The following is a 143975-nucleotide window of genomic DNA, read 5'->3' as shown; positions in this document are numbered from 1 at the left end:
CTTTAGACGTTGAAGAAAATGGTCGTTGCTTTCCTCTGATCGCTGTTCTATTTCATGAAACATGTAGCGTTCGTACGCCACATTCTTCTTCCCCTTAAACTGTTCGTCAAGGGCGTCCATCGTTGTTTTGTAGCTCTTGGTGTCATCACTCAAAGTGCTGTAGAGTTCCTGTACCTTTTCACCAGCGAAATGAAGTAGTAATGCTCTCTTTCTTTTTTCTGGTAGGTCTGGTTGAGCGTCAATAAAGAATTCCCACCGTTGCTTCCATCTGCGCCATGCCTCGCTGGCGTTCCCGACGTCTGGGTCGAAGTTCTCCAGGGATCCGTAAAATATTGGTGCTTGCGGACTTGTCTCCAGGCATTTTTAGACCTCGTCGCCAAACTGTAGTGTTTCTTGAACACTGATTACTTGGATCATTTATGATCCTCGTCGAGACCCCAAGGAATCAAGGCTCATCCACCCTCGCTATATCATCGTGAAAGAATAAGTTTATTTTCCAAACACACAGAGGGCGCACTCACGCCTAAACAGTTACAATAACCACAACTAGGTGTCGCCACACACACTACACTTGCCACATGGAGACATCACCATTGAAACTATCGATCCTTAGCTTCGGCAAACATGCTCCGTCGCCCGATACATTGGGGGTGTGCAAGGAGTTGGCGGTGTCGCCCGATGACTGTGGCTGTGGAGTAGTACTGGCTGTGCTCGACGGTAAAGCAGGCGATAGCAACACGATTGAGGCCAGAGCATTTCTGACAAGCACGGTAGTTTATGTTATGGCCTCAAGATACCTGTCGCAGTCGTCACATTCGGCTTCCAGTAAATCCTCAGGGGCGACAGCCTGGATCTCGCGGTTCAATTGCAACAGAGTATTCGCTTTGCCTTCCAGAAAGCTGTATTTAAAATTGAGCTGATCAACAATGAAGCTGTCACAGCCAAAATAGTCTTGATGTCGGAGATGGTGCGACTAACCGCTGACCTTTCGGACTTCCGTTGCTTCTTGAGCCGCTCCAAGTCTTCCATAGCTGCCAACCGAGGCTGGAGCACCCTGTAGCTCCTCTATTCTGAGCAGTATGTTGACCGAGAAGGTCCCGGGTTTCGGCACCAATATTAAATGAGATGGAGGAGACGTCCGTAAGGGTGGAGTGCCTAGTGTTTAATGGCAAGGAAAAGACAATGGCGGCAGAATGCCAACACCGCGAGCCCATGAGATGCTTGCCAGAACCCTTAACTTCTTTTACAGTAAGATTGAACAGGAAAGTGATCTTTTTGTTCTGATTTCGCTGTGATCGCAGCGATCGGATCGCCGTGTTCGCTAGGCCTAACACCGGCGACAGATTAGACGGCTAGATATCGATACAGGATCATCAGTTGAAGCCCAATTCCGAGAAATGTATATGACGATGTACATAGCGTAATGTAAGAGTAGTCCTTGAACATTTTTTGCAACGAGATCCCCGCTTCACTGCGTTTTTTTTTCGTCGTCATTTTAGGTGGCATTAAGGTGTCATGGCGGCCCACTTGGTAAAAAGCAAACTAATCAGAGGCGCGAAACTGTGATTGACAGGCCAAGCGTCTTTTTGTGACTCTTCCCAATCGCCATACTCCCTTTTAATATACGACTCCTCTAAACACCGGGCGGTGCCGCCCTTAGCGAAGTCATTGGAGATTAGGAGGAGAAGGACGATAGTGGGACCTAAGTGTTAAAGGGACACTCTCGACCCCTTGATGTTAGGTAAATAGGCCTCATCAGCTAATTCCATATATCTTTCCAATGCACCATGCAAAATATTCCGTTTATATTTGACTCGAATGTATTGAATGTATTTGTGTAATGAGTTGTAATGTAATTGTGTTGAATGTATTTTTTAACTTGCGTCTTTTGCCCCCTGGTAAAAGCCGCATGTGCGAACAGTCGTGACGACTGGTGCGTCCTCTTCCGGCCCTTGCGGCATCTGCTCGGCTCCTCTCGGCGGGTGGTGTGGTTGTGCTTTGTGCGTCGCCGTACCTGGTTCCCGTACTTTCAATACACATGACATTCTGCTTTTTATTAGCAATGACTGGTTACTGCATATGTGACGGTTTTGTTGAGGGATCGGGCATACGTGCTGATTCGTGCATAGTGGGATCAAGGAGGAAAACACAACGTGTGTGTCGTTTTTCAGGAGGCCAGTGCCTCTTGAAGTGACAACTAAATGTGTAAATTAAATAGATTTGGTCAACTGAAAATAAACATTTTTCGGGCGCGTTTCTCTGAGTTCAAGTTGAACACTGCCATAGCAAATGTCACACGCTACATAGTTTGAAATAACATCAGTTATTAAACCAAATCACCAATCCCAACTGGGTCAAGTCCCACGTGAAGATCTCACTTCGTGCTTCAACCAATCGCAGACTGTTCTTGTGTTGTCTTGCACAATTGTAACGTTAGGAACAACGGTGACGACACGGAGAAATCGAAATCGGATATGGGTAAACCTAGGGTTTGATTCTTTTTCTTTTCTCCCCAAAACGGCAAAGCTTTCGCCCTTCGTAGTATATGCGGATGGCATACGTGTGAGCACAATCGAATGCAGCAGCAATCCCAACACCCTCCGGAGCTCCAGACTGTCGCTTTGAGCGCTGTGTTCGTCCCAGTTATTGGCAAAGCCATTGCAGACCGCGTGACAAGGAGCTGTCCTTTCAAGAAAACAAGGTCTATGTGTGCTGTGTCCTGCTCTCAGCTCAGAACAAAAAAGGAAGCATAATTCACACAAAAAAGAAGAGAAATTAAAGTCCTAGTCGGTGGACGTACTGCTGGACGGACGTTTTCCTGGAATCCAATAGTATGGAATATTATGATGGAATCGTATGTATATAATATACCATGTTCGTCTATAAATGGAGCGTATCTCGTATAACACCCGTTGTTTACGTCTCTGTAGTGCACGTGCGAAGTGTACAGAATGTCCTTATATCGAATAGAGTCACAGAGTAGTGTGGTACTAACTTCATTGTCAGCTTGTCAAGGCTCCTCTGTAGGTAACAATGGATTTCACCAACATTACACGGATGCTTGGCGCATAGTTAAGCCAAAGACTTACACAGCTGCAAGTGGATTTCGGACAATAAATCGGCGTTAAGAGGCCCTCTCGGCACAAAAGAATACCGACCTTGTCATCCAGTCATGAGAGCGTTGGTCTTCTTACTCAGCAGTTTTGTGGAAGCCCCAAAAACCGGCGTTGTTTCGACAGATTCAAATGGCTTCAACTATACTGCGGTATTTTTACCGATTATTCAGGATAAACCGGGAAAGGAGGAATATATATATATATATATATATATATATTTAGCATATTGCGTTGCCCGTGAATTTTCTAGATGCAGCAGTCGTGTCTGATGCGTAAATATCTCCCGCTTCTTCAGTAAAGTTATCTGGAAGATTGAATTACTACAGCGCTCATACATGGCGTGCATGGGATGAAGCAGAAGAAGTACGTCACGCGTTCATGATCTTTCATTCTGTGGATGTAGTACGATTCATTGTGCGACCTCGTTTTGCAGAAATATCCGCCTCAACATAAAGGTAAGTTCAATCGAAGTCATTGGTTAATTTATTAAGGGAACGCGATCGTGGAAAGTTATCCAGTCGAATTTATAGCGGTTATCTCTAAACACGAAAAGGAAGGGCTTTCTCCTTCGTCGACGCTTGATAGATAATAATAATTCGGGGTCTACGTCGCGAGACAACTGAGATTATGAGCGAGCTTGATAGAGACGACATATATGACGACGAGATGTTGGAACTGGCTGTAAAGCACAACATCTTGGTCCGAGTTAGAATTGTCCCAGCCATTCGTGAACTCAAATCTTCATCCTTCCTTCGTCGCCTTTCACGCTTAAAATTATTTTAGCTTCTTTCTACTTCCCTTTGGTGTCTTCAAGTACGACCTTGGGTTTCTAGAATCTTCTTCATCTTGTTTTTGGCTTCAGAAGCTTTCGCTTCAGTCGCTGTCGTTGTGATTAATTTGTTTGTTCAAGCAATCTGAATTAATTAATCCATTCTTTATCAAACAGTGCTGGTCCTGGGGTTTCTTCAACACTGAGTTGGAGCCTCGAACATTTCTTGAAATTTTACTTGAACTGTGTCATCAGGTAAGAAATGTTCACTTGTATATATCTCAAATATCTTGGACACATCTCGTCGGGTAGCGTCTCGCAGTTGTGCATGAGCAACAGGAAGTTAACAGGAGGTGGCTTAAATGCTCAAGCTCAGCTTCACCGGTGGAACATCTGGGATAGATAAGCGCAACGAACTTCAGCATTGCCGTTCTCTTCTGACTCCTGTTCGCCTCTGACTCCGCTGTTAGAAGGGTGTTGCTTGGATGTTACATTAGATTGCAGATATCCCCTTCTTGGCAAGGATATCTGCGTCAACGGTTGATGTGTTGGAAGTCTGCAGTGTGCCTAAGCGTAGGACATGTGCACCCCAGACAATGGCTAAGGCCTCTTTGTGAATTGTGAAGCCTAATTCCTAAGCTGAATTGTGAGTAGTTCTTTTCCGCCGTTTTCAGAGTTGACGAGAAAAATGCGATTGGCCTTTCCGTCCCATCAGGCTCTTTCGTGAGACCGTGCCGAGGCCACTTGGTCTGGCATCACAATATGAGTCGGGATGGTAGCTGCGGATTGCAGTGCACGAGTGTCACATGCAATAATTTCTTTAGCAGTTCCGAAAGCTACTTGTAGTCTTTTGTCGACTTCGCCTTTGCAGATTTTTGGAAAAATGCGTGCAAGGGTCGGAAAAGGTTTGTAACTCTTGCCAGTCCCTTTGCATTCCCTTCGATTCTGGCCCTTGTTTGTCCGGAATAAGATCTACCTTGTAATTGATGAGCATAACAAAAAACGCAGTTGGCTGACGTTTGGGGTGTTGTAGCTTCAAGTACAGCACGATTCTTGTCTTTAAGCCTTCGCTGCTGATCTTGTATTCGCAGCACACAATGCTTTCCTGGAAGAAGGAGCAGTTCTGCAGGTTTGCTTTCAATCTAAACGATTCCAAAGATTTTTGTAGATCTTCATTTTCAGTGGTACCACTCGCTGATATGTCTTCTTGCGTTCCATGTGTCATAAGACCGCCCTGTAGAACGTGTTCGATGGTGCGTTGCGAAATCGCGGGTGCGGGAGCAATGACAAGCACAATTCTGTTATACCGGAAGATACCTTTTCCCATACTCATGTTTAGCAAATTTCCTGAGTTCTCATCCACATTCCATTTGTAGGAATGTTTGCCGGAAGTCAATTTTTGTGTATTTCCGTCCACCAGTTAATTTCTCGAAAATGTCATCAACCAGTAGTGAAGGATACTGATCCCCAACTGAGTGCTGATTGACGGTCTCTTGAAATCTCCACATATCCTGACTGTCCGATTGGAATTTACTACAAAAGCTATGGGAGTAGCCCATTCACTGACATTGACATTTGTCAGGATACTTCCTATTCTACTCGCTTCAATTTGGCAAATACTTTTCCTTGAGTGCATGCAGCACTGGACGAGTACGAAGGTTCATCATTCCTTCGTCGCCTTTCACGCTTAAAATTATTTTGGCTTCTTTCTACTTCACTTTGGTGTCGTCAAGTACGACCATGGAGTTTCTAGAATCTTCTTCATCTTGTTTTTGTCTTGAGAAGCTTTCGCTTCAGTCGCTGTCTTTGTGATTCATTTGTTTGTTCAAGCAATCTGAATTAATTAATCCATTCTTTATCAAACAGTGCTGGTCCTTGGGTTTCTTCAACACTGAGTTGGAGCCTCGAACATTTATTTTGAAATTTTACACTTCGACACTTCATGGATGTAGTTTTCAGTGGAATGCAGTTGAAATGTTTCGACTAAACACATATTGGGGCAATAGAATACTCCGACCATGTCCATGTTCATTGAAATTACATGACCCTCAATACCTGATTGTTAGCAAGTTATGACCTCGTCCCAGAAACACTTATAAGCCTTTACAAGAAACCTTTTATTCGAAGCACTAATCATTATCTCGACTTATTTATTAAACCACTATAGTTCTTCCGTTTCGGTCTTGCTTATCCATTACTGGTGTGTTAACCCGTAGCCTCAGACCTAAGATGTTTGCCTTGCAAAAACCATTCCCTCACTGTTTTCTTTTTTTTTCTTTTTTGCAAAACAGTTGACAGCCATGTCCGGTTCTACCGCGGCACTGGGTAAGTACTCCTCATATCCGACAGTATAATGGCTCCTGCCTGCGCTCGAGGGTTTTATTCCGAACCGTAAGCTCTTGGGGGCGGAGGAGAGTTGCACGAAGATAGGGGTGCAGGTACATTGTAAGAGTGGTACACAAGAAAAAAAACGTAGTGGTGTGCAAAACAATTTGTGGGTGTTGGAAGTGTTGTAGGTGGCGGATAAATCTGCTTGGCTGTGCCGAATATGATTTACTTAGGAGCATCGCCATCTACATCCTCATACAGGGCTGTCCAACCCCGCCCCCCTTCAAAAAAGTACCACATTGCAGCATGGGTGGTGAGCTCTGTACCACTGAAAATTCCCTTCAACATATTATTAAGCCTGCACGTCACGTTCGGTGCGACGTGTAAGCAAGTAGCATCGCTTAGGAGGTTTGCCATAAAATCAAAGGGTTACGCGGGACCAAACTTATCATTGAGCTAACCTTGAAAAAAAAGTGTGATGTTAAAACGGTTAGGACAGACTTATTTATTTACACATGGTAACAAGACTTTCGTGCACGAGACTTGCACTTCAGGTTACAAAAATACGAGCATGGTACAGAACATATATAAAGTTGACGGGGGAGTTTTAGCATAAGAGGTTAACAGGTTCATGGAAAGGATGCAAATACGGGTAAAAATGAAAAAACATAAATACAAACGCAGGGGTATCATCCCCTGCGTTTGTATTTATGTTCTTTTCAAATGTTTCAATATGTTATTTCAAATTTCAAAAGTTCGTAGATCTGCTATTGCGCACAACCGTAATATTAACCACATCACAATACTCAACTCACTCAGTCGACTTCATGACAACACAATATCACTAGAGAACGACAACCTCATCACAGCGTGCACGAAAAGCAAACTATCAAATAACACTTTCACATTAACAGTCACGACCCGCGCCACTGTAAGGTTGCGCCTCGTATTGGACAGAGTGTAAAACTGCGCTGAATTAATTCTAATGACTCAGACTATGCTGAGAAGCTCACTTGCTTAAGAGACCACCCAGACTTTCGTTCAATCCGAACTCCGACGTAAGGCACTCACACTGGACTGAAACGAGGTTCTGGAACACGAAAAGATCCTAACACGAGCCAAGTAAGCTTAATCACTAGATATTTATAAGCAGCATCCAAACATCAACGGCATTATACGAAGCGGCTCCTCCAGTGCGGTGACTCACCTAGGAGTATCCAATACAGACGCACAAAAATCCTAGCAGACTCCTGGGTCAACGCCAAAATCAGTAAAACGGACACCCTGTATGACAAAACACGCCCCTGCAACCCTCCCACGCTGCAAAACATGCAAGCACAATCAACCGGTAGCCCAACAAAAGCACTGCGAGCAATTACACTCACTCTGTTAGCTACGCATTGATGTACAGAATAACCAATGTCATATACCGCATTGAATGAGTCGACTGCTATATGCAATACATTGGTGAAACCGGCTAATCAATGAACAACCGCCTTACCAGCCACAGAACCGACACTTCTAAAACACTCCCGCAAAGCAGCCCCGACAGTTGAAACATACGTTATACAGGGTGTGTCACATGTCGTGTTATTTCAACTTTGTAAAGTAGAAAAACAAAACGGCTCAACAGAAAAATAGTTGGGTAAGCGGCTACCTTCCGGGCATGCCATCCTGCCACCTACTAAAATTACTTTAGACGGACTTTTAATTGAAATGAATTAAATTTTTAGAATTGATCTCGAAAAACTGCCTAGTAAATAACGTTTTTTGTTGCTAAATCAGATAGACAATGGTTGAATCAGCCAAACCCACTGCAAAATATGTTATGTAGTACGGCGGATATGTCCAAAAATTCGCTCGAAAATTGGCGCACTGAGTCGGCGTAAAACAGTGGTGACCAGGGGCGACCAGGCTGAACTGCGGGTGATAGGTTTAGTGACGGTTAATGGCGATGAACCGAAAACGAAAGCTCAGGTCGCGCACAACAGATGGCGGTGCTGGTGATGAAGATTACGCTGCTGCGACAGCGCAATCCCCAAGGCGGATGACAAAGCCGGCGACGAGGGCTGAGGGCAGCGGGAAGGTCGGGCGCCGGACTCAAAGGAAGGCAGCAGGCGGACCCGAGCGGCGGGCGGCCCGCGCTGCTCGAGCTGCTGGGCCCAGTGTACCCGACGTGAAGGGTGAAAGGCAGGAGACACAGTTGAGCGCATAGGGAGGGAGGGCGAAGCGTCGACACCGTGGTGCCGACTCCAGAAATGCGGGCTCGAGCCTGTCGATGGCCATAGTGTCGGGTCCGAGCGGGACGTCCAGGCTGAAACAACTAGCCGGCTCGTGAGATGACCCTGTAGGGGATGTCGTAAGGTGGCTGCAGGTTGGTGCGCACCGAGTCCCGACGGAAGAATACGTGCGTACATTGAGGAAGGGCGGGACACACGAATATATCGGATGCGGTGCCCGAGCGGGCAGAAACGGTCCATGTTACGAGGAGGGGTCGGGCAAGAGCGGAGCCGAGAGGTGAATAACGTTCCGGGAAGGCGGAGCGGTCGTAGGACCATGTGGGCCGCGCTGCAGCCGTCCTGGTGGATTGCCGCGCGAAGGTCAAGCAGGAGGAAGGGAAGACGTACGGACCATGTTTTGTCGCCATGGTCAGTGGCGCAGAGGGAAGCCTTGAGCTGCCGATGGAGGCGCTCGACCAGGCCGTTGGCAGCAGGATGGAGGCTGTGGTTCGAATGTGATGGGTTACGAGGGCGCTGCACACGTGGACATGCAGAGGGCCGATTCTAACTAGCGTCCTCTGTCCGTGGTGACAATGGACGGGACGCCGAATCGGTAAACCAGAGAAGATCAATGCGTGGGCCACTCTTTCTGCCGTGATGTCAGGAATCAGCGTTAGCCTGCGGCCAGCGCGTAAAACCGGTCGAGTAAGAGAGGGGTAGCGGTAGACCTTCGCCGGAGGGCCGACTAGGTCGATGTGTAACTGGTCGAAAAAGAGCATCTCGCCGAAGGAACATATATATGTTTTGTACTGGAGCAGGCCGAAAAACATATGGGATTATTATTCGTAAGATGATGTCCAACAAGTTTTCGAAGCTAGCGCGAGCGCTGAGTCACGAAACTCATGTCCCACCATCCTCGCCATGTTCATCACGTTCATTCCGCAACTATGGGCCGCTGCACTATTCCCCCTTGCAGAAAGATGTTCATGTGCCGCGAAGGTATCAAAGAGGAATTTGCCGCGTATCATCGAGGCGGTAGTAATCCGGTACCATACTTACCAGATTGACGGTCAGAAGGAGAATTGGGTACTTTGCCGATGCGATCTAGGGAAAGCATATATTGAATAAGGGGGGTGACGCACTGCTGGAGAATCCACTTTACTTGTACAGACCCTTCCCCCTTCCACGTATCGACGTTACAGTCGAACTTTTGAAGGGTGCCAGGCAATTTAGTTCGTTGGATCTCGTTTCTGGCTATGGCCAAGAGAAGCTGGATGAAGCATCACGACACATTACCCCGCCCCGGACAAGAATGAGAAGGTAGTGAACTTGCCCTCACCGTCCAGCGCGAAGGAGCTCCAGTCGTTGTTGGGTTTAGCGTCGTATTAACGCCGGTTCACCAGAGATTTCGCCACTATCGCCTCTCCACTGCATCGTCAGCTCGAAAAGGGCACCGCCTTTGCGCGGACCGAGGACTGTGAGGCTGCTTTTGCCCATCTTAATACGCCTTCTCACAAGCGCGCCAGTCCTCGCTATCGAGACTTCAGCCTTGCCCATCATTGTGGACACGGATGCAAGCGACAGCGGTTTAGACGCTGTTCTATCATTAGCGAAACGCGACCGAGCGAGGCATAGCTTACGGAAGTCTAGGCCTAACCAAGCCCGAGAGGAAGTACAGACCCACACGCAAAGAGCTGCTCTCACTTGTCTATTTCATTCGCGTATTCCGTCATTATCTTCAACGGCAAGGAGTACGTCTACAGGACCAACCACAGTGCACTACATGACCCCGGTTCTTCAGGAACCAGAAGGCCAGGTTGCACGCTGGCTCGAACAACTCAATGGTTTCATTTGCGTGTTATTTACCAACCGGGAATACAGCACCGTAATGGCCGACGCCCTGCCGCGAATGCCTGGCTCGTCTGCGAATTCGCGGCCCACAGACTGTCCCATGCCGATTTATGTTCGCACCAGATGCGTGACCCTGTTCTGTCTGAGGTGATTTTGTACCCAGTCGGCCGCGTCACGGCGCCGTCTCTTCAGGCCGAATCTAAGCACTACCTGCGCCACAAACATTGTTTAGTGTGGAAGAAGAGTCCCACCAGTCCTCCCGTCCCTGTAGAGCCAAAAACTTTGGTTGCCGAAATGCTCATATCTGCACATGACATCTCCATCGTAGGCCACCTTCGTAGGCCACCTCGAAAAACTTAAACGCAGGTTCTCTTGCATCGCCATGAACGCCAGCGTCTCCGGCGGGTGTACATCGTGTCTGAAATGCTGCTCATGGAAACCCCCACACGTAACACCCCATGCTCCTCTGAGTCACCCGTATGTGGCTGCAGTATAGTAGTGACCCCTGTGCAGATGGTCCAGTGGCTGACGTACGATTCCCTGTGTGCTGTTGGTATTTCCGAGCGAGCTTGAGGGGCTGAGAGCCCGAAGTCGATGATGTAATGCTGTCTGACGAGGAAGTTGCGATGAGAATGCAGTCACGCGTATACCACGGACAACTAAACCACAGGTAGAACGGTACTGGTAGTTCCCGGACAGATATCATCAGGTCATAAACTCCTGGAACGTCCAATGGGTTGCCATTGAGGTCGTAAAGAGTCTGGGGTACAGTCGCTTGGGTCGGGAACGCCTAAGCAGTTTTCTGCACCGACATCGTAGTTGAGGACAGTCACACTGGATCCCGAGTCTAGCAGCATCCTAACTGGCGATCCTTCAACGGCGCCTGTAATCATGATTGAGGTACCTCCCAGGTTGCCGGTGGACCGCTGTATAGCCGTTCCCAGCGAGGCCGAACAAGGAATTGCCGATTAGTTTCATGTTGCCGGATATCTGTAAAACCGGGACTTGGCTCATCCTCGTGTACGCCGTGTGCAACAGCATGCGAAGTGACTCGGATTGCCGCAGCGGTAGCACACGGGGACGTTTGCAGGGCGTGCAATTTTGCAGAGGTGGCAAGGGCATCAACTTTCCTGTCCAATCCAGCTATCGCTGATGCAAGTCCCGCCAGTGGATCTGTCGTGGGTGTGGCTTGTGACACGTACGCCACTGTGCGCGATGCAGCGGAAGGAGATAGCGGAAATGGGCGAATAACTGCAAGACTACTAGAAAAGCATCGGCTATTGAAAAGCATCACCAGCGTTCCAGGGATAGCAGAGGTGACCTTGTCTCGGTGGCAGAGTCGAAGCCAAGAATAAACGCATCTCGTACCATGTTATCTCTCATTTGCGGCGAACAACGGGAAGAGCAATAACTTCCCCGCTCGTCGGTCAAGAACTACCTGGAGCTCAGGCGAGAAGGTGCTTCTCCTAGGATTGAAGTCCCCATCACAAGAATATGTGTCGGGTAGAAGAAATTGCTGAAGTACTGACGTGTTTTCAGCTGCATGTCACTAAGAGAATCCTACCGCTGCCACCAAAATGTAGCAAGTGCCGAAAAACTTGTGGGTTTATTCTTCGTCCGACTGGGATGTCCAAGCCCTTTTTGAATCTAGCACGAGCGCTGAAGTCACGAAACATACGTCGCACCGTCCTCGCGATGTTCATCACGCCCATTTCGCACCAGGCGGCCGCTACAGTATTATATATATAGTAAATTATTTGCCGTGCTGCGGTATTATTACGCATAAATATTACACAACACTTGTGTCAGGGATCGCTAGAAAACGTTGTACTCGACTGGCTTCATGCAAACGTGATACTTTTTCCCAAAACAACTGACACGATAAACGTAGAAAATTATTGCCAAATATCATTGAGTAAGTTTGCTGAACCTCACTTCCCATATTATGACTTACCGTGATGAAAACGACCTTCTATTTGTAAATTAATGCGTGTTCGGCAAGAATCGTTCTCATTTTATTTCTTCAAAATACGCACCTCTTCAAGAGAGCCCTCCCGACTGGACACCTTGCGACATCCGTCTCGCTTCCGATGCACGATGTATGCAGAGTGTTGAAGGTAAAAGTTCTGAACGGGCGGTCGTTTGAGCTCGGCATCAACATGATGGGTGAGATGTGTTGTGCTTGGCGATAGTGACACAACAAGTATCACGTTTGACTGCAACGAAATGTTGCAGATTAATGTTTCCTCGTTTCGTTCGCATTAGAAATGGAAGAGATTGCATAATGAGACGAAAATTATCCTCTGGACCACTGCTGTTCAGATCTGAGTTTTAGTTTATTTCGTCGTACATCAACCATTGCTTCTTGGATCATTCTTGGAAGTGGATTCAAGCCACTTGGACGGACGTCGACAAACGCGAAACAGACACGTTGCTCAGTGATGTCCTATTTTGAAACACGGTCATTTCGGACCCTGCAGATATATTGACATTTTTAGATATAAACCCTGGATTTTTAAAGCTGAAACATCGTGGCACACCAGTGACTTCTTCCTGTGGACATCACATCTGGTGGATGCTAACGCTTTCATTTTAATTTTTATTTCAGAAACGCAAAGCGCTCAGGTGTCGGCAGCTTCCGACTTGGGTATGTGAAAAACAGCGACGTAGCGATGATTTTTTTTTGGGGGGAGGGGGGGTCTATGGGGCATGTTTCCCATGGGTTCTTCGGTACAATATTTATACGAGAAAAATAAAGTCAGGACAAGGAGGCGCGAGAAGCTCGCTCTTCGTTCACTTCTTGGTTATCACGTGATCGAGTGCAGTCGTGTCCGATATTTCAACGAAAGGGAGTGATGCTGTGGTATTATCGCTAGCTTGTAGACATCATGCTAATTCTGATTATACACCTGATGATAATTCTACATGGGGACAGGGGGATGTCACCCTCATCTCCCTTGCCCAATAGCACTCCCAAAGGAACGTTTTCGATCAGGGGTTAAATCCCCTAAACTTCCCCTCTGGCTACGTCAGCGTTGACACATGCTTTGCACAGAATCAGCGGCTATTCCATTCGATTACGTTGTGATCCTCCAATCTGTAGCGACAGTTCTACTGACACGAGAAACTGCAGGTTATTTCACATGTAAGGAGTTGAAATTCACAGTTGGGGAAATGAAGAAAACACAGACAAGACTATCAAATTTGGCATTTAATTGCAACCTGCAAAACCAAACGAAATGTATGGACGCGCAGCAAACGCTCAATTAACAGACATGACATCGCATATTGACTGTCTCAACGGGTAACTGGGACTTTCATGGGTCGAGAGTACAGAGGGATTTGAGCTATTGAGGAAGTGCTTTGTGGTGTTGCGCTTTGTGAGCAGCCTATAACAACCGTTACAACACCACGCACAACCACCCAATAAAAAAAAAACACGAACAGTCCGTGGCTCTGGAATAGAAACACGCATAAAGCGCTTTGGACTTTGTTGAATGTCGTTGCAAAATCAATATTCTCGCTACATGAGCTCATGAAGCGAAATGATTGGTCTGCGTAACACAGGCAGGAGCTTAATATTAGTAATTGGCTTACGTTTTTTATGGGTTTCCTTCAGACCTATTCAGGCATATGATGGCACGCTCTAAATCTGCTGCAAGCCATTCAAAATCTGGCGTCAAAAACTCACCCGCACTGTTGGTGATAGATATGCTAATGTCTTACGAGCTCGTCTACGAAGCAGGGCACAGGCTGGCTAGTGGGTTCCAGCCTACTGCGGTGTCGAAGGGAATGAGCAGCCGACAGCACAGCAGAAGCAGCTGTCTCGTCTAGGAGGCGGACGCGTATCGCGCTGCTGAGAGGAGATCGTCATTCCGTACATTTACGCCTTGTGACTCCCCGCAATAGACCATTTGACTCTCTCCCCCAGCTACGCTGAGCAGAGCTAATGCAGCGGTTCGCTCTGCGGGACATACCTCTCTCCAAGCTGCTGCATTAGTTAATCGAATAAGCCTTGGTGTGGTTTTCTACAGCGCAGTGGCGTTACCGCTTGAGACAAGTTGACTCTCCCCAATGCTGTCACTGCGGTGCTGTAGCGCGACCGCTCCGCCAGTCACATTCATTACATTTGCATAAATAAGATAAGAGCTCATTCATTACATAGTTGTATTTCATTTGGTAAAGCGACTTGAACGGACATAATAACCAACAACAGGAAACAGGCACGTTGCTCAGTAATATCGTGTTTTGAAACATGGTCATTTTCAGACCCATTATCTTTCTAGGATTGAGACCCTGAGTTTTGAACGCTGCAACTTGGCGGCATAGCAGTTGCCGTCTTTTTATGGACATCGCGTTCTGGGAGATGCTGACACTCTGTCTTTTTAATTCATATTTCAGGAACGGCAAGTGCTCAGGCGTCGGAGGCAGTTATAGGCCCGGGTACGTGATGGACAGCAGCAAATATATTTCGGGAGGGTTCTATGGGAATGGTGCACATGAAATGAGGATGTCACCCTCATTTCGTTTTCTGAAAGCGCACTACCAAAGGCACGGTTGTCGATGGGGGTTGAATCCCCAAACATTCTCACTGGCTTTGCCAGCAGTAACAGATTCATTGCACCAATTGAGCTGCCATTGCATTCAATTGCACCGTCAACGTCCCAAGTGTAGCGACAGCGTGTACTGACATCGGCGGTGTCGATTATATACCATCTAAAGAAGTGAAATTTACATTTGAGAAAACTACGAAAGACCTCACACTCGTAAATTTGTCAGTTCATTTCATGCTGCAAAAGAAAACGAGATGCATTGCGGCACAGCGAACGTCCCATGAACAAGCATGGCATCCCATCTTCAGGGTACTAAGGGGTAACTGGGACTTTCGTGAGTCGAGAGAGTAAATAAGGGGGGATTGCGGCTATTGAGGGAGTGATTGATTCGGGTGTTGCGCTCTTCTTGTATTTTCCTCTCATTACATTACACTTTAGGAAACCTGTGTCAACATAGGTTCTAACTGAGTAGGAATTTTATCAACTCCAAGCTACGGTACATATTGACTTGACAGACTACCATGGGGATATGTAAGGAGGAGGAAAAAAAAACTCTGGGAAGGACAGGGAGGAGACACATAGATAACATGCAACAGCAAATACACTGTGGGTACGCCGGGCATGAGGTTTGGTGCTCCGGTGAATTAAAAAAGGCAATACGTGGCGTCGAAATGGAAATTATGCATCAAGTGCTGTATGTTTATTGAATGTCATTGTGAACTCAAAATTCGAGCTATGTAAGCTCGTGGAGCGAAATGACTGGTCTGCGTGACAATGGCAGAACATTAGTAATTAATGGCATTTCGTTTTTCCTGGGTGTTCCTCGGGCGCTTTTGATACATATGTCGGTGCATTTCCCTTAGTAGTCGCGCCAGGATGCACATTATCTGACTACGTCAGAATGGTGACAGACGCACTGCACCGATTGAGCGACCATTTCATTCCATCCCACCGTGAAGGTCCATAGTGTAGCAATAGTGTCTGATGAGATGTGCACTCTCATGATGTGCACAGTTGAGAAGAGAGTAAGAATGCCACCAGGCATCGCCTCCGAAATACGCCGTATGACCGCACAGCAAACGTCCCATGGACGGACACAGTATTACACGAGTCGAGGATGTGAATAAGAAAGGGATTGAGGGAGTGCTTTATCAGTGTTTTCGGAGTGTGTTGTGCTGTTCTTGTACGTGTTTGCCTCTTGCATTTCAATACACTTTATGAAACAATATATTAACTTAACGACATTATCTACTGACATGTTGACCATGGTTTTGAAACCGTCTACCGATTGCGGCACAGATCAGCGGTCCATGCAGTGTTTTTCAAATAACATACGGCTTCTAGAAGTGTAGCATTTCTGCGCAAGCAGCATATGTTGAGCGGGAAATATATACTCGCAAAAACAATTGATAACTGCCATTATGGCCGTTTTATGACTCATATCCCACAGCCGGCTGAATGGTCCCATCAGAATATGACGCTGATGGAAACGTTAGAAGAGTTGCAGATTGTGCGCAGTCCACAAGTTCTGATTGACTCACTCATTTGCCTGTGTTGCTTAATGCATTGCATTTGGTACCGCAGAAGTTGCTCCCGCTCCTGCTGAACGTCCTGATGAAGTAAACCTCGTCGATGAACGTGAGTGCGAATATGGTTATCGCTACTTCTTCAGTGAGCAACTCCCTTAGATATCTTTTCGCCCTACTACATCACGACATACAGTGTAACATCTTCGCCACCTGCATGTTAACTATCCCGTGCAAAGAGTGGTTTGAAAACCGAAGCGAATATGAAGCGAACAACTGATTTGGATAATCGAATACGAAGCGAATAAGTCTAGAACCGTAGCGAATAGGAAGTGAATAGCTGCAAAATGGACCGGTTTGCCCGCATAGGCGGAGTGGAAATCAAGAGCGAACGGAAATGTTAGCAGATAAATGATATGTTTAAAATAGGTCTACAAGCGCCAAATCTCTGTTAGTATCTATTGAGAAGGTAGTGAGGTAGGTGAGGAAATGGTATTTCACCACCATTGTTCTGACATAATAAAGGTCCAATCTGGACACGAAATGTGAAGTAAAACAGGCCTTGTCAGATGATTCCTTATATCGTTCCGATGTACCATGCAAAATGTTTCCTTTATATTCGACTCCAAGAATTTGTAATGCAATTCCGAACTTGCATCTCTTGCCCTCGACTGAAAGCCGCACTTGGAACAGTAGTGACGTCAGGAGCGTTCTGTTCCGGCATCATCTAGGCTCCTCTGAGCGGGCTGTGTCAACACCACCTACATACACAAGGCCCCTCCGCAGCTCCGTGACGTCACCCTATGCCATCCGTCGGCAAGCCAACAATGGCGTCCGCTTGCTGTGGTTGCGTTCGGCAGAGATGCTATTTCGAAGACGAATTCACCCGTTTTCTCGATGTGAAACAGCGAACGAGCGTGTACTTCCGAAGAATAGGATCCTACTGCAGTGTCTGTGCCCATAACTTACGGAATAATTGCGTACACAGCGGCAAGCCCAGCGACTTACAACTTCTGCTGCTAAGAGTACACGAAAGCACGAATAAAGGTGAGTTGAACAGCTTTACTACTCGTTTGGACTGGTGTAGCTTTTAATACTTCCTCAGGAACAGTTGTAGAACGGTTTGCAACAGCATACTTCAAAATACGTGCAAAAGTTGTACTTTGAGGCGTACAATTACAGTTTTTGGATGCAACATTGACTACGTTATGAAGGGCACCCATAGAACGCTGTGATCAAATGGCACCATTACCGGCCTCGGTGGCTCAGTCGGTAGCGTGTTCGCCTTCTGATCCCGAGATCGCGGGTTCGAACCCGGCCGAGGACGTCAGCAACTCGGTGGTAGGGTACAAGTTGCTCTTCCGCGAGGGACGTTAAATAAGGGGCGCCGTGTGATGAGCTTTCATCGCACGTTAAAGGACCTTCAGGTGGGCAAACGCAATCCACAGACCGACAGCTGTGGCGTCGCTCATGATCTGAGTTGTCGCGCGACGTAACCCCCAATTATTATTACTATTATTAAATGGCACCATTAGTATTCACCTTGTAGAATTTTATCTTTTGTTTCTGAGAAGCTGCTTCTCCCTGTGCAACTGATCTGTCGCAGCTTAATGTTGTTCAACAGCCTGTTTACAGCTAGAACGTGTTGAAACGGAAGTTTCTATTGCTATAGCTATCTTCTTTCTCGCGAATGTATTGAGCAATGACGCTGAATCTCTCTTTCTGATTGTTCTCTTTTTTCTCATGCAGAACTTGTCGAAGTACGATTCATGAAGAGCAGCATTGACAACAAACGTATGCGTTTCGGCTACAAAGGTGCAAGGAATCTTCGCATTCTGTTGCTCAATGTTTGCTTCGTTGAGGGCCTCGAATGTAAATTCAGTAGCACGGTTTTTTAGGTTCTTTCTCTTAAGCGCATAGTAATTATACAGTGCACTACATGATGCTCGTTCAACGTCGACTCCCCTGTCAATGTCAGGGAATGCTGGTTGGAAGAAACACCTTAGAGTGTTCTTTTCGTTAAGCCTGTTGTTGCAGGTACACTTTAGGGGGTGGGGGGGTGGAATGGGTTAAACATGTAAAAAAAGGAAGAGTTTGATTTACATTTTGTCTGATACATTTGAGAACATTGTGATATCATTCCCCGCACTGACTTTCTTGCATTTGCTTCAGTACTCGCTTTTATTTTCTTCTCAGGTGCCTCTTGTGACGTGTTTGCAGTAGACAAACAACTGGTGTAAGTGGTGAACAGGTGCGGGACATACCATCAAGAGTCAGCCGTGTGTCCTTCAGTAACTACGACTTCCTTCCCTGTCTTGCAGTCAACACTGCGTGATGTTTTTGTGATTGGTTGTTGGAAAACGACGACAACTGACATTTGGCGGTTCTTCTGATCACTTGCGCTTTCAGTCAGTAAAGCTGTTCATACTTTCGCTAAGTGGCTCGTCCCTTTCAACAGGTTATGGGCCCAGGGCGCGTTGATCGTCGGTAATCGTTCAACCGGGTCTGCTCGTCATCTCCTGCTGCGTCGAGTTGGAAATTGCAGAATGAAGCAAATTCTCTGTGGCGAAGCTCGTTGACGGCAAGTACCAAGTATGGAAGTTTAAGATGAAAATGCTACTCATCCGGGGGCACCTGGTCGTACGTTGCGAGTGACGTCGCAGCGGATACAACGCCTGCATGGATCACCGGAGGCAGTAAGGCCCAGAGCACAATCTCCCTGAGCATCGATGACGGACAGATCGTGCACGTCTGTAACTGTACGTCAGCGAAGCAGATGTGGGAGGAGCTAAAGAAGGTTCACGAGCGAGCAAACTTAAGCAACAAGCTTTATTTACTCAGGGAGCTATACCAGTCACGTGTGGAAAACGATGAAGATACGTAGATTTACAACAGGCGAATTGTGGAGTTAGTAGAGCGGCTTATAGGCATCGCGCAAGAAATCACTAATTTCCAAGTGGGTGCTCTTCTTCTCAGCGGGCTTCGGGACTTTTACGAAGCGCTGTCACCGCTCTGGACACTAGGCCAGATGACGACCTGACCTTGGAATACGTCAAAGGAAAGCTTATGGATGAGTATAAGAGGAAGCAAGAAATGTCTACAGCGTGCGCACCCGACTCTGAATCGGCACTCCGTGTGCAAGAACAGCACCGTGGGAAGTTCTCCTCTGACACCAGAGAATGCTTCTTCTGCAAGAAGGTGGGACATCTCACGAATGACTGTCATGCCTGGAGGGCGCAGAGGGAAATTTTCCGGAAAGGGCGTCTCAAACAGAGAGCTCGCACTGCAGTGTCACAACACTCGTCGTCTTCAGAGGTTGCGTTTCTTACGTCGACAGGCTCTACTGGGGAGAGCTGGTACATTGATTCCGGTGCTACAAGTCACATGTGTCATGACCTGCGGTTTTTCACGAGGAACTTCAAGGAGAAAGCAGAGCTTGTTACTGTAGCAAATGGTCAGCAATTCTCTTCTCACAGGATCGGTGATGGACTTCCCTACTGTCAGGTGTCCCGATCAACGGTCAATAGGATATGCATCAAGGATGTCCTTTTCGTGCCTTCTCTGGAAAGTAACCTACTCTCAGTCAAAAAGCTAGCTAGCCGTGGGAACGTCGTGACATTTAACGGGAACGTGTGGTCTGTCACGAAGAATGAGGTGGTTTTAGCGAAGGCAAGAGCTGAGAAGGACCTGTATCGGCTTGTGACAGCAAATTCTCACTCAGCACTTGCGACTCGCGACTCGGATAACCGGAACGGCATTCACGACTGGCATCAGCGCCTAGGATACCGTGATCCGAACGCTATTAAGCGCTTACAGAAGGAAGGCTTAGCAGATGGAATCCTCATCGAAGACTGCGGTCACCTGCTCAAGTGCACAAGCTGCGTCAGAGTAAAAATGAAGCGGAAACCGTTTCCGAAAGTCAGCACATCCCGAGCATGACACCGAGCAAAAATCGATATTTTCTGACGTTCATCGACGATTTCTCTCGCTATACTGTGCTGTATCTGCTCAAATCCGAGGATGAAGTTGCTTCAAAACTACAAGAGTTTCTGGCCATGGTGAAGACCAAGTTCGGAACGTACCCCAAAGTTCTTCGCGCAGACAACGGGACATAATATACTGGAGGAAGATCACGAGCGATTCTTCGTGATTGTGGCGTTGAGCTCCAGACAACTGTTCCTTACAGGTCTCAACAAAATGGTGTAGCTGAGCGCAAGAACTGCACGCTTTGTGAGGGTGCCCGAAGCATGGTCTTCGGAGCTAACATGCCGAAAATGTTTTGGGGGGAAACGGTGTTGACAGCGTGTTATCTTCAGAATCGGCTTCCTAGTAGAGCCCTCTGCAGAACACCTTACGAACTGTGGCATGGCAAGAAGCCCAGCCTACAGCACATAAGGACCTTTGCAAGCCGCGCCTTTGTACATGTGCCCAAGCAGAAGATATCCAAATTTGATGGTCGTGCTGTAGAAGACACACTACTTGGATTCAGTGAAACACAGAAGGGATGCAGAATACTCCTCAAGGTATCCCGGGACGTGGTGTTCCACGAAACTCCCGTCACAGAGAGGGACTGCATCCTCTGCACACTCTAACAAAGCGGCCATTCACTCCGGCCGTAAAAGCCCGTACGGACCCTTTCTTCGCTCCGGGCTGTTGACCCACAATTCGCATGAACCTTTAAACACGTCACATCTAACCCTCTTGAATACCATGCCAATGATGAGGACGGTGCCCAGAAGAAGAACAGTCTCTGTTCGAACTATCGGCGGCTTCTGTCCTGAGGGAGCTCCCTTCCTACATCTCTACCGGTTCGCTGGATTTCTACCCATCTAAGTGGATAGGGAGCTCCTTGAAGCCTATTTGATTAACAAAGCTAGTGATAAATGTAAGCGCACCATCCATTGATCTCAAACAAGCTGAGACAATGTATCTCGATAATGATTCCCAGTCTTCACGTGCTCTAATGTTCCTAGTGCTCACGTGTTTATGACATGCCTACGCCTTGGAAATTACCTATTTAAATGTGTCAATAATAAAATTTCCCTTTAGTTGTGAGTACGCAGCCTTCCTGTCTGTTTCCTCTGTCCTTGTCTCCCTGCTGAAAAAAAAAAAAAAACAAAACTGAAGTATGACTTACCAACTACCCAGTTTCTCTATACCCGCAAGCTCATGGCGCTCGGGTTGAACGCGCCGATCTTTCTGTTGTTTGGCTCAATGGTGACGTCGAGAACACCGCTGACGTCACAGGGAAACCAAAATCGGATATTGGTTAAGCGCACGATGTCATTCATTAGTAAGATTTAGTATATCGAGCGCTATCACCTTTGCGTACGTAACGGATAGCGTTGGTGGTTATGCGCCGTGCGCACATCTCTCTCTCTCTCTCTGTTGTGGGCGTGCGCAGAACCATCAACGCTGTTACTTAACGGAATCGCCTTTTCGTAACCATGTACTAAAACTCTCTATTTTCTCTAAAACGGGGAAGCTTCCACACTTAATAGTTTACGTGGACGACAACACAGTCGAATGCATGCAGTCGGATTCCGAATACCCTGCGGAGGTCCCGACTGTCGCTTTAAGGAAAGTGATAGGATAAGTCTACTAGCGCACTCAAACATTGTTTGTGGTGATTTCGCTGCACCACACCGGCATCGCTTGTCCTTGCGCTATTTTTTTTTCCCTGCGAGAATTCGAATGTATTCGGTATGAAAGGGATTGGATCGATTTGATTCGCAGCTCGAATATCGAAATTCGTATTCGCTTCGGAATTACAATCCAACATATAAATATTCGCGTCGATATTTAAAAAAAAATTGGAAAATTGCCAAGTGAATATCCTGCGAATGTTGTGAATGTGCGAGTGTTGGCCACATACCGAAAGAACCATGGTCATGCACAAGGGTACATGTTGAACCATTTGTTAAGTTGTTGCTAGTGTTTGACATGAGGTCGGTGTCACTTTCCAGCGACTTCATCAGAGTAAGTATTCACTTCCGCATTCCAGATCGAGCAGCGCAACACTACTGTTTCCTACACTTTTGTGGCGTCACACTCGCAACATTAAACAAGGTGCTTCACCTAACGTGTCACAAAAATGTGTTAAAATCTACTTGCATGAGAAGTCTCGGCTCAACGGGACACTTCCGCAATCTTTTACGAAGACGCAGGATCGCTTTGATCAATTTTTTTGATCGGTTTAATCACGATAAATTTAATTTTCTAAATTCAACTCCGAAATATGCGAATCCAATGTCACGTTGTTGTTTTTTTATTTGCCAAAAACAGCGCATGTTGGATCTGCCCCGTACGATCACAACATGGGTGTCCCACCAGAGAGGCAAGAGTTACGCGAAAACAGAAGAAAAAGTCACTGTCCTCTTTCTTTCATTTCCTACTCAGTGCCTTTTTAGATACCTCTGGCTGCCGTTATCATCAGAAGCATGGAAAAAGGCACTGAACGGGCGGTGTCACCGGTGCAGCCGGCAGTTCCTGCCTCTCGAAGCGACGAGTTTCGTTTGTTTGTTTTTTTTCTTTCTCTTTCTTTTTTCGAGGTCTTACCACTATAGCAGGGCAGTTTATTTTGTGATGGAACACGGTATATCCGACATGCATTTTCTGTTTGTGGCAAAAAAGGAAAAGAGAACAACACTGCCATTGACACTTCATTGGCATGTTAAAGTGACATTGGCTTGGTAAATTTCGGGGTTGGATTCAATTGATTAGATTTATCACTACTGAAAACTGATCAAAATGCCTCTGGGTCATGGCACAAGTTTGTGGAACAGAAATACCATTGACCACATGATTTTTGGGCAAGTAAATTTATATATATTTTGAACCGTTAGGTGAAACACCCTGTATAATACAATGTAGGTAAGCTGAAATTGCCTTATCATTACTGTATCTAGGGTATTTATTTATTTATTTATTCATTTATACACAAAATCAACCACCTTTTGGTTGTCAAGGCATGAATAATGCATCAGGGTTTTTACAAACATAAGACAAGTTATTAAGAGTGAGCTTTAAACAGTGTTGTACCCGTTACCGAAATATGGTATCGCGATGCTGACACTCTTTACTTGAGTAAAAAGTATCGAAATAGCGATATCGATACTTCTTATTTAAAGTAACGGTGTACCGCTACCGTTAGTAAGAAAAAGAAACGCGATACTTTGGGCGATACTTTTCTTTGAAATACGGAGATGTCGCAACTTAGAAATAACGCCTACGTGACAAGTTTTGCAGTGAAAAGACAACATATTTCATATGTTGCTCGGAAACGTTATGCTTGACTTTTATCAGTGGCTGATTCTTGAAATTGTTCTCTGCCATCCTTGCAAGTCGTGGTCTCTCCGGCAGCTGACAAAGCCCAGTGTGACATTTGCGTTAGTGTCAGGCCCACACATACCATGGAATCCAATGCCCAAAAAATGCTATATCCGAAGTTAACAATGTCACAGTATGTGAGCCTGACTCAGTGCGAAACGGCAGCTTTGCAGTGGAATTCAGAGCGCACTGTCGAAGTCTTGACCTCTGTTCGTTGACATAAACTCTTCTGTTGAACCCACTTTGGTTATTTCCTTCAGTTTCAAAGAAAAACGGTGAACACGTGTTTGGTGTAATTCCATAATTCAGGATACGAAGCACGTAGGCGTCTCTGCAAGCTTCTTGTCGAGGGCTACGCGGACCAATGAGAATGAATAAGAGTGAGAAGTGTGGTCAGTGAAGAAAGGTGGGGCACTAAGAATTATGGGTATCGGGAACGATACAGAGATCGCGTTACCATAAATTTGTAACGGAAATACTTTTGCGATACCGACTTAACAAAGTATCACGATACGCATTCCGATACCGAGCAACTATCGCTTACTGTAACGACGTTACTTGTAACGGCGATACGTATGACACTGGGGTTAAAGGAATGAACGGATAGAATCCAAACCAAATGGAGTACATGCAGCGCGTGGTTCATCTATCTTGGTAACTATTTTGCTATCAACAACATCGACATAAGGCAAGGCAATAAAGACAACATTAAACCAACGAACGCATAGGATACAATACAGCGCGATGGAGTGCACGCAACAATCTGTTCAACAAACTTCGTAACGGTTTTGCTATCCACGACATTATGCGTCAGTTCAGTCGATGTTCTCAGGATGAAGGAAACCTTCTGCGCATTAGTATGTGACCTTGGGAAACTGACATGACAGTGGTGTCGAGTAGGGTCTGGTGGTAACCCATTGAATGGGATATATTCCTTACCGACACGCTTCAAACAATTACTTACCAACTGAATGCTTTAGATTGTGTATTTTGCGGTGTGTTGCAAGCATGGAAGATCGAGTTCAGCGAAGAGAGGAGAGACATGGTCCATATGCGGTGGTGGTTAATCGAATTGCCCTACTTTAAGTCATTTGAAGTAAATATGCGCAAGGCATAGTGTAAGCATCTAAACATCCCATATTACGTCGGCCTATTTTAAAATAGGGCACATGGGATACATAAGCAGATAATTAACTTCCTTGTGTGAACTGTCGCAAGGTGCCCCTTAAGTACAGTTTCCGATTAGCTGTTCGTTGTTAATGCTATATGTGTGGTCCATCGCAGTTGCGAAGTCAGTGTAACAGCGAAGTACGTGACTTCATGAACCGTTCTAAGCGCGATATTGTGAATGTAGTATCCATGACGTAATGGGGTTTTCTTATTAGTAAAGGACATTGGTACCCACTTTGAAACATTCAGCTGCACCTGCCAGATATCCGCCCACTGAGAAAACCCGTGTAAGGAACCATCGAGACGTGGCTGGTCGTCAATAGCCCTAAGCGATTTGCGTATAAGTTACATGTAGGTGTGAGGTTACCTAAAAAAATGTTGAGAAAGATTAAAAAGACAAAAAAGCGAACCCCACCCCAAGAAAGAAGTCGACCCAAAAGTGAACCTTGTGGCAATCCTAATGGTACTGGTAATGTCTCGGACTGAATGTCACCGATAGAGACGTACTGATACAAGGATCCAATGGTCCAGCCAAGTTATCAATTGGTCGTTTATCAAGACACAACTCAGATTACTCAATATCATTCTATATGAGACGTGGTCGAAATACTTTCAAAAGTCTAAAAAAAGTCATTACAGTCAATAATTAATCCCTTCTAGGGAGTTACCCTGTAGTGGCTAAGCTAAAGAAGTGTTCACTGAAGTGATGAGGAAGTGCTGAGTCGGAACTGAAGTTTATTCGGTCGGGCAAGATCCGTGGAAAAAGGAAGATAGTGAAAACATGCCACGAGAAGGCGTGGCGCCAACTTCGTTGAAGCGTTGCGCCACAGGGTTCTCCCCTGGACTCCGTACACTCTAAATCAAGTAACGCATATGTAACGGTTAAGTACCGCTTGGCCAAGAGGTACATTTTTTAAAAAATGTACCTCTTAAAATTAAGAGGTACATGCGCCCTCACATGCGGTACATGTAACGGATAGCGCGCAGCGATTTATGCCTACCCGTCGGGATGGTTCCCCTCCTCCACGATATATTAACAGCCCAAGGAAGCTACGCTGCACGATAAATATAACAAACAAATACCTTTATTCGAAAATTATATGCATTTCACGGGGTGATGCTTGTCCATCGCGAGCTTGTATTGTCATGAAGCACAGACGCCGAACACACGGGGCACAACGTATATGGATGAACGATGACCACTGCATCTCTCCTTCACCATTGCAGCTGCTCTGTGGTCACGCTTCTTCATCTCTTCCACACCTTTGGATTGCTGTCCTTCCCCAACTTCCGTTTCTTCCGTAGAACGTAACACCAACCACAATGGACGATTGACTCACCCATTTACGACATCGCCTGGACGTAACCTAGGAGAAAATAAAATCCAACAACCGAAATAGCTTGCCTGAAAAACATGCATACTTGCTTGTGTAATCCAGATGTAAAGTGCAATCTAGGCTCAACTAATTCACGCATCAACGTCCGTGCATGAAGCACAAAGCAAATTGTCTCCGTCCCTCAGTCGTTGTGTCCAGCCTGCCGGTGATCAGGACCACTGGGAATCAGAGCGAAGATAAACGAAAATGTGTCGTGCAGACGAATAATTACTTCAGAGATATAATACACACCTTAAATGACTCCAATCTCGAAAGCGTCGAACGAGTTTCTTCGAAGACCGAGCAGACTCGTCCTCGCTCCACGACGTTTCAAAACAAACTGATTTGCAGCGGTTGCAAGAAATGCATTCTTCCCAAACGTGCGATCCTTCACAGTCACGGGTTTTAGTTATTGCACTTCTTTGACAGAATCATAGTGCTCATCCATTATGGCACTGCTGCATAAGGGAATTTATTGACTGGTATTCGGAATCATGCGAAATATTTTTGCGGCGCATGGATATCGTGAGACGGCGTTAGTACTCATGCGCCGGAAACACGCATGAGGTACAGCTGCAGTTGATCGCGCTCAAAAGGTACCTAGCCGGTACGGATGGGTCTCGGAGCCCTTGTACCGTTTGAATTTCGCAGTGGTCGCGAACTGCACCTGTTGGTTGAGGACTGTACCTCATGTGTACCGCTTGGCCCAGGTGCGGGTCCTCTTTCATGCGGTACATATCGGGTGTCGGATTTAGAGTGTAGGGGCTAGCAGCCCAGGACACGACATGGGCATATGGGGTACATATATCCAGGATTTTCCCCATATCGGTTCAAACTGGGAAATATGGGGCCCATATTGCCCAATTGGAGCCGATATGGGGAAAATCCTGGTAAAATGGGTACAACATTGGACCCGTATCGCCAATGACCAGCCAGTATGGGTCCAGCATTCTGTGCTGCTTGGGGAACGCCACGGCGCCTTCAGAAATCAACAGCCTCAATCAGGGTTTCAAAGGGGTTTCCATGCGCTGATATCAAGGAAGACTTCTTCCCTCCCCGATAAGGCCACGGACGGCTGACTAAAGCACTTCTACGCCTCTACAATTTTCGTTGTGTTGCGTGGTACCACATCAACAACCGTATCTTGAAAAGTCGGACTGTACCCACATCTATTTCAGTGCAGGACCAGATGCCCCGAGGGTGTGCCACCCAAAGATGACGCATGTTTTCGAAGCCTAATATTGGCACACCGACCCGTCTGGCCTATATAAAGTAGACCACACGTTTATAGTTCCATGCAACTAGAATCATGTACATCAGCTCTCAACCACCAAATAAATTGCACTTAATTTTCCGGCTGTATGTTATTTGTCGTTCGCACGAGGAGGAACTCGTGGAGAGAACAGACTGATGAGGTCAGGCGACAATCAAGCACATATCCATACAATACCTTTTATTATGATTGTGTGCATACACTGAAAATACAGACAAAGAAAATACCGAACAGCTAGCTGTGTACCACAGTACGTATATGAATATATGTCCTAGAAAAAAGAAAAAGAAGAAAAAGCAGGCACCAGGTGCATACAGAATGCGTGTACACCACAGACTGACGCTACGCTGTTATTTTGTTCACCTTTCGTGTAGGGCCACGCTGTCATCCGCGACAGAAACGTGATCTTCCTTGTGTGTTACGAAACGAATTTAATGACAATGGATAGTCATGTTTAGTTTCTAATTATTTTGTACAACAAAGAGAGGATGGTTGAGAGCATCTAAATTTTAATGAGAAAAGACTTTCACGCAGAGGCTGCAAGACTAACATCAAGTTACAAAAAAAAGAATATATAACACATGTTGTGTGTGCTATGCTCCTACACTCTAAACATGTCTGTTATTTTACGGAAAAAGTAAATGAAAACATTACTCAGACGCCGTCCGTAAGATAAGAGAAAGATAGGGGAAAATAAAAAAAGAGAAAATTGAGGTCTGTTTACGGTCAGCCTACTGCAGAAAAAACTAAAGAATAAAGTACTGTCAACTTTGTATGTATAGATAGGTAGAAATCCAGCGAACCGGTAGAGAAGTATGAAGGAAGTTGCCTCCAGAGCCAGCAAACGACTGCCGTCTTTCCCCCCACGCGGCCCTCCTTTCTAGCCTGAAAAGGCGAACCAGCAGAACCTTACGATTCACGTACACCAGCGCCCCACAAACTGAAAAGAAACACGAATTCAGGTTGTATAACATGATTCTTCATTCACTATTGCACACTATCAATTATTTTGAAAAGTAATTTGTCCGCTCATAATACTGCTGAGGTAAGCCCTTGACGTCTGATATTGCTTAATGCTTCAGGCTCGATGCTGCAACTTTCACTAAACTGTAGGCTTGTCAACGTTGAAAAGTCCATGTGTTTTTGACTCCTTATTCATTTCGCAAAATAGGGCGAAGCAATTGCCAAGGCTGTGAGCCTCAACCTTCCAGGCATACGGCGAGCTTCTCTATATGTATGGTCACCTTTATACCAAATGCAATAATAGATATACGGTTTCCCACTCCCCCCCAAAAATGAACAGAATATACTTAAGACATTCTAAGCTACAATGAAGAAAATTACTATTCTCGGCTAGCTATGATAACCAGTAAAAATGAATATCTTACGCCTGCATCAATACAATCTGACGGTTTCAATGGCGGTCACAAGCAGATGCATGAGAGCCTACGGAAATTACACATAAATGTTAACTGCTACCAAAACAAATCCCAAAACAAGTCTAAACCGGAACGCAACCTAAATACACCGTACCCATCAAAAACCACAGAGCTAGCCGTTCTGCAGCCAGTTTACTCATTTATTTTGCGTTTTCGATTATTTTGTGCCGTAAAAAGTTGACTGTTACAAAAAGTACTTTTCCATTAGAAAGCGTGATCCCCTTAAGAACAGACTAGTGAGGTTTATTGGCGCAACAATGGAGTACACTATCTGCATGTCTCAAGGAGGGAAGAATCTGTCACGCATCGCCTCCGCCTCAACGTCAGCCGCAGTCCTTCACTGCTGTTCAGAGTGGATCAGCAAGCCACACCCTTACGTTCTAACTGGAACGTTGAGGCAGATATTCGTCACCTTCTCGAATGCCGCCGTTCCAAGTCCTTTCGCGACAAGTTCAAGCCTAGCCTGACCAGCCTCGGATACTCCATCTCTCTCTCGACACTAATTGGCACGCGGAGCAGTGGTGTAACCGCGGTGCTTCTCCACTACCTTCCTGATACCGGTCTCTTCAGCAGTCCGTGACATCGCGTGTGTGACGGCACAACACTTATGACCTCGGACCCCACATCGCCTTACTCTTAACTGCCCCAAGAATACACCCTAAGGAATTACTTAATGAGGAAGAACAAGACAGCTCCCCCCCCCCCCCCCGGCTGACTTTTCCTGTGAAAATAAATAGAACCTCCACCCCCTTTGAGAACAGCGTAATCATCGCTACATGCGGTATAGACACCAGGATGGCACCTCAATGAAACTTTGTTGACTACATGCTGCCTTTGATGACCCCTGCAAAAATAAAATCAACAAAATGCAGTGTATCGCTAAACCAGTAAGAATAAAGTGTACTTTCTGCTGCGTATGATATTGTACACGTGATGGTATCACTACCACGTCGAGTATGTTGGTTGGTATTATAAGCAAAAACTTTGCTTTAGTGGTTACTTTTCGCATTCCATCATAACATTAAATAGGAAGGTAATTAATGTCGCGAATAATATGAACTATATCGCGAACAGAAATAGCTTCGGAAAGGCAATGTCGATACCCTCTTAAACCACTGAAGCTTGTAAGCCGGCATGATCTTGCACAGCTGCTGCAACGCTTTAGTCTCTAGATCGCCGATCCGTGGAAGGTCCGTCGCAAAAATCAAATGAAACCTAATCGAATCCGACCCGTTTTTTCTGCAGACACCATGTGTGAGCTTTTCTGACATACATATATGATATGTCTGTGGTATATCTGATCTCTCTGATATATCTCGCTCGCGAATAATGTCTTGAAGCGTTTCGTGAAATGGAGCTAAGGCTAATTACGATAGTTTTCGCACAGCTAGTGCTACTGGTGCAACGGTCGTGGTTGCATTGCCAGAATGTCATCTGGCGGACCATAGACATACGTGTATTACTGCGAATTAGGTGTCGCTACTTTGACCGTCGAAAGAGAATGTACAAGGGAAAAAATATGCTATTCCACGGTACTGCGGCAGTAAGAACTCACCAACTAAAGAGCGTCTCCCACTAAGTTTCGATGAACTCGAGAAGTTCGCATGTTTAACGTTTTGTTGTTGCTTATTTCGTTTCCAGAGGCCTGGTGTTGGCCTGTGTATTACTTCTTCTTGCAATGGTTATCCTCGTCATCGCCGCAAGAACCTGGATGCTCTTCAAGCAAGGTAGGAACACTGGAAATAGTATCTTCCTCAACCAGTATGTGCATGTTAAATGTGAAATAATATAACCTCCTGACCTCCCTGTAGCGTATTTATGCCAAAGCCAAATTTCAGACAGCAAGATATATTGGTGTATCCGACTGCCGAGTCAGTATCATTATTTAGCTAACCACCCTTTTTCTGTTTCCGCTTTTGTGCTGAAAAGTGCAGCCTTACTGGCTTGTGCTCCATGTATCACAGTCATAACCACAAGGCGGCTGTGCGTAAGTGCAGAGAATGCACAGCAGAGATCCGATCAAGAGTGATCCGTTTAGAATCATGCAGGTGATACACTATTTGTCTCTCATGTGTCTGCTGAAACTGATCTGCTGAAAGCGTTTCTCTACTAATTGCTCTCCATTTCTACGACTGTCGTTCTCCCGTGTTGATAGGCATGTTAGCCGCAAATAAGATTTCCCGAACAACATTTCGTCCCTCGTGGCAAATTTTGTGACGGATCAGACTGTTGTCTGTTTCGAACTCAAAATTAGCGGCAACGTTTATTCTGCAACAGTTCCGATTCGTTTGCTCCAAGTCCTGATTTTTGTAAGAGTTGCTCGTCTTTACAGATTCAGGAGACATCCATCATCGAGTCCCATCGACGACGCCAAATGTCATACATGGCACATCCACTACAACGCGTAAGTATTAACATCGATTGAAAAATTTGCAGAGTTAAAGATCACAGACAATACTAACATCCGAAATTCAATCCCAAATGAACCTCAGAGGATACGACGACGCCAAAACTCACACGTAGCACAACCACCACAACAAGTAAGTATGAACATCAATTGAAACATTTGCGTATGTAGGGATAAGAGAAAATATTGACATCCGAATTTTAAGACAATGAAAAAAATGGCTAAGAAGCAAGAAGCTCATGAACATTATGTGAAACCCTGACACCATATAGGGAAGACGAAGGGAGACTTGGTGTTGTGCCTGTCCCTTGGTGGTCCGTAGTCTCGAGTATTTACATTATGCAAATTTTAAGATTGAATTTTAAGCATGTAAAGAGAATACCATCACTCATAACGCCAAAGTAACATGGAAAAATCAATTACCCTAAATATCCACGTTGTCAGTCAGACACTCCAGAGAAACGCATTTGATGGCTTTGGTTTGCATCACCGGAAGACGCGACACGGCGTGGCAGCTGACGTCATGGAGATTTCGGCTCCCGATGAACACTGAGATCGCCATTGTCATGTTTAGTGAATTTGCAATCTCCTTTGTTCCACTGTTCATCGAAAAAGCCTGAAGCCTTGCTCCTTGCTTGAAGCCTTGCTTGAAGGCTTCCAGCCACTTTGAAAAAAAAATGCCCACGCAGATGAGTAGCTACTTCCTGTTGGACTCTGCATAGTCTATATGCACTCTTTGCCATGCTGTTTCCGGCTGCTCCCATCGAAGTTCCTGACACAAGGGCGCCGTTTCCCAGTGTAGTAAGCACTCCGTGCAGCTATTGACCATCTCATCTATATCAATGCCTGGCCACCACACCAGACTTCTAGCGAGTGGCTTCATTCGTGATATTCCGAAGTGCCCTCGGTGCAGTTCCATGAGGACCCTGCTGCTACGGATCGGTGGAATTAACACTCTGTGTGCTCGAAGGATGCAGTCCTGTTGCAGCGTGGACTCTTCACCACCCCAGTTCCATTTCTTGGCTTTGTTGACGCCCGTTTTGAGTTCACGGCTTAGTTCTTGCAGTTCTCGGTCCTTCTTGTGCTCAAGCAATTTCATTGTAGGTCACAGGTAGGCTGTAAACGTACTGTAGTTCAAACAGTTCAGCATCACCCAGTTGTGGAAATCCTTCACTGGAGCGGGGAAGTCGCGACAGGGCATTTGCGCTGCCATGCAGTTTTGTATTGTGGTACTTGATGTGTTACTGAAACCCTTGCGGGTACAGAGCATAATGTTGCATTCTAGCAACCGCTAGTATAGGGATGTTCTTGTCTCGTGCAAATATTGAGATCAAAGGCTTTTGATCTGCACTTGGAGGAAGCTCCTTGCTTACACCGAATATAATGCTTAGAGCCTCTTGGTCTATCTGAGAGTACCCTTGTTCAGTCTGACAGTGTCTTTTGTGACACTGTCTCTGGGTACATAAGAAGGAACATTGGTCTGTGCTGTGCACCAGGCAGGTGGCAACTGGCAGACACGTTTATTGCGGCGGCGTCACCTTGATGGCGTCCACAGAGGGTGCAACAGGGCTCCCCCATCTAGAGTGTCGTCCGGCTGGAGACGGTCAGAAGAAAGCGACCATGTCACAGTCTTTCGAGGTGTGTAGGCCTCGGGCTTCAGTGTGGCTGAAGGAATGGGAAGTTCAGAGTACGTGTTCGAGGGAATGACGGTGCAGACGTACGCTGCCTTCGCGTGATTCAGGGCTACCTTGTCGGGTTCGCAACTAAGGCAGCCGATAGTAGTAATAACTGGACACAGACTGCAGCCAACGCATAACTTCGTCTAAACACGATTTAATTAGTAATTAGAGCTAATTGGGACCCCCAGATTCATCGGCACCCTCCAGGGAGTCATTACACTAATTGTGGAGCATGTATCTCGTGTCCAGACCAAGCTGTAAATTGGCGGCAACCTCCGTCCATAAAAAAGAAAAAAGAAGAGATAGAAATAGAGTGGAGAGGAACAAGTTATTCAAAAATCAACGACGCCGTGGCGAAGAAAACTGCTCCGAAGCGCCCGCCACGTTGGTAGTTGGCAACGGGCAGTTGCAGAGATCGACGACATGTGGCCACTTAGTTGCAAGGCATCACACCAGATGGCGCCACCATCACCACTCTATGCGAGAAAGACAGAAAACAACAAGATACTAGCGACAGGTAAAAATGGCAACACTGTTAAACAAGTCTAGGCATGCGAGAGAAAAGGTCTAACCGCTACGGGGAAAACTACACATCGGGGAAAAGGCTTAGGGGGCGATCGGTTAGGCCTAACCACAGCGTCACAATACTATACAGCTAACACAAGGCGGGAACCACTGGGCACACATCACTAAACATGCGCCAACGCGAACAAAAGGCTGGCTCACTGCTAAACAAGTGTAAACATGCGTGTACGGCAAACATGTGAGAAAAGGCTTAACTCGAGCGTGGTCAAACAACACAGAAACATCGGCAAATCACTCGTTGGTCATCGCAACAGTCTAAACACGGGGTCAAACAAGTCTAAACACGGGGCACGGCAAACATGCGAGAAAAAGAGCGCGGCAAAACATCACGCAAACATCGGCAAATCACTCACCTTTTCCCCCATGGCGACGGTGCAACTGCTCCATCGGAGAGCCAGGCAGAAACTGAGCGGGCGCGGGGACTCGAAGCAATTGAGCGCACGCCTGCTCTCCACGACAGCCAGCGAGCAACTGACTGGGACGCCGCGCCGCAGCAGCTACCCACGCACGCGCTCCTAGCACCCTCTGCGCCACCCACCGTAGGTGGTTTCGGTTTCACTCTATGCTCCTCCCGCTGCGCGCGCGCGCTCCTAGCGACGATGGGTGGCTTCTTCGTTTCGGTTTCGCTCTCATTTCTTTGCGCGCGTTTATCTGTATCAAGGCAGCGCGCACCGCGCTCGCGTCATCAATACGTGAAGATGTTCAGCTAAAACTCATTTCAAAATTGTTCCCGCACCCATGCTTCTTCGGAAGAAGTGGAGAAGGTATGTTTCAACAGCGAAAGTCCCCGGAATGAGCTGGTCATCACTGCTTTTCGCTACGTGATAGACAGGGTAGGCTTTGGCAATATAGTAGAGATCTCGCCGGGGCCGCTGCAGGAGATGGTGCATCGGATCTACGCCCGTTACAAGAACGTCTGTATAACGGTTCCAGACGGACCCCTGGGACTGATGAGCGAATTTGTGAGCTTGGCCAATGCAGAATTCAACTACATCGCTGCAGACACCGTCGACCTTCTCGCTCGTGCCATTCCTCATATTAAGTACGCCCTGCGGAAACAGCGACATTTGCAAGCAGTCTACATCGTGAACTTTGTCACCGACTTATTGAAATACCACTTGGTTATCGACATGCAATGCATTAAACAGTCCGAATAACTTTGACGAGACCCTTTCACTGAAACATCTTTATTGAATACGTACAAAAGAGTTCGTCGATAGATGCCTGCACTTTGTTCCACGGTCACTCGATTCACGAGGACGCTCATGGTCTCTCTTGCCCGATGCTGTACAAGGTGGGGACGTAGTGCTATACAGGCAGGTAGTTGGGCTATCGGGGTGGTTGCTGGACGGCTGTTCCTGTGCTGCATGATATGCGGCGACAGTGGCTATCGCTTCCTGAACAACAATACCATACATAGAATACACTCCCTCAGAGCAGAGCTGGACTACTTACATTTTGCTCACCAAAATGGCCCGCATCGCCGATGGATGCCCCTTGTGGGCTTTCGATCCACTGTCGTAGAACCAGGGCGCCCCATCCCCCTCCTCCTCGCATTGCGCTGGTGTTGCGCTTGAATTTGTTTTTAGGTCAGTTGGTCAATTGGTCTACAAACGAGCAAAAAAGTACACCTTTGAACCGCAAACGTGGCCGTGTGAGAACCTCGCAGTTGAAGAACGTTACCGGTTTGTGTGGAAAGCCATCAGTTGGCCAAGCAGAACTATGACGCAAATTCAGGAACGTTCAAAGGAGCATAACCATTGCAACTGATGTAATCGTCGCCAACAAAGTACTGAAACACATAGAAGGTGTGATCCTGCTGCCGGTCCATACACATATTGAGCCCGGAAGAAAATATAGAAAAAAGGAACAAGAAGAAACAGTGGGCGGGCCACCTACACACAGCAGAAGTCTTGGCAGTCTGTCCCAATTTCCAAACGAACCCGTGATTCCACATAGAACCCCCCGGAGTGTAAGAACCCAACACAGCATTCTAGCTGTTTGCCGCAGTGACTGGAAGCAGACGTATTCCAATAATTGCGGTAAATGGCTTGTGGTTCGAATAGAGAACGAACTATTTGGCAGAGCTGTGATGGTGCAACTTCTTTATGCTTAAAAATCATGCAAAGAGGTTCCTTCTGCTTGTGGGCTTAATATCATTCGGCGCATGTGGCATCATTCGGCTCATAACTCGCATCATTTGGCATGCGAGTTTTAGTATGCCGTTGATAAGGTTATCGTGCCTATCGGAATCAATTGCACTGGTGCGTGACTCAGAAACACATCCGCTGATTGGTTCTGGTTGATACGATTCGACGCAAGTCACATTACCAACGTTACCAACGACCTGCTAAACCGCTCTGTTGTCTGCCAAACGTGGACGTATGACTTGCCACTAATGAATCCTTGCCACTAATCTTGTAGTAGATCACCGCACCAATGCCTATCGAAAGTGCATCCTCCGCCAAGTAGACGGTCTTGGTGGGGTCGAAGTGTGTCCAAGGATCGGTAGGCCAGACATATCGTCTATTATCCTGAAGCACTTTAGCGCATGCAAGTGAACGGCAATCTCATAATTCCAGAGATTCGGAAATGTCTTCACAGTACTCTTCACTATCCGCAGTACCGAACAAAACAAAGCTCGGTCATGGTTTCCGGCACTCGCATATTAGCAAATGCCAAGACATATGCGGTGATAGCTGAAACTTCTTTGCCTGTGCGACTTGTCCTAGATGTTTGACCTCTACTGACGCTTTTGAAGTCGTTGAAGAGCGTTTCAGGTTGCAGAGTTGATGAACTAGCTGCTACTTCCATCAAACCCTCACATTTCAACGGCATCGAATGATTAGGAAGTGCCTTTGTTGAGAGTTGTTGAGCAGTGGGATCTAGGCTCAGCTTTCCCAGCTTAAGTCATATATCCCTCCATTATATTACACAGTAATAGTGTGTCGACCATTAGTCGAACCTCTGTCGCGGTGGCGTTTATGCCAATACTTGATCCTCATCTCGAAAAGTGGTCACAGTGTTCGCAAGGGATGGACCAATAGAATCTCCGAATCCTCGAATCCCAGTGCCCAAAACGGCGAATAAGAGCATTTCGATCCACCAAGCACATTATTTGTATATTTTTAAAGGTTGCGCCTCCGGTGTCCACAGAAAACCAAATAGATCTGTGTGGTGTGTGGTTGCATTGTTCTGGACTGAAGGAGTTCAGGAAGGAACTCTCCCATTACACGCTTAAAGGCAATATGGTTTCGGTTTTGATCGTTTGTTACTTTTATTGAAACAATGCATACTCGGGAGTTTCTCCTGCAGTCGATGAAACAACGTCATAGTTTACATTTACGAAGTAGATTCTAGAATCGTAGGCGTGGTGGAGTCGCAGAACCGTCTTTGGATTCGGATTGGTAAAATTGGATTCGTCCTACTTCTAGTCCTTACCTGTCGACGGCCATACAACGCATGAGAAGTTCCCTTCTGCACACGCGTTGGCTATGTACCATTTAGAAACCAACTGTACAGCTTTCCTTTGTGAAACTACAGGAACACTCGACAATGGAACATTTCCTGTGTTCCCGAATATCGGCACTTGGCACTTTACTTACATGTGTTGATGTGGGTGTTGTTCGCGTTGACGAGGCTCTCGTTCTGCCTGAAGAAAGGCTTCGGCGATACGTAAGGCATTATTGATACCAACGACACTTGTTGAGCAAAGCGAGCTTTGAGTCGCTGATCCTGTAAAGTGGTAATGAAAGCCGTGAAAAGCAAGGAACGTGCAAGAGTCTTATTTTTGTATTCGCATAATGTTACGCCGGACCGCTGCATGCAAAGACATTGGCGTTTCGTCTTCAAAGTTTTACACGTTTTTTTAATGCCCGGTTACGTCTGTTGGAAATATTCGATGGGACTTCTCTCATCACTTGCGGACGGATCAACGAGACTCGAACCGTGACACTCTGTGCTCCCTAGAATCGCTACGAATTGTCCAATCGACAACTGGCGTGTTTCCAAAAATGAAGGAGGCACACGTGAAGGCATCTCTTCCGGCTAAAGGCCAAAAGTCCGTTGCACAAAGAGCCTCGAAGTCCCAGCAGATGCTTGCACAGACTGAGTAGCACACGAACGTCTGCAGTAGCAGATGAAGCAAGGAACTTTGACTGATAGTATTCATTAAAATGAAGTTATTCGCAGTGCGGTTCCAAACTCGAAAATCTCAGTCGTACTGACTCGTGTCAGATGTAGACGTTCAGCATTGCCCCGCTTTTAGTCTTTGTCATCTAACTCATCATGTAAATCTGTTATCCTGGATCATCTCATTGCTCATAATTGTGGATAGCTTTTAACTGCCGCACTCACTTGTTATCGTCATCCTCCCCTCTCTCTCTTATCCTCATCTCTCACACACTCACCATAGTTATGGCGCTCTTTTCCCTTTACCGCTTTCGTGCCACTACACCCATACTGTCTCTCTTTGACGTGCGCGGGTTGGGAACGCGCACCATTCAGTATCGCCGGCTAGCACCACTCCACCCGTTATGCGCCTTTAGACGCAGAACATACCGATCACTTGGTAAGACGATGGCAAAAAGTGAATGAACTGAAAAATTACTATTTGGCAATAGAAATCGATATCGATTAGCTGTAGTCCGTTCCATCAAATTAACGCATCAATGTAACTCATACCAAATTTTATTTTAACTCATAATTCACTTCCGGTCAAAAAAATCCTAATATCTGCATAAGAACGAATCCTGCACCAATGGCGGGAGAGTACAAATGTTGTGCTGCTGTACAACTGTTTATGCACGTTGGCCCCACACAGTTCCCATTGAATCCATTTCACGAGGCGCACTTAACCTTCAACATGGCAAACAAACAACAACAACAACTTTATTTTCGGCCTTGGAGAGTGGGGAGTTTCATCGCAACAGGCGATACTCTACCCCAGTGCTTGGTGGAATGGGGGGAATAAAATAACGAGTAACACGTAAATATGAGCAGAGTGCCACTGATGCTTTCATATTCAATTACAGTTACAAGGCGTCCCCTGACCGACGAAGAACTGACTAAACTGGCTGAAACGCGTCCCATCACAGTCCTCTTCGTCGGTGACCACAGCTACAGTACGATATCGAAGGAACAATTCCTGATATATGCACAAAGCCAGCTTAACATGGTAAGTGTGAAATAGATGTACGTACTGCGTATGGTGGGAATGTGTAGAGAGAAGGTATGTTTCTCACATTGTGGGAGAGGTTGTCTTCATGATAGAGCTTGCTGTGAAAGCTATAGAACTCTGTACTTTTTTTAAGCAAATGGATACGAAATACTTGATTGAGTCCACTTCCTGAGGTTCACCGGACCCCAAACTCAACAAAATGAACTTGTCCCGAATTCATCCACTAGGATGCATTCTACTTGCTGGGTGATTGTCCTGCTTGTTCTACCGTTTCAGGAAAACCAACTTGATTTGATCATGATGATGATGGTGATTACCCAGCCAAATACGCGCTCTCCACTATGCAAAAAAACACCAGAGTACCTAAAGTCAGGTGTAGCACGGATGCGTCTGCTCTACCGGGTGTTTAACGAAAGGACCTCGGCTGAATAATTCGTAAACAGGTGGTACCAAAGCGGACCTTTCTTTTTGGTTAAGACATCTGCCGTGAACTGAGTTGTGAGCGGCTCATTTGCATACTCTCACGAATAAAATACACATCCCATTTTTCAATTTTATTTCACACACCTACGGTATATCTGTTTTATGTATGGGGACCTTCAGCGAGAAAAATTCGTAAAAAAAAAAAAAACTCGTCGACGCATAGGACTTTTTCGAGCAATTAATCGGTTTCGGTTTACATATTTCTTGCGCGGAGTAGTGCACCAATGTGCTCTTTCAATGAGCTATCCGGCTGTCTATGTCGTGTTCATCCGATTAGTACATAACACGGGGCGACGGAAGATTAGGAACAGCAGCAAGATACGCATCGCTATGCTTGGCATTGTATATGAACGTGACACGTTTGTTTTTTGTTTTTTTGAATATGTTTCGCTGAAGGTGCCGATACGGGAAACAGTTGTCTTGAATGCGTGCAAAGTAAACTTTAAAAATTAGGATGATTGACTACTTAGTGAGCGTGTCCATATGATCCGCTCACGACTCAGTTGATGACCCATGTCCCGAGCATGTTTACGAAAAAGAAATTTCTTCGATGGCCCCACCTCTTTACGAACTATCCAGCCTGGAGACCTTCGTGAAACAACCGGTATATGCCGCACTGCAAGAATGCCGTCTACTCTACACCCTTTCTCCTGTAGGACGATATATGTGCAACTGACTTCCCGCTGTCTTAATGACCGGCTTCCTGACCATAAACGAAGCGAGAAATGCAGAAACTCCGATGTCTACCTTCATCATCTAAGTTTCCGGTCATGTAGACTAACACGAGTACTGTTTGCCATGAGACCATCGACAAACAAACAAAAACTCTTGCATTTAATAAGTTCTTTGCTTCTGTATTTACGCGTGAGGACGCGTCTTCTGTGCCGTCTCTCCCTACTCTTACTCATGAAATGATGCCACCCGTCGTGATTAATGCTGATGGAATAGTGAATATCATTGACAGATTAAAGCCCTCTGCCGCAGGTATTGACGAAATTAACGCAAAAGTACTCAACAGCATTAAAAACCCCTGCAGTAGCTTCCTGTCCCTCATTTTCTCCCAATCATTACTAACTGAAGCCGTGCCCAGCGACTGCAAGGTAGGCAAGCTCGCCCCGATCTTTAAATCTGGCGAACGTAACCAGCTGACGAACTATCGTCCCATTCGCCTTACTAATGTCTGTTCAAAAATAATGAAACACGTCCTATTTTCAAACCTAATATCATTCTTGGAAACTAATAACCTTCTCTCACCATTCCAACACGGATTCCGCAAAAATTTCTCGTGTGAGACACAATTATCTAGCTTTTCTAATAATCTACTTTCCAACATGGATCATAACTGCCTAACTGACGCCATTTTTATAGACTTTTTCAAGGCCTTTGATCGTGTGCCTCATGAACGATTACTTTACACGTTAGCCCGCCTACGTATAAACCCGCCCGTCGTTGCTTGGATTCGCGATTTCCATGACAGACATGAATACACATCTGTCAATAATTGCTCTTCCCCTGGGTCACGCGTTATCTCAGGCGTCCCACGGAACTGTCTTGGGCCCACTCCTCTTTTTGATCTTCATTAACGATCTACCTGATGGTCTGTCTATTTGCCGACGACTGTGTCATTTACAGAAAAATATCTTAACTCCTCCGATCAATCACTGCTTCAGGACGACCTTCGCCGCGTTCAGAACTGGTGTTCCGGATGGCAAATGAAACTAAACAGCTCGAAGTGCAAGGTCGTTCATTTTACGAGAAAACGTTCCTAGCTTTGCTTATTACATTAACGACCTCCCCATTGAGTCCGTAACCTCCTTAACTTATCTTGGAATCACCTTCACCTCTGATATGTCCTGGAAGGAACACATAACCAAGCTCACCGCCAACGCTAACAGAACCCTCGGCGATCTCAGGCGCAATCTTAAACATGCTCCCATCACAGTAAAGAAAGTGGCTTACGAATCACTCATCCGCAGTAAGTTAGAATATGCCTCATCCATCTGGAACCCTCACCAAGACTATCTTTCGCGTGAGCTCGAGAGTGTTCAAAACCATGCCTGTCGCTTCATATGCTCTAATTATTCTCGTCATTCCAGCATAACAGAAATGAAATCTAGTCTTCAGTTATCTCTACTTAACATCCGTCGCAAGGTCGCACGTCTCACACTACTGCACAGAATTTACCATCACCTTCCATTCCTTAAGGACATCCTCATAACACCGCCTGACTACGTGTCATCTCGCATTGATCATCCATACAAAATAAGACGTCCTCAATGCAGAACATTAGCTTACTCTAACTCATTTCTGTCTCTCGCAATAAGCGAATGGAATGGTCTACCCGAATCACTATTAAACATATCAGGACAGTGCTTCATTTGGCTCACAGTTGTCATCATATCTCCTTTGCTAATGTGTTTTTACTACGATGTTCACTTTTGGATTCATATTTTTTTTTGCATTAATGGCTTATTATGTACGGTGTACGGTGGCTCTCATGTATTTTGAATTATTATTTTTCTTTTTTCATGTAAATTCAGGTTTGCATCATGTTTGTAAATGTTCATATTTTGTCAATTTATCCACTCCCTTATGTAAAGCCCGCATGGGCATTTAAGGTGAAATAAATGAAATGAAATGAAAAAAAATTCCGCATAGCATTGGCGATTGTGTCGACGGCAGGTTGTGTCAGGCAGGTTGTGTCAGTCTCTCTGTGGTCCTCGCCCCGGGTGCTTCGCGACTTCGTTTGTCTTTTTATTCTGTCCTAATTGAATGTTCCGCAGATTTCCCTCTCTGCACTAGATTATTCTTTCTACTTCAACATCCGGGGAATAACTGTACCATAAGGGAAGCGAAAAACAAAACCGTAAAACAACCTTGTCTGGTGCGGAGTTTTCTTCCGTGTTTTGTTCATTTCTAACAGTTCAATGAATCACATATCGGCCGACATATTCTCTTCTGAAGAGCTGTCTATGCGACTTCCTCTCCCCGCTCCATATCTCTTGACCATTTTTGCAGACATATTTGCAGGGGTATGATTTCTGAGCCGATTGCGCATTTTTGCGCCCGGGCGATGTCCTCCCACATCCTGTTAAAAAAAGTCAAAATATTTAATTTCCTGCGCCGCTGTGCACCAATTATCCCCCCATATTGAACAGCAACAATACTAAAACAGAAGTGCGTGCTTGCACTTGCGATACCCTAGCTCACGCGTCCACCTAACAACAGTGGCTTTGTCGACTATCGAGTCAGTTCAAGCCATACTACGCTATTTATCTAATCCAATCCGAGTCCACATGGTTCCGGTTGTGCTTCTGGTGATACACGGTCTGCGGGCGCGCTCAAACACGTATTGCGGTACCTACATGGCTTTGGTATTGTCGAAAGTAACAGGTAACACAGCCCTGGAAGCTGATATTACAGTCGTACCCACTGGAGAGAGACTCCTTCATTAACACATGCCGTTGATCTTCACCCGCCATCCTCTCGGTTCTCTGAGAAATATTTCTACTTCTAACGAATCGTGTACGTAATACGTTTCTAACAAACGCTAGAGAGTCGTTGAGAACGCTGAAGGTCATACAACAATCCGGCTCACAGGTGCAGCGGCACCGTGAACTACGCAATGGCCAGACTGGGCCGACCGAACCCCAAGCGCATGCTCTCTTAATCTGTCATTCACCCACCTCGCAGCGGGCCAATATGGCATCATCCACACGACAGTTGTATCTAGTACACTACTACTGTTCTGCACTAAACAAAATCCCCTGCATGCTTCTTCCCGCAACACGGGCGTTAAAAACTCGACACCGTCTATGAAGCCTGCACCACTGACGCGTCCTGCTCCTGACTAATCTTCTTAGGTTTATGGGATAACGCATGCACTACGGTAACCCTACCATCTCCTCTCCCAGGCTCACGCTACGCTCTCCTCCCTTCCCTTAACAGATTGTAGTAACCTCTCGCTCACACAATTCAAAAATTCATGAGTGTCACCCGAACGAGACATGTCCTTCTGTCGAATAAAATAAAAAGGAATAAGGTGCATAAAGTGCTGCAAAGTTTTACAGGACGGGCAGCAAGGAGTCACACAGAAACAAGCGCCAAGTGGTGTTTTCAGTGTTATTCTCTTCCGAAGCCAAAACAGATCCTATTAATTGCTTAGAACTCGACCAACCGTAAATTCGAGTGCCTGCTCGCCTGCGACACAAAACCAAGGGTGAGCTGTACATGTTTCTTTCGATTACGAAAAGAAAAAAGAAATACTCGAAGCGAGGAATTGATCGAAGCATTAGCTCTGTATCACTATGTTTCTTGCAGTGCAACATAACCGCGCGTTGCTGTCCTTTCCACGAGAAATGCTCCATGTATCCTCAGTCATCCTTTTTGAGTTGTACGTTGGAATACTCTTTATTTAAGAGAAATGTCTATCATGTCTCAGGATCGGCCGGAAAAAGCAAAACAGAACAAATGTGTTAGGGAGTCTGAGCATGTAAATTAAACGAAGTATCATTACTCGCCCCGCTATCCACCTATAGGGGCGGGCACAGGACGAATCTGAATTACTCTTCAAGAACAGTCCACGAGCGTTATCCCTAGGACGTTCTGGGGATACAGCTCGATACATGATGACACTGTGAGGACGTCATGAGGATCGTGCGTGTTCTCGGGCATAGCATCTGCTGTAGCAACCGGAAAATGGTGATTTAGGGCATCTGGGATAAACCACAGGATAAAAATTACCACTTACTTGGTTTCCCGGTTGAAGGTGAACAGTTGCCGTATTATGCAACCTTGAAATGCATTCATTGATTTATTAGTTGCCTAAGAACAACTACATGAATGACAATGGGATGAGGTGATTCGCCGCAACAAGTCTAAGAGCGATGACGGAATACATAGGGAAATGTTTAACCTTAGTAATTTAATAACATTCTAATATTAACAAGAGCAGGAACAAAGATTTACAGAGACCACATGAACAAAGAAATCAACGATGAAAGTTGAAACTCGCTGAAAAGGTTAGCCAGCTGTTCAGCTGGTGTTTCGAAGGCATCTATCCGGCTGTCACGCACCGCTATTTTTTTTTTGCCTGGTAACTGCGCCTCCATTGTACTGAATACGGGTAAATGTCGATCGTGTCGTACGATAGTTATGGATCATGAGAACGATTTCCTGCAGAGTACTTAGATTTCGCGTTAACCATTTCATGGCCTCTTTAATGCCAAACCCGCAGCGCGTTATCCTCTCTAGTAAGCTCCTACATTTGACCCATATTGGCAAAGCATTACACGCAATTTCAAGGTGTCCTCGCATTTTATTTGTTTTGTTTTGTTGAAGTTCAAGGATTGCCATCGCGTTAGTCCTGGGTGCCCTGTATTTTCCATATTATGAAGTAGATGAGGTACACCTCGGTTCACCCGGAAAAATCAGGTCAACTAGTAGAGAACAATTCAAAAATGACAACGGGCATTCCAAAACGTCATTAAAAGCTTTCTCGTGGTCAACACGCGAAAGTTCAAGCTTCAAAAGGAAGCTTCATTGCTGTTTTTCAGTTATGTGCTTTGCAGAAAGTCGCTGAGAGAGCCCACAGCTACCCATATTTGCAGCGGAAAATGTTGCAACGTTGCGAGATCTCTACTCACAAACTGAACACAGAGCCACCACTGTATATGTCCATGTCCGGAATCACCATGTACAGCTTGAGACAATAGTTGACATGCACGGCACTGGCGCATGTCTTCATCGCAGAGGTCGTCTGCATTATACCAGGAAGAGGTCGAATATGAAACTTTTTTGTTGTTCCGTGTTAGCGCCGCGAAGCAACTGTGGCTATGAGCGGCGTACAGATGTGGACCGGTGAACAGGGAATAGCATAAAGAAGTTGGGGGCAGGGGAGTTACTATGCGTGCTGGGCCGACTTCAGGGGGAACTGGAAAGTCTCAGGAAAGCCCCGGGAAAACCTCAGACAGAACAGTCGGCGGTAGGATTCGACCCCAACACCTCCCAGTCAAAAACGGGTGACTGACTATTCTATTCATGTATCAGTATGTGTGTCCGCCCTTGTTTCCTGTTTTGATGTCACTGCAATGTAGACATGCGGCACGGTGCTGTCCCGTGCACTTTTTCCCCAAGCTGTACAACACTGCTTAAACCCCAACCAATGGTTGGAAAAATGATTTTCGCTCTGCGTGGAACTCGCCATTAGCCACACTATACGATGTTGTTGGAACTTATTCTCGGACGAAGGTAATTCTTTTCTGTAATTTTTACCGCTATGTAATCTACGAAGCTCGAATCTACGAATTTCGACGCGTATGACAAAATTCGACGGGTATGGCAAAAACACTGCATAATATACGAATTAACGGACACTGTCTATCTCTCTTCCTGTGTTCCAGATCAATGCAGCCTTTGCAGAAAATAACATCAAGCTGAAGATGAAAGTATACGACACCTATGTGGTACGATTTTATACTCGGCTTCCAGACATGCATTAGCATTAGTGGGCCTATTCATACAGAGGGCAACCACTGAGCCAAGGTCCTGTCATGAAACCAGGTTGAGGGCAAGGCAATTTCATAGCAGCAACAAATTATTGGAACATGTTTGCAAGGGACGTTGATATCGCAGTGTTCTGTGTTTCAAATTCAGTACATCATTAATGGGCAAAAATAAGGCTACTTTCGTTTCCGACCCGTGTTTCGCTCCGACAGAGAACCCACCCAGTTTCAGACAGTCCTTCCCCTTTGGTATTACTTTCGCAGACACTACAGGGCCGCATTTACAAATGTTGCTGATGAGCTACATTTCGTTTCAAGTCTCGCCTTCCGTCGACACGCTATCGGTTTTCTTGTTTTACAGCAGGGCCTTGTAGGTCATTATTGGCTCAAGCAGGACCACTGCCTCATCTGTTATGGCGTATTAGTGTTCATGTTGCTACATTTGACAGCATACACCGAGTGGATATAGCTTGGGTATCCTTACTACGTGAAAGTTAACACGTGTCAAAGTCATCGAAAATGAAACACAATCGGCAATTCTGTCTTTCTCAGTTCAATAAGCTCCCATGGCGCAACGCGTGCTTCATTCAGCACTCTGATTTCTTGCAATCGTCCATTCTCAAACCCATGTAGTGCAATTCTAAACATTTTTAGGTTCAAAATATAGGACGATGGCTTGTCTTTAAGCCGCGGTTAGTAAAGTTATGCTCTGTACTCTTGCAATCAGACTCACTGCTGGAAGCAGTTCAGAAAAACTGAAGCCGAGTTCAACTAGGTAAAGAAGACTACCTTCTGTCGAGAGTAGCTTTGTGGGTTCCTCAGGAAAAAAACGAAAGCAGCGGAAGGACAGTCCCATTAAAAAATCTGAGCCTAAGTCACGGAGCGACCACACTGGCGGCACTGATGATGATAAATATTGAAAGCAACGGAATTTCATGACATAGGGACACATGCATGACTTTGTTAACCGTGTGTATTTCCAGCTGAATGAGGAACAGGAAAGAAACCACCTCGTGGAAATTCCTGGGAGACAGTTTCAGTCAATTGACTCAGAGAGAACCTCTGAGAGACTTAAGGGAAGAATAGTTGAATACCCTGGGGTCAACGAGTCCGACATCGTCTACGTATTTACGAGGTGAGTTCGAGGGAATAACACACGACGCAAGATGCCTCTCCTAGATGGCAGACCCCTTACAAGAAAATTCAATGCAAGTCGTTTCACGCCGAATGCAAGAGAATGTGTTTTAGCATAAACAGTTGCCCATTGTTCAACGTGCTTACTATCTAGGTTTTCACCAAAGCTATAGTTCTGTTTATATATTCTGCTGGTGTGCTGCTATCGTTCCGATCTTCAGTGCGAAAGTCAGCTAATGGTCATCAAAATGGCTCCATCGAAACTTAACGTGTGTCGTTTTCAGAAAGCTCCTCAGCAGGGAAGGTTCTCAACAGACTAGTTGGGGTAAGTATACAAGGCAGAGCAAGTAATAACCACACCTTAGCAGGGACAACATTGGGCCAATTATGTTACATGTAGGGCTTGGCGGCCTATAATACGGCGACATATTGGGCATCCCGACCTCCGACGCATGGTGCTATAGGCAGTGAGAACTAATAATTATTGCAACCAATTAACTATACAACAATTAATTATACAACCCAAGTTTTACACAGAAAATCCGCGGCAAGTTTTGCACTTTTTACTTTAAATGATTTCAAATGTAAAATTTTGAATATTTTTAAATTGTGCAAAATCTAACTCAATGCAATACTTGACGTGGATTTTCTATGTAAAAGTCGGGTTGTAGAAAAAAAAACTAGATAGAAAGGAAGCAGACAGTGAGAACTAATTTATTTGAAAATCAACAACGCCATTTTGAAGAAACCACGCCAGTGCGGGCGACTGAGCCATGACGGTTGCAGAGGCAGGTAGCCACCTAGTTGCAAGGCGTCACACCAGATGGTGCCAGCATCGTCGCTCTATGCGAGAAAGACAAAACAACAAAGTACTAGCGGCACGTAAAAATGGCAGCACTGCTCAACAAGTCTAGGCATGCGAGGGAAAAGGCCTAACCACAGCGTCACCGCACAACACTACGCGGCTAACACAAGGCGGGAACCACTAGCCACACGACTGTAAACGAGAGTCAACAGGCTTGGTACTGGACACAGCTAAACAAGTCTAAACATGCGCGTAAGGCGAGAAAAGCCTTAACACGAGCACGTTAAAAGAACTCTCAAACATCGGTAAATCACTGACCTTTTTCCCCTGCGGCGATGATGAGAGAGCCATCCATCCGAGAGCCAGGCAGAAACTGAGCGGGCGCGGCGACTGCGGAGCAACCGAGCGAACGTCTCCTCTCCGCGAGAGCCAGCGAGCAACTGACTGGGACGCCGCGCCGCGGCAGCTACGCATACCCGCGCGACCTTAGCGCCCTCCGCGGTGACCACCTACGAGAGGCGAAGAGCATTCCTGCGCCCTCTTCTTGCGTTGCTCATTGGTCGTGACGTCATCCTATTGTCTCAGGGCTACACTGTTTTTTTTTCAGTAATACTACTCTGGACAAGGTCCACCTGAAACAATAGTGTCGCGGTATTACGTCATCACGCAGCTGCGTGGCTCAAGGACGCGTACGTTCTAGACGGGACCTGTTATTTATTGAATCACTAGCCCAAGATTATGTCCTTTATTCTACTATAACGATTGCATAGGGAACTGTTGCAGAAAAACACAATACATAAGAGGTGATTGTAGGAATTCCAAAGTCTAACTAAATTAGACTTGCAAAAGAAGAAAATATCCTAAAACGTAACTCCATCAATGGCTAAGAAGAGGACTAGACACTCAACAAATCAACACAGAGTACGGGTAACAAGGAGCGCATAACTATGCGCCTACTCCATCCGACAGCCAAGCACGGAACTGAATCGTAATGCTTTTTCTCCTCTATAAAGTCATGCATCTGTCCCTCTTGCGGTTGATTTCTGAACTAATTTAATCGCAAAATTATTAAGAATAGCACTATTCCCATTCAGCCTAGCACTATCGACATCGTCAAGACTAGAATGTTCCTTGTCAAAAAGAAAAAAATACAAAGCGTCAACAAAGGAAAGCATGCATGTCGGGGCATGTCAGGACAAATCGCACAACTGCCGGGCAACAGAGGAAAGCAAACACAGAAAAACACTTGAACAGAGTGAACACTCACCACCATCGGACACGTACACTACATTCCCTCATTGTAAATCCGTTCGACACAAAATGCACGATTCAGCAGTGATGAACAACACATCGGCACCCCATCTGAAGCAGACAGAACCCCACCGAAGCTACGCCCTTCCACTAACGGCCAACGAATTGCTAGGAACATAATTAATGCGTCCACACCCGTCAGTGTCGAAGAGTGAATCCCTGCACCCCCTGCAGGCTATGCTCATTGGTCGTGACGTCATCCTATTGTCTCAGGCCTACACTGTTTTTTTTTCACTAATGCTCCTCTGAACGGGGTCCAGGTGAAGCAATAGTGCTGCGGTATACGTCATCATGCAGCTGCGTGGCTCGAGGACGCGTACGCTCTAGACAGGGGACCTGTTATTTATTGAATCACTATCCCAATTTCCTTTATTCTACTATAATGATTGCATTGGGATCTATCGCAGAAAAACACCATACATGAGAGGTGATTGTAGGAATTAAGCATTTCATTACCAAAGTCTTACTAAATTAGACTTGCAAAAGAACAAAATATCCTAACACCTACAATGGCTACATACAATGCGCTAATCGAGACATGTCCATCCTTTCCGAGAGCCAGGCAGCTAACTGAATAATGTCGCTTTGTTCCTCGACTGGATAAAGCCATGCACCTGTCCCCCGTCTGGTTACTCTCTGAACTAAATGAATCGCAAAATTATTTAGGATAGCACTACTCCCATTCAAGACAGCACTATCGACATGGTCAAGAATGTTCGTTCTGAAAAAAACTACATGTAGAAGGAAAACATGACAGAACAGGTCAGGGCATGTCAGCGCATGTTTGTCAAACAACAAGGGGGGGAAGCAAAGAGAAACACTTGAACAAAGAAGAAAACCAGCATCAAAGTATTTCTAAGCACACGGACTCCTCTTATTCAAAAACAGTGCTGATCATAAATCCGTCCAGGACAACACACACCATTTTTCGATTGCTACACTTTTTTCCAGTAACGGTCAATGCATTGCTACAGACTGCATGACATCATCACATCCTGCCTGAAGAAGACTGTGGCAAAGACAAACACTCCTATTCTTTATTGAATCGCAAGGTTATTTCCTTTGTCCGACTGTTAATAACGTTCATTTTCACAACAAAATTCAACACAAAAAAAGCACCATGCATATTAGCGATTTTCACCCCCAAAGGCTCATCATGGTCATTAGAATCACAACACCAGTAAACTACCACTGCCCTTTTAAAATAATAAGTGAGACCACTCAATATCATAACCAGGTTTGTGTAATACATGACCCTTTCTATGGTCACACATTCGTTGTCTGAGGCTACACCTGCGAGCAAAAAGGCGCGAAAGCCGGGGGCAAAGTCCTATTCGCGCTCGACGGAGGACTAGACACAACGCCTTTACGGGAACATGATTGCATTCCCACCATATTAATGATCATTTCATTGCAGTTTAGAAAAACTACAACAAAACTATAATTTTAGGAGCCTATTAAAATTCTACTTTCTATGGAAACTATAATTGGCCTATTAGGTGCATCGCTATTAATGAAGCACTCCAATTTTTTCTCTCTTCCCATTTCAGCCTTGCCATGCAGTGAAACAGACTCACATCCAAAATAATTAATTTACACTGAGGGTGCCGTGCTTCAGGAATTCCTATCCTGCGCTCAGATGCAAGCGTTTCTGCACGAATACCTATAACAGCTTACTACTTCAACATACCGAGCTCCTAACAACATCTAACAAACAAGCAGAGAAACGCACTACTCAGCTTTAGCATGCGACTTTCTTCTGCGCAAAAGCAGTGATTTGAGGAAAGAGCAGCAAAAATTGCGCACACTTGTGCTTGGCTTCAAAAACTGAAGCATATGCTAATAAACTAAAAAAAAGACACTCATGTCTGGTATCAGATAATTCTTGCATAATGCTACATACACAGCCTCATTGTCCCTTCGTAAAGAAAGCACAGGACGAGGGCACACAAATTCCTTTAAGCGGGAAGGGAAAAGGCTTAAGACGGAGTGCTCAGGAATAATAGCAGAGTCACCGGACATCGCTAAGCGGCTAACACAATATAACAAGGTCATAGCGGCGGGTAAAATTGCAACACTGCTAAAGAAGCCCCAACATGCCATGATGACGTCGTAAACCAGGAAAAAAAGCACGCCCGCACACACAGCAGCTCAGGAATGCACAAGGAGTGGTGCTTTATTGGAATTTATCCTCCACGCTCACATACCAGCATTTCTGCGCAAATACAGCATACAGCATACTGCATACAGCATACTGCATACAGCTTACTCCATCAACATACCAAGCAAAGTGAGTACTGACACTCAAAAACATATAACAAAAAACAAATTTCCTCTGCCGAGCGGCTTTCTCCTGCTCTACCTAGATGCTTACTTTTTCCCCTCACCTACATTCTGAGTAAAAGCAGTGAAAGAAGAAAAAAAATGCGAACATTTACACGCATTTGTGTCCCAATAGCTGTAACTGCAAGAAACCGTAGCGCACGCTATTAAACTGAGAGACACCCATTTCTGCCACCAGATAATTCCTGCATAATGCCACATACCCAGTCGCATTACCCTTGTGTAAAGAAAGCACAGGACAGGGATACACAAATTTCCTTAAGTGAGCAGGGAAAAAGCTTAGGTCGAACCGCTCAGGAATATTCGGAGAATCCCCGCTTATTGCTACGCGGCTAGCACAACATGACAGCAAAAAGATATTAGTGAAGGGTAAATATTGCAACACTACTGAACAAGTTCAGACATGCGACATCGCATACAAAATACTGCTCATCGTGAAAAGGGCTTAAGCCTGCGACCGAAAATCATAGAGCATACGGAACTTCATTTTTCTATTTCGCGTAAACTAAACGCGGTCTGCTTGGAAAATGACGCACAAATTTTCTTAGGGAGCAGAGAAACATAGGACTTTTTACTCCGTGCTCAGATACCAGCATTTCTGCTCAAAAAACCATGACTGCAAAATTAAGCACTGCTTACTTCATCAAGATATCGAACACCCAACAAAATCAAACAAACAACCCCACTTCCACTGACAGAACAATATTCAGCTTTTACCAGGAGGCTTTCTTCTGCGTAAACGTAGAGAAAATAAGAAAAGAGCAGCAAAAAATTACACGCACTTCTGCTCGCATAGCTAGAGAAAAGAGAAAAAATAAAATAACGAGGCACAGGCTAATAAACTGTGACAAAGACATTCATTTCTGCTATCAGATAATTATTGCATAATGCTAAATACTCATTTGCATTGTCCCTGCGTGAAGAAAGCACAGAAAAAGGACACACGATTTATCTTAAGCGAGCAGGGAAAGTCACTTCTACTCCGACAGCTTAATACCATAAAGTCAGTCACAGACAGATACATACTAACAAAACTCCATCAACAGGACCGGCGTCGGGCATTCATAAAATACCCTGCCCAAAACAGACTTCACCAGGTTCGCGAGGCAATTCCATTAAAAACGCTCGTCCTATCCTAGATATCCTAGATATCCTAGATATAGCAATGCAAACGCGACTGCCCTTATTTTTTAAACAACTATTTCACGCGATAGTACATAAATGTATCACTCGTGTCGCACGAAAAGGCAAACAGATAGCACTTACTTATCAAGTGGGGTCCCAGCACACAGACACAGAGACACACACTCACATTTTCACACTCACAAACACAGTCTATTTTCACAACCACATAAATCCATATTATTCCTCAGGTCCTAATAATGATCCTGTCATCAATCCTATCAATAATCATCCTACCATCGTCAAAAGAAGGCACATATATATATGCGAACGCAAAACAATAGGTCTTCGTTCCAGGTGTAATAGGATATCGTCACTCGGCCGGCGCGAACCAAAAAAAAAGAAAGGAATGCATGTTCGCTATACATCCACGAAGAAAACGGTGCCGTGCTTCTGCGCAGCGATCATTATACAGGAGTGAATTCACTTCGTTTTCCTTTCATTTTCTTGCACTCATATATTTTGCAAGAATACTATAGAGTAGAACGTGTAAATGTGAACATCATTCGCTACACACTGTAGCTCTCATCATTTTTAAACTAAACCACTTAACATGTGTTCATAGGCTTTCACTAAATAGGTGAGCCAATAATGACTCTAAATAAAATCAAATCAAATAATCATTCACCATCGCTGGCTGCAAGTTTGGGTACCCAACAGAGCAGTGCGCTCCCATCAACGCGCCTTGGACTGGCCTTACACACACACACACACACCCGAAGCCTTTTTGAATACATTCTGCTGTCGCCGGAATATAATATTTATTGCGAGGGTACTACAATGTCAGCTCTGTTGCTGTTTAAGTGATAAAACAGTGCGCTCACTCGAGAGCGAGAACGGGCCCGCGCGCGGCTCGCGTGGGGCGCGGTTCGGGCGCACTGTTTTATCTCTTAAGGCAGCACAGAAGTCATTTTTAACACCCAATTTTCCGCCCAGTTAATTAACACCCAGTTAAGTTAACACCCAGTTTAGTTAACACCCAGTCCCCGCGCCCTCTCAGTTTCTGAGTGGCTCTCGGATAGAGCAGTCGCACCGTCGCCGCAGGAGAAAAAGGTGAGTGATTTACCGACGTTTGCTTGTTTTTTTACCATGCTCGTGTTAAGCCTTTTCTCGCTGTACGCACATGTTTAGACTTGTTTAGTGTAGTGTTGTGTGGTGACGCTGTGGTTAGGCCTTTTCTCTTGCATGCCTAGACTTGTTGAGCAGTGCTGCCATTTTTACTTGCCGCTAGTACTTTGTTGTTCTCTGTCTTTCTCGCAGAGAGCTACGATGCTGGCACCATCTGGTGTGTTGCCTCTGCAACCGTCGTGCCCCAGTCGCCCGCACCGGCGTGATTTCTTCAAGATGGCGTCGTTGATTTTCAAATAACTTTTTTCCCACTGTCTGCTTCCTTTCTATATAGTTTTTTTTCTACAACCCAAGTTATACATATAAAATCCACGTCAAGTATTGCATTGAGTTAGATTTTGCACAATTTAAAAGTTTAAAAAATTTAAGTAAAAAATATTTTAATATAATTGAAAGTAAAAAGTGCAATACTTGCCATGGATTTTCTGTGTAAAGCTTGGGTTGTATAATTACTACTGCAATGTTCCCTCCCCCACATTCCTGCCCCACTCGGCCGGGTTTGAACCAGATCTTGGGCTCAGCCAGTCAACACGTTAGCCTCTGAGCTACCGAGGTGGTCAGCCCAATACTGAAATTCCGAAATTGGCGCTGATGCTCAAACTGTATAGGCTCACACGTTGTCTGTAACTAATTTGAACGGTTGTTGAAAAGGGGTCGAAGCCACATCGCATATTGTGGTCTATGGAGGGTCAGACCATTTGGGATGCTCAGTGGCGGATTTCCAAACCAGCCCATATCGCCGCGGACTCCAGTTCACGCGGCGTCACCGGCGTATAGCGGCCGCAGAACGCCATGAAATGACATTGCGGCCGCTTCTATTGTGTTCAGAGCGTGTTACTGGACGGATGATGAGCGAAAGGTGATCTGTTCAGGTGCCTCTGGTTGATGATAAGGCATGTAGAAGCTTTTATGCGTCTTGCTTTTGGGAACATGATATAGTCGATTGAAGGGACGAGCCTGTAAGGGGGAGAGAACGCCTTTACTGGTCGAAGGCCGAACGTAGGAAAAAGAACTGCAGTCACGTCTCGCGCCTCTGTGGCGCAAACTAAGCGGAGAGGTTCGCGCGAGCGGGGGAATCAAACGTTCGCATAGGACGCAATGTCTTTGGGTATTTCAACGCGGTCAAGCAGTGAACTTTTTTCCCCGCTTTCCATGCTGCTCTAAAGGGGCAGTAAAACAAGGTGTGCATTTCTCTGCATTATATCAGCGCAACTTATGCAGTGAAAGCTCGCTGTACTTATTATCGCTGAAATCCGAAAGGCGCTTGGATGTGGATGACATATTCAATGCACTCTGTCGCTTTTTAGCTCCACCCTGTGATCTCACTTGACGTCATTTTGACTTGGAGCTTTCCTCACCAATTATGAATGAATGTATTTTATTCCCACTTTAAGTCGTGGTTGGAGCCTTGAAAAAAAAAAGTCGCAGTAACGACTTGACGGGTTCACAGCTCCCGTACAAAATGACATTGGTTAAGCGAGACGAAAAGCATCCGTGGAAGGTAAACTATAAATGCATGCAATATGAATATCTTTCTTTGACACTGTCCAAATGAATCAATAGGGGCTCGTTCAAGATGCAAGGCAATATATATGAACACTCTGTTCACCATATCTGATTCTCATCGGGGGATATGCCGAAACCTCTTGGCGCGATTATTATAATAACTATGCTCTTTGAGGTCAATTAGTGATAAGATATTATCTAAGGACGTTTTATGAGCAGTACGGTAATAACACAAAAGTTTATATCGATACGGGTTATTAACAATAATCAGCGAGTACCGTTCAAACAAACCAGTTGTGGTGTGGTTATATGGTGGACGATCCAAAGTTCGGGGGAATTTATTTTGCAACACAAGCAACCTATGTAGGTTGGACATTTTCGTTGTTCCCATACCAAGAAGCAGTAGTTAAAATGTGTGTACAATAATGAGTTTTAAAGTAGCATAACTCGTTTGGTTAGATGCTTACGATATCTATACAGAAAACCAAAGAATCGCGATGCCTTGGAATGCACGTCATCAATGACCAAGAAAGTAGTAGTGTAGAAGAAAAAGTTACACCGAGAGTTTTGCATTTCCTACTATGTCGGCAACTGTGTTATCTATTTTAAGATTTACTGAGGGCTGAACTTGTTTTTGCGTTGAAGAAAACCGCCTTAGTTCTACTGGCGTTAGTGTTCAAACAGTTAGGATCAGCCAAATACTTTACCCGTTCCAGTACCTCATTTGCATGTGTGACTATCCCGTCAGGGTCTGAACCGTGAAAAAAGATGCTCGCGTCGTCGGCATGTATGATAAACTATATGGTATGATAAACACTAAAGAGCAAAGGACCAAATAAGCTACCTTGCGCTGCAGTACAGAAGAGTAGCCATTAATGACAACCTTCTGATGCCTATTATCTAAATATGACGAGGACAGCGAAAGTGTCGGGCCCCGGATTCCACAACGCGACAGTTTTAGTAATAGTATCCTGTGTGAAAACGAATCAAATGCTTTGCTGAAATCAATAAAAATTCCCAGAGTAATGAGTTTCTTTTCAGTGTTTTATTAGTACGGTTCCTTTCTGTACTAAAACAGCCAGCTCAGTCGATCTGTTCTTTCGGAAACCGAACTGCCATTATAATCAAGGGTTCCACGAATGATTTTACTTCACTTACGGAAATTGACTAGATGAATGTTAATGATATTACATTCAAGCCCTAAACGGTTCAAACATCAAACTGGAAAAGAAATGCATTCAATTTAGCTATCACACTTGCACCACGTTTTCTAGCACGCAGAACACCGCAAGCGCGAATGAATATACGGCGCTACAGTTCACGAATCTCAGGTAAGCGATGGGTCGTCGTCTTGGTCACCTTCGAATGGTTCGGACGACTGGGCTGACGTACTTTGGATTGAACCACGCGGCATCGCGTCACTATCTCGTGTGGCTCAGTGGTTAGTGTGCTGCCCATGTGACGTTGTATCTGAGAGGTACCGGGTGGGAATCGCGCCAGCCCAACTATTGATGTTCGCCTCGGCATTGGGCGCTTAGTATTGTTTAGTCGAGCCGGAGATGTCAGAGATGTCATGACGCTGAATTTCAGAACGACGGAGGGCGAAATGTACTTCTACAGAAGCAAACGGACCAATCCGCCTCACAGCTGATAATGAAGTCTGTTTATTGGCTGGAAATTTTAAACGTCACGTCCCTCCATAGCGTAGAACTCATCCCGGACTGCAAAAGACCACGTAGTCTGGAGTAGTAGTCTGGAGTAGAGGCAAAAGTCCACGTAGTGGTGGAGAGAAGCGTGCGGGTTACTCATGTTTGAAAGCATTTATATATGTCACTGAGCAGGCAGGAGCTGCTTGGGTATACTGCTTGTACGCGGTGGCCTTGGGAGAGAGAAATGTTTGGGATCACCTCTCAACCTTCCTGTTTCGGATTAATTCCATCCTAATAGAAATAGAATAAAATGAAAGTATGAAATACAGATAGCAACTATTTCACTGACCTCTCGCACTACTCCGTTACTTGAAGGTGTGGCGGCATATCCAGCGCCATCACATCAAGGCGCGAATAATAAATAGCCTTGTCTCGCTCAGCCCGAGCTCTCGCTCTGACCTGGCCTGGTCTCGATAGTGTTCAGTAGCACTACAAAGGTGCTAGTGGCCATCTTCAAGTTCGTTCAGTTCCTAATTTCAATTTGAAATGCAAAAATGTTGCCTACACTCTAAACCCAGTGACGGATAGCTGCCGTGTGATCAACTGGCACATTTTTATTAAAAAAAGGTGCCAGATGTCTTCAAGGGGCACGCGGTGCCTGCGAGAGCTGCGGGTGCCATATGCTCCCTGAAGCAACCGGTACGACATCCCTGCTGACGCCAGGAGCCACAGTGTACCGGACGTATCGAAGGGTTACTTGTACCCCGTAATACGCGAAACACATTGCGCCTCTCGAGTTCCCTAACAGAAAAATGACCTCCACGCTTCGCAAAAAAAGAAAAAGCAGAAAATGCTCCAAGCACATCGAACATGAAACACCAAATTTTATTGGCTTGCACATACCTTTAAATTGCATCCAGTACATAATCCTTTGCCGAATGGAAAGCATACACGGTTCACTAATCCCAACACACACATATGGAGCACACGTTTTATTTAGTTGCACGTTGCACGGGTTGCACGTTGCACGGGCACACAACCCATCCGATGATCCGATGCACCAGGCAGTCCTCCAAATGCCGAACACACAATCCTCGAAACTTCGAACACGGAACACGACAGTTCCTCAAACGAAATGACCGAGGAACAATTGTCCAACAAGTGGCAACAGACACCAATTCCATGTGAGAAGCAGTTGCAATCTTGAACGCGTATGTGTGACTGTTGAGACAGGAAACAACCTGTAAAGACACCGAAGTGAATATTACGCTGGTATTGTTCCAACGTTAATGCTGGAATAGTATTCCATTTTGTAACTCACCTCCTCGTAATCGATACAGTCCCACGGTCACCTATAACGAAAGGAAAGAAGGTTAGCTTTGCTCAATTGGTAGAGCCCTGGACCGGTAATCCAGAAGATGTGGGTTCGATCCCTACAGCTGGCTAACCTTTTCAGTGACTTTCATCTTTCGTCGTTGATTTCTTAGGCAATTTGAGGCTTTGTTTGTATATGTCCTTTCTGTGTTGTTCCAGCCTCAGAACATCAGTTTAGCTGTTGTTCAACAGGTGCCCCTTGCATCGATTTCCGTCGTATGAATGTGTGTATCGGTGAGCAAAAATGTAAGAGTGAAAGGAGGATGAGTGCGAGAGAGTGGCTGGTTTGTCGTCTCTTCAGATGACGCACCCCGAAAGTCGCTGGAGAGGTGTGTTAGCTTAGCTCAATTGGTAGAGCCCTGGACCGGTAATCCCGAAGATGTGGGTTCGATCCCTACAGCTGGCTAACTTTTTCAGTGACTTTCATCTTTCGCCGTTGATTTCTTAGGCAATTTGAGGCTTTGTTTGTATCTGTCCCTTCTATGTTGTTCCAGCCTCAGAACATCAGTTTATCTCTTGTTCAACAGGTGCCGCTGGCGTCGATTTCCGTCGTATGAATATGTGTATCAGTGAGCAAAAATGTAAGAGTGAAAGGAGGATGAGTGAGAGAGAGTGGCTGGTTTGTCGTCCCTTCAGATGACGCACCCCGAAAGTCGCTGGAGAGGCGTGTTAGCTTAGCTCAATAGGGTGAAACGCCTCGGCCAGGTGGCGTGCAAGTTCACTGCGTACTGCGCCACTCGCGGTGGCGGAGTAATTACCGTCTCGCGCCAGCCAGGCCATAGGCGCAGCTGTTTCCAGCGAAAGCAAGTGAACGGCTACTTCTGCGTTGTGCCGCCGTGCTTTCCTAGCTATGGCAATGTTGCGTCTATTTTGTGGATTCGGCAAGGTGGGGAACGTAGAAGCATACTTCACAGGAGCGTTATTTTTGAAGATGGTGCGCGATGTTTGGTAGAATATCTAGAGCTGTGTACTGGACAGGTATCACTAAGGAATCAACATTGCTACTACACTCAAATCCAAGTCCAGTTATATGTTCTCAACCTGTCCAGGGGTGTTTTGTTTGTGTACAGTCCGAAGGAGACACAGACTGTGGTAGTCACTCGGGATGACTCGTTTCTTTCAGAATTAATCCCAAAGCTAGACTATTTTTACTTTACATATCTCCTCAATGAGCTCAGTGAGACCGAATAAACTTGTGGCTTATATTATTTGAATATCAACATTTGCTTTATTCTGTAGCAATGTTCTAACAATTGAATAAATGATGCTCAAATGGAAGCCAAAGGTGCGTTACTGACTTCAGTGGTTAAAAGGACAGTCTCGTGCCAACACTGTTGTTTCAAAGCCCCACTGAAATTACGTTCCATAGGGTTTAGAGACATATTCACTGCACTGGGACACATTTTTTGGACCGGAGTGCACGAGTTGATGATAGGACGCTCAGGACTTGTCCTCGCTACAAAAGCTATGCCGCTCCGGGGTTTTCACTGTCAGAACGAAAGACAGGAAGTCGCCCGTGTGGATGAAGTTTGGTGACAGCTTTTTTTGTTGGCCTTTTTCTTTTCTTTTTGTGGTCGTAATACCCTCTACTACAAAAAAATATTTTCTCCTGTATACGAAAAAACACCATCGAGATTTTTTAGTATGTTGTAGAGCAAGGCTCGTTCTATAAAACTGCGTTGGTTTCAGCCGTATCCTCCAACCTCTTCATTGCGTGTTTTACGCTCGATTGTAGCGAATTTTGGAAAAATCGCATACTTCCTCTTTTTTTCCTACAATGACTGTGAAAGTTACGTGTCTGGCGATTTTTCCTGTTGAAGTATTCCTTGGGGCCTTGGCAGGAAAAAAAATATTCATTAAAGTTTAATGGTTTGATTGTCCACAAAAAAATCGCGAAGTAGGAGGAAAATTGCGAAACTTCCGGCCTTTGTATCCCTGCACCGATTACAGCACGACAACCGGGATTTGGATGCTGTGTAGAGCATAGTTTCCTCTATCCGCAAAAGAAAACCACACAGTTCTAGGTGCTTTCTATGATCCGCACCTGCCGTTCACGCCAGGCACGGTTTTCGCCAGCGCTGCGAACTTTACTCGTGTCTAGCACCCGCCACATTGAGATTTGGGAAGAAATGTTTCGTGGTGTGTCGTTTTGCACTATTAGCGACTGCTAAAAAAATTTTTCGTAAAAATTCGGGATCGTTTTGTGGGGGCCGACCAGGTCAGCTGGATCATTTCGCGTGGAATCGTCCAGCAGCACACTCCGGCATACACGGGACGGTAGTTTCGCCTTCCGTCGACAGGGGAGAAATTGGCGCTGGCGTCGTTCCGCTAAACTCCAGGCGCGCGCCCCTATTGGTAGAGCCCTGGACCGGTAATCCAGAAGATGTGGGTTCGATCCCTACAGCTGGTTAACCTTTTCAGTGACTTTCATCTTTCGTCGTTGATTTCTTAGGCAATTTGAGGCTTTGTATCTGTCCCTTCTATGTTGTTCCAGTCTCAGAACATCAGTTTATCTCTTGTTCAACAGGTGCCGCTGGCGTCGATTTCCGTCGTATGAATGTGTATCAGTGAGCAAAAATGTAATAGTGAAAGGAGGATGAGTGAGAGAGTGGCTGGTTTGTCGTCCCTTCAGATGACGCACCCCGAAAGTCGCTGGAGAGGCGTGTTAGCTTAGCTCAATTGGTAGAGCCCTGGACCGGTAATCCAGAAGATGTGGGTTCGATCCCTACAGCTGGCTAACCTTTTCAGTGACTTTCATCTTTCGACTATTAACCTCGCTTGTAATGTACATCGTCGCTTCACCGATGCAGTCGATCCTCTCCTGCCGCCATTTGCAATGCGTCCACCGTCTGCAACAGAATGTACTTCGATTGTCAAACACGAGTGAAACGCAGGTGTCGTACGATGCATCACAGCTAGGTTGACTTACCCTGAAAAAAACATTAGACCTGTACTTAAAAAGCAAGGTGTCATCCTTCTCAAAAGCGAGGTTGCAACGCAGACAGCGGGCGGGAAGGAACGTACTGCGGGAGAATACGTTGTGCCATGTCACTCCTCACCGGAGGAGCGTGGAGCAACGTAGTACGCTCCATCGAAGTCACGCATATTTAGCCGGCACACGCATTATTCAACAAGCACACCAGTACGAGGTTCAAGTGACGGCTTTGTACCTGCTGAAATTTGGCGATGAGGTTCGCTGGGCTTGCTATTTGATTACCGTTACCGCTGTTTCCAGACGGTTACGGCTGTGTACCCGCTGCACTTTCTGAGGGAGCTTTTTTAACTGGCACATGTCCGTCACAGGATTTAGACTGTAGAGCTTGCAGAGTCTGTCTGGGTCAGGCAAGGTGTGTCTAGCGAAGTGAATTGCTGGCGGAACTGCAACGGCTGTCTCTGCCGGGCCGTTCTAGTACAGAAATATGTGATTCTTCGATTGTGGTCGATAGAGTATCATGATATCTTCATTGTGTCCTTCATTGTTTAAGTGTGCTGACTTGTTTCAGACTGGTACGAAGATAAAACAGGACCCTGTGGAGGACGTTTGCTGCCCAACATCTACTACGACCCTCCCTTTTCCTACCTAGCTGTTACACATTGTATGTGGTCCAACACCCTGGTCAGGTACGTCTTTTATGCGGGAATACGCAAATTCAGTGGAGTATACACTAAGTACACACTATACACATAAGAGGACATGCGTAGAAAAGCTTGCCCATGGGGTCCATGACGACGAAGCATGACCTTATAGGTAGTGATGAGTGCGGGCACGAAAGTTCGTACCCGCACACGTACCGCAACCGCACAACCCGCATCCGTACCCGAACATCCCGACGCCTATCCGCATACCAGCCGATATACCCGCAGCCCAATGCGTACTCATATATGAATTATATGCCACATGATCGTGACGGCACGAAATGAGTTATTGATACTGAGGACAATGTCCTTCCTTTAGCGAGCCATTTTTCCAACGCGTACGCTGTGGCCACTGCGGACATGGTTGCCAGCTTACTCATGCGAAGTGTACCAGTCTTGGTGTCGAAAGATAGCCGAAGTTAGCCCTATGTGGCAAACAATAACAACAACTTTATTTTGAGATGACGAATTGGATGTGGAACGTCTTGTAAAGTATTTTGGGCCAAGTGTTCGAATGAATCGGGTCATACACCCCAATCCAACGGGTTGGTTCTGCGCCTGCTGGTACTGCGGGTATACCTCCGTAATCCGCTGAGGCAGTGCGAGTCTACCGGCACCTTGCCCGCAACCCGCGATGACACGGAATTGTGTACTCGAAAATAACAAACTTGCGCGGGTACCCGCGGCTATCCGCGGGTTTACCCGCACTGCAGTCATCTTTCCTTATAAGCACAACGACAAGGACGCGACGTAACAACACAACGCCAGCCTGTGTTGTGTAGTTACATACATCATTGTACTTGTTACAAAGTTGTTGTTGTGTTTCGTTGTAAAAAACTGTTTTCTCAACGCAATGCGGGCGACAAGAATACGTATCCGTAACGCATGCATTGCCTTCAGCAAAGATATTTCATCTTTGAACTCCAATTGGCCATGCAATGGGAGCACGAACTGCTTCTTGAATAGGTTCATTGATTTTCAGTCCAATGTGTGGCAAAAGCACAACTGATCGAAAATTTGATCCAATTGAAAATTTTCTAATTGGACCCTTTACTTTTTTTCGACTGGGACGATTATCCGAACTGTACTACCAGCATGCTCTGGTATGATGCACCTCCTTAATTTCATCACAAGGAATATAGCGTTTTTGAAACACAGCTGTTACACCCTTGTCTTGTGGCTTACACAGTGCGACTTCCGGTATACACTTCCTTAAAACTTTTCTTTTTTGGCAAGGTAAGACGTCCTGTAATAATGCGGTTCCCAATGTTTCGCTCTACTTGGAGTTCGTCAGCCTGGCGCTGCGCCAGGCTAACGAGCTCCAAGTAGAGCGAAACAGCTGTCCCTGGCTGGGAGTGCACGATCAAATTGTAAACATATGCTCAACGTGCAGCTACAGAGCTTCGGCTATTTTTTTGCTTTATATATATATATATATATATAAAGTGAAATAATAAGACTTGGACTACAGATTACACGAACGTTAACAAAAACTAATTTATTTAATGGGCAATTTAACACATAGATTAAAAAAAGAATGGTCGACGTTTCGACAGACAAAAAGTCCTCTCTCTCTCTTCTGTCCTGACTCTTTTTGTCTCTTTTAGTCTCTTTTTGTCCTGATGAAGACAGTGCCACTGTCGAAACGTCGACCATTCTTTTTTTAATCTATGTGTCACATTGCCCATTAAATAAATTAGTTTTTGTTAACGTTCCTGTAATCTGTAGTCCAAGTCTTATTATTTCACTTTTATTCAACTTCATAGCCGTCTGATATATTAACCTATTTGTTCTATATATATATATATATATGCAATACGCTACAAAATTTAGGTTCGAACGACCAGGATGTTGAATATAGATAGGGGAGAAAAGACACCAGAGACTGACGTAGGGAGTAGGGGAAAGTTATTTATTAAGCTGGCATTTAAACTAAGGGTCTGGGGAAGTCTACGTTTCGGCGGAAGCTCCGCCTTCTTCGGGACTGAGAGGAAAATCTCTGTACAAGGTCTTTTAAAAGGTTACAAAAGTGTCGTCACAGTTGGTACAATTCCACTGTGAGGCAGTCGTTAGTGAGTCATGTTCTGGAAGATTCCGGAAGGTTCCTGGGTCATCGGCCGGGGAGATTACGTGCCAGAGCCTTGGGTCGCGCTCGTTGAAAACCTGTTGTCCGGGGTGTTCTTAGAGTCATTGTGTCCAGCTGTAAAGAAAAGAAGAAAAGAGGCAGCGGGCACTCCGAGGACATACAGAAAAAAAGTTATCCGGATATGCTTCTTACAGTTGATAGCACTCCTTTATCCTCATTTATTACAGATTGGAATTTGTAGATCAAGTACCATTCGCGTTGCTCTCTGCAGCGATCGGATGTGAAATTTGACTCTAAAATAAAAAGTGCGACGTTATTAATGGAATGACCGGGTCGACTAAAATGGCGAGAAACCGGGAGGCTACCTTTTTTCGAAACATCTGATCGGTGGTTATTGAATCGAATCCTAAATGAATTTTTACTTTGACCTACATATTGCGCGGAGCATGTTGTACATTGAATGATATAAATAATGTTACTGGAGTTACAGTCAAAGTCGCCATTGATTTTAAGGGAGAAGTTGGAGTTTGTACTCTTGACCGCTGCCGTGCTTTGCATTGATTTGCATATTTGGCATCTTTTACCATTGCATGGATGGCATCCCGCCGTAGGTGTTAATGGTTTGGGAACTTTGGAGTTGACTAGTCTATCTTGGAGGTTGCGGGCACGTCTGTAGGTAACTCGTGGCTTCTCGGCAAATATTTGTCGTGTCCGTTCAGATTGCAGAAGGATGCTATGTTTGCGGTGGAGGATACTGTTAATATTACCCGCGCCTGCACCAAAGGTAAGAACAAGGTTTACGCGATCGCCCTTGGGTTCGTCGTTGCGTTTACCGAATAAGTTCCTCCGGTCTGCTTGTCGTGCTTTGGACAGGGCGTCTCTTACTAGACTGGTTGGAAAATTACGATTAACGAAGGTCTGCTCTAGTTCCGCGAGGTTTTTGTTTAGAACATCGTCGTCCGAGCAGATCCTCCTGTATCGGAGTGCCTGGCTATAAGGAATGGCGAGTTTAGTATGGCGCGGGTGGCAACTGTTAAAGGAAAGATACTGCTGAGCATCAGTTGGCTTTCGGTACAGGTCAGTGGAAAAACCCTTCCCGGTTAAGGTTACTTTTACATCTAGGAAATTAACAGTCGTTGCCGAGAAGGAGCCAATACCAACTCCAAGGATACCAACTCCATCTTGACTTGGACAATTTCGCAAGACGTATGCGCCTAAAAGAATATTTTTTCGACAAACCTAACTCCAATCCGAATCCCTTTAAACCAACTTCTGATTTCACACCCGATGCCAACCGCGACAAAGCCCTGGATATGTACATCAAGGCTGTTCAAAGGGATGTACTTGACGCATACAACAATTCATCTAACCGCAAAACTAAACCAAATTTAACAGCAGCTGAGCAGCGCAGCCTCTCCGACTTACAGAACTGTGGCGATATCATTATCAAAAGGGCAGTCAAGGGAGGGGCAATCGTAGTGATGGACAAACAGGACTACCTTAACGAGGGCTTCCGACAACTGGGCTGTAACACGTTCTATGAGCCGCTTGACAGTGATCCAACAGATAAGATAGCTGCCGAAATCACCAAAACCCTAAAATCCCTAAAAGCGCGTGAAATAATCGACTCCTGCCTATATGAATTTCTAGCCCCCCAAAACCCTAAACCAGGCAGGTTCTACATGTTACCGAAAATCCATAAACCAGGAAACCCAGGGCGACCTATAGTTTCCTCAATCGGCACCGCCACGGAGAAAATTTCTAGCTTCGTTGACCACCTCCTTAAAGATATACCGCCCCGATTACCCTTATATATTAAGGACACCAACCATTTCCTCGAAATACTTAGCAAATGTGAAACACCCAATGCAAGCTTGCTTGTAACGCTAGACGTTACCTCCCTTTACACTAACATCCCACATGAGGATGGCGTGCTAGCAGCGGAGGCGGCGTATCTGAAGTACTCCGATCGCGCGGTTGACCCATCTGTATTACCAACTCTACTCAACTTGATCCTCAAAAAAAATAACTTCGAATTTGACGGCCGCCACTATCTACAAATAAATGGCACAGCTATGGGAACCAAGATGGCACCAACGTACGCAAATATTTTCATGGGTGCACTAGAGGAAAAATTTCTAGCCGTGCGCGACAAAAAACCTACTCTATACAAACGCTTCTTGGACGACATATTCATGCTTTGGCCACACTCCGAAGAAGATCCCAAAGGATTCATTCGCGATTTCAACCTGGTACACCCCGCCATGAAGTTCACCCAGTCCTTCTCGGCAACGACTGTTAATTTCCTAGATGTAAAAGTAACCTTAACCGAGAAGGGTTTTTCCACTGACCTGTACCGAAAGCCAACTGATGCTCAGCAGTACCTTTCCTTTAACAGTTGCCACCCGCGCCATACGAAACTCGCCATTCCTTATAGCCAGGCACTCCGATACAGGAGGATCTGCTCGGACGACGATGTTCTAAACAAAAACCTCGCGGAATTAGAGCAGACCTTCGTTAATCGTAAGTCTAGTAAGAGACGCCCTGTCCAAAGCACGACAAACAGACCGGAGGAACTTATTCGGTAAACGCAACGACGAACCCAAGGGCGACCGCGTAAACCTTGTTCTTACATTTGGTGCAGGCGCGGGTAATATTAACAGTATCCTCCACCGCCACCATAGCATCCTTCTGCAATCTGAACGGACACGACAAATATTTGCCGAGAAGCCACGAGTTACCTACAGACGTGCCCGCAACCTCCAAGATAGACTAGTCAACTCCAAAGTTCCCAAACCATTAACACCTACGGCGGGATGCCATCCATGCAATGGTAAAAGATGCCAAATATGCAAATCAATGCAAAGCACGGCAGCGGTCAAGAGTACAAACTCCAACTTCTCCCTTAAAATCAATGGCGACTTTGACTGTAACTCCAGTAACATTATTTATATCATTCAATGTACAACATGCTCCGCGCAATATGTAGGTCAAAGTAAAAATTCATTTAGGATTCGATTCAATAACCACCGATCAGATGTTTCGAAAAAAGGTAGCCTCCCGGTTTCTCGCCATTTTAGTCGACCCGGTCATTCCATTAATAACGTCGCACTTTTTATTTTAGAGTCAAATTTCACATCCGATCGCTGCAGAGAGCAACGCGAATCGTACTTGATCTACAAATTCCAATCTCTAATAAATGAGGATAAAGGAGTGCTATCAACTGTAAGAAGCATATCCGGATAACTTTTTTTCTGTATGTCCTCGGAGTGCCCGCTGCCTCTTTTCTTCTTTTCTTTACAGCTGGACACAATGACTCTAAGAACACCCCGGACAACAGGTTTTCAACGAGCGCGACCCAAGGCTCTGACACGTAATCTCCCCGGCCGATGACCCAGGAACCTTCCGGAATCTTCCAGAACATGACTCACTAACGACTGCCTCGCAGTGGAATTGTACCAACTGTGACGACACTTTTGTAACCTTTTAAAAGACCTTGTACAGAGATTTTCCTCTCAGTCCCGAAGAAGGCGGAGCTTCCGCCGAAACGTAGACTTCCCCAGACCCTTAGTTTAAATGCCAGCTTAATAAATAACTTTCCCCTACTCCCTACTTCAATCTCTGGTGTCTTTTCTCCCCTATCTATATATATATGCAATATATATATATGTATATGCGATAGGCATGCTACTTTCACTATTCTCTCTGGGCCGGCGGCGTTCTTGGCCATATGTTGCTCAACCGTCAAGCGACTAATTACCTAAGAATCGTTGAAAAAGCTGCGAAGCTGTCCCAAAAGAGAACATCTGTTCCTTACGGTGACTTCATATCGTTACCATTTTGATAAAGAATCCGTTCGGTACATAGTCCGCGAAAAATTTGTGGAGGAACTCCTTTTTTTCTTGATGTTCTTTCTTTTCTGTTCATTGCGCATCTTCGGAGACGCGTCTTTTCTTCACCCCCAGTGTGAGAGGGTGGAGGAGCACAGTACCGCCTCATGCATCGAAGATGAGCTTTAACTTGCAGAAATAAAACAAAAGCGTGTGTATGGGGTGACTCTATCTGAACTGCCCTTACCTTGGGTTGCATTTTCTGTTTTCTGATAATATTTTTTCCAGGACGCAAGAGGCGACAGTGTGGTCTTTCTTCCTCTCACATTGGGGAAAGAAAGAAAGACGGGTCTCCGAAGATCCGAAATGAACAAAATAAAGAAAAGTCAACGTACAGGTGGACGCATCATCACAGTATCATGCGCGCAGGGAAGAATTTGAAAATATTTGAGAAGGAAGAAAACAAATGCACAAAAATATTCCGCTACGCTAAACATTTCGGGATTGCCGTTGTTTTCAAGTCATTTTCTTCAGCAAGACGCTCTAAATGTACGTGAAAGTATTGTACGCTTGCAGCAGTTGGAGATTGCCACATGTGCGCCACGAAGTCTCAGAGGCAGTCAATAAGCTCACATGACCATATGACTCTCGTTTTGCAGGATAGTGAACACGAGTGAATGCGATGACATGCATCTTGATCAATGCTACCAACATCTCATCCCTGCATATAAGTAAGGGTCACCTTTCATAATGGCTTCTCTCAGCGGATGAGTCGGTAGCGTATCCAAAGCGCCGATCCAAAGATAGCGGATTCTAAGCAGGCCGATGACGCTGGTTACTTTTTTTGGAAGGGTACAAATCGCTGAGGAACTCCGGTGTGGATGGTTTTTATATGTTGATAGTACGTCCATGGAATATCCAGTGGATTAAAATGGATATCTATTACACGTGCACAATATCCAGGACTACACGTCTTATGGATGTTCATAAGACGTTTCTGGTTATCTGGGAAGATTCAAAGCAGGCCGATGACGATGGCAAGTTCTTTGGAAGGGCACAAGTTGCTGAAGAACGCAGTCTTCCACGACTGACATTAAATCTGGTGTCTCATGTGCCGAGATTTCGGCACATGAAAAAAGCAAAAAAAAAAGTAACGTGTGGACAACGTTAATCCACAGACGCGACCGTCTTCGCGTCGCTCGTGATCGCACTTGTCTGGCGACAAAAAATTTCGAACTATGATTATGATCACGATTACTTACCTTCGCAATGGGACAGTTGGCCTCCATGAAGGGGGAAGGTGCTTACATTAACGTATAAACTACGTGTTTTCTACACTGCGCGTAAGCAATACCGTTCGAAGGTAGACATGGAATGATGGGAATGATGGCATGTAGTCTTGAGTCGGAGTGCCAACATGAAAGGAAGGCTGCTGAATAGCCGCATTGTTTTCATAAAAACTCAGGGCAACAGATGTTGCCTGTCCCAGTCGCAGAGCCCACTGGTGCCCTTGCCTGATGCCCCTCAACGGAGAGCAGAGCATAGACGCTTAGCACGAAGACGCAAATACGGCTCGCATTTACAACTACTAAGAAGTCAGAACAATGTCTCTCAATGGTGATTAGCTCCGAGAGTGTTGAAGATGGCCATCTTAGTTCCTGTTTTGGGACAGCTCTTTTCCAATAGCGTACCTACTCTGCCTGTACGAAAATTTCTGGAAGCTAATTTGTTTATTTACAGGGACGACTTGAATAGAAGTCTATGCTACACAACGACAGACACGCAAAATGCGCCTACATTTTCAGGAGTAGTAGGATTCAACGTAGATAATTTCTGTAAGGCGAGCGCTCTTATAGATGGACTAACAGCGGTAAGCATCACTACGGGAAAAAATCATATATTTCGTATTTTCGTGTTGTTTAAATTGTTGAAATGTAAACGAGGTCGTAGCGCTGGGAAGTAATAGAACGCTTGTTTTTTTCGATTGTGCGAACTTTTTTCTGCGAAAATACTTTGTTTTGAATTTTCCGGTAACTGCATTTCCAAGGAAATTGTTTCGCGCGTGATGAAAAGAAGATACGAGGATTGACGGCATTAACGTTTAATAGCGATGGATCGTATTAATGATTGATTAGTATTGTGCGAGCTCCAAGCGTCTCAGCAGAAGACTATTAGTGATGAGGTACTCTGGTACTACAGACGGACCGCTTCTTGATAGAACCAAAGAATAGATCCGATACTCAGGTTTAAGGAAACCCAGTGTTGCAAACCTAGTGGAGTTATTGCCGTGGTGTCCTTCTTCACATATGATTAGTGATACCTCCCAAGCAGCACGCCAATATTGGTCCAATATTGGCCCAATGTGGGCTGCCAATATGGGGGTGCACATATTGGCAAGCCCGTTTTGCGCCAATATTGCCAATATTTCTGTAATATCACCAACGGGGAGTTCGTGTAATAATAAAGAATTATCCTGTATAATATTCACCACCGATAATACTTTTCTCTGATCTTTGCTTTTTTATTTCTGCGGATCTAATTGATCCACGTTGCACATGATTGCAAAAAAAGCAGACAAAACACGGCATCGCCCAAAAAGAACGAACAACTACGCCCGCCTTGCTGAAGGCCACAAGCAATCCCACGCAGCTGCCAATGCCAAAGATCCCTCAGAAGCCTTCATTGGGATCGCAATATTCTGTGAACTAAAAATTTCCCACCCGCTCCGAGACTACAAAGGAGCGAAACACTTTCGTGACGGTGACGGACATACGCCAGAGCAATTCACACGGCTTGCAGCAATTTGAAAGCACCTAATTTTACAGAAGAGCCATCCCTTCCTATCAGACATTGTGTTTTTTACTTAAAGGATAGCGAAGGAAGATGGCGGCTATTTCCAGAACGGGGAATGTTGAGTTGTCGAATTCTAGCGAACCTGACATTGGGATTGCCAAGTACGTTGACAGTTTCGAACTATGTGTATCATCTGCGGGAAGTTGTTGGATGTAACGATATCCTGAATTGGGTATTTCACACGGTTCAACGTTCAATCTTGACGTGCTGCTTGGGCATTTGTGCAACACGAGTACGTGCAATTTTCTATATTTTGAGTCAATATGGGGTGTACGCGGGCAATATGGGGCCCATATCGCCAGGATTTTTCCAATATTGGCTCAAAGTGGGCATTATGGGGCCTGTATTGTCCATTTTCATCCAATATGGGAAAACTCTTGGCGAAACAGGCCCCATACTGGACCCGTATCGCCAATGACCAGCCAATATGGGCCCAATATTGTGTGCTGCTTGGGTCCACTGACACAATGAATACGTCACTCACAAAGCAAGTCGTCTACCTCAGGCGGATCCTTCGCCTCGCAACCAGAGAAACAAAACTCCTGGCATGTATACATCATTTTTCTCAACACAACTGTATCTGTGCTATTTCGGATCTCAACACTAAACAGTACATTATTTACTACACCTGAAGGCACTTCAGGAAAAGCACGCTTCACCGGAGTACTACCGGTTTCAGCTATAACAACACTCTGAAAGATGTGTCCTTCATGTGCGTTTGATAGGAGCCCCGAAAGTGGAGAATACGAGGCCTCTGCTTAGACACCACGTTAGGAAACACGCGTGACGCAACATTAAGCACGGTGTCAAAGCATAGACATCATTTTGAGGTCATGTCGTTTTAGCGCTTGTCGACATATTCCGATTGGCTTCATGCCAGAAGACGAACGTATTTTGGCAACGTCAATGCTTCTTCCGAGACATAGTAGCAGATTTCCCCTCAGCTTAAGCCAATCGCATCGACTCAGTGTGTAATAGTAGGTCGCCATCGCATCATTGAAAGTGGTCAACAGTAGGAGACCTCATGTAGAAAACTGAGTGTTTAGTGCGAGATTATCGGATGAATATAACTACCGAGGTCGAAAGACGCCCGGAACAGTGCACAAAAAGAGTAAACGGACTATTTACAAACGATTTTCGAGCGGATCACGGGTGCGGCCATATTTATGGTCACGTGTAGGTTGACATTTGCTGTGACGTGCGACCAGGACCTGTCCTAAATGCATTGCCTTCTCCCAGCACGTTTTCGTCTATGAAGCAACATTGGACGCTGCAACTGTGCCGTCGAGACAGGGGAATTTCCTTGCGTGTCAGGCCGACTTCGGCGAGAACCGTACTTATATCCATGCCGAAAGTAGAATACTCTTTTAAACGCCACACAACTGTGCCACAAAAGGTGCCGAGTAATAAAGACTCATAGCCGTAGGGATGATCACATGCATTTGATTTCAGGCTTGATCCGAAGCACGCAATTGGCGCCAGGCGCTGCGTCAAGTCCTGGCGCTAGCGTGAAGTAAACTAAAAATAAAACGTTATAGTTCAGTCCAAACCCGGGCCCCGTTAAAATTCATCTAATGCTGTTGATTCTGAAACTTTACTGAAAATGCTCATGGGTGTCATTTTCATGTGTGATGTGTGACAATGATATGGTGAGTGATGAATACACGTCTCGTCTGTCACCGTTCTAGGGCAAAGGCTCTACAGTGAGCAAATCGTGTACCACGCCGTGTGGGGTTTCGGGACACTCGTATGACACCAACTTCTTTGGTCCATGCAAGGCTCCGCAGTCTGTAAGTGCATAGGGCAGAGTCAACACTATCTAGATGGATAAAGCCTTGTCACCCGTGGATGTGGCGTAGCCAATCAGAACAGTGTTTTTCACGGCGGTAGCAAATCCCGGTCGAACCTTCAGCTTCACCGGTCCTGGGGAGCGTGTCCACTCTTTTTTCCAAATTGGATTATGGATGTGCTGTGTACGTTTCAGCACGGCCATCAACACTTAAAATCCTGGGTCCAGTAGGTCTCCAAGGACTACGTTTAGTTTTCAGAGCTTCGCCAATACAATGGCTGTACATATAATCAAATCAGTGGTCTTTAGAGCAACACAGGTTTTACCTGGCTCCTTCATATGCATTAAGAATCAACATATCAATGTGTGAAAGGCACACCGTTCAGACAGCATTTCTTGAACAGGCATTCAGCTGTGTCTTCTTTTAGCGTTCGAATGTCACAACCAGTTCATCACTATGGCTTTTCAGAGTACAACTCTATCATCCTTGAGTCAAGTAAAAAACTCATCCATGGCAGCGCCTCCAAACATGTACCTCTCCAGATACAACAAACGTGAAACTGTGAAACACAATACTGCAACAGGAATTTGAGGTGCGAAAGGATAGCTTTGGCAGCCACATAGAGTACACTGATGGTTCAAAGGGTGTTTCCGAGGTATCATGCGCTATGGTCACTGGCACTGTTACAAGGTCACATCGTGTGAAGGTCACCATGTCTGTCTTCACAGCAGAAGTGTATGCCATAATTTTAGCCCTTAATTATATCTTACAAAATCGTATTAAATCATCAGTCATATACGCAGATTCTTTGACTCATTACAGACTATATGTAGCATTCATTGCACAAAAGACCCCATTGTCTATCGTGCAAGGAACCTAGCAAGCACACAGTTTATCGGTTACTTTTCTGCTGGGTACCCTGCCATGTTGGGATACCAGAAAATGAAAAGGCCGATCGAGCAGCTGCTGCTGCCCTAACATGCGACATAACGCCCTTTGACATTCCATCAAAATATGTCGTCGGAAAAGATGTGGAGCAAGTAATTGAGATGACTGCGCTCTACAATGGAACTGGTTTTAATGATTGATGAAGGTGCGGGCACGAATAACGATACCTCGGGCACACGGCCGAGGGAGCGTGCCAAGGAAGACGATGATGGTTAAGATGGCGGCTGGATGTAGCACTATACAAGCCTTTTATTGTCAATGACTATCCCCCTCGGATTAATTTTAGATTTGCTGCTAGTTTAGCTTAGGTGTATACGATGATTTGAGAAAGTATAAGAGCAAGTACTCTGTCATCGCTCTCACTGCGAGAACAACACTCGCATCCTATTGTAATCAATCCAGTAATCAATTATAGACACAATGCTCTGCTGGCTGGTTTCCTTGTAGAACATTCTCGAGAATAATTTTCTACTCCCGTCCCCTTCTCTCCCCCACCTTCTTCTTCTTTTTCAAATAACTGAATGGTTTCTGGAAGATATCTGTCAAAAGGTGTCGGGCTATATGTTTAAAAAGCAGCAGACACTGGCAGAGCTTTTGGAACCAACAGACAAGCAACAAATTACGCACTATAAAACCTATTCCTCCATCTGCATCCAATCAACTGTATGAGGTGCTATCCTGTCGGCTCCGCCTGGGACACACCTATTTAACACATGAATATCTCTTACGGGAAGTAGACTGTCCTGCATGCAGTGACTGTGGGGAACAACTCTCAATCTTTCACATCCTCCAACGTCATTTTGTTTCGTGCAATAGAAACTTCTTGCCACTGCGCACCCGGCTCTTCAGCTCGGCAATGAAAGTTTTGTACCCTTTGAAAAGGTATACATGTTTTTTTAGAGATACCGAGTTTTTAAAGGATCTGTGATTTTAATTACTAACCCAGCACTTAGCACTGGTTTAGTAAGCACAAAAATTGTACCTAGGTAAAACTTAATAACGCCACTAATGCGCCACAAAAAAAAAAAATCAAATCAAATCAAAGCTTTTAGCTGTCGTAGCCACATAGATGAACCACTGCCGTCCAGGCGTAGTAAACAGGAAAACTTCAAAATAAAGCTCAAAACTGTCCCATATTTCTATCGTCAGTAACTTTGTGGAAAGTGTTCTTTTTATCTACAGATTCGTGTCTATAGGTTTTCGGAGTTATTGGATTCGTAACAGGGCGCACCGCAATCAGACGAAGTCAGGCTTTGTGTCCACGTAGAGAAGGAGGGAGAGGAGGTAATAAGCAGACCTTCTGTATCTAGGTGGCGTTGGCAGAGGCCGCAATGTGAAAATGTTGGAAGAGCGCAATACAGCATAACCGGCGCGGATTGTTTCCCGGTGCCATTGTTATATGGCGTCTAGTTCCTCTACACCGTTGTCGTCATTAGCGATGCGACGCCTTAGCACCATGTGCGGAACACATGGATTACATATGATCAGTGTTCTCTTGCTGGGTGATAACAATCGTGCCGTTCGTACGAATACGCTGCTGTCTTTTTTGGGTGTTGTCCTGTCAAAATTCCAGAACGCTTTTAGAAAAACAGAACAAAGTTATTTTATGTGCCGCTAAACATACGAGAGAATGACGTTGGGACGGATTGCACACTTGCAATACAGGGCGATATTAGCGACACTTCCCCGTTAACGGCTCAAACTTCGCAATATGGGGTCCCTATTGCCAAGTCTAATCCAATACGGGGAAACTCCTGGCAAAACCTTATGTGCTGCTGCCGACACTCCCGACATCGGCCTAACATACGCTTGCAACACCGCTCAGAGTTGGGCCGATGTCGGGTCAGGATATTGGCCCGATATCATTTGGACATGCTGCCGATGAAATTTCGACATGCTACCGATTTGTGACCGATGTTGCGCCAACATAATTTTGTATTTTTCGTGTGCTGGCCATCGTAGGGATGAAAACAACGTTAGACTGGTTTGCGAGGAAACTACGTTTTATGTCTACCATTGTTTATTACTCGTTTTATTTTCTGATGGTTTTCTTTATCTCTCGTATTTCCCACGGCGTGCAATGAGCGCGGTATTACCAAAAGCAAGACGAAAAAAAGTTCGAAAGCTCCTTAAAAAACGAAGCGCAAGAAGCTTTCAAAAGGTACCGGCATTTCTTTCGAAACAAAAACATACTATATATTTCATGTCTTACGAGCTTCCGCAAATTCGAGAGCCCTGCTCGTCTCAGAATCAAAATGGTGGAGGTGACGTGTCTGATTTTAGTTCGCTCACGCATACAAACAAGGCTCGAATGAGGTATTGCTTCAAATATTAACTCGACATCAACGTAACGAATGTGTTTCCTACTTGCTTTTGGCGCGGGACACCAAGTAGGTCGATGGAAAGCCAGTGTCTGCGTTATGTCGTTTGTTTCGGTCAACATCTAGCCGACGATGCCAACTTCAGTGGGATGTTGGTCGCAAGTTGGCAGTGTCGGCGTGTTGTCTCTCGTTTCTGTGATCATCAAGCCGACATTGTCAATCTCTGTGAGATATCAATCGCACGTTGACATTGTCAGCGTCGTCTCGCTGGTGTCGGTCAACATCAAGCCGACATTGCCAACTTCAAACTTATATCGGTCGCAAGTTGGCACTGTCGGCTACATGTAGCTTGTTTCGGTCAACACCGAGCCGACATTGCCAACTTCAGCGTGATATCGGTCGCAAGTTGGCAGTTTCGGCTAGATGTCGCGTTTTTCCATCAACATCGAGCCGACATTGCCAACTTCTGTCGTATATCGGTCACAGGTTGGCAGTGTCAGGGATATGTTGGGCCGACATGCCCAACTTGCTGCCGATATCGGCCCGATGTCGTGTGCTGTCTTGGTTGGTGGTGTGCTGAAAACTGTTCTGGACCATGTCGAACAGTGGGAACACATGTCAGAACGCTTTTTCAGTACAGTCCGGTACACACAATACATCGACGCTGTGCCAGAATATTTTCGCAATACCCCAATACCCCACTATACACCCCCACACATACCCCAATTTAAGCAGGGTACATTTGCTCCGATGTGAACCCAATACGAAGTTTTACATTAAACGGGGTAGCAGGGTGTAAATATGTAGCACGAATACGGAAGCTTACTATGCGAGATATCACGGCCATGGCCACGGCAGACGTCTACGGATGACGTATCGTCATGCAGCGTAGGGTTACGTAGCGTAGCGTCGTAACGAAAACAAATGCGATGATCGATACCCTATCTGTTCTCATATCAGGGGTTGGTGCCGAACTTTGTATGATTATAGGAAGGCAGTTGCCTCAGGACAGAAGCCGCCGATATTTCGAACAGAGACTGTTCTTCTTCTGGGCACCGTCCTCATCATTGGCATGGTATTTAAAGGGTTAGGTGTGACGTGTTTAAAGGTTCATGCGAATTGTGGGTCAACAGCCCGGAGGGAAGAAAGGTTCCGTACGGAACACGTCACATCTAACCCTTTAAATACCATGCCAATGATGAGGACGGTGCCCAGAAGAAGAACAGTCTCTGTTCAAAATATCGGCGGCTTCTGTCCTGAGGCAACTCCCTTCCTACATTCCACCGGTTCGCTGGATTTCTACCCATCTTTGTATGATTATGTATCTATCAAACGATGGGGCACAGAAAATGTTTTTCTGTAAAACAGAAAAAACATTTCCTTGGTACCCTTGAGTGTGCTATGAACTGATCCAAATGAACGAGAGCGACACAAAACTGATTAACATTTCGTTATTGCCTTTCAGCCCGGACAAGCATGCTTCGACGACGACGATGCGGTACGTGCACGTTTATCTTCTAATTGAACAACCAACTTTATTAGCTACGCCATGACTAGATAGATTGACAGAAAGCACCAGAATCTTTCGTGAAAACTGGCTGCATCATTCGACATTCCGTCAAACACTCTTGAATGCTTTATGCTGGCACTATAGGACATTGATCCCAAATTTTTAATCAAAGCCCCAAAAACAATCCAAACGACGCACGCTTAGACACAGGCAGACACGACGCAGACACCTAGCTTCTTTATGTCTAGAGAGAAGTGCCCGTTTCATCTCTGATGACACAGCTTGCAGCTCACGCACCCGTTTCAAGCGTCTGAAAAACGTCGTCCCTTCCAGAGCTCGCTCTGTCCTTCAATCGTCATTCGACTAGTATACCTTCAACTCATATCTAAATATAGAGGTGATGGACATGTAACACAACCCTCAGGATAGCCTAAAATGTCTTGCACTCGTCCGCTACCAATCTCCTGGATCTGTCAACGCGGCTGTCATACGCTAATATGGCAAATACTCGAGCCCTGACTTCGACCTGTTTTGGATCAAACCTCCAGGACGAGAGGGCACTGAAACATCAAGAGAGTCACCACGTAGTTGATACTGAGACAGTTACTGAGTTGACTGAGACCAAGTTGATAGGATGATCTCACAATCACAACTTAGCACGCAGACGCTTCATGGACAGACCGCCGTTCTTTCATCACGCCATCCAAGATACTGCAGGCACCTGTGAAAATAAACAGTAAATACATGAAACAAGTACACTGATGAACAATTTGTGCGCGTGTGTATTTGTGTGTGTGCGTGTGACCACTGTCAGTGTCTCAAACAACTGAACTACGCATGCACTATTTACACACGCAATTTCTGCTACAAAATTCTGCTACCCCAGGGAACGGGTTCACTCCAAAAATCGAAGTACGATTAATTAATGCATCACTGATGCGGCGGAATGCCGGTATTGAATGAGGAAGGGAGCGGAGAGGTTTTTCTCCGGCGCTACGCACATCCATCAGACTGTCACAATTTTCCAACTCGGGAGTTGTAATGCTAAAACATAAAATGGTATTGTACTTTGTTTCGTGTTGAAAGATAGAATAAATTAATTAATTAGCATAGTAAGTGCGAATTTAGGGGTAGTTCCTTCGTTAGTCCCACTTAGTTCGCACTTAGTATTCCAGTTTGTCCTTCAGTTATTTTATTATTTTATTTATGAATTATATATTTTCGATTCTTTAACTTTATTAACGCCTTTCTAGTACTCGAAATCATTACAAACTTTCGACCACCTTAGCAACAGAAAAATCGTACGACAGCCACGGCTATCGGTTCTACATCTGTGGCTCTAAGCGGGTCTGTCTCCAATCCACGTAGCACCTATGTCGTGTTACTCTCCGTTGGGGAGCCGAGTGGCGTGAGGAAATTTATCGCATTAAGTTGTCAGTTGCAACGCATTCGCAAAATCAACAAGCACAATTACCTGAAGCTCTGCTGTTACATACTAAACACGGACAAAGGGAACGAAGTGGGGAAGAAAATTGTAAAAAAAAAAAGAATATAGCTCTGACTGCTCAGGTTTCCTACGGTTGCGAGCCTTGCCAGAGACAACGATATTCCACGATCCACTTTTCCGGTACCCTCTGCATTAAAGCTTCACAGCTGGTTTGAGTCCTGTGTTGTCCTCTTCGTATTCTCTGTTTCTCAAATTCAACGAAATGTACCTCTTTGATTAATATCCCTGGAACGTCTCTACCTGGTCACGAAAGTCCTGAATATCCGGATATCTTTGTGACATGTAGGGGATATCCCACAAAGCCATTTACCTTGTGATTCTACCCAGTAAACAACACATGTCTCAGCACATGTCTGTGTACGGAATATCACGCTCTGGATGTTTGCATTCCGATGTATAAAGCGCAGTTCATATATGCTGGGGAAGCTCCTGGACTATCCAAGAGACCAGGATATGAACACTCATTGAACGTCGCTCGAATATCACGGGGATGTCGTCTGAGATATACGGATCTGTAGGATGTTTATACAATCTTTTTTTTTACTGTAAGTCTTATTTTACTGTGTAGTATTTCGATAGCGTTGGGAGCAAGCAAACATACATTGTCTGAGCGTCCGATACAGCGTGAATAAATAGTATTCGCGTGTTGCTCTCTTTGCAAAGCATTTACGTAGCATCCTTAAAGAAACAGACGAATGGCCTTACAGCTCTACGTAGCAGGTAATCACAGCAGAGCTGACATCCTGAATTAAACACACAGTATTTGACAGGAAATTATGTCGGAATTATTGTTGGCATGGCATTGACTCAATGCAGGTGTAGCGAAATTGCAAAGGCACATCCATCCTCGTCACCGCTACAAAGTTTTTACGCCCCTCTATAATTAGCGCGATTTCGCTGAAACGACGTTGGCAACGCTTCGTTTCATTCTGCGGTTACGACCGATTGTCATCAAGCAAGATGGTGACTCATTACAGCAGGTATACCAGCAGAGTTCCAGTGCATATTACAGTGGCATTGCCAGATATGTTGTTTCGAGCAATGTGTATAGTCTGCGGGAAGTTATTGAATGTAACGACGCGCTGAGTAGGGCACTTCACACGCTTCGAATTTCGATATTCCCGTGCGACTTCGCCATTTGGAACAGGTACCAATACGGGTTCGTCCCATTATCTGCATTTTCATTATTAGGGGGTTCGCATGAGCTATATGGGCATGAGTAATATCTTGCTGACATTTTCCCCACATTGGTTGAATTTTTGCAATATGAGCCCACATTGCCGACCGACATTTTCCCCATTACTGCTCACACTTGGCAATATGGAGCATAGACAAAATGGCGTAAATGCAGGCTAGCTGGTGAATAAATTCCATGATAGGCAAGCCTGAGCGATGCGCAAGACACGTAAACAAACACAAACACGAGGGCTCAAAACCAGCAAGACGTTTAATATATAATAACGAACTTCATGAACACGTAGACGATGCGTGGGAAGACCGAGAGAGGGGGAATAGGGAATTGAGGACAAAGTGAGTTGAAGGAACGTTAGAAGAGCCGCTTGAAGGCCGGATGGATACATACAGACGGCACACTAATACAATTGCCCACACTCTGTATGGCCAATGCGTCTCTCAAAAGACGTTTTCGCCTGTCTGGTTCCCACGCCAGCACCGCTGTCTGCGACCATAGGGGTTGATAATTATTACAGAGCCTTAGGTGGCCCGACAAATTTGAATCTGGGCTGTTTTTATGCTGGCCCAACCTTTGGTTAAAACCTTGAGACGTTTGACCTATGTATACAAAGCCACAAGCTAACGGAATTCTATACACAACATTTTTTGCACGTGGAACAAATTTGATGGTTCTGTGTTCAGCATTACATCCAGGCTCTGGTTTCGAAAAAGGCGTTAAACGATCTAACCTGAAGTTGTTCCTAAAGAGGAGACGGACCCCCATCTCATTCGACATAGCCTTCAAATTATGTGATATCTTGTGGTAGTACGGACCTACTGCCATGTTTTCGTTTTTCTCTTTTTCTTCCGTTAAACCTTTCGGGCGAGCATGAAACTGTGCAAGTAAATTGTGCTGGATTAGCTTAAACTCATATCCTGCTCTTTGTAACTTGGCGGTCTGTAGCTTGAATGCACTGAACACAAGATTTAAGCAAGACTTGGTCAGGGCACTGGTTATCAAGGAATTTATCAAACTATTTTTCACCAACTTAGAATGGCAACTCCTTCTAGGCAGAAAGGTTTTTTTAGTTGAAGCATCATAGTGCCAGCATAACCCACCTTTGAAGTGTAATGTCAAATCTAAAACCTTCAATTTCCCGTCGGCAGGATGCTCTTCCGTAAATGTTAATTTGGGGGCCGATTCACGAGCCACACGTTGCAGTTCTACCAAGCAGGATCGGGAACGAGACATAAATATCAGACCATCAACGTATCTAGCCACCAACCAAAACAGCGACCAAAACAGCGTCAGGCAAAGACGAATTTACAAAAGCACGTAAATGAAAGTCGAGGCAGCCTAAATAGATTTCAGATAGGAATGGTGCAAACAGACGAACCTGTGAAAACACAATCCTTTTGGGTGTATAAAACGCTATCTATGCAAGTTACATTAGAATTCAAGTACAAATTCAGCAATTCTAAAATATCACTTATAGCTATGCCAGCGTGAGACTGGAAACGTACCAAAAGATCCTAAACGCGTTTCACAGCAAAGGTTTTTTAAGAGAATAGTACAGATCTTTGACATCCAACGATATCGGGAACATTTCAGAACCATGAAATGGCAAAAGCATTTTGACAAATTCTTCGGAGTTTCTCAGAGATAAGGGGTTGGGTACATTTAAAACTGACAATGATTTCTGGATGAACGCTGATACGAACTTCTGCCAAGTGCTATTTTCATTAAGTACAATTCTAAGGGGTAGATTGGGTTTATGGTCCTTCAATAAAAATTTTGAAGAGAACGCGCAAGACGCAGTTCCTTTGATATCTTTACCAAGGTTGACATTTCGTTTTCATTCAAAATATTCGAAACATCCCTTTTCAATGTTCGAAGGTTCCCAATGAAAGGCACTAACAGCTCGTCAATCGCATCCGATCGCTTTTTTAAGAACTCTTCTCTCGGGAGAACACCAAAACGGCCAGATTTGTCAGTTTGAAGCAAGACGAGGATTTTAGCCTGCAACTCTTCCTGTGCCGCGACCACAGAACGGGATTTTGACACAGTAGCCGGGACCCGTGCATTGGGAAAGCTTGGCAATCGAATTTTCAATGAAAGCATGTGTTTGGGAACCACATTGCAGCTATGAGGTCCACGTCGGAGATGAAATCGAACTTTGAAGGTTTCACATTAGGAGGCCATACCAGTCGGGGAACAACTCCGATTCACGATTTTCTCGATTCTAGATGGTGCCACGGTCGACGTCCTTATCACGCCGTTCACCTCCGACTGCGAAATAATCCCCATTGTGCATGGTTCACGTCGCGAGTTTAAGGCGGCGCGCACCCTTTGCGCTCTTTGTCGAGAGGTAAAGTGTCGGACTTTGACACGAAAGGTCCGCAGTTCGATTCGAGACATTCACGTCTTTTATACTTACTTGCCGTACTACTTGCCTTACTATACTTACTATACTTACTTGCCTTACTATACTTATTGTATGCCGACGTACAAGTGTGATCGGATAGTACGGATGACAATATGGGCAGTACACACACAGATGGTATTATAAACGAATGTTGCCAGCAGTGAGTCTGAGGACAAGGCGATTGCCAATTAAGAAATGAGGAAATGGCCAAGGAAAGGTATCTTCATATGCTGTCAAAGCTCGCCCAAGATGTTGGTATTTCGGAGGCTCTCAACTGGATGTACCAGCGGCTGTAAATTAGGCCATAAACACACAGCGCTTACAGTGCAAGTCACGAAAATCTAGTGCTCGAAACAGTATTCCCTTCTTTTTTTTTGTACTCGCTTACATGCAATTTACCTTGATAATAACTCCATTATTCATGCAAAAATGACATTTTGGTATGTATATTTCTGGTAAGTAAGCATTATCAAATATATGAATTCATTTACAGGGCGTTGGTGCAAAATACTTTTCAAAATTTTCATCGCAGAATAGACTTCTTTACCCGAAAACTTCAGTAATCCGTTCCCCTATGTTCCCTCTTCTTTTTCTTTCATATTACATCGGCTCAGAAAAGTGATGTCAGTCGACAACCCCCAGAGACAGGGGCCTCCCTTCTTCTCGCATTGGTGTGCCAGTTTGCAAAACCGTACAAAGAAGGTGAAGGGCGATAAAGGCTTCGGGTCGACCCAACCAAGGAAGATACGGAAAGGTCGAGCGGCGAGGCCTCCCAGCGGGAGTCGCGATATTTCCAACAGTCTTTTTTGTTTTTCTGGACGCCAAGAGGAACGATTCGACAAAAAATAAAAGGACACAGACTAGAAAGATATTAACAATGGTCACCTGACAACATAACAGGTTCTTGTTTGAGTGTTGCAAAAAGTGCAGTTCGGTCTCCTTATCATGTGGGACAGGAAAATCACTATTCTTGTAGGGCAACACAGATGCAATTACAAAATTGGCGTTTCCAGAGATGAATATAAGCGCTAGTTGACAAATGAAGGAATGATCACCGAGAAGTCGTTTCCTATGTTCAAAGCTTGCCCGAGATGCCGGATTTTCCTCGCCGGAAAAAATGTCCCCGGGAAGAACCATCCCCAGGAAAAGCCCCAGAGAAATCTTCTCCGCAAGAACGAAAGCCGTTTGATCGAACGCGGGGCATTTCGTCCAAGGCAATCTGATCGAACACCGTTTCATCGAAACGGCAGCGGTCGTTTGATTTTTTATTGGTTCGTTTGAAGCAGATGCATACTCTAAACAAGATTGAACTAAAGTATTATATGGCTGTTAATAGAATATCTTTATTTTATACAATGGCGAAATTTCCTTCTTAGCATACAGACTTCGGGTGCCTTTCGTGTACATATCACTATCATCGTTCCCTGTCGTCAGCAGTGAAAAGGGTGCCCAGAAGAAGCACAGACTATTTGCTGCTCCCAACTTGAAGACATTTTCTTCGGTATGCGTCCCACTTGTTCGCGGGATACAATAACAACAACTTTATTTCGGGATGATAGGTGGGGAGTTTCATCGCCGGGCGCGATACTCTACCGCATTGCTGGAGGTGAAGTGGGGACTGAAATAATGGGTCCCGTTACAATTTCACGGGATACTTCCGCATTGTTCCATTCAATTTAGTTTCCTTTCGGATGGGAGAGAGTAAAAAGCCAGAAGGCTGTGCTGTTAGTGAATGACAAAGGTCCGCAAATAACCAGTGGCCTCCTCTCTTTAGCTGAAAAAAAGAAGAAGCAAGAAACAAACAAACAAAGAAGGGGAGAACACTTATTGCCTGCTCCGTATGTTCGAGTCAGTTACAGAAACAGAGGTGCTAAGGACACGCTGCGAGCTTCGAACTCCCTTCGAAGAATCATCTTTCGAACAAACGGCGTCGCTCAAACGCCTTCGATCAAACTGCGTTCGACCAAACGGCGTTCGATCAAATGCTGTTATGCTGTTTACGTTGTTTCTTATTCATGTTTGTACGTTATCAATTACTTTTCTTCAAATAACAGCTTAGGATTTCGGAATATCCAGTTATAATGTGATGAGGAGGATGCGATGGACTGTGGACGGTGGACTGTCAAAAACAAGCCTAAACTAATCAAACCTCTGAAAACTAACCTAGGACCCGGTTCTAAACTAGGTTCCCACTGGGGACGATTTCGCCGTATCCCGGAAATTACAGGAGCGCCGTTGTGAACAGCTGAGTAAACGGATCATAGCCGACCAAGCTCTATCACATCTATCACATCTATCACTCGCAAATTTTGCTGAGTACTGACAACGCGGTAAGATTAGGAAGCGATTCTCCATCAGCAAATAAATATTGACTATGACACGAGGTGATTCATCACTAGTGATTTTCCAAGGTCCTGCTGCCTTCTACTTATTTCTGGCAGATATGTTGGGAAAATGGTAGCCGCGTTCTGTTATAAAGAGGAGTGCTACAGAATACTGAGCGCCATGACCTTCTGTATTCGTACCAACGAAAGTAAACGCATATGCCCACTATCCTGAGGCTCTGACTTCACGCTCGCTGAACGTGGGTATGGTCCGACTTATTCACAATACGATTATACTGTGATGTCCAATGAGGTGGTGTCACGAGATTGGAAGGATTTTGAAAAGCTCATACTTTAGAAACGATTCAAGTGTGCCGCTTGGATAGACGCCATGAACTGTAAGAACTTTCGCGATCGTCACGCTAGCCCCCCCTCCCCCATATGTTATTTTCTCCTCGGATTTGCACTATTTGCGTGGGTCGGCTAGTGGCAGTTAGGGGGGCTCGGGCCCCCCGTAGCCTCCCCGTAGCTACGCCACTGACCGGAATACTAGTATTTTCATATATAGTTCTTTTTTTGTTGTTGGTGGTGGCCAGACACTGATGTTGATGTACAGTATTTTCAGCAGAAGCGGAGTTGTAAGGGCAATGAAACAACTGAATAAGTGGGTGTAGAGCTTTTATAACCCATAAACATCGGCACAGAAAAAGATGTAAGGACAACTGTAAAACCTGTGTCTCACCGACAGTAGAGAAATAAAAGCATCCAGCGAACGATATGGCTAGCGAACTAATGCAGCGAACTATATCCATTTAATGTTGTTCGTTGAATGGAATGTAGATGTAATTATTCATTAATACGTGAAAAAAAAAACGAAAAAAAAAGAACCCTATGTCTCCTAATTTCAACAAATCCGCAAAGCGAACGGTAACACTCGGTCGGCTGTGATGTGCTTCATCGACTATTTAGGTTTGCATCTATATTTCAGGGGCTTTTAGTGCACAATTATCCGCACTTTACCCATCACGCACTTTCTTTTCGTAGTAAACAAGTTGTACATTATTGTTTTTCATCTTCGCTGGCTAGTCTATTTGCGAGCACGAAATGCTATGCATTCCAGTTATTTGATTTCTAATACAATAGCCACAAAACTTATAAACTTCATAATCAACACCATTCCATTCAGTGGTCATTCACTAGAGTGCTCACCCCGTGTCTCTTTGGCCTTTCCGTTTTCAGCCTTCTGATTTTCGGCTTTCTGATAGTTCGACGTTATGATTTTCGGCCTTTTATAGGCTCAATACTTACACTCAGTCAGTCTAAATAAATGCATTGCATTTAGCAACAGCTATTCAAAAAAAAGAAATAAAAAAGGAGAAGGAAGCTCCTAAAACTCTTTGAACTCCGTCTTTATGTACGCGAGGAGGTCTCGGAGCACGAATTCCGTCTCATAATGCGCTGATTATTACCCGGAAACTTCAGTACTCCTTGGTTTTCGCAGGGTACTTCACATTACACCAGACCTTTCGTTCAGCTGGTTCAGCGTAGAGTCACTAGTTCAGTGGCGAATCCCCAGTGACCCGGAGCTTTTCCTGATCTTCCTCAGAAGGCTTTCCTTTGTTTGCGGTGCAAAGAACGACGGGTACAGGTTTTGGGTCATCCAACGCGGAACCAGCAAGAAGTGTCGAAAGATGGAAAATCCAGGGAACCGGTATCGAAACATTGGCCGTATCTCAAATAACGTGATCGAAGTCCCCGTTGAAAAATAAACAACATGAACATGAAAATGCAAACACCGAACTTTTACTAATCTAATAATCAACTACCTAATGTGTTGTTCCGTCGCGTCCGCCCCACTAAGCCGAAGCAGCCAAAAATGTGGCTCTCGTTCGCTAAAATGACTTGGACAGACATCGAAATTTCATGCATGATGTAAAACCCCGAAAAACTAGGGAACACGAAGGGACAGACACAAACACGAAGTCTCAAAAACAGCTGTTCGTGTCTGTCCCTTCGCGTCCCCTAGTCTCAGGGTTTTACATCATGCATCATCTTCACCAGCTCGCTTGCTTCCTAGCCATTTTTTCATCGAAAGTTGTTGAGTTTGTGTGGTAAATAGTGATGTCGGACTTTTAAACACGGCATATCATCGTACCAAGCAATCGAGCATTGTCGTTGGTTTTCCTTCTTTCGCGAACGTGAATTTGGGTTCCGGAAAAGTCTGTTGCCCATTGCCTGGGCTGAAATAATTGTGCAGCGGTCGCTTGATCGATTTTTCTTATTGGTTCACGTGGAGCGTTGACGAAAAAATAATAATAAGATAAAAATGAAAATAAATCTATCAATGAAAGAAAGAAAGAGAAGAGTTCTACCTGCAGTTCTAAATGCAGTTATCCTGAAGAACATTTATTTGTGTGTAATCCTCTTGATCGCTGTTTCAACATTACGAACATTACAGGGCAATGAAAGATGGAAGTCACTGAAAGGGTTAGCCAGCTGTAGGGGTCGAACCCACATCTTCTTCACCCACTCCTACAGCTGGCTAACCTTTTCAGTGACTTCCATCTTTCATCGTTAATTTCATAGGCAAATTGAGGCTTTGTGTGTGTTTGTCCTTACTATGTTGTTCCAGCCTCAGAGCATCAGTTCTCTCATATTACAGGGCAGTCATGTTGAACGTTACTGGAATATTTGTAAAGTCGGCCTTCCACTAATCGTAAATACGGCAGATTCTCGTTAGCCTTATGAGACAGTTGTCTGAGTAAACACAAACCCGGCAAAATCGGGCAAATTGACGTTTCATGTGAAGCTAATAAACTCATCTCAATTCTCTATACGCGCACCGAAAAAAGAAGACGGTTGTTGGCCTGTGGTTGTTGGCGACAATGCCGGCTCAGACGATAATCCCTTTACGAGCAGCTAAGTAAGCTTTTGTTCTGGTCTCCAAGGTCATGCCCTAAGTCAGCGGTCCAGGAAAGTAATGAGGAGAGAGGAGTCAGCAGTGCCGTCCGGTGCGCACGCGCACGCTTGCTCGGCGGAAGGATACGGTCCGCGCGGTTTTGCTGTCTCGTCAGAACGATGCCGTTCACTGGACTTTTAGTTGGTGATTTTGCGTACTCACATTTCATGCTTTTTTATAAAAACGATCTATCAATTCCTGAAACATATCGGGAGAAAGTAAATGGAACGGTTTTTTTTTTTTGAAATGGCTATAGAAGTTTAATAAAAACCTGTCCAAAGAGTCAGGGGAAAAATTTTGTATTTTTTTCATGTTCATGACGTCGCCGTAAAATACATACGACATGTATGAGAAACCTAATAACATTATTCTGTTCATCCCGTCTTCCTCTTTATGGTGAAATCACCCGCGTCAAAATCTGCGCGATAGTTACCGAGAAAAAGCATAAGATATGTTCCATAGGAAATACATTGGGACGGAGAGCTGGTATGCCCTCTTAAGGCAGAACTTTGGCGTTTTGGAGAGAAGGTCTGTGAGGTGCGACGACAGATGCACACTTGCAGGATTGACGGAGAGAGTTGATGAATGGACGTGCTCTTCACGGCGTTTCACAGCAGGTTTGCGAACCGAGCGACGGAGGACTGACCGAAGAGAAGCGAATTCTTCTTCTTGACAACGTTGCCAATCGGAAAATTCTTGGGTATGCCAAAAGTGTGAGCATCATACCGACGGGAAATTGAAGTTTTTATATTTGACCTTACACTGCTGGCAATATGGTGCTTCAAGTAAAAAACCCCTTCTGCCAAGAAGGAGTTGCCATTCTAAGTTGGTGAAAAATAGTTTGATAAATTCCTTGATAACCAGTGCCCTGACCAAGTCTTACTCCAAATCGTGTTCAGTGCTGTCAAGCTACAGACCGCCAAGTTACAAAGAGCAGGCTATGAGATTAAGCTAATCCAGCACAATTTACTTGCACAGTTTGAAGTTCGCCCGAAATGTTTAATGGAAGAAAAAGAGAGAAAAAAATGTAGTAGTTCCGTACTACCACAAGATATCACATCATTTGAAGGCTATGTCGAAGGAGATGGGGGTCCATCTCCTCTCTAGGAACAACTTCAGGTTAGATCGTTTAACGCCTTTGGTCAACCGCTATGGTCCCAGACGGCGGTGCTGGCGTGGGAACGAGACAGGCGAAAACGTCTTTTGAGAGAAGCATTGGCCATACAGAGTGTGGGCAATTGTATTAGTGTGTCGTCTGTATCTATCCACCCGGCCTTCAAGCGGCTCCTCTGACCTTCCTTCAACTCACTTTGTCCTCAATTCCATATTCCCCATCTCTGGGTCTTCCCACGCACCATCTACATGTTCATGAAGTTCGTTATTATATATTAAACGTCTTGCTGGTTTTGAGCCCTCGTGTTAGTGTTTGTTTACGTGTCTTGATCGCTCAGGCTTGCCTATCATGGCAATATGGAGCCTTTGTGTCAAGTTTCAGCCAATATGGGAAAATCCTGGCAATGCTTCGCCTTTGTGGGTCAATATTCTGTGCTTCCTGAGGACGTTCGTGGGACCTTGGTTGCCTGCTGAGAACACGCGCAATACATGTAACAACTTTTTCAGTACAGCCTGGTTGCTCAATATATTTAAGAGAAATACTAAGAAGCTGAGGCTGAATATAAAAAAAAATGAGAGGCTCAGCGAAACTGAAGTTCGAGAATGATCAGGAGAACCATCCACTACCGCCAGACCGCGGTCGAACAAGTTTGAATCTCGATGGGTGGATGCCACATCCCAGACTGCCCCACCACCGCCACACCAACGCAACTGCCTCAACTAGCCTTGGCTACGATCCTCGACTGAAGCACACTGTGACAAAATCTGTAGCCAACGGAAGCTCGGGAGCAAGCGTTGCCAATTGGTTTCGAAATTGCGCCTGCTTTCACCAGCTAAAAATACGCTACGTTCCCTCGACTGATTCGGTATGCCTTCCTGCGGCCACCCACAGAGAAATTAGAGCTCCGTCCAGCTCCTTCCTCAGTTCCTCTTTTGGTCTTCATCCCCGCCTTTCCTTCTAACCTCTATCCGTATGGTTTAGCTGGCCTTCAAGAAAGCCACCTTTGCCGTTATGTGCAATGATTGTTACTGAAAAGAACATTGTGTGAGCATCATCATCGTCGTCATCACTGCCTCTGACATTTCATCACTTTCACCGTGGCGTTCATAAAAGCGATGAACTAGGCCACTAGACTTCATAGGCCAGAGTCGACGCATCGACATGTACTAGCTCTTTAATTCGACCCTTTACGAACCTAAAGTCTTAATGCTATCTTCTATAACGTCTAACTTGAATAAAAGTCGGCTATGGTAGCACGCCTGCTGTTCACACCTTTATTCATCGATATATGACCTGGCCAAATGAAGATATCATCTGGACCACCACTGTGTCATCACGCGACCAGCTGGGCGACACCGTCATTAATTTTTTGTGTGCCTGACATGGCGCAGTCGACAGGAGTTCCACTCTATTACAGGGCAAGATGGTTCCATATTCAGTCGGTTCCGATTCCCTGCGGCATCTATTTTGTACAGTTCAGTACTCACTGTTGTGTTCACCTCCTTTTCGGAGCAGAATAGAATTTTCGCGCGCTTGTCTTGTTCCTTATCTTGTACATTTTTCTCCTCGCCGCGGAACACCATCTAAGGCTGATTAGCAATATATGCGAGTTTAACGTGACGAATTTACGTCATTTTATGGCTTCGATCACGGATGATTGTGTTAACAAGAAGTCAGTTTTCATTTTCTACATTAATCTTACGCAAGTTTGGTGGAACGCTTTGCCACTGAAGTCTCTCAGGAAAATCAGTCGCTCTACCAAGACAAGCTCGTACTACCTATTACCGAGCTAATGCCTTTCATAAAACGCCTGCTGTTCCATACCTTTATCCATCACTATCAATCTTGGTCAAATGTTGATATAATCTGGACTGCCGCTTTTGTCATTACCGGCCGTCAGCGACTAGCCAGTCTTCCATTTTTTGTCCCTCGAAGTTCCCCGCTTATTGTATTCCTTACTGTTTTCATTCATTGGTGATTAAATATTGGTAACGATTTCCGTTCCTGCAGGATGTATTTCGGTTGTTTTTGTGCCTCAGCTCTTTCGGTGTCGGGCTCCGTTCTCGTTTCTGTTCCCGATTTTGGTAGGACGAATGAAAATACATTTTTGTTTCTGTTTCGGTTTCTGGTGTTAGTAACGAAACCATTATCGTTTCTGTTTCTATTTTTGTTTCCGATGAAATTCAGGTAGATACCGTTCATAGTTTCAGCATCTGTTTCCCGTCACAATCCCTGGTTGCGTGGCACGAAACAGAAAAATGTTCGAAGGTTCATGATTCATATAGCCGCGGAGATGCATTTTGTACTCAAATAGCGCACAATACACGATGGGAAAATCATTGGCTATCCAAGTGAGTTTGGACAACGTCGCATGTCTTCATGTACAGTTCTACGTATATCACATGTATATTTATTTTTGCCAAGGAAAAAACAAAGAGAATTCGCGTGCCGATGCTTTCATTTCAACGACTCAGCTGAAATGACGATGGGTCTAAAGTTGAATAACTCTCATACGATTCACGTTATTGGACCGCGATTTGGATTCAGACACAGGCGTTCATCTATGTGTACGTCCATGGTGCGATCTGTTTAATGAACGCAACAACACAGCGCAGCAACCATCGACGACACAACATAGGCGCTGAGTAACAGCTGAAGTTTATGCTGTGCACCGCAGGAAAATAAAAGGGTAATGGGAGGGAACAAGGGAATACAGGGCACATTGGCTACACAGGAGAAGCCTCTAGATAGGCAATCTCCCGTAGTTGAAGCTCAATGCAAAGTGCACTGACAGCTTTCTTTTCTGTCACGCATCGTGAGAGATTCGAATATCGCTCTAGTGCACTGATCTCTCTGTCTGGCGAAAACCCGAGTGCTCCCTAATATAGGTCAGTAGCCAGATGCTCCTGAGTGCAGTGCCAAATTGTTTTCTGTCCCTGATTTTAGAGATGTAGCATGTTACATAAGCCTATCATTAAGGTACCTCCCCGTCTGGCTTCCGCACGGATTGTCACAGGTCACCGGAGTGTCATAATGGACAAAGTCGCTCTACTTTCCGTGCTAAACAATAATCGTTTCTCCTTTTTTTCCTACAGCTGTGCTTCTTGAAGAAATGTGGAAAGAAATACAGCGAGATAAAAGCGCTGTCCCGTCGTAACTGGAACCTACCAGACAGCCATTACGACGAAATGGATGCCTGTGCTAAATATCCATGACATGACGTTCATCTGCTCCAGGTTACCTGGTCGTGTCGTGCTGGCTACTTCGATTCGACTAAGTGCCTGCTGCCGCTGTCTTGTGTTCAATATTGCTGTTCAATATGTCACTCTATAACAGATTGATGCTCATTTGCCACTTGTGCGATAATTGTTCAAACTGTGCTACAAGAGCTATAACGTAGAGGTTGCGTAAAGTTGGAGGCAACTCAAAACGCGGCTGATTCTTGGATGGTTATCCTACATCACGCGCTCTGAGTGCCGTCAAACTACTTTGCAAGTGTAGGTTACCCGGATGGTTTTAAATTTGGTTTGCGAATGTCAAGGCGAACGACAGGACAGAGATAACCATGACACATTACGCGTTTTAAATACGCAATAACACTTGTCACTTGTACACCTGGTTCGGTTGGGTTAGGTTAAAGGGAGACTCCGCAAGGATTTTTTTTTTTTTTTTTTTTTTTTGTAAAGGTGAGCACCACACCGAACACGGAGCACTTCTCGATGCCGAATACAACAAACTAATGCTTTTTGCGCTGGTAGTTAATTCGTAAATGATGACAATGACAATGACAATGATGATGACCGAAATGCGAAGAGCAAAAGAAAAACAAAAGTTCCGTACTAGGGTGTTTCGTCCGGAGCAGGATACTATGACGTCACCCACCAGCATTATCGTCCGCTTGGAAACCTGTGTTCTCCTCGGATGACGTCAGCAGTAAGGTGGACTAGTGTTAGTGGTCTATGCGAAGCATTGCAGGCGTGTACCCCTCGATTCAAGCCGGGCACGTGATCTTTGACAAAATGCGATTGCCGCACACAAAGCGTTTTTTTTTTTCGAACTACGACGACCTCAGTATTCCAGTGTGTGGCTATTTTCAGTGTAGAAGTTTTTTTTTTTTTTCAAAGCAGCTTGCTTGTGCAGCTCACAAAGCAGTTATTTCATGTGACCGTGTCAGCAGACTCAAGGTGCTAGATCGCAGTTTTACTAGTGGAATAGTTTTGCGCCCTGATAACAGGTACCCTTCACAAACTTGCTTGTGGTTCATTGCATGGAGGACAAAAAGTGTAAGTGTCCCACTTTATACGTCCATGCATAGATTATGAACCGTGCACTTGTTTATTGAGACTATCTGTGTCAGAGAGTCGAACCCAATCTGAAACGAACACTGTTACTAACAGTCACTCACCCTGACGGGAGGACATCACGTTCCACGTGACCTTTCGACGCCACTCGCTCAAGCGTCGCCCACCTACGCATTGCTGATGAAGGCCCAATAAGGCCGAAACAGCTGTCCAATGCTGGTGTGGCGACGTTTGGGACTTATAAACATATGTTCAACGTGCAGCCAAAGAGTGTATGCTATTTTTCCTCATTTGATACTTTACTGGCTTCGCACTGGGCTTTCAGAGGTGAGTCACTCACCCTGACGGGAGGACATCACGTTCCAAGTGACCTTCCGACGCCACTCGCTCAAACGCCGCCCACCTACGCATTGCTGGTGAAGGCCCAATAAGGCCGAAACAGCTGTCCAATGCTGGTTTGGCGACGTTTGGGACTTATAAACATATGTTCAACGTGCAGCCAAAGAGCGTATGCTATTTTTCCTCATTTGATACTTTACTGGCTTCGCACTCGGCTTTCAGAGGTGAGTCACTCACCCTGACGGGAGGACATCACGTTCCACGTGACCTTCCGACGCCACTCGCTCAAACGTCGCCCACCTACGCATTGCTGATGAAGGCCCAATAAGGCCGAAACAGCTGTCCAATGCTGGTGTGGCGACGTTTGGGACTTATAAACATATGTTCAACGTGCAGCCAAAGAGCGTATGCTATTTTTCCTCATTTGATACTTTACTGGCTTCGCACTGGGCTTTCAGAGGTGAGTCACTCACCCTGACGGGAGGACATCACGTTCCACGTGGCCTTCCGACGCCACTCGCTCAAACGTCGCCCACCTACGCATTGCTGATGAAGGCCCAATAAGGCCGAGACAGCTGTCCAATGCTGGTGTGGCGACGTTTGGGACTTATAAACATATGTTCAACGTGCAGCCAAAGAGCGTATGATATTTTTCCTCAACTGTTACTAACCGTTATTTTTGGCCGAGCCGGAACTGCACCAAACCGCAACCGTCAACGCCGTTTTGGAGCTGAACTAGAACTGAACAGTTGCGCGGTTGCGCAACTTTGAAGGTTGCGCGTGAACATAAAAACACATTTTTCTTTTTCTTTTGATTAATTACTGCAGTGACCCGCTTTGGCTGGAGATTTTTCTCTAAAAGATGTCCACTGAAGGCGCCAAAGGGGTAGTAGCCACATCGAAAGCGACGGCGCTATGAATGTTTTTGCGTGACATTCATTTGAATTTTTATTTAAATAATGACCGCCTCCCACTCATTCAGCGCAGCTTGTAGGAGGGGTCGGACAGATACTTAACAAATGAACATTCTTATAAAAAGATAAACATATGTAATTATATAAGAATACAAATATACAAGTTCTTCGATTGGTGCACCGGTTCGCGAATTTAACTGAAACATCCGATATATTGCTCTCCTCGCTGAGGGGGATGGCAGTCCCTCCATGGCACCGTCACTGCTAGCAGATAACAATGTTTATCTTTCGTCACGAAAAGAGTAGACGGCGTCCGCCGCGATGAGCTATTTCTGTCAACGATACTTTAGGTGGTCATGCTTAACCTTCATAGACATAAGTAGTCAGCCATTGAGCCGTTTGTTTGCGATGGGATAATGTATCAATTGTCTCTGTTGTAAATATGATGATCGTTATTGAATGAAGTTATGCGGTGTTAAACTTTGTTAAAGATTGTTTGTGTAACGTTAATGTTATATGCTGATGATCAAAAATATGTGGAGGCCACACTCAGACAATCCATGTTCCTTAAATGCGTGATATACGGATGATGAACTGCCAGCTTCCCCGCGCAGACTGAAAAACATCCAAGTTGGCTTCGTGAGCCTTATTCTTGTCATTGAAGCTCGCGCATACCGACATTAACGTACTGGTTGAGACAACATACAGATAATGCACAGAAAACATATTTCAGAAACTGCATGTATGTGTGGCATTTGCGGGGCTCTCTGCCCTGGTCAAGGTGAAACACGGCGCATGCAAGAAAGAATACATACTCTTGAGCTAATGGCTCAGAAGCTGTCACGTGACGATTAGTTCGGCGGAAATCTGTCGCGCGCGATCGAGACAGATGTGGAACCATCTAGTAGCGAGAGTACTATCCATCGCTCAGCACACCTCTAATTCTAGTTCACTATATCAGAAGTGTGTTTATCTGAGCGCCCTATAGCTTCACAGAGAAGCTCGCTTTGTAATAAATATATGCAGTTCTGGAACGAGATATTTCCGATATACCACATCCTTTGTTGTGATTTCGTTGCTGAGTCAGGAGGACAGGCGACAAGCCGAGGACAAACGGCAGAGGACAATGAGAATGTACGCGTGTGTGCACTGCTGCGCATTTTAGTATTTCAGATCTGCCGCTCAACGTAAGCAACTACGAAGGAAGTCCACCCTGTAAGCAATGTTTCAAGCTTAGCTGTGTAAACCTGGTGTAGTATTTGGTGCAATTGCCTTGCAATAAAGCTTCGATATCAATCAGAGTTGATGATGGCTGATTATCACCTTGACTGTTTGGTAGTGCTAGCAAATCAGCAAGTGAGCTGAGGTCAATGCAACCGGCACGTCCCGTGATGATAATGAAAGGGCGCAGACTAGCTGGTTCATACTGACGACTGAGCAGACAACGAGGCGCAAATAAGAGATGAGTTCTCAGACAAGGAACAAAATTTTAATGTTACCCAAGGCTTAGTCTCCGGGGAGAAGGAATGTGCAGAAAGGATGGGTTGCTGATTCAATAGCCACGTGTAGCTGTCTTCGAAGATTCCCTAAGTAATCTACGCCATAAGTCATTTTCTTGGTTTTCTGGTTGTTTTCAATGGTATAAATCGGACGTGCAATAAGTCGTACCTTTTTTGGCATGAATTTATACCCCCGCCTAAGGCATATACTGTCTATACCTTCATGGAAGTATACCTCTGGTGATATATAAATTATACCTCGACAAAGGTATATATAAATATATAGGGGTATACAAACTATACCTCCGTGAAGGTATACATGAACACCTTAGGGGTGCATAAACTATACCTTTGCAAAGGGATATATGAATACCCGAGGGTATATAAACGATATCTTTGCGAAGGTATATATGCACACCTTAGACGTGCATAAATTATACCTCTTCGAGCGTGTGCATTATTCCCCTTGGGGCGTACAAAATGGTGCGTAACATGCTGTACGTAACATGGGGTGTTCCATGGTATACATGAGATATGCTTGGGATGTGCCTTGACAACCACTTGTTGAACAAGAGATAAACTGATGTTCTGAGGCTGGAACAACATAGAAGGGACAGATACAAACAAAGCCTCAAATTGCCTAAGAAATCAACGCTGGCTAACCTTTTCAGTGACTTTCATCTTTCATCGTTAACCACTTGTTGTTACGTGCATCAGCGTTGATATATGCTTGTGCAGTATCTTATTTTATACTGTTGCTTGAACACCAAAACGCACGCCCGAACCATGTATCATTGATCGATGGCAAGCACAAACTACAAAACGTATTTGGCAACTTGACAAGAATATTTATTTTGTTGTCATATAATGGTTTCCAAAGGTAATGAATTCCAAACACTTTACCCTTGGTTTTGTTTCGGAGAGCCCAGCAAGCACTATCTCAATAAATGTTAATGTGTTAAGTGCCTTCATAGGGTAGACAATGTTAATAATCCAAAAGGTAGCAAAAAAGCAGAAACGGCTTGTGCTGCTCCGTCACATGTGCAGACCAGCTGCCTGTCAACATAGAGCTCGTAGCTGCGGTGTTTCTCCAGGATGACTGGATGAAGCGGTAGGACGTCGCTTTGAAATTATTGTATTACACAGTATAGCACTAAGAAAGATATGGTAATGAAAGCAGGTGACATTGTGGGTCTCCATTGCTAGATAAAGTTTGAAATAAATAGCACACACCTTAGTGAATAGTGCATCCATGCTATCTCCACAGCGCAGCGCAATTGCAGCAACTGTGTCATCTGAAAGTCATAAAGCGAGCCGGCAATTGGTTTTACATTTACGACTTCAGCACAAATATTGTAAGTGCATATACCATGCTATGCGGTCAGAAAAAGAAAGAGTTCAAGTGTCCCAACACACGAATATGCTTGTGTTCGCTGCCGTGACATGACTGTGTGGGGTAAGATCAATTTGTTTGGCACAGAAAACAAAAGGCGAATATAGATAACGCAGCTGGTACTGGGTAGTGTTGAATGTTTCAGAAACTATGTTGTCAGTAGCTACCATGTCAAAACTCAGACGTACATCAGTATATGCGCTGTGCAAGCTAAGAATACAGCCTAGAATACAGCCATGAAAGACGGTGGGCTAGTTGGTATAGGTAACTCATAATCACAAGCGCAGAAACACACGGACGAAGGCCAGAAGACAACACTAGCGCACTGTTCTAGTTGTTCGTCTGCGTGCCTTCGTCCGTGTGTGTTTGTGCGCTTCTGACTATGACTTTTTTTGTGGATGTGCTACCGTGAGCATTATGAGCGTGAACACCGAGCGGAGGGTAAATGACTTCGTGCCCGCCATGCAGAAGGTCGCAAATACATAAAAGTAACATTAAAACACGACATCGCCGCTCTCGACCGATTTCTTGTTCAAATCGTGCACTGGGCGCCGCCACAAGTCGTGTGCGAGGCCGTTTACCACACACTTGGTGTTCCCTGAATGCTCACGGTAGTACTTATGCAAAACGAATTACGCTTACCTGTATACTGTACAATAGTGATATCCTCTTCACTTTCCTGTTCATTAATGAAGGCTGTTACGGTCGTCAACCCACTCGGGATTGGCATAACCAGTTTCCTCTCTGTATTTCGAACTCCAATAAGGCCTGGAATCAGAGAATACACATTGTTGTAACTGAGGAAAGAGCTCATTGAGGATCCCGTGACAAGGAATACTAACAACTACTATTGTCTGACTCTTGAGGAATGGATAGATGTTTAGCGCCTCCTGGACTGTCAGGGACTTGATATGTTCTTGCCTTGCCTTTGCTGTAACCACCATACTTTCCTTGTAGTGGTCCGTTTCCTCGGGCGCTGATGTTAGTAACCATTCCTGGTGTTGCTGTATGGTGGTGCCATTTTCACCTTCAATTCCAAGGTTGTCCATGTTCTGAAATAAAGTTATGTGCTTCGTGTGAATTAAAATCAGACTGGTGCGAAGTGATCGTATGTGATTTCAATTGGTAACAAGGGAGAACGTATTCAACGATCCTGGAAAGGTCAGCCAGAAGACTGCTTGTTATTTCTTTGAAAAGACGATAGACAAGCAACAGTGTCAGTCGGTGCAATGCAAATGGCAGCATACAAGTGGTACACTAAAAATTCTGGCCTGAAATTGCATCTACAGAATGTCCTGGTAACAACGTCAGAAAGTTGTAATAAAACGTACACTCGGCAAAGGCCCACGGTCCACGACATTTAATCTTATTACGCTTTTGTCACATCCTGATATGGATTTATTCCGTCTTTTTAGCTTTATCCTCATCAAATATCACAACACAGCCCCGAAATGTGTCCAGTTAAGCTCGCTCGTTTATGCTACCAGATAGAATCTGCCGCCGTCACTCCATTTTGCAAGAAAAATACCGTTCTTATGTCTTCCTGCTGTCCTACGCGTGTCTAGTTTAGCGCGCCGTTGCTCTCCGTGCAACGAGAGGAGGCTCTTAACCACAGCCCAGACAACTTCAGGAGGAGATGGTGGGGGGCAAAATTACAATTCCGCAATTTCAGTAGAAGTGAATGATAACTGACGGCACAAATAGCTGTACCATACTTCATTGCATGTGGTTATTTATACAAGGTGCCCCGACTAACACTGCACCAACAGGTTTAAAGGAGCACTAAAGTGACTTTTAGCATGACATTGAATCTAAATTAGCCCTCCAAGAGGAAGTTAGAGGAACCATGCATTTTTTATTGTTATTTCAGTGAGTCACGTAAGCGCCGCACAATCAAATTTACAAAAGCGCCCGGGGAACGCATCCCGCCGCCCCGTCCCACCCACGGGCCCACGCCGGGCCCGCCGGGTCTGCCGGGCCCACGTCCACGTTATTATGTGAAGTTTTCTGCTGTGCCCCAGTGAAAGAGCAGAGGGCATTGCGAAGGGGACGCCATTCAGAGGCACGCGCCCCCATTTAACCAGCGTACCTCGTTCTTCGCAGCTACTGATTTTATGCATTGCAGAACACTCCGAAGCAACACAACAAAAATGGGGGTTACTTTAGCGAAGACAGGACGCTTTACGTGAACCAACACTGCAGGGCAGAGTAATATTACCAGTCGCCTGTCTCAATTTATCTGTAGATGTCATTTGCACAAATGAGTGAATTCACTATTTTACAGGCGCATGTGAAGGCTCCCTGGGTACCGTGGCGATGTACGTTCTTGTATATCGCGCGCTTTCTTTGTCAGCAGGAAAAAACTTCAACCTGGGGCGTACATAGACGGAAATGGTCGCGATGGCGGTTTCTCAACACTCTCTACAACTATCCAATCTACACCTTAGCTCTACAGTGAAAATTTTCAAAGTTTGCAAGTTAGTTATGCGCAATGAGAATATCAGGAGCGTTCGGAAACACAACTTGCGTTTACACCCAGTTGTTTTAATTTACATGGAGCGCATTGTCTTTTTTTAAACCGCTTGTGCGCGTTGGTTTGGACACCCTGTATATAACACGATGGGAATGAGAGGGTTTGTACACACACATATGCGGGATACTTAGCGCACAATCTTTGGTGCTGGCCCATCTTCTCCTTTTCTGCAGGGATTGGTCTTCTGCTTATGCTTTTCGCGAATGTTCCTCACTCCCTCCTCACTTGGATCGAGCTTCGCTCTTTCATTTTTGAATTTTCGCATCAGGTTCTCTTTCCACGATTCCTAAGACAAACAAAGTTTCGCGAGATACAGGAAGCATAAGTAAAGTAAGTAACTTCTAAAGCAGTCAGAAGTATCCATCTGACAGCGTCCTATTAAATGTATCCTCAATAATTAACCACAAACGTACCCCTCCAGTTCCAATAGTATCCATCAAGCGGGGGTACTTCAACAAAAGTAGATAAGCCGCCCTGTCGTATAGGCATTGAGACGGAAACCTGAACAGTTATTTTTAATGTAAAAAGATATAGATACAAGCAAAAGAAATCCTAATGCTGATAGCATACGAGTAGCATACTTAGCAGCCGTGGCAGACTAAGAGGCCGTGGCTTACCTTGCAATTTTGACACACGCTTGAAACAGCTTTGAAACGACGTGGCGTCTTGTTTTCCCATTTATGGGAGTACCCTTTGACAAGACACTTTCTTGGTTACCAAACCCGGGAAGCACGATTCTTTTTTAAATCAACCGGGTCCTTCAGTGGCGTGAGCGTTGTCTCAAGGGAAGCTACAAGCCTGAAAAATGTCAACACTTGGTACTCAAACAATAAAACTGTAGTAAGCTTTGTTCTGATACTTATACAAAAGTTGCACACTTTGATAACCATGCAGTAATTGGTGCATAGGCTTCAGAAATAGTGCTTTACTGTCGGCCCGGGACCATCAGAGGTGCTGCGTCTTCAAAATCTTGCGTGCTGCTCTTCTGACGTGGCCTTCAAGTAATATGCTACAATGATAAAATCTCAAAACAATATAAACTAAAAAAGCCACATTATGAAACGAATTCCGAAATTTACCGTGGTGGCGGTAGTGGTCCGGGAGTTGTGAGCAATCTTGATTTTTGCAGCTTTTTGTATCACTTCGTCCGGCTCAAGATCAATGAAATCTTGGAGATCCTGGTGAAACACCTGTGCAAAATGAGGCGGCATGTATAATGCAACAAGAAGAGCAGGAGTCATCCTGTTCACACTTTTGGTTTTTCTTTACAATATGTTCACTAAGCTACAGATTAGACTGTTGAGAGACTAAAAGGAAAGCGAGGCGCACAGAAGCACAGCACTCGTTACCATGAGCCTGCAAGCATGATGCAGAGGAGATGTTAGGCAGATGACGACTAAGCGGATGACAGGCGGGAAAACACAAGTACTGTCCCGCCGAAATAGTCCATTTCGCCATTTCGCCATTTCTCATACTAGTCTTCATATATTTCTATTTCGTCACTGTTCTCTGGCTACAGCATACCCGTTCAGCGACATGTGCGGTCCGAAACATCTAAACGTGCCAAATACTGAATCAAAACTCCCGAAAAAGCCGCCATAGCGTACTAATAGGTAAACTTATCGTCATCAAGCCAGGACTTGCTTCTTATGTCTGTTGCATAACTTTGAGGAGAACGATGGGCGACCCGGTGCATGGGATTGCGATGAGCGCGTAGCTCCTGGCTCGAGTTGAGATTCTGGGACTTGTGGCGCGTCAACTTCGAGGCGACAAAGCCTTTGGACGGGTCGGACGATCGATGACCCGTTGGCCAGGCGCAATGAGCACGCCCGTACGACGCCGTCTCGCCCTCGTATGACGCTTGACGCGCGAGCCAACTTCCACAAGTCCCAGAATCCCAACTGCACTGACTAGACACTTGTTGACCACCATTCATGTTTTTGTTTGTTTTTGTCAACAAGAAACAAGGTGGTCAAGTGTGCATGGAGATAGATTAGTGATGAAAACGTTTTATCTTAAAATATCACAGCGTGAGGGTATTACTACGACCTGGTAGAGTGCTCCCATAAAAATCAACCTTATGAGCATTGCAACACACTTGGTATTAAAAATTCAAACTATGACTAGCTCGTAATTGCCTTAACAAATAAGAATGAATGTCGAGCAGAAAAAATGTTCAAAGTAACCATGTGAACAAAGTAAGTAACATAAGAAAAATGTGCGGGCCGCCTACTACATAGGCAACGCAACACAAAGCAAGGTGGCAAGCCACGAAAAATGACGAGTTGTAATTACCAGCAGTTACTGACGAACAAATTTCCGTGCTCCGATTTTGCAGCTAAGGTCAATATTGACGGATGTAAAACTTGAAGCAAAGCGGATGCCAAACAAGAGTAAGCCTTTCGTGGTCTATGTGCATTACCGGCTGTCTTGCCCTGTGTCACCTCGCCTATGTAACATATCTCAATGTAAAGCGATGAAATCTCCTGCATTAACATCGTAAGAAACACTTTGCATTAAAACTGTTACTAGGTCATAGTTAGGACAACAAATAAGCAAGGGTGATGGGCAGAAAAAGCTTCAAACTAAAATGTGTAAACAAATTGCCTTTAACAGCACTGGGAGGAAAGAAAAATGTGCAGAGCTGCCTACTACATAGACAATGCAACGCCATGCAAGATGTCAAGTAATGTGTAGAAAAAGAGAAGCAACACCGACTAGCGCTCACTCGGAAGTTCCAGAGCCTTGTTTTTCTTGTTTTTGTTCTGTTTTTCAGATAAACAAAATACAGAAGCCTACACTGAAGATTTTTGTTTAAGTTTAATTTGTACAAGCTTCGCGTGGAGGTCCACGCTTCCTCAGGTACAAAGTGAAGTGGTGACACAAAAGTATATATAGTATAGACATATACACGACTAAACACACTGCTGTACAAAGAAAGGGAAGGGGAAAGGAGATATGGTGCCACGTGTCTGTGTACAGTGAATAGCTGGGCAGACGGATAAGTGACCACATGTCACACTTGCATAATAGCGAGCATTTCATAGTCTCTGTAGGCCACCCGCTGTCTCACACTGTGTTACAATGCCTGTGTAGCACATTTCTGTGTAAAGTGATAAAGCCTCCTGCACTTCTTGTGCACACGAACATGTTAGTTGTCCCCTTGCTTCTTATCTTAACACATCAAAGGAAACTGGGTGTGTTTTCAGAGTGCTCAGTGCACAAAGTTCGTTCTTCAAGAAAGGCAGCAAGTTTGCGTGTCTGCAAAGAAGGGTAAAAATAACAGTCCTCTACGATGACTGTCTGAACAAGCCCCAGTGTTTGACCAAAAGCTTGTGGGTATCTCAGGTTCTTCACGTAGTAGATGCAGAGAAGGAGCACAAGGGCTTTCTCCATGGTGCAGGTATCTTGCAGGTTGATTACCTCATACCTTGTGACAATCTGCTTCTTTGAAGAGAAGGACAGCCTAGGGCCAGGGACACGCTGAGTTTCTGAACAGCTACCCTGTTGACAAGCACTTATAAATTGTAATACATAAAACAGAGAATGTGTGCAAACAACAAAAAATAGCAGCAAAGGATAGCTATTGTTTGTTCCCAAGTACTCCGGCAAAAAGAGTTGTACCCATCCTGACTGGCACAGGACTCCACTAACAGCAATGTCCCCTGCCCGTCTGACACAAATTACATTTCTCTGGGGCAAATATTAAGCAGAGGATTGCGCTGCTCATTAAAGCTTGAGGGAGGGTGAATAGGTTGGCACCAGAAAATTTTTGCCACGGTGAATACAGCGAAACCCGGGCTTTCACCTTGATCCGTCGTGAGTTGCTTATTTTTGAAGTAACAACTAGTGTACAGCTCTGTGCATACGCCCGTAAACTTGGGTTTCCTGGTGTGCAATATCCAAGGATAAGAATAAATAAACTTACAAGTACGATGAGTGACGTTTTGCTCTTCTTGGATCGAAGGTAAGAGTCAATGTCCGCATAGCTGTGTCCACCATGTAGCCGAGTGAATACATTCCTTGCACGGTCCAGCTTATTTTCCATCTCCTTCATCTGCTGCTGGAACCTGAGCTCTGCTTCAAATGACAGCTGAAACAGCAACCGGCAAGCTCTGCTGTTAATGCAGAAGGCCTGACTTTGTTATTTTTGGCCAAATTCGGGGGGAAATATAGGGCAATATTTTCAGTTAAAAATTCGGTTGTACTCGGATACATTCGTTGTAACACAACACAATGCGAGTGAAAATCTGGAAAATTTGGCCATAAACTCCTTTGCTGGGATAGTTGGTACTGTATTATAGTATGAACTGAATTTGTGGTTAAAATCTGCATTCCATGTTTGCATTACAGGGAGTTGGAGTCAGCACTTGTCCATGTCGTCTCTCCTCTGTGTTTTTGCGCCGTTTGCCGTTCATGTAATTCTGCCATACTTGTGTTATATTCAACACAGTACCCGAGTATCTGTCAAGAGACCTTGGGATTTTTAGCCGTTGCTACATTATCCACCACAATGAACCTAAATGCTTTGTAGCAAGTGTTTATCACTGGCACTGTGCTGCATACAAAAAAAGAACCCTGAACCTGGGGAGACACAAAAGGACGACACGACATGAAAGATTCAAAACTCGCAAGTGAAAGTTTATTTAGGTCTCTACACCACAGCCAGTCCCATATACAAACTCTCCCAGTGTCCTCAAAAGAGAGACCGAAAGTTGGCTCACACAATGGGCTATACGTAGAATAGCTCTAGCACCTCCCGAAACACACGCTTCTTGTTGTTGGTCTTGCGGCGTAAGACGGCCGTGTTCTTCCAAATCGGCTTGCATAAAGAGCAGGCCGATCTGGAAGAACACGGTCGTCTTATGCTGCGAGACCAACAACAAGCAGCATGTGTTTTGGGAGGCTACGGCTATTCTCCCTAGTGCCCATTGTGTGGGCCGACCTTCGGTCTCGCTTTCAAGAACACTAGGAGACTTTGTGTATGGGACTGGTCATGCTGTACAGACCTAAATAAACTTTCACTTGCTAGTTTTGAATCTTTCGTGTCCTGTTACATTTTTTGTGTCTCCCCAGGTTCAGGGTCAAGGGTCAGGTCAAGAGAAAAATTAAGAAATGGCAAGTCACTACTACACGCTTATAGGGGGTTTCATGTCATGTCACCAGCATGTCACCGGGGGTTCTGGAAGCCAAACATACCGTGTCCTCATTCAAGAGGTATGATGGTAGTTTCTCACAATACTCAAGCCGTCTAACATCGTAGGATGCCTGAAGCAGCCGCTGCACACGTGGCACTCTGATGCTCAGCACTTGCCCTTCGAGGCTCTCTAATGTCTGTAAAGATAAAAAACTTCAGCATAACCATGGAACAGAGTACAAATAACGGAATGCGTATATAATGGAATAATAACCAATAATAAGTCAGCGGACGCACATGGTGCGCAAAATACCAATTGATGATGGGTATTTAACAAAGACTCATTGACTGACATGGAAATTAAGTTGTAGTCGTTAAGTTGTTGTGTTGAATTCCAGCAGGGAAAGGAAATTCTTCAGTCTCAGTTTTATGGCACAAGCAATTCATCCAAGGTCAGCTGCAGTTACTGCACTTACGTTTAATTTATTTAGGGCTTCATCACAGCTCAGACCTCTTTCAATAGTACCAAGAACATCGTCAGTGTCATGCAGTGCCACATACTGGGATTCAGTTGCACGACAGTTGTTTTTTCCACGCCTCACCCTCAGCCTTCGGATTTTGCGTTTCAGTGCCAGTCGGTTCATAAACACGCTCTGGAAGAGGACAATTACAAGCTAATTACTTACATCATGTGGTTAATTAAGTCACAACTACTACACAGCTCAGTGTCCCGCAATCATAGTTGTCTCGCAACGTAAGCCCCCAATCATTAATGTTAGTGTCCCAAAAGCTTAACCAGGAGTGCTGAAAGCACGGTGTAAGATAAAGATAAGAGGTGATGACACTCTCTTGTCTCGCCATGCGAAGGCGGCGTCCAGATAATGTTCGCTTTCCAGGCCCCCTCGCCTGATCGCCATCTGACGGTGCGCATAGCTGCCGAGGCCAAGAGCACAAGACATTCGCTTGCAACGCCGGGAAAGGCATCGGTAACATTTGGCGGTCCTGTCAGTCATACTGCGCGCCGAGAGATGGCGATCAGGCGAGGAGGCCTGGAGGGGGCCTGGGCCTGGGGCTGGCGTGGGTGTCATCACCTCTTATCTTTATCTTACACCGTGGCTGAAAGCGATGGAGATAATTAGAAGCCATTCTGAACGAAAACACTTGCACAATAGGAGCCAATTTGAATTTGAACAATGGAATGACACTGCAAGCTACCATTGGTAGCTTTCTTTGACAATTCCCACCTTTTCCAGGTTTAAAAAAGAAAAAAAAGAAAGAGAAAGAGACAAGGACGAAGAGACGGAACGCACATACACACGAGTTCTCAGACGCAGCGAAGTTTAATAGACAGAACGTTCCTTCTATACGTAAGAACCTCCGAATGGGAGAGAGAGGGACCAAAGTAGGCTTGTTTAGAGTGTGACCGCGAGCGGCTATCTCCACAGATTCTCTGAGGAGCCGTCGCGACAGGTTCCTTTCTTTCCACAAAACGTCCGTTTCCTCAAAAATAGGCTTAGACCCGTGACATTCGCGTAGGTGCCTGACAAGATTACGAGACAACCAGTCTTTCTCGGCATTGGCGTTGTGTTCCCGGAGCTGATCATTCAAGCAGCGGCCTGTGTGGCCTACATAGCATAATCCGCATAGGAAAGGCACACAGTACACAACCCATTTACAGCATATGACGGAAGGGTCTCTGTGATTAACAATACAATTGTCAGAAAAGGAGGAAGTGAAAGGTGTGAGTCTGTTTAGTTTGAATACATTGGTGAAAACAATGTTTATGCCAAAATTCTTAGTGACAGCTAGTATGTTGTGAGATACAGAATGATAGTATGGAATGCAACAGTGCGGCCAGAGGGGGAAACGCTTGACTGTTGTTCCGAAGGGTTTTGAGGGAACATCTTACGCATCTACCGTAAGGCTCGTGTAGCAATGAGATGAGGATCATAGCCAGCATGCAACAATCTCGATATTGACGTTGCAGACTGGAAGCGATGTAATGAGCACAGCTTTTAGAAGTGGCCACTTTTTGGAGCGATGAAACAATGCCAAATTTTACAATCTTAGAGTAGGAGCTGCGCTGAGGAGGGAGCAGCTTTGCATTGTACTTACCATAAAACCAACAAAGACCACTTTTACAAACCAAGCTGAGATCCAAGAATCTTTGCTCGTGGGCCATGGCGAGCTCGACAGAAAAGTTTAGTTCAGGGGCATACGAAGTGACAGTGCTCGTTAGGGTTTTGGGAACCAGTGAGGGAACATTTGTTAGCAAAATGATGTCATCGACATACCGACGAATCAAAAGCATACCGCCTCCAGTTTTGGAAATTCAAGATTGAACAACACGATCAAACGAATTAAGGTGTATCTCTGCCAGTACGGGAGCCACGGAAGAGCCAATGCATACTCCTTCAGCTAGGATGAAGGATTTGCCCTCCCAGTCTACAACGGTGGATTCAAGGTAGCACTGAAGAATGGAAAGGAAATTGGCAGCAGACATGCGGCGGCTTTGGAAAGATGATACATTGTTTTGAATTAGGTCAGCAGTTCGTTTAAGTAACAGCAGTACCTTCATGGAATATTAAAGGTCCTTGATGTCTAGAGACAACAGGAAACAGCCACACCGTGAAAGGGGGCAATACACTCTAGCAGCTCATCAGAATTTCTTAGGGCAATAGATCCGAGGAGTGGGAGTGATTTAAGAGAAAGTTTGCATAAAAATTTTGCTGCGTCTGAGAACTCGTGTGTGTGTGTTCCGTCTCATTCGTCCTTGTCTCAGTTTCTTTCTTTTTTTCGTTTTTCATCATGCATCAGCTTGTCTGCATCATCTCCCTTCTTTCGACAGTACTACCAAATGCAGGACTTGTAACCGTTCCTTTGGAAGGACTCTCTCCAGCCCAAGAGCCACTTCTTCGCGTTTCTTTAGCAATGTGCTGTATCGCTTTCTGCTCCCTCTTTTCCTTTTTTTCTTGTGTGAACTGTGGCTCTCACGTTCCTTCTGCTCTCTACATTCATATACAGGGTGTCTTTGTTTAGCCGCAGCGGAGAACTTCACAGGGAGAGCGATGAGCGCTGCTATTCTACTGCTTGAGTAACAAACAGGTGCCACTAATTATGTAGCACCTGCTTCTTACTGAAGTAGCATAGGGTCGTCCCTCTCTTTATGAGGCGCTCTGTGGTAACGTTTTTTTTTATTGGGTGTTAGCGCCGCGAAGCAACTGTGGCTATGAGCGGCGTACAGATGTGGACAGATGGAGAGAGGACAGCAGGAAGGAGTGGGGGACAGGGGGATTAACTCTGTGGTAAGTAAGGTTTTTTTTTTGTGCAACGTAATGAAGCACCAGCTCGGGGTGCAAGCTTGTTGGAATTAAATCTTTTTGATGCTTCGTTCTTTTTCCACGTTGGCACTCCTATATCTGAGCTGCCAAAGAAGACTGCACTCTCCTAAATAGCTCACCCAGCAGTGTCTCCCATTCTCTGTCTTTGTTCCCGGCTTGGCTTTGGGCCAGGTTGTGTGTGGATGGCATTTCAACAAGCATCGTCCAAGTGCATTGTACTGTTGCCGAAGTATCCAAGGCTCCTGGTTCACAATTAGCCCGTTATCACTGCATAAACGTGAACACCACACATAACTTAATTGGTCCCACCTAGAGTTTCTACGAGGGTTTTTGTTTTTAAAGGTCACTTCAGCGGCAAGTATAAACCAGAGCGTCTGAAAAAAAATCTCATGCATATGTTCAAGATGCCTTCATGACAGTTGTGCAAAAAAATCGCGTTTAAGGTGGATGAAATTAAACTCCTGCTGCTCAAATCTTTATGTCGACAAAGGACAAAGTTGTCATTAGTTCATTCAGCGGCATATTCCTTGACTTGTTGAGCACAATTTGACGTAAATCTGTGGCCCTGAACACTGCTCTGCATTGTCAGTGTTCCACGAATAACTGAAGTGCAAAAATGAAGAAAAAAAAAGACTGAAGTGCGAACTGCTTCCCCTGCCTCTATTTATTTTTTTAAATATTTTTCCTGACTACCTTGCATCCGCCCTCGATGTAAGAGGGTTGAAGGTGCTTTGGAACGGGAACGACTTTGCCGCTTCCATTCACAAATCTTTCGGCACGAAGGCTTCAGTGACCTCCTAGGAGGCACCATGACAGCTAGTGCGGTGAATAAACACCATACCAAGCTGAGGAATGCAGGACGTCCAGCAGTTTCTGTGGTTTGTGAACTTAACATGCACATATTGCCGAAAATAAAAATTTTATTTCCCAAAACTTATTGAGCCAAGATTTTTTTCTGTTTTATGGGGGCACCTATGCTCTTTATCTGAACAGTGAATGTCACAAAATATCAGCGCCAAAATTCTTGAGGGTGAAGCCACCGAGTGTGGATGTTAGAGCTGAAATGGCCCAAATGACACTTTCATCCCTTCCAATGTGGTTAAAAAGACGATGAACTGACTACGCAAACATGAAATAAAGCACAGACTTAACATACCAGGATGACTGAGACGTTTCCTTTCCAATCCAGGACACGAAAAGCAAATGAACCCTGAACAGGGAAAGAAGATAAGGTAGAAGCCTGAAGGCTCAAGCTGATTAATGGTTTTGTTTATTTTTGCTCTTGGAACACGATCAACTTGGTTGGTTTTCTTCCTTTTGGTTCCGTCAGAGAACCTTATGCTAAACCAGTTCGGTCAAGAAGCTGGGCCAGTGATTTTTGAGCATCAACAAGCTGTGCAGGTTGGATGCAATCGGGATCAACAATTGTGTTGCAAGAGACACAACAAACTTGTCCAAGTCGATGCTTTGGTATTTTGTGTGAGGAATCCTGGCTTTTGAAATATAGTTAAACAAAATGAATGACAGTTGAGAATTTTACTTGTAGCAAAGCACTATAGGCATGGAAAGAACATGTGAGCAGAAGATAAAAATATAAACTGGACAGACTTTATGAGCAGAGGATTACAGTCCCTTAGCTGCACAAAAATGTCTCCAATCTTGGTAGAGACTTGTGTACTTACTCTAGGTACTCAATCACTTTTCAATCACTTCACTTTTATGAACATGACGTCTGATGTAGGGGTGCTCGATATCAGGACATCTCCTGATTTGACATCAACGTTGTTGATGCACGCAGCAGTCATAAATGCAACCTGTGTGCCATGCAGGTCAGACGGCAGCCCAGCTGAAACCAGCCTGTTGTCAACAGTAACCGTAACAGCGTACTGTTCAAAGTCGTCCTTAACACAGTAGTTCAGTTTTGGGGCGCCAGAGCCATTCCAAAGGTTCGCAGACGAATGTACCTGGTAGAGCTCACTCACAGAGTGGGGAAGGTTCTTGAAGTTGTAGAATTTTTTTGATTTTGGGAGAGAGTTACTTGTCTCACAGCTCATTGTAGAATGATGCTTCAGTGGGCCAAATTGCCTTAGCTGCTCTACCATATGCACTAGCATGTGCATCTTTGGAATGAAACTGGACACACCGTAACAGTAAAGTTTACGTACATGCTGTTATGCTCAGCTATTGTAGTTTCAAGGTCGCTCAGGCACTCAATGGTCATAACTGGTGACCAGCACACTGAACAATCTGACTGAGCAGCAGAAGGCATGACATGTGCTCACATTCTGGCACAACATTTTGTAGCATCAAAGGGAGGTGAAGTATTAACACAAATGCTGCGCTGGCGGATGTCACTAACGAAAGGTCAGCTTCAAGGACTCGTGGACGATCACTTGAGCTGACACTAGGGTGGAACTGGAAGCTCTGAAGGCAGCGATTTAATGCCCTACGTGTGAGAAAGCCCACATTTCGCACGCAAAACATGAAGAACAGAGATATTTCTTTAACTACGACTCCCTCTAGTAAAATATGCATGGGATCGAACAAAATATCAGTAGTCAGTGAAAAGTGATTAAATTTAGTCAACACTGAATCCCCATTTAAGCCGAAACTCGCTGAGAGTCTTTTTCGCTCCATTTCTGTATCTGCACGTTCCAGTTCCTCAACTTGCCTTTTCAGTTCACTGTCCACCCTGAGAGGGCACTGCGTGTGATAGCTGTAATGTGTTATTTCTGATGAAGGCGCCTTACATCTGCGGCAGCTCAGCTGCACATTTGGACCAAATGACTCCTTAAATCCTGCGACATTATGGCACGCAAGACTGTCACCCATCAGTGCAATGACGGCCCCGTGAAATAGTTCTTCACCTTTAGCTGTCATAAAGCTAATCCCCTCTGATGACAATGCATTTACTGTCTCTATACACTCCTTAAGAAGCACTTCTTTGGCCTGTGTTGACTTCAAGCTTTTAGAATAACCGACTCCGAGCAGAAAGATGTTGCAAATCTGGGAGCGGACAAAAGGAGGCATGTTCGCAAACATAATGTAAAATACAGTCAGCTTCTCCCTATTTCCCCTTTTCATTCCCAACGGGTTTGCTACTTCGATGTCATCACAATAGAGTACCATAGTTAGGACATTCTGTTGCGTGCCTTGTAGAGCTGGGTGAGATGTAACCCGTACGCCATCATGAAAATCCTGAAGCAACCCCACTCAGGAGTTTCTTCTTACACCTCCAGAGAGCCAGCTATGGACATCAGGATGCTTCAATAAATTAGCAAGCAGATGCCTGACAGGCACATAATATGCTTTCTTTCCATCAGGTAAAGTTACCTGCTCAGGGGGGACATATATTCCACGCCTGACATATTCTGATTTTCGTTGCCTGTCGCTGGACAGGGTCTTTATATTACAAGGAATATTCTGACATTGCATTATGTTTCCTACGGACTCAACAACTGTATCTATGGCCTTTTTTGATGTGCGATGATGCCCCTCTAGAGAACGACAAAGGTCTGAAAGAAGGGCTTCAACAGTATTGCACGCAGAGCTTTCAAATAGTTCATGTGAAGTCCCGTACGGGCTGACAGCGGTTTGTAAAACATCAGGGTCATCACCGTGAACCGTAGTTGATGAAGACATTGATTGGTTCCCTGTCATTTCACGGCAACAAGCTACGTGCTCTCTGTACCGCTTTGCATAGCGTATGTTGGCGTGGCAATGCGGGCAAACATAGGAAGTACGACTACCAGAAGAACAAGTTTTGCAGTGTACTCGGAATCGCTGATAGTTTGATGTAGAGAAGCCACAGGAACCACAAATGCTAGGCACCTTTTCTTTTGAGGAAGGTTGTGATGCTGACGGGACATTGGAGTTCTCTATTGGTTGTAGTATCTCTGATGGTACAGGCAAGACAGTAGCTACACTTGAAGTGCTTGCAGTGCCTGCAGGTAACGGCAACGCTGTAAGAAAACATTGCTGAAGCACTTTTCCTACACACCTGTTGTATGTGTAGCATCATCTCCTGGCTCCTGAATTGCAGTGGGCTCGGTTTCTAGAGAGGACAAAGTTTCCATTACGTTCCAAGTCTGTTCGCACGATTTAACACAAGCTGAGACAAACCTGTGCTTTCTGGGTCACCCAGGCATTCCTCTTCCAACACAAATGAGCATGTCCCTGACCAATCTCCTGAAAATAGGCGACATTGTGCCAATATGTTACATACTGCTATACAGCAACTGCTGCAGTTTTGGCAAGAGAACTAATTTATATGGCTGCATCAACCCCTTACTTAGAAGAGGTGAATTATGCAGTATACATGATGTTGTGCTATAATGAAGCAATGATCGGAACATTCATTGCAGCACAGCAAGATGTGAATTGTGAGATGATATACGTCGCCACTTATTGTTCTCCAAGTTCGATTCAACGTTCACTAAAATGTAGCTCAGACAAACCTGTGTCCATGTGGGGCTGACGCTGCACAGTTTCTGGTCTGATTCCATGGAGTGAGGCTGTTTCAGGCCATAGAAATATTTAGTTAGAATGCAGTTTTCTGTAAAGCTTCTGAAGCTACTCAGTTTGAATGCAATGTCGCACACACACATGCAAATGAAAAAACCTGCATATGCTGCTTGCTTCTCACCTGGTGTGGACATGGATGCCTTGTCTGTGACAGACTGATCTGAGGCTGTCATGTCTCGTGGAGGGAGGTGGCAAGCTTGCGAAGACATCTGAAATAAATATTTTAAGCAGAACATTTTCTCGTGAAAGATGGCTATATATCATGGGTGTATATCATGTGATTGCCGGCCAACGAAGCTGACTGCGATAAGCATAAGAAAAAGAGAATTGATATCGATGAATTCATCCGGAGTGTGATGACGGTTGCGCCAAAGAGGAGGGAATTGGAACGACTTTGCTACTGGGGTGCCATTGCCAAAGTCCCCCGGTGAACTCTTACATTTTTGTCTTTCTCTACACACGACCGAGATTATCTATAAGCGAAATGTGCATCTGCATTATAATATAGGCTCTATGGAACTCTGCTTTACATTTAAACCTTGTTTCAGCTGTGGTTCCGAACATCCAGTGACAGCTCTTAAAGAAAGCCCTGGCCTTTTTGGTGTCAATGTTGTATTGTAGATGGAAAAATATACCGCAGGGAATCTGAAATGCTGATAAGTGGGTCATAAAAGTGTCCGTATGCCTTCGTGAATAGGCTTCTGCTTCGGATGACTCAGTTTGAAAGTTCATACGTATTTCATGTGCATGTTTTGATTTGTGGCATGTTAGAGTCATTAGGTTGAGAAGTTCAAACATATTTCATGCGTTTGCAACGTTGACTTCTTGACTGAATCAGTTTCGGTTTTGTTAGCCTGACCGTTTTCCATGTTAGTAAAGAGCTTGCCCACACTGCTACAAAGTCACTTTACTCGATATTTTGGGGGTACTTAGGATGCTTTTGGTATCGAACTAAACGTAATTTGCTGCTCGATGTACGTGCAACGGTTTCATGCCGTTTAGCGCCAGCTTTCCTGGTTTAAAACGCATCAGTGTATCTGCAGCCTTCAGCTCGGTTCATGCACGCAACTAACAATGCCAACTGCCGGATGTCAATCCTGTCGCCCTCCGTTATTCCAACAATGATTGTCCCTGAATGAAGGGCCTATCAGCAGTCACGTACTTACCGATCGCGGCGTGCGACACAGGTGAATGTCCACAGAACTCGCACCAGCCCGGTGGGAATGGTCCCGACCTCCAGACTTCTACACTTCTCATAAAAGACGAGCATTCGCAGATCGCACAGGCACCGCGATGTGCACCGCGCAAGTCCTTGTTGGTGCTCATTCTAGGGCATAGCCTTCGGGCCCCAACCTGTTGGAAAGTGAAAGTAGTAACTCCAAAACGTTACACCCAATCCGTGTGAGGATAAGGTATGAAACCTTACAAGGCAGTCGACTAGCTCACCTTTCAGTCTGTGCGCTCTTACGGTGTACTTCCTGGCGCTTCAGAACGGGCACCCACGAAAATTCCTTACTCTGCGTGCGACGAAAGAGCAGCCAACAAGTAAGGTTACGGCGGGAAACGCCATACAGCAGATCCGCGGAAAATAGATAGCGTAACGTAAAAAAAAAAAAAAAATCGAGCGCAATGTCAACAACAACCACGCAAGAAACTTGTATCCGAATTTCAATGCTGAAATAAAAAGTATATGACGACGTTGCTATGAAGGAAACATTATCTCAGACCACTTATCATTCGCTTCCCTCACTTCGCCTCAGGCGGGGCACCGCTAAGTGAAACGGGAAGCTCTTTCGTTATGTTGTGGTTTTCTTGTGTGGTCAATGAATTTGTTAAAGTCCATCAGGTACACGAAACTGATATATAATGAGGTACGCTGCGGTATGGGGTACAGCCCTCCGCCGTAATCCGGTACAACGTTATGTGACTGTTTGGTACCGAATGGACTCTGATATTGCCGGCATGGCCAGAGGATGTAACCGTACTGTACCCCCTTCTTCACGTCGTTCGCGCCGCTGCGACGGATGTGTACCGATTGCGTTTTCTGAGACCTGGTACATGCGGTACTCATCGGGTGGCGGATTTAGAGTGCACGTCTGTAAGCGACACGTGGTGGATTAGGAAATATGTTTTTCGTGCGTTCTGACTGGAGAAGGATACTGTGGTGGCGGCTAAGTATGTTGTTAATGTTTGGGATATTTCCGGCGAATGTTACAGTTAAGTTCACGGCATTACTTTCTGATTTGTTTTGTCTTTTCTCCAGTAAGCTTAGACGGCTTGCCTTGCGAGCTCTGTTGAGAGCATCTTGAACTAGATCGGGTGGATACTGACGACCGACAAAGGTTTGTTGCAGCTGTTCTAAATTTCTGTCCAGATGGTCGTCATTCGAGCAGATTCTCCTATACCGAAGGGCTTGACTATAGGGAATGGCCAGTTTCGTGTGGCGAGGATGACAACTATGAAATGACAAGTACTGCTGAGAGTCTGTGGGTTTACGGAACAGATCAGACGTTAAAACTCCATTGGTTAGCTTAATTTGAACATCAAGAAAGCTAACAGTGACGGCAGAGTAGGTGTGAGTGAAGTTAATAGAAGTATGGAACTCATTGAAATCGCGTATAAACTCCAATAGGCTGTCTTCCGAATGTGGCCAGATCATAAATATGTCATCAAGATAGCGCTTGTATAAAGTGGGTTTGTCCTCACGCGTGCTCAAGAATGCTTCTTCTAGTGAACCCATGAATAGATTTGCATAGTTTGGTGCCATTTTAGTGCCCATAGCGGTGCCGTTGGCTTGTAAATAGTGGCCATCGTTAAATTCAAAGTTGTTGTTCTTTAGGATCAGTTCTAGTAGAGTAGATACGACAGATGGATCACAAGAAGAATCAGAGTACTTTGAAAAAGCCGCCTCGCCTGCAGCTATGCCATCATCGTGGGGAATATTGGTATACAGGGAAGAAACATCTAACGTAACTAGGAGACGTCTCTAGTACTACCACCCCATCTAGTACTAGATGGGGTGGCTGACATTGATTTAGTATTTGCAGGAAGTGATTGGTGTCCTTGATGTACGATGGTAGTCGCGGGGGTATGTCCTTAAGAAGATGATCTACGAAACTAGAGAGTGTTTCAGTGGCTGTCCCATTGCAGGAGACGATTGGACGTCCGGGGTTCCCTGGTTTATGAATCTTTGGGAGCATGTAGAATCTATCTGGCTTTGAGTTACGGGGAAGAAGGTATTCATATACCGCCGAATCGATCTTCTTTGCGGCCTTTAATGCCTTTAGTTGTTTTGTGATATCTGAAACAATCTGTTCCGTGGGATCAGTGTCTAAAGTTTTGTAAAACGTGGCACAAGCCAATTGTCGCAGTCCCTCATCGATATAATCCTGCATATTCATTACGACAATTGCACCGATTGCATCGATTTTTTAAGATGCGACAGACTACTTTGCTCGGCTTGACTCAAATTTGGTTTGGTTTTGCGGGAAGAGGGATTATATGAAGTAATTATATCTTTTTGAACTGCTTTTATATATATATCAAGAGCTTTTTCGCGATTGGGCTCTGGCGTAAATTCACACGGTGGCTTGAAAGGTTTGGGTGTTGTATCAGGCTTATCATGAAAATACTCTTTCAGACGCATACGTCGGGCAAAATTATCTAAATCGAGATGGAGTTGGTATTCGTATACCTTGTTATTATTTGGGCAGAATGAAAGCCCACGGCTAAGAAGTGATAGTTCAGAATCGCTGAGGGGGTGGGACGACAAATTAACAACATTTTGAGGTGACGTATTGGTTGTGTTGTCATGAGCGTTAGGACTTTGATTGTCACAGTGTTCGGTTTCACCTTGGGAATCTAACGAGGGAGTAATTATGTTACTACTACCTGCGAGATTCGCGTTATATTTAGACATAAGGTCAGGATCTATCTGGTCCCTTGTCATTTTTTTTACGTTTGGTGTTATTCACAGTTTCTTCCAAGTTCCTAGTGAACTGTGCCAATTCTGACTCATGCGCGTCCGTAAGGGTCACAGTATCGTGGATAGTTTTAGCTTGCTGAGATATTTCTGCAGTTGTTTCCTCACAGTGGGCTATTAGAACTTCCAGTAATGCAGTAGAGGCGTTGCTAAGGGTTTCATTCCATTTCTTTTGAAGGGTGTGGTTCAGAGGGAAGGTTGGCTGGAGCTTAATCGCGAGGCCTTTAGGAATTTTGTTATGATCGCTATAGACTTGCAGTGCGGTACGGTGGGAATTGTAGCGTATATATTTGTCGTTTAATTGTCGGATTTTGAAAAAGGCTTTTGTACTCGGGCATGGCTCATTTGGATTAGAAAAGGTACGCTCACCGGCGGTTAGTCAGTCCTGTTTACGTGCCCTCGATGTCCGTTCGGAGTGTCTTCGTCGCAGCATGGCTGCCTCTTGTGGGGTGGGCCACACTGGATCCGGGATGACCGGGGCGTCAGCTCTGCGTGGTGGAAGTTGTCGAAGCAGGTGTGGGATCAGGTCCTGGAGGTGGCGGCTCATCATCCGCACTCCTTTGAAGTTTGGGTGAAGGCCATCCGCCGCAAGCACCTGGGTTGGACGTCGTCGGTAGAAGCCATGGTCGAGGTAGAAAAGGTCCCGGGACCTCCTGCATAGCTGGACCAGCTGGCGGTTGAAGGCGTGTGCCCGTGAGTTACACTGAAACTCCCTACGCCTGTCAATGAAAGGGCGGCGTCTGTTATATGATCGAGGGAGCACAAGGGTACATACCGCCATTTCAATGACTCCACGGGCACGGATCCTTTCGAGAAGTGTCTGGTAGTGCGAGATGGCCAACTTGGGCTCAACGAACGGCATGTCGTTAGTCCCACAGTCTAGGACAACGACACGAACGCTGGCCGGTAGTAGGAACACCTCCTCGATGAAGTCCAGGATACGTCCTCCGCTGCGGGACACGAACATCGTTGGTGTCGAGCGGGACCTGAAATCAAAGTGGTGGTACAGGTGCTTAGTCTGGGAGTCGCCGAGAACAGCAACTGTTAGTTGCTTTGCTGAAGTATGCTATAGTGTCGATTCAGTATACCCTTAATGTTTGGGATATCGTAACATTTGCTGGAAATATCCCAAACATTAAGGGTATACTGAATCGACACTATAGCATACTTCAGCAATCCGAGCGCACAAAGGAAATTTTTCCGCAGGCACCTCGTGTCACCTACAGGCGCGCACGCAATCTGCTAGATAGCTTAGTTAATTCTAAAATCAACGAACCAAATGATTCACCAATGGGTTGTCACCCATGTGAAGACCGCAGATGTCAAATATGCAAATCAATGCAAAACACCACCATAGCCGAAAGTACTAGTTCTCACTTCAGAGTGACAATTAGAGCAAACCTAGACTGTAATTCGTCCAACGTTATCTATCTCCTTCAATGTAACGCATGCCAAGCAGAGTACGTGGGCCAGACAAAAACTGCATTCAGAATCAGATTTAACAATCACCGATCAGACGTGACGAAAAAACCGAATCTTCCAGTTTCACGCCATTTTAGCCAGCCAGGGCATTCAATTAACGATGTTTCAATTTTCCTTCTTCAAACAAACTTCAGTCCCGACCGGTGCCGAGAACAGCGCGAATCTTACCTTATCTACAAATTCCAATCTATCATAAACGAGGACCCTGGTGTACTGTCAACAATAAGAAACTTATCTGCTTAGATAGAGTACTGCTGCTTGTTCCCCTTTTCTTTGCAGAACAACAGTCCACAGCCCTTGGATTCCATCCCACCTCCCGGACGATGACTTCTTCACCGGACATGACTCAACCACTTCCTTGTACTTGACCTGCTGACGGCCGCCAGGTGGCGGGACCCCCGATTGTGACGTCATTGTAGCACTGTATAAAACTCCAAGTGTCATTTGTCATTCTTCAGTCCTGACGAAGGCAGAGCTTCCGCCGCAACGTAGACTTCCCCCTTAACTTTCCACTAGTAAATAAATAACTCCCCCTTTTTCTACTTCCTACACCTTCGTTGTCTGCCTCATATTTTGTTAGTACCTATATATATATATATATATATATATATATATATATACTCATTGAACGATGCGACAGCACCAGAGGACATGTGACATGTGTTTCGCCGTGTTTGCGGCTCGTCGGCCCTGGGTAGCTGCGCATCGTTCGGGATTGGCAAACCAGGGATCACTCAGCGAGCGATATGCACCTGGGAGGGTGACCGAGCACTCCTCAATGCCACAGTGCAAGCCAGTGAATTATAAAGAGGGGGGAAAAGCCATTAAAATATAGCTAAATGATGCTAGACGTGTTTGAAATTCAAACTTACAGTTAAGATGGCTTCTATGGCTGTACGTAGTATCTGTTTCTCTACCTGCCGCCATAGAAGCCATCTTAACTGTAAGTTTGAATTTCAAACACGTCTAGCATCATTTACCAATTTTTTTAATTGCATTTCCCCCTATATATATATATATATATATATAGGGTGTCCAGGCTAAGTGTGAACAGATTTTTTAAAAATATATCAATCACCTTTTCCGAGATGAAATCAATTGCAATATAGCATATGCTGAAGGGCACTCCCTAGGGGTCATTAACAGACTCCAAAGGCAATGTCTTAATTAACTTTCAATAATTAACTATTTAATTATAAAAGCTACGAAGTTGCTCCAAAGAGAACGTCTGATCTCTTCGGTCACCAGATACCAAAACCGCTTACAGAACAAAAATCCCTTCGGTAGATCGTCCGCAAAAAATTCGTGAAGAAACGCCATTTTTTTCTTTATTTGGTTTATTGCGCATCTTCAAAGAAGCGGCTTTCCTTTACCCCCAGTGTGAGACAGTGAAAGAGGACAGTGCCGCCTCATGCGCCGAAGATTAGCTTTAACTTGCGGAAACAAAGCAAAAACACAAATCTATCGGGTGACTCTATCGCGACTGCCCTTATCTTGGGCTGCATTTTCTGTTTTCTTTTAATCTTTTTCCAGGACGCAAGAGGCGATAGTGTGCCCTTTCATCCTCTCGTATTGGAGGCGAAGGAAAGACGCGTCTAGAGATGCGTAATGAATAAAATAAAGAAAAAAAAATGGCGTTCCTTCACGAATTTTTTGCGGACGATCTATCGAACGGATTTTTGTTCTGAAAACGGCTTTGGTATCTGGTGATCGAAGAGATCAGATGTTCTCATTGGAGCAAATTCGTAGCTTTTATAATGAAAAAAGTTAATTAAGACATTCCCTTAGGAGTGTGTTAATGCCCCCCTAGGGATTGCCCTTCAGCATATGCTATATTGCAATTGATTTCATCTCGGAAAAAGTGATAAAAAAAAACTTAGCGTGGACACCCTGTATATATAGCAAATAGCAAATTATATATAGACTAATATTATAAAAAATATATAAAATAATATATAGCAAAATCATCTGCCAACATTGAACGATCCTTGTACAGAGTTTCAAACCCTTTGTTATTTAGTGTTTGTCGATAGGGAAAGCAAAAAGGATATAGACAAAGAATGCACGCTTTATCTATAACTTCAGACTAAAGTTATCTTAAATGCGATAACATTACTCTAACGCACTTTTGGGTTCATGGCAACGTTTCGAGTATGTCAACCAACGTGGCGTCAAACTTCACAGCAATGGCTTCGTGGCTGGCAACGTTTATCGACTTAGAAGGATAGGAAGGATAATGAGATATTTAGGAGACTGGAAAGTCTATATTAGAACTATTCCGAAGATGTGATGAGCCAATCGCCTAATTCCCTTGAAGTGACTGGCATCACGCCGTCTAAAGCAACAATAAAGTTGCTTTTGAATCTTGGGTTTCACAGCTTCCTTTGTCGTGCAGTTTCCTAGAGCGCTTCCGGTGTGTGAACACTTCCTATTGCGTGCACTCTTTCTTATTCCATATTAGCGGCACGACACAAGTACGGGTACGAGCGGAGCACAGCAGTAGACAGATCTCAATTTTGCACTATATTTTATGTGCCCATGAACAGCAGTATGCCTTGGTGATGGTGCACATACGAACTAATATAACGGACAATTAACGATGAAAAAAAATGACAGGACTGTTACGACTGTCCAACGCGAATTCTCTTGTGTGTGGGTGTTGACATTTTTATATATGACATTGATTACTTCAACTACTTTAGAGAGACGAGTACCGCCGTGGGATCAGTGAAGTGAGTGGTCATGTGTAGACCTGGGATTAACTGGACAAAAGTATGACTAAAATCGTGACAACCGCGGGACAGGAAACGCTGAAATATCGGGATACTTTCAAGTACAACATACTCATCTCTAAATATGTCAACACTGATTTTGAGCTGGATAAAAGTGCTTTTATTTGTTTCAGATTGTTTTAACTTCTTTTGCATCAACAAAACCGACAGTCAACAGACAGAAGAAGACGACAGAAGGAGACAGAGAAGAACAAGAGACAAGAAGCGGCGGATTCCGTGGTACAACTATGTATATCCATAGCAATTTCCCGAGAACTTCCCCGTAACAGCTGCCACTGAAAAAAAAAAACAAAAAAAAAAAACAATTGCTTGTGTTATCCTGAGTTCGCGAAGACATCCGTAGAAGGGGTGTTTAAAGAGCAAATCGACAGATAACTTTGGGACGACACGCAGCGCGGTAACCCCGTGATAAGCGCACTTTTCATCAAGCTGAGCCCCTTAGATGAAGGGTATCTCCGGCAGATTACGCCTTGCATTGTAGGTCAGACCTCAAGTCGAGCACGTCCGCGTGCTACCCCACATGTTCTGCTGTTTGGATATACCGTTGTTCCCCGGTGTATGACTGATCACCTTGCAACATGGCTTTTGTCCGCCATTAGTGTGTGTTTCCATTAAACTTGAGTCGCGAGTGAGCTGAAGAGCTACAGCTGTAAAAGTGATTCGTAAATTATACACGCGTTGAGATTAAAAATGAGATAAAAAAAACATTCGAAGCACACTCATGTAAGAATCGCCGTACGTGACAAATAAAAGACGCCCTTGCAAAATGTGGAATGAAAAAGAGCGCAGCCATGGAGAGATAGTACAGGAACAAGTATTCGAAAAGAGAACGTTAAGGCGGGCTCAGTTCTTTAGAAGTCTTTGGAGAATTTTTGTTCACAGGCTTCTCGTAAACCTCGCTATATTTCTACACGAAACATGCGCAAGCGTGGTCCCGTCCCTCCAGTTTATCTGGGGAATGGCGTATTCTTGAAGGCCTGACGCGATCCAGTGAATTTTGCAGAATTAATGTTTGTCAAATTTTCATACATGAGAGCCTACGGGAGATGCACAAAACCGCTTCTCCATGCACGCCCACCTGTCATATTTGGGCCAAAAGAATGGCATTCCCTACAGTAATAGTCAGGAGATTCATAGCAATCAACAAACACGCTTACTGCAGTTTTCCAGATCCTAGCGAATCAAAATGATGGCTTCATCGTTTGCTATCATGTTCTGCACACTGGCGCCGATTGCATTTCTTCATTAAATCGTGGGAGGAAAGCAAAGCCAAGAACACAATTCTGCGACTGTGCATCTCTCTATAAGCGGAGGTGAACTAGATAGCATGAGTCCGCCTCACCTCGAAACAGTTACACCTAGCGTGAATTCATTTATGCAGGAACCAAATTTTTCGCTTGAATCTACTCACATGCAAACGCGCTAAATGCAACAATTCCAACAGGCAGTCATAGTCATAGTAAATGATGGACCAATATATATGTCGCAAGGTATCCTAACAGTTTCACGAGTATCAATAATTAACTTTATCAAAAGGTTGCGTTTCGGGATTCCGTCTTGCGAAATTCCCCATCTCGAAATCCACTGTCTCGAAACGGAAGCAAATGTTCGACTGCTGTGCGTTTTTTTAACACCCGATATCACTGACCTCTCAGTGACTAACCTCTCAGTTTCAAGACTTTTCGATGTCAGTCGAAGTCGGTAATGAAAGTCACATTTTAACAGGCATTAAGCTAGGCAGGAATCTGGAACTGCAATCTGGTACTGCAATCACAATCTGGAACTGCATTTTGGTTTAAAAAGTAACTTGAGTGTGTACGATCGTGTAATGTATCAGCACTTTTTAAAACCCGAGTACGGCTGTAGCTGGCGTACTGCAATGACAACGAGGAATGCATGAGCGTGCACTCGCAACTATCAATAACGAATGCGCATTTTCAGTTGTATAATGGTCTCGTAGACAGTTCGGAGGATGTAGGATGAACGCAATTCGGGTATATACAGAGAGTTTCATATAAGTTCTAGACAGCCGCAGTGGCAGAAGATCTAGAGCAAATTACTCCTCATTGCCCATACTACCAAGCTTCCTGACTCGCAATCAGCTGGCCTCTCTCTGAATACTGCATGGACCCTGGCCAGATCCAACCCTAGAAAATCCGTCCTCAAAGTTCTTTGACCTTTTTGGCCACCATAGGACTCCGACCCTTATTGTGAAATGACTCAATATTGATTTTTTCACATCACCCCCAGCAGTGGGACCCCTGGCACGCGCATACCAAATTGCGTAAAACCATATTTCACGCACAAATACAGTATATTTAGGCGTACTTTGATATTTTTCCGGTATTTTTGGAGACCGACCTGAAGTTCAGCTGATCTCCAAAAATTTGAGTAAACCCAGCAACACTATCCGGTGCGCAGCATCGCGCGTTCTGCACGCGCGCTCTTCTTCCCTTTTGACTCACCGCGCATGCGCGCTGCGCCAGGGCTACATACAGACTACGGCACATCTTTTCGCGTACCGTCGACTGTACTACTAACGCATCAAAATTATAAAATGCTTTATCGTCATCGTCTGCTTAACAGAGCAGAAAGAACGGAATTCTTCCCTGTGTATTACGCTAAACAAGATGCGCATCTATAATTGGAACGTGTCATATTTGTTGTCACAACAACCAATTCATCACTTTGTTTTCATCCGTAGAAGGTGCCATACTACTCGTAAAGCGTACGGGTTTTCCCATTGCTTTCTAGGAAAAAGCCAACAAAAAAAAAAGCAAACGACAGCGCCGCTACGCCATCTGTCACGTAGTGCAAGCAACCGCCTGTTTCTTCCTCTCCCAACGTGCCGTTCTGCTGTTGAGCATACTCTGCACACTTTTTTAACCTCGGTGTGGAAGAGTTCGCGATGAAATGACCCTTTAAGCCGCCACGCCGGCACTGCATCTTTTTTTTTCCTTTCCACGAGATTTTTAAATCCTGACAGTCGCTATATTTAAAATAGGCGCGTGATTCTACCTAATTACTAGGTGCATTCTTTTCGCTTGCACCTCTTGCACTAGATTCGAACTGGGTTATTTCCGAACTGCACTTTCCTGTTGAAAAGAAAAGCATTACTAATAAAATTCCTTTCAGCAGGAAAGTGCAGCACCCGATAACCCGTCTTGCGCGGAGTCCAAGGTTGTGCAACCCAGTGCGAGCGAAAAGAATGCGCCTACTGGCATTGGTAGTTTGTTATTTGTATCTTATTGTCCCAAAAGATTAACATCTTTGGGGAAAGGAAGCCTTGCTGGCTCGATACAATGTTTCACGGAATGGTGCCACCAGCAACGGTTAACTGAGGCGTCGTCGTCATCGCGTCCCGCGAGGGGAGCAGCAGTGATGAGCATTTTTTTCTAAACGCATCAGCCACACCAGCAAAGTTGTATAACTGGCTCTGATGATATGTAGCGCTCCCCAAACTCGAATTTCGCGTTTGCGATTATCGCTGCGGTAACAGTTGTGGTTATAGTTCCGACGATGCCAATACATATATACAGATATATATATAGTTCCGACGGTAGCTCTTCTGCTTGATGACAATACACGTACTATAGAAATGATCCTATGAAGGCGCTATAAGTTCTCATGAGCCCTTGCGTGCCACGGGTGACGCTTGCTTTGCCGCAGGTGGCGTTTGCCTAACACCAGGCCTGACCCCAGGAGAATCCTGCTCTTCGTTTGGTGCCGGTTAGTGGTTAGCCGGTGGTGCCTCTTCGTGCCGGTTAGCCTTCGCTGGCCCCGACTGCAGGACTTTCGGTCTGTTTCAGGCGGCTCGGTCTGGACTGCGGGCGATGATCGCCATGCCACACGCAGTGCTCGGCACAGTCGAGTGCTCCCGTCGCTGCCTTTCCTTCACTCGCATCGTCCGCCGCGAATCTCCCTTATATCATGGATTGTTCGCGTAATATGCGCCGTATAAACAGCAATTTCCATCAGGAGCTTTGCTATCCTGCCTTTCAGCAGAGTAAGCCTGTAGTGTTCCTGCTCGTGTAAAGGGGCCCACCTCCATAGGTAGCTCTCCTGCTTGATAACAATGCACACAGTAACGGTGTCGTGGCCGAGTGGTCTAAGCCGCTGGTTTTAGGCACCAGTCCGAAAGGGCGTATGGTTCGATTTCCACCGCTCTCCTCAAGAGAATGTGTCCTCTCTCAGTTATCCTAGCCACCTGACAGATGCCCACCGCCTGTGTTTGCGTACGCTGTTAATGTTACAAATGTGTACGCAGTGCGACCCAGTCGCAGTATAGCTCTGTAATGGCACTGATCCTCGATCCTTCCAACTGAAAGGAGGTTACAGTTCAACTCTGGCACGTAGAGAACATCTACCAGTGTGACGTGAGTGCCACCTCACTTTTCAGACAATTGCATCTGAACTCGTCCCTTCCCAATGACTTTTATGAACTCTGTGTTGGATTTCTCTACTGTAAACTCGCAGGGCTTAAAGTCAGTCAGCTTCGCCTTGTACAATGTCATGTGATCTGTAGCACCGCGGTCAAGATGCCACACGTGAGGCTGTGCGGAAACAATATTCTGGACACATAGATCATTATGCATCGCGATGTTCGCTTGTGACACGATTCCTTTCTTGGTTTGGTCAAGGTTGTCAACCTTCTCGTCAGCAGGAAACTGATTACAATCCCTAGATAGGTGTGTCCAACCCTTCCGCAGGCGAAACACCGTACTTTCCTCTTCCGCGTGCCTTGGTGCCGTCGCGGGCTCCCTTGGTGAGCTTTTCTGTCGTCCTTCTTAGGATAGTTTTTAGTCATCAAAGATCTCTGACTCTCATATTCACCGACGAGCTCTTCATCGCTACGCAATTCTTGTTTTTCTTCAATAAATAACCTCGTCTTCACTCCCTTAGTAGTCACGGTGTCTTCCTCTTGCTCTAAGTTGAGCATAAGTCGCTCATACGTACCAGGAAGTCCCATGAGCATGACTAATGCAACCTCTCGGTCCGTGAAGGCGTAACCTGCATTCGACAGCTTCCTGTGCAGGTCCATAAGTCTTCCTAGGTAGTCATTCATGAGCTCTTTCCTATTCATTTTAACTTTGACGAAGTCTCTCATAAACTGTAGTACGTGGAGAAGTCCAAACTTCGAGTGCATTTCGTGCAACGTATCCCACGCTTCCTTCGCTCTTGCACTTGCCCCGATGTCATCAAGGTAGTTTTCCTCGACTAAGAGGAACAGAAATGCCAGTGCCTTGTTGTCGGTCTTCTTCTCTTGGGCACTCATTTCCCTGCTTGAGTAGCCAAGGTCGATCGCTTCCCAGCATCCCTTGTGTACAAGGGCGGCTCTTACCCGGATCGACTGAGAATGATAATTGTCAGACGACAGCTTCGGAAGTTTGAATTCGTCTGACATAGACATAATAGATTAACTTCGTTGTGTAGACGTACCCTGAAAGTAATATCTTCTGAAGACGTCACCCTAAACCGATGCGGATAAGAAACAGCGTCCCTTGAAGTTGCCTGTGTTGCTTCGGCAACAGTCTCGCAGCTCCTCGAGCATATCGCAAGCCAGTCCATTCGCCACGTCAAATGAAACCTTAATCCATGCGTCGTCCTGGGCCCATAACATGTTAGAAATGTGTACGCAGTGCGACCCGGTCCTAGTACAGCGCTGTAATTGCGCTGGAACAACGCGAGATGGACGAGGCTCTCAAGCTTCAAACATGTAATGCGTGCGCTCGTCGTGCTCCAGCCGTTATAACACTGATACGCGTAAACATATAAAAAGATATCCACTCTCACTGGTGGCTAGCACATTAAAAGATTAATACCAACAGATAATGTATCGGTCATACTACCGCGCGAGAGTTCCCTAGCGCCAGTTTTGAAAGCGATTGAAGACTACGGTACGGTTTCTGCGGCAAGATTGAACAGATTCAAAAGTGTCGCTCTTCTTTTAAATGTTCAGCCAACCTGTGCTGCACCGTTTGAATTCCCTTTAAGACCTCAGGTTAAAATCCTAGTACTTGGTTTTGACAGTGCAGCGGTCTCAGCTGTCAACTCGTCACGGGTATTCAGCCGCTGAAGTGCTGTGCTGCGGGAGCTTAAGTTTGTTTATCTGCCAATTACTTTGCGGTTACGACTGTTAGCTGCATGGCATAACAGTCGCATGTGCTTCTTAGCTCCTGCTTCTTCCCCACCAGCGGTAACACAAGCTGATCTCACACGACACGCGCACCGCTTTCTATGGGCGTATCCGTTGAATGGGTCTGTAGGTCTCAACCACACGGAAGTCGTGATGTGTGATATTTTTGAAGCGTGATGTGGGCAAGCTTACGCTTGTCCCATCCTACAGTTGGTAATAGCAAGTCGTGATGTGGGTGGCTTGGGAGTACCAGCTGTGCCAGAAAAGTGTCTGGCGCTTCAATTGCGTATTCTCTCTGAGGCGCTCCGTGTGTCAGAGCACCCGGCCTGCTCATTAGTGCAGAATTTCCTAGGATACGCCCGCCGGGTGGTTCCTAGAAAGTTCCCAGCTTCGCCCCTTCCTGCTTATTTTAGTCCATGTGATGCTATTGTGAGGAGCTTGCGTTTCCAGTGCACATGTGAAGACATTTTCTTGTGTAGCGTTCGTGATTTGTACACCGCCTACAGGGAAATGCGACCGGGTCCCGCAAGACCAGCAGTGACAACGAAATTCGCCTGGCGGCCTATCACTGCTGGCTTGATGCACGGCGCGCTAGTCTCCACTGGAAGCTGGCCGATGGTGTCCTACCACTATGTGAACGTTTACACTGTTTTCGGACATGTCGCACGGACTGCTGTCCGTCTTGTGGCATGTCTGAGGCTGAGAGAACATTGTTTCTTTTTCGATGCCATATGCGACTTTTGCTGTGGAGTAGGGTGGGTCAAATATTTGGGCTCCCAGCAGTTGACTGGGCCACTGTAAGGTACCTGGAGCCGTTGCCGGTCGTACGCGCAGAGCGGAAGCAATTAGCATTGCTGATTTCGGAAATCAACTTCCAAATTTGGATTCACCGGTGCCGGTTGGCCTTTGATGGCCCGGATGTTGGGATCACGGCTGTTTTCTAGGTATTGAGAGCCGGGCTGCGTGCACATATCATCCGTGAGCAGTCATTATTTGGGTCTGTGGAGTGCTGTCGCCGCTGGCTTACAGCGACTCGGCTCTTTAATCGTCATCAAGGTGAGTGGCATATCAAGTTCTAGCAAGCCCACTAGGACCGCACTGCGCTCCGTAGCGACTCTCGCAGGATTGTTCGTAATGTATGTCACGTGCAAAAAGCAATCTCCCTTGGGAGCAAGTTAGAGTTCGAGTTAGTTATAGAGATAGTGTTTGTCAACACACATGACAATACACACAATATAGTCCCATCCTGCAGTCGACAATACAGCGCTAAGAGGAACAAGGAGAGCATGAACGAGAAGGAGAGATATGAACATTTAAGAAAGGAGGTTGTAGCTTCGCTGCATATTATGGGTGTGTGATTTTTTTTAATGGTTTCTTGTCTTTCCGTGTGCTGATTTCTTTGTGTGGTACGCCTCGCTATTTCAGGCGAGTATAGCGTACCGTTTTTCGGCGTTTTTCACGATCTAGTTCTATGGCGAGACGGCCTCTAGCGTTTTCCGGAGCACTGCTTCTGGCTGTGTCACGAGTGAACTTCCTACTTCCTCTTTGAAGAAGGGAGGGAAGGTCGTTATAAGCATGCGCCACATTGAGGGTGGAGAATGCGACCTGATTGGGAAGTCGTGAAGTAGCTCGTGAGACGTTCCCTCAGAATGAGCTAGAAGGTGGTCGAAACGGGTAACCGGCGCTGTCTTATGGAATTGCGGACCCCAGTTCCGAACTTGATAAGTGTGCGCGGAAAGCATTTGATCTTCAACTACTATGACATCAAACGAGTTTGTATGAGGTGGGGCGCAGAGTGTCACTTCCAAAAAGAGTGCGTGGTCCCGCTGTGTGCTCGCTGTGATGACCTTGGGCATAAGAGTAGATGGGTAGAAATCCAGCGAACCGGTAGAATGTAGGAAGGGAGTTGCCTCAGGACAGAAGCCGCCGATATTTCGAACAGAGACTGTTCTTCTTCTGGGCACCGTCCTCATCATTGGCATGGTATTTAAAGGGTTAGGTGTGACGTGTTTAAAGGTTGATGCGAATTGTGGGTCAACAGCCCGGAGGGAAGAAAGGTTCCGTACGGGCTTCTACGGCCGGAGTGAATGGCTGCTTTGTTAGAGTGTGGAGAGGATTATGTGAACGTAGTGATCTAGGCTACAGAGCGGTTACAGAAAAATGGAAGGTTCACGAACACGTGGACGAAACTGGACAACAGGCAAGAATTGGCAAGCATGGCGAAAGATAAGGAGGTTAGTGGTTACGTAGGGGAAATTCCAGAACCAGCAAAGGTTTTTTTTTTAATATTTGTAATGCAAAGTTGTGGCATGCAATAAAGAAAGTAGAAAGCAGTGGCCATGCAGAACATAACGGATGATAACGGATGTAGAAGGGAAAAGCATATTTTATTTGTGAAGTGTTTCTAGGGTGCCTTGTGATTTGTTGATACCGGACGGGTGAAGAGCGTTGAACTTGTATATGAGATAAGACTCCCTATCTCGTCTGTCCCGTGTGGATCTAAACCCGGTTTCTAGAATATATAGTTTAATGTTGTCAAAATTGTGACCAGGAACGTTAAAGTGTTCTGCGACTGCTTTGGGGAGTTTGTTGGACGTGTCGGTTTCGTGTCCGGTAAGGCGGTTGTTCATGTGTTGGCCGGTTTCACCAATGTATTGCATGGAGCAGTCGCCGCATTCAATGCAGTATATGACATTGGAGCTTGTGCATGTGAATGCGTGGTTAACGGGGTGGGTGTAATTGCTCGGAGTACTTTTGATGGAGTTAGCGTGTTGAACGTGCTTGCATGTTTTGCAGCGCGGGAGGTTGCAGGGTCGTGTTCCCGTGCACGGGGTGCTCGTTTTGCTGATTTTGGCATTGACCAAGGAGTCTGCCAGTTTTTTTGCGCGTCGGTATGTCACCTGTATGGGATTTGTGAATATATTGCTAAGTCGGTCACAGCTTTGGAGGAGGGGCTCGTGCTTCTGTATAATGGCTTTGATGCTTGGAAGTGTGTTGGAATATCTTGTGATGAAGCTTATTTGGCACGCGTCAGGATTTTTTCGGTTTTCCAGAACCTCGTCTCGATCGAGTGTGAGTGCCTTGCGACGGAATTCGGTTAGGAGGTGTAGCGGCCTCCGCCGACGATGAAGACGCGCGTGCTCCCGCCCAAGCTCTCCACCCGGAGTTCATTCCATCCGCGGCCACCGGCCAATAAACATCTGCATTCCGCTACGCTCCTGGCCTATCTCTCTTAGCCGCGCTCACAAACTGGTGACCCGAACGTTGAATGCCTGACTCTTCTGACGCACGACCACCTGCTACCATGCCCCTGCTACGGTCCGGCACCGACACAGCAGCGGTGCCTGCATCGCCCGAAGATACTCCTGCCGCCCTCCGATTTCCACCCTTTTGGGCGCAGGACCCTGAACTCTGGTTCGCCCAGATTGAACGCCACTTTGACGCTCGACGCGTGACTTCGCAGGCCGCCAAATTTGGGCACGCTGTCAGCGCTCTTCCAGTGGAGATCGCCGCTGAGATTCGCGACATCATTTTACATCCACCAGCTGAAGCGCCCTATGACACCCTCAAGCGTGAGCTTCTCGAACGTACTACCCTTTCCACCCATCGGCGCCTGCAGCAGCTTCTCAGCACTGAGGAGCTCGGCGACCAGAAACCCTCACAGCTGCTGCGCCGCATGAGACAGCTCACGGGTGACACCCGTTTAGACGATGCTTTCCTGCGGGAGCTATTCTCCGTAGCGGCCTCCGCCGACGATGAAGACGCGCGTGCTCCCGCCCACGCTCTCCACCCGGAGTTCATTCCATCCGCGGCCACCGGCCAATAAACATCTGCATTCCGCTACGCTCCTGGCCTATCTCTCTTAGCCGCGCTCACAGAGGGAGTCTGGATAGTCCCTTTGGGCAAGTGTACTGCAGAGTTCGTCAAGCTTCTCAGCGTAATCTGTGTCGTTTGAACAAATTCTGCGTAGTCTTACACTCTGCCCATTAGGAATTCCAACCTTACAGTGACGCGGGTGGTGACTCTTGAAGTGAAGGTATTGTTGTTTGTCAGTTGGCTTTTTGTACAGGGTTGTGATGAGGTTGCCGTTGTCTAGTGATATTGTGGTGTCGAGGAAGTTAATTAAGTGAGTTGACTGGTGTGATGTGAACTTTATGTTGCTATGCGCGGTGTTCAGTAGATCTATGAACTTTTGAAATTCATGTTCCCCGTGTTCCCATATTATCAGTATATCATCGATGTATCGAAGGTACACCGTGGGTTTTAATGAGAGGGCGCTGAGAACTTTGTTTTCTAAGAACCCCATGAAGATATTTGCGTATGTGGGTGCAACAGGTGTGCCCATACTTGTACCGTGTACTTGTAGGTAGTGTTCGCCATTGAACTCGAAGTAGTTCAGTTTAAGGACCAAGTCCATTAGAGCGAGTATGGTTTCCGTGTCTTTTCTGGTGTTTGTTGTAGAAAGGGTATTGCAGAGGGCTGTGATTCCGTCGTTGTGTGGGATGTTAGTATACAGTGATGTCACATCCAGCGTGGCTAGTATTGTGTCCCTACCAAATGTACGAGTGTTGTTTATATCTCTGATTATTCTGAGGAGGTGGGGTGTGTCTTGTACATGCGATGGCAGTGTTGTCGGAATATGGTTTAAATAGTGGTCCAGGAATTTCGAGAGTCTTTCTGTTGGTGTGTTGTTATTAGATACAATTGGCCTGCCGGGGATGTCAGCCGTATAGAGCTCGTTGACGTGTACCTTGTGGATTTTGGGCAGTAAATAGAAACGACCTGCGCCTGTGTTTGATGGGGTGAGATATCTGAGGTCATCACGTGTGATGAGCTTTCGTTCGTGGAGGTCCTGTATGGTATGGGTTATTAGCGCCGTGTACTCCTTTGTTGGGTCATGGTCCAGTTTGAGGTAGTGTTGCATATTGTTGAGTTGCCTATGAGCTTCAGAAATATATTTATCTGTGGGCCAGATGACGATACTCCCACCCTTATCTGCGGGCTTGATAATGATATCATCTCTGTCAGCTAGCGCTTTGATGATGTTGTAGAGGACGGTGGACTGCCTCTACATGAGCCCCGACCGGCGATGATGGTATGCCACGGAGAGGCGGTGACGGTGGCCTATCTCCATGGCCGCGCCGGTGGAACTGGGAGCGGGTGCTCCACGCGCGTGGCCATCGTTGTCGTCGTTGTCGTCGCCGCTACAGGGGTCCCCCGGCCGTCAGATGCGTTGCGGACGCATCGCAAGAACAGGGAACAGCGGGAACAGGGGCACGGCGCACGTTGGCGGCGTTTCAGAGGGGATGAAGACGGGAACAGCATCCGTGTGTAGGTAGTCATCCCTGTGGTAGGTGTGGACGGGAACAGCGATCCGTCGCAGAGAGAGTGAGGCGCTCGGTGTCGTGGTCCTGGGGTGCCGCGACCGGCACGGGAGCCGAAGCTCGATAGTCCCAGGTGGAGTGAGTGAGATGCCGAGACGGGCTTAAGTGTGCCGAGGCGTCGGCTGCCGCGACTGCCGCAACCGGCAGGTGAGCGCAAGGCTCGAGTGTCGCGGCCGGCAGTGAGAAGCGTGAGAAGACTTGAGCGAAGAGAGAAGCGTATGTGAGAGAGAGCGAAGAGTGCGGTAGGAGTGAAGGTGGGCCGTGTGTGCCGGAGGTAGTGCTGCTCGATGGCGTGGTCAGAAATTTGGGATGGTGAAGGGCCGAATTGCTCCGGACGTGATGTTCTTTGTCCGGGTCACCAAATGTAGAGGACGGTGGACTGCCTCTACATGAGCCCCGACCGGCGATGATGGTATGCCACGGAGAGGCGGTGACGGTGGCCTATCTCCATGGCCGCGCCGGTGGAACTGGGAGCGGGTGCTCCACGCGCGTGGCCATCGTTGTCGTCGTTGTCGTCGCCGCTACAGATGTCACGCTGTGTTTTAGTGAGGTTGTGACCACGCGAGCTTTGGGAAATACCGCGAAGGATGTCGTTGCTTACTTGTTTAATGTACAGGTCTAATGCGGGTTCTCGGCCGTGATTTGGTGTCCAGGTTGATGGTAGTCGGAGGTCGTTGTTGTTTTCTTGTGTTGTATGAGCGAAGAATTCTCTAAGGCGTAGCCGTCTCGCAAAGTCTGATATGTCTTTGTGGATTTTGTATTCGTTAACAGAATTGAGTGTAGGGCAGAATGTTAACCCCCTAGAGAGGACTTGTAGTTCGTCGCTGGTTAGTGAGCGTGATATATCTATTACGGTGCTTGCGTCAGCGTTTTCTCGGGTGGCTCAGCGATGTTGTGGAGAGTTGTGGGTGTGGTGCTGGAATTTATTTGTTCGGCTGCTGCGTGTGTCGTGTTAGTGGGTCCGGTATCCGTGTCGTTGTTGGAATTAGGTTTTCCGAGTTTTGAGTGTGCCTTGTTAGTTAGCTCGCGGTTGAGTTGTTGAATGTGTAGTTCGAGAGTGTTTGCCTCCGCGTCGGTGAGACTGATATTGTTCATATGGGCCTGGAGCGTAGCGAGTTGCGCGTGGCACTGTTTCTTTAATATTTCTAGAAACGTACGGGCTGTGTTGTTAAGGGCTAATGCCCACTCTAGCTCTAGCTCAGGTGTCAGTCTTCCTAATGCAGGAACTGTTTTAGGGGTGATGCCTTTAGGTACTGTGTTGTGAGCCAGGTGGTGGGTGTAGATCCGTAGATGATGTAGGTATCGGCTACGTTTCTCCATGAGTTTTTGCATTCGTAGAAAGTTCGTTGACTGCATGGTAGGCTGGTGATTAGATAGTCAACGGTGTTTTCTGCGTGATGTTCGCGTGCGTCGTGTCTGTGGGGTCGGTGACTGTGGGGTCAGTGGCTGTGGAGACTCGCTGTGTTCCTCGATGTCATCTGTCTGTGTTTGCGTGCTTGTGGTTTTCCGTGTCACAGTTCGCGTGAACTTTGTGTGTGTGTGCGGGTAGTGTTTGGAGTGTTGTCGTTTGCCGCGTGTGTATGCGTGGGTGCAGTGGTCGTTGTGGTCCCCTTTGATGCCATCGTGTGTTCTGGCGTGTTTGCGGTGCTGGCACTTAAAGTGTAAGCTGGTTGAGGATGTTGTGTTTGAGCGTTTGTCAGTGCAGGACGGCATCTATGGACCATTAGGTGTTTGATGTTGTGTGCCATAGCTCGTACGCCTGCGTGGTTTGGGTGGATGCCGTCCCGAGCGAGATGTGCTTCAGCGTGGTATTCGAAAGCTGCGTGTGTGATAACCATAACGTTGGTGTGTACCTGACGCATGTGGATGAGGTGGTTGTTGACAGTGTGCGCCTTCCTGTCAAACTCGTGTAGCCATGTGTCCTGGTATATGTATGCTCGGTGTTTGTTCTGTCTTCGGGGAAGTATCGTTGTCACTACTATTTCAGCGCCTGGTCTGTTGTTTGTGATGAAGGAAACTGGTGCTTCGAATTCCTGGATGACATGTTGTGCTGTCGACCGTGCGATGTCTTTGGTCCCTACGTGGAGTATGAAGTGCGTGATGTTCGGTGGGGCGGCAGTTACATGTGTCATGATGTCTCGTATTCTTGCGCCGCTTGAAAAGTGTATGTGTGGTCCGTGTTCTCCGTGTGGGATGTGTTCGTGTATGTACTTGTAACAGCTATCCCCTAGGAGTGCGACATGTGAGAAAGAGAGGACGGGTTGCTTACCTCCTGAGGCCATCGGATCGTCAGTAGCGAACGTACATGGGTAGAAATCCAGCGAACCGGTAGAATGTAGGAAGGGAGTAGGAAGGGAGGGCATAAGAGGTGCGATACTTCGTGTAAGCGCTGTGCTGGGGACCACGCTGTATCCGAACGGTGACGGTTCCCGTGTGTCTGGTGACGTTTGTTCGCGTTAGGGCGCCCCTCCCTGCGTGCGCTCGTAAACGAGAGTGTCATCGCTGGGGTCGTATGTCCATGGGGAGTTGCTCACGATACCTTTAGTGTGGCGGAAAATTGGGATTTCTCGATATTTAATATTTTTTAAAGAAATTTTCATGTCAGATGATCCCATTTGATTTCCCACTCTTGATGTTCCCACTGTTCATTTTCAAACTCAATGATTTTCAATACATTGCGTTTTATGGATGGTCATTTGCTCCATTTTACAGACTCGTCGAACTGGTTCCTGTTTTTCTGCATCGACGTGCAGCAGCCCTATTTTGCATCTGTGAATCATTGTGTCTCGTTGGCTTTTCTTGTAGTCTTCAGTTGGCTTCTCATTTATTGCATTGGTAACCATGCAGCATGTTCAGTCTCATTAAATCAATTGGATATGAGATAGTCTAGGTCTATTCCTTCAATTGGTTTCTCATTCCTTGTATTCGTGCAGTCTGTGCTATTGAACATGCTGGATCACATTAAAGCTCAGCTCCGCCGATTTTCGACTGCGACAGAATGGAGCCATGCTTGGGCTGTGCGTTCGTTTCCGCACAGGGAGCATACATGTGAAAAATTTTCACCCATTTGTTTGTAGTTTTTAAGAAAACAATTTTTTAGCATTCCCTGGCACGGCGGTCCTGTGGTCGGCAAACCCTGACCAGTCCCGGCTTTGTCCTGGCTTAGCCGTGCTCGTGGCTTGGCTAACGCCAAATCGTCGATGCGATGGCGGAGATCTATGGGCGAAGGTGAATGTTTTGGGTGTGTCCCGTGAAAGTTGCTGTCGTTAATAACCTCAAAGATAGTTTTGCCGGTCTTCTTTAGCAAGCCTTACAGGATGGCCTCGTTGTGCAACGACGTCCGTCGTGAGCGGACATTCTGTGCCCGCACTGTGCTTCATGCTACCAACAAGACCTAACACCTAACGTGTGACGTACACTTACGCATTCTCAATAGCTTTGGCAGCACACTATGCGCGGACTTGCTGCGCGTGCAGAAAGCACCACCAAAGCTATTGAGAACGAGAACGTGCTCGAAGACGAAGTATTCCTTATAAGAAACATGATAAAACGGTGCGGTGGTCCCCGATAGCTCGTGACAGCTATTTCAGCACGATACAGCGGCCATGACGGAGTGTAAACACAAACTGGTTGCCAGGCAGAGCTGGCTAGGTGTGGCTATCCAATCCGCGCAGTTCCAAGTATGACGTCACAAGTGGAACCGCCGCCCGGTAGTTTTTCTCAAATTTCTCACGAAGGAGTATGGAAATTTGGAAAGCAATGTGCGTTTATGAATGAAGTTGGGTCCACGGTTCTGAATATCACAACGTCTTCATACTTTCGGAACAGCAGCGGAGCTGCACTTTAAATCAACTGGAAATCAAACACGTTACAACTTCAGTTTTAAGATGAGGAATGGGAAGTTCCATCGCCTAGAACGATACCCTACCTCATTGCTGGTGGTGTGATGTGGGGAATGAAATAGGCTAGTTCCATCTCAAATCGAACAATCCGGTACACTTGATGTCTCGAATGAACGGGAAAAAAATATATGTTGAAGCCATCGGTGAGTTAGGAGAAATAAACACTTTCCGAATTCTCTGCGCTGCGCGGTTCGGGAAGTAGGAGAGGAGGAAAAAACTGCCTCTCGTAAGACGATGTCGTCGCGCGCGGGTTTGAGCGTTCGCTACAAGGCTTTACGACTATTGTGTAATTACTGCAGGATTTCTCACTCATTTTAATCCACTGGTTACTCCATTTCATCCAAGCAGTACCCAAGTTAACCCAGTGACCAACCAAATTAATCCAAACACCAGCCAATTTAATCTAAACGCTGCGTAATTTAATTCAAGCAACATGTGTAAAGGTATTCCGTGTTATTCCGTCATGGAAATTGTAACGACTGAGACTTTCATGGCTACGCCAGCGTATTACGGGTTTATGAATACTGATGCAAGAACGCCTGATTTTTGCATGGTCATGCGGTGTTTATGACTGCTTTTTGTCATTATGTCCATTTTCATGATACAGTACCATGAATTTCTTTTATGGGACTACTCATCATTTATGGGACCAGTGTATCATAGTTCCAAAGTCATATACGTATTCGCAACGGCGAATGCTATTGCCGTTCTACTGGAATTACAACGGAGGCGGCCGAAAATTCCATAAAAGGCAGCAGCAGATCCCTTTAAAACGAACAAAACCCCCTTTAATCACGGTGGCAGACACTTTACACAGATATAAAGACGCGACGGCTTATGTTATGCCCCTCTCCTGTGATTGCATCGGAAACCACCGCAAAATTTGGAAAAGGCGGCAGCAGGGCCCTTTACAATGACTCACATGACTTGTATCGTGGTGCCAAAAAGATACTATGAACGGCTTTTACTGGGATTGTAACAGAGGCTAGCGCAACGTTCGGCAGCAGATCGAGCCCTTTAATCGTGGTGCCAGAGCGTACCTGTTTCCGCTGTAAATGGAGAGGTCGCGTTTGAAGAAACTGCTTCCAAAGCGACACTCCCGAAGGCAAAAGAACAAAAAAATGATATCAAATTTGGGGCTTAATATGAGCTAATATAAAAATAATATAAAAATGTCTTAAGCTAGTTTTACAGAATGTGTACATGAAATAGAGATTTGGAGTTTGAGCCCCGTACCATTTTCGCCTTTTGCATCCTGAGAGGTCGCGTTTGACAAAATCGCTTCCAAAACGGCACTCGAAATGGCCAATTTCACCAACTTTGGGGCTTAATAACATGTGGTATAACAATAATATTGAACATGTCCTAAGCTGATTTTGTAATGTGTATATGTTAAAGTAACATCACGGGGTTTGGACCCCGTACCTTGTTCCCCTGTTGCACCCTGAGAGGTCGGGTTTAACAAATCTCCTCCGAAACGGCACTCGAAATTGAGAAGTTCAATACAGGGTGTTCATAATTAAGCTTTCACTAGCACTTTATAAATAGGCGAACAAAATAAAGTATGGCGCTATTTTTCTGTTCCTTGAGTGAGAAACTGGTCCTACATAATTAGCAGCACCTGTTTCTTACACAAGTACCGTTAAAGTTATCATCCGGTTTCCTCTCATCGCTGTGTTTGCGTAGCGCTCGTGAAAGCTTAATTTTGAACACCCTGTATAAAAGTGATATAAAATACAAAACGGTATCATTTCATTTGTATATTACTCAGTCACCGCAAAGTTGTGGAGATACGGAAAAAGTTACCGTCACCCTTTCGAACTCCTTCAGACCCAGGCGCGGATCTACGGGGGGTTCCAGGGGTCCGGACCCCCCTCAATTCCAGACTTCAACATAGGGTTCAATGGACCAACCCCAGCGTGCACATGGCACTTGTCCATAGAACCCCCCCCCCCCCCCCCCCCCCCGTCGGGAAAATCCTAGCTCCGCCCCGGTTCAGACCGGCCGTACATTCTCAGCGCATGCGTATTACGATAATACTGGGACTTGGGTCTGTCGAGCGCCTAGGTGGGGAGCCCTGTCTGAGTCTCAACTTTGAAGGTCATGGTTGCATCAGGATTAACACTCACACATCGTGCCGTTGGTGTGTATATGGCCTGGAGGACGTACTGACTACAAACAGGCGATGACACTTCCAGAATTTATGTGTCATTGTCAAAAAATCGTAGTCTAAACATGGGTCCTGTGCAAAAATCGACGGAATCCCCATAGGCGCAATGCATTAAAATTCATTTGGCCAGGGTGCACTAGGTTTATAGTCTGCTAGCGCATTTCATATCTCCAGGGGTTCTTTCCATGGTGTTCTTCTGTATTAGACGAATACATCTTAAAATTTGTATTCTGTTTAGCTGTTAATTGGCATAAACGCCGTCTCCTATATTGGATTCACATCTTGTAAGGCCGCTTCCTGCATAGCGGCTGAGCGTCGTGGCGGAGCGCACCGGCAAGGGGGGGGGGGGGGGGGTGACCGCGGATTTTGGGATTGAACCGTAGGGAGACACTGAGCTAGCCCTGTTACATGCTAAAGAGAAAAAATCGTAAAGAATATCGAAAATCGACTCATTACAGTGACTATTTTTCTAGACAATTCCAAGGCGTTTTACCTTATTAATCATAAAATTATGCTACTTATGCTTCAGAGCTATGTTGTACGTGGGCTTCCACTCAAGCTGCTAGAATCATACCTGCAAAATAGGATGCAGCAAGTTATGATAAGCGAAAGTGTTTCCACGCCATTAAACATCAAGTCCGGTGTTCCTCAGGGAAGTATATGGGGCCCACTTCTTTTTAAATATGTATATTAACGACATTGTTACGCTCTCAGTAAATGCGGACTTCATTCTTTATGCTGATGACACCACTATACTAATCACTGGGCGTAAATTGGGCAGCATCATAAATGATGGAAACAAGATTCTGGCAAAAATAAATCAATGGGCGAGAGCAAATGCACTAGTAATAAATCCATCGAAAACAAAGGCCAATATTTTTAGGGCAAGAAATAAAGCTGTGGGTATGGTTTCACACCTGCGATTGGGCACGTCTGCTATCGAAATCGTCGATAGAGTTAAGTTTTTAGGTGTACATTTCTGAGAAACATTATCATGGAATATACATGTTGACCTCCTTTGTTCCAAACTTGCTAACATTACTTGCAAGATTTACAGGTTTAGAAACATACTCCCCTGTCATGTTAAAACAGCATTGTATAATGCACTATTATTTGTCTCATTAAATTACTACCATTTAGTATGGGTAGAACCACTCAGGAAAATTTGATTTCAATTGAGAAGATCCAAAAGCGATTTATGCCTGTCATAGCGAATGTCGACAGACACCATTCGAGCAAGGTTCTTTTTCACTGCACAGGCGATCGCACAGCATTAGAGCAACTCAATCAAACCGAACGCCATGCAGTATGATATAGATCCAGTACGGCATTATTAAACCAAAACTCTGACGCTCTCGCCCTGCCGTTACTCACATAGCTCTGTGGCGGCCCGTGGAAGACGACGACGACGCGCCTCTGCTGCCACGCGCTACGGCGCTGGCACGGCAGTTCTACCGGCACCGTCCTAGCGTGAGGCCACGACCATCTGCCCGCTGGGACATTCCATCATCGCCGGTCAGGACTCATGTAGAGGGACACCGCCTCCTCTACATTTGGTGACCCGAACACCCTGTTCGGCGTAATTCGGCCATTCACCATCCCAAATTCTTCGACAAACCAGCAGCGAACCACCCTCTAGCAGGCAAGGCGCACCGGGACCACTGTTCCACCGGGGACCCGCAGGGAGATCACAGCAAGCTCAGTCTACGGCCTCCACCTGCTTCGCGATGGTCCTCCCCGGAACTTCTCTGCCGGCAACCAGCATTCACGCTGTCGTACCGGTCACGGTACTGTGGCCCACTCAGCAACTCAACACAATCAGCAACAAACAGCTCCCAACAACGATCAGTCAACGCACTCCCTCAGCAACAAGCAACGCAGCAACTCAATGCCAAACACAACGCACTCAAGCACCCAACCATTCAGCACTCACAACTCATCTCTGGAACCCGCCCGGATCCAGCGCCCTTGTTCCCGCCATCCCGCTGCTGCATCAACAGCCACAATCGCAAGCCGTAGCTCCAATCGTCCACCATCCACGAGTCGTCCTCATTCTCCTCTTCATGGTATCGACGGGGACCTCAACCGCATGCACCGCTCCGCGTCTGAGGGGGGGAGTGATGTGGCGGCCCGTGGAAGACGACGACGACGCGCCTCTGCTGCCACGCGCTACGGCGCTGGCACGGCAGTTCTACCGGCACCGTCCTAGCGTGAGGCCACGACCATCTGCCCGCTGGGACATTCCATCATCGCCGGTCAGGAGTCATGTAGAGGGACACCACCTCCTCTACAGCTCCCTCTACAAAAAAAGAAGAAGAAAAGAAAAACGAGCACACCGCGGATTGCACCACGGCCCTCGAATGCGGTGGCTAACATCTTTACCACTCAGCCAACACTGCCCGGTACCAGCGCCTTCAGGAATTCTGATACAGACGCTTCGCAAGCCACACTGAGCTTGTCCGTATTCTTTTGTCGTGGGAACAAAATTGGAGCGTACCACAGCTGCGCACAAAGTTGCAAAGCGTACAAGACAAAGTCAACTTTCATGTCGTACATGCGCATTTTTTGGAGGACCCATTGTTTTAGCCAAGCACAACAAAAATTGCACACCAGCGCATTCTGCCATGAAGCCAACATGGCGAAAATAAGTCGTCCAGGAACAAAACTGTGACGCTCTTGCGCTTCCATTCCACTAGTACACAATCGAAGGGTCTCTCACAGCAACACCTATGTGTGGACATTTCTTTCTAAAGCTCAGCACCAACAGCGTATTCTAACAAAACCAGATGAAATGCATTGCTTCAATGGAAGGCAGCGAGTACGCAGGTCAAGCCACCTGTTGGAAACCGTGTCTCGCATTCCTCGGTCTTTGTTTGACGACGGCGTGCCGTTGAAATCGCGCCCGTGTAACTAGGTCATGAAATAAACCTTTTGCTTGCTGTGTCTTCCTCGGCGACGGAACGAACGCAATGACGTCTCGAGGTTGTGGAAACACGGGTTTTGCACACGCTATACGGGTTTTGCACACGCCGGCTCCACGCTAGATGGAGGCAGTGGCGGCGATCTGTACGATGTACGAAGTACGATGAGTATTGGCGCGTCAGATGGCTGGCGTGGAGAGCGATTGACCAACAGCTTAATTTCAAACTATTTCCGGAAACAGATAATGAATACCACTGACCGTAAAGTAAATAAGGTTGAAAAATATTGCAACGCAGTTCCCTTCATTTTTAGACTTTCACTGTGAACTCTGATTTAGGAATCCATCCTTTTATGAACAGTTTTCCGAGCAACATGATTCGTAAATCGACGGTTGACCTTGTATTGTACTTGTATTGTACGCATGTGAACAAAAATAAATAAATAAACAACTCTCTCGTTGCGGCCCGAAGATGTGGAAGGGAGGGATGTCTACTTCGGCACACAAGACTTACACGACTAGAGGAATGGGAAAAATATTAAAAACATATAAAATCCTACACTGAACGTGTACTGCGTAACGTGAGACATAATAGTGGCGTACGGTAACTGCAATGCCATGGGATAGCCACAGTGCCGAATCCAATCCACGTACCACAAGTTTTCTTCAACGGATCAGCATTTATTTCACGGTAACCACTGTGTGACCACGGTAAGAATCACTGGTATTGGTGACCCCTTGAAGAGCGGCATTCGGGTGCCGTCAGCAATGATAGCCCGAGGTAGAGGGCGGCTTCGCTCGGCAGATGCGCCTACGGAATCGCCCCCCGCCGGGAGACCCCTGCGACGAATGAGCGAAGCCTGTGAGAGAAACAAAGTGAATGAATATTACTCAAAATATGTTGCGCATACCCGGACTCATCTTCTTTTCTAATTTTGGTATTGAAGTTCAACTTCAAAGACGAAGAGAAACCTAGTTCATCAGCTATCCAAATATTAGTGCTTCGCAGATATGATGAGTGGACACAGAGTGGTCACACTCCCTCCTGCGCCATATAATGCAATCCATTGTACTTGCTCTACATCCGTATTGGTTGTCATGACTGACTCCATGACACTGCGCTGCGGCAGAAAGTGCGTTTTGGCGCTTGATGGCGCATAGTGGCGCTACGGTATTCCACAGTCTACTTATCTTCAGCGGCGTGCCCAGTTCACTTAACTATAGCTGTGCTCAACTTGAAAACGAAGAGGAAGCTAGTCCGACAGCTCCCAAAATATTACTGCTTCGCAGACAGGATGACTGGATGCGAAGAAGCCATGTTCTCTCCTTCCATCACATAATGTGATCCATCATACTCATGCTGCTTCCGTACTGGCTGTTGATACTGGATGCATAACGCTTTCGCAGGAGCAAAAAGTGCGCTCCCCTATTGGTGAAGGGTTGTGGTGCTGTAGTATTACTCTATGGCGCCCCTTATCTCCAACGGCATATGTAGTTGACGGACTTCATTTCTTTTCCTTCCTATCTTGAACACGAGCATATATATAAGTGAAATAATAGGACGTGAACTACAGATTACAGGAACGTTAACAAAAACTAATTTATTTAATGGGTACTTTAACACATAGGTTAAAAAAAGAATGGTCGACGCTTCGACAGTGCCACTGTCGAATCATCGAATTTAATAGGCTCCTAAAATTATAGCTTTGTAGTAGCTTTTCTAAATTGCAATGCAATAATCATGAATATAGTATAAGAATGCCATCATGTTCCCATAAAGGCGTTCTCTATAGTCCTCCGTCGAGCGCGAATAGAACTTTGCCCACCGGCGTTCGCCCCTTTTTGCTCGCAGGTGTAGCCTCAGACAACGAATGTATGAGCATAGAAAGGGTCATGTATTACATGAGCCTGGTGATGATGTTGAGTGGTCTCACTTATTATTTTAAAAGAGCAGTGGTAGTTTACTGGTGATGTGATTCTAATGAACATCATGAGCCTTTGGGGGTGAAAATCGCTAATATGCATGGTGCTCTTTTTTGTTGAATTTTATTGTAAAAGTGTACATCAACAAGAATCGGACAAACGAAATACTCTTGCGATTCAATAATTAATAGGAGTTTTTGCCGCTGCCTTCTTCAGACAGGATGTGATGACGTCACGCAGTCTGTAGCAATGCATTGACCATTACTGGAAAAAAGTGTAGCAATAGAAAAATGGTGTGTATTGCCCTGGACGGATTTATGATGAACACTGTTTTTGAATAAGAGAAGTGCGTGTGCTTAGAATTAGCTTGATACTGGTTTTCTTCTTTGTTCAAGTGTTTCTTTTTGCTTCTTCCCCCCTTGTTGTCTGACAAACATGCACTGACATGCCCTGGCCTGTTCTGTCATGTTTTCCTTCTACGTGTAGTTTTTTTTCTTTTTGACAAGGAACATTCTTGACGATAGTGCTGCCTTGAATGGGAGTAGTGCTATTCTTAATAATTTTGCGATTCATTTAGTTCAGAGAGTAACCGCAAGGGGGACAGCTGCA

General features: G+C 45.6%; 1 protein-coding gene and 3 long non-coding RNA genes across 4 annotated transcripts; 3 read left to right on the top strand and 1 right to left on the bottom strand.

Annotated features, from left to right (window-relative positions):
• The first annotated feature begins 3483 nt into the window (after positions 1 to 3483).
• On the top strand, positions 3484 to 5814 carry LOC135373621 (uncharacterized). Its single transcript, XR_010416523.1, has 3 exons — positions 3484 to 3571; positions 4063 to 4140; positions 5752 to 5814. It is a non-coding gene; the product is annotated as an uncharacterized LOC135373621 (long non-coding RNA).
• Positions 5815 to 6180: 366 nt separating this feature from the next.
• Positions 6181 to 18731, top strand: LOC135373643 (uncharacterized). Its single transcript, XR_010416532.1, has 7 exons — positions 6181 to 6210; positions 12892 to 12930; positions 14685 to 14726; positions 16421 to 16474; positions 17094 to 17409; positions 18112 to 18177; positions 18559 to 18731. It is a non-coding gene; the product is annotated as an uncharacterized LOC135373643 (long non-coding RNA).
• A 3603-nt stretch (positions 18732 to 22334) lies between these two features.
• Positions 22335 to 92045, top strand: LOC135373642 (uncharacterized). Its single transcript, XM_064606741.1, has 14 exons — positions 22335 to 22341; positions 30591 to 30676; positions 31282 to 31353; positions 31442 to 31489; positions 38654 to 38796; positions 45684 to 45746; positions 46769 to 46920; positions 47204 to 47244; positions 61721 to 61838; positions 68429 to 68500; positions 69510 to 69639; positions 72311 to 72412; positions 77147 to 77179; positions 91790 to 92045. The coding sequence occupies exons 2-14, from the start codon at positions 30628 to 30630 to the stop codon at positions 91907 to 91909; spliced, it is 1143 nt and encodes a 380-aa protein (XP_064462811.1). The 5' UTR covers positions 22335 to 22341; positions 30591 to 30627; the 3' UTR covers positions 91910 to 92045.
• Positions 92046 to 111982: 19937 nt separating this feature from the next.
• On the bottom strand, positions 111983 to 112342 carry LOC135373620 (uncharacterized). The gene is made up of 3 exons (XR_010416521.1): positions 112274 to 112342; positions 112152 to 112205; positions 111983 to 112095 (listed from the first exon to the last, which is right to left on the bottom strand). It is a non-coding gene; the product is annotated as an uncharacterized LOC135373620 (long non-coding RNA).
• Between the last annotated feature and the right edge of the window lie 31633 nt (positions 112343 to 143975).

The sequence above is a fragment of the Ornithodoros turicata genome, unplaced genomic scaffold (assembly GCF_037126465.1).
Source record: "Ornithodoros turicata isolate Travis unplaced genomic scaffold, ASM3712646v1 Chromosome28, whole genome shotgun sequence".
Lineage (NCBI taxonomy): Eukaryota > Metazoa > Arthropoda > Arachnida > Ixodida > Argasidae > Ornithodoros > Ornithodoros turicata.
The sequence above is the reverse complement of the archived record's forward strand: the minus strand, read 5'-3'. Positions and strand labels throughout refer to the sequence as shown.

Bases quoted from the DNA above. Each gene is read 5' to 3' on its own strand.
- LOC135373642 (XM_064606741.1), top strand. From the start codon at position 30,628: ATGGTTATCCTCGTCATCGCCGCAAGAACCTGGATGCTCTTCAAGCAA. The intron at 45,747-46,768 runs GTACGATTTTAT...GTGTATTTCCAG, and splicing joins AAGTATACGACACCTATGTG to CTGAATGAGGAACAGGAAAG. The intron at 46,921-47,203 runs GTGAGTTCGAGG...TGTCGTTTTCAG, and splicing joins ATCGTCTACGTATTTACGAG to AAAGCTCCTCAGCAGGGAAG.